Source organism: Zosterops lateralis (genome assembly GCF_965231275.1).
Source record: "Zosterops lateralis genome assembly, chromosome: 2".
NCBI classification, from domain to species: Eukaryota; Metazoa; Chordata; class Aves; order Passeriformes; family Zosteropidae; genus Zosterops; species Zosterops lateralis.
The window spans coordinates 49780982-49907834 of record NC_139763.1 but is presented as its reverse complement, the minus strand read 5'-3'; the positions used below and the strand labels follow the sequence as shown (position 1 = coordinate 49907834).

The window sequence follows — 126853 nt, the reverse complement described above, 5'->3', positions numbered from 1 at the left end:
AGAAACTGTATGAGAATAGAAGGTTAGAGGAATAAAACACAGTAGAATTTGCTTCTACATCTTAAATTTAAAAAAATTCTAAGGATCATTTTATTGAAAATGAAGATCTATTTGAATATCATTTTGGTTTGCATCTGATAGTACATTTAGAAATTAATTATTTAGAAATAAACATGAAAGTATTAATATCTGAATTTTACATGACCTCATTAAAATACAGTGTAGATTATATTTTCTAATAACTTTCAAAGCACTGATATTTCTTCATAAATACTCATGAAACAATTTCTAGGCACAGTCAAAACCTAATTTCCCAAATTTAACATTTGAAGCAGAGGAGAATTCAATGAAAAACTACTTAGCAGTAGCCATAATCATGGAAGAATCAATAGTATTAGTAAATGTAAGAGAAATCAACCTTTTTTATTTATTAGTATAAATTGCATTTTAATGTGAGCATTTTAAAATGCATTGTCAAATCCATCTATAAGAAGGGCCAAAGTGAAAACCTAGGAAACTACATGCTCATTAGTCTTACCTCAGTTTTGGGGAAATTAATGGAATTAGTCCTCCTAGAAACTATTATTGTCCAAATGAAGCAAGCGATTGAGAAAAATCAGCACAGATTTACCAATGGTGAATTGCGCCAGATTAGCTTGAACACTTTCTACAACAACATAGGATCTTTTGTCATTGTGGGGGGGGTGCATTGGATGTTGTTTGCCTGGATTTCAGCAAAGTATTTGACACTGTTTCCCATAGATTTCTCCTAGGCAAACTGGCAAGATACAGATTGGATGTGTGATCTGTGAGATGTGTAGCAAAGTGGCTGACAGGCTGCACTCAGAGGGTGGTAATCAATGCTTTTTACTCAGGTTGGCAGTCTGTTACCAGAGGGTCCTTTAGGGATCAATACTGGGCTCCTGGCTGGTAAACATCTTCATAAATTATCTGGATGGAGGGATTGAAAACACGCTCACCAAGTTAACTGATGATGATGCCAAACTGGATGGTGAGGTGGACTTGTCAGAAAGGAGAGCCCTTTGTCAGAGATAGAGACAAGCAGGAAGAGTGGGCCAGCAAGAACTGTATGAAGTCTATCAAAGACAAGTGAAAGGCCCTGCACCTGGGATGACATAACCAAAAAACCCAGTGCAGACTGGGATCTGTGTGGCTGGGAACAACCTTTCTGTGAGAGACCCGGGGGTCCTGGTGGACAACAATATGAACATGAGTCAAGCTGCAGCAACAAAGGCAAATCAAGTCCTGGGCTGCATCCATGAGGGCTTTACTAGCAGAGATAAAGATGTGGTTGCTCACTGTATTCAGCATGTATTAGGCCACACTCGAAGTACTATGTCCATATCTGGCACTCACCATTCAAGAAAGATGAGGATAGACTGGAGAGGATCCAAGGAAGGGCCAGGAAGATGATCAAAAGGTTGGAGAACCTGTCCTGTTGGGAAAGATTGAAGGAATTAGGTCTTTTCACCCTGGAGAACAAAAGACATGAGAGACCTCATCATGGTATTCCAGTGCCTATAGAGAGGATACAAAGAGGACAGAGTCTCTCTTTTCACTAGGAGCCACATGGAGAAAACCAGGGCAATGCGTACAAGATACACCAGGAGAGGTTTTGTCTTGACATAAGGAAGAAATGTTTCCAGTGAGATCAGTCAGTCACTGGAACTATCTCTGCAGGGATGCAGTAGAGTCCTTATCATAGGAGGTTTTTTTCCAAAATGCAATGTAACAGGATTCTAGGCAATATCATCTATCCTCCCTTTCCCATGAAAGGCTGGATCAAGTAATATTTCATGTTCCCTTCCTGAAGACTGTGACAGCCTGCTTATTTAGTTGTCTTGTATAAACATCAAGTCAGATTAATTCCAGGTATCTTGTAACTGATAGTATGTTTCTGTGAGAAATTGAAATGCTGTTTTAATTAGATGGTCAAATGAACATCTGAAGTAGTCAGCTGGAGAGTGAAGATTATAAGTTCCTTCAATCATTTTTTTTTTTGCATTGAACATTTAAAATTTGTATTTAATAAATGTAGACATTCTTGAGTTCAAAATAAGTGTTTAACATTAGATGCAAAACTAACTGAAACAGGTACTGAAATACTTTTGTGACCTAGTTTGGGGAAGAAATAGAGTATTTCCACATTTTATGGTAGGGCAGACATATATAATTGGTCTAATATAACAAGAGAATTATTTTTATTAGCTCATTTGTAGTAACTCCGTGTCACAAAATTCTTGGTCAAGGACACTGAATCTTATCATGCTGATCCTGATGGATGTTATAAATCATGAAATCTCACTGAACTCAATATATTGGAAACCTGAATCTCTCCTGAGAGAAAGGCATTCACTGGTAATATGAGATTTTTATTATGAATCAGAAATGTCTTTGTTTTGTCTTACTGGACTTCAGTGCTTTCCACTTAGTCAGTGTGGGATCTATTGTGAATCAAAAATGGAGCACTTGTCAACAATGCAATGATGCTCTTCATTTTAAAGTGTAATGGTATGTAATAGTAGGAACACCATGTCCTGTGTTGGTCACTGTGTTCTTCTAAAACTTAGAAGAACTGCAAAGTGTTCAGAGGAAATCAAAAGAATGATAAGAGGGTTAAAAAAGTTTGAAGGAAAGGTTGAAGAGCACAGACACCACTGTGAGACCACTGTTGGTTATCTTTGAATGTTTGTGGTAATTGAAGGAGGTCCCTAATGACTGGGAAAAAGCAGATGTTACATGCTTTTAAAAAAGACAGGAAGAATGATAAAGTGAACAATAGGTCACTCAGTATCCCTTCACTCTCTTAGAGGATTACAGAGAAAATACCCCACAGAAGTTGTTTTTAAGCATGTGAAGGACAAGAATGTGTTTGGGAACAAGCAACATGGACTTACCAAGGCCAAAGTATGCTTGACTGATTGTCTTCTTAGATGCCAATGTCTCTTTGTACAGGCTAGAGGGAGTGGTGTACGTCATTTGCCTTGGAACAAGCAAGGCCTTTGACAACAATGTCCCATAACAAACATGTAGCCTAGAAGAAGAGATGCAGACTGGATGGAATACTAACTGTCTAAAATTCCAGGCTTTAGGGTAGTGGTCAACAAACTGAAGTCTAACTGGCAGTGATATTCCTCAGTATTGTGATTTAACCCCAGCTGGCAGCTCAGTGCCATACAGCTGCTCACTCACTCCCCCTGTGCTGGGATTCTGGAGGGAGCTGGAAGGGTAAAAGTCAGAAAATTAATGGATTGAGATAAAGGCAGTTAAATAGACAAAGGAAAAAACTGCACATGCGAGCAAAGCACAACAAGGAATTAATTCACCACCTCCCGTGGGCGGGCAGGCATTCAAGCCATCCCCCAATATGCATTATGGTGACTTGTGAAGACGCAGTTATGGCAAACATCCACCCCTTCCTTTTTCTTCCCCCAGCTTTACATGCTAAACATGACACCATATGGTGTGGGGTATCCCTTTGGTCAGCTGGGGTCAGCTGTCCCAACTGTGTCCTCTCCCAACTCCTTGTGCACCCCCAGCCTCATCTCTGGTGGCGTGGGGTGAGGAGCAGAAAAAACCTTGACACTCTGTAAGCTCTGCCCAGCAATAACTGAAACATCCCTGTGTTATCAACATTGTTTCCATCAGAAATCCAAAACATAAACCCAAATAGGCTACAACAAAGAAGATCACCCCACCCAAAACCAGCACAATCAGGGGCCAGTATTGGGAATATTCTACCTAATACTTTTGTGAGACAGACCTCATGGAGTTTAGCAAAAGCACATGCAAAGTTCTGCATCTGAAACAGAACAAATGCGTGTAGCAATGCATGCTGCTGAGGTAGCAGTAGTACAGAAAGGGAACTTGGGGTGTTGGTGGCCAAAAAATTGGGTGTGAATCACCAGATTAGAGTGTAGGTAGCCGGTCAAAGCTGTCAAAGAAAGTATTCCCCCTTCCCCCTTACCTGGCATTTTGAAGATTACATCTGGTATATTGTGTTCAGCTTTGCATGCCCCATTACTAAAGTTAGTCCAGCAAAGTGTCATTAAAAGGGCTGAGTAACTGAAGCACATATTGTATGAGATGGAGTGAACTGGATTTGCTTGATCTGGAGAAGAGAAAGTTAAAAGGGGGTTAAATTTTTGTCTTCAGTGACCCAAAAATCCTTTGTAGAGGTGTCTTGTCTCTGCCTCAGCCAGCCCTGGCATCTCGACAGCAAAGGGCACGGTTTGGTAGCAGGATGAACCTCACCCATCCCTTGGGTTCTGGTTTGCCCAAAGGAGTGAAGCAACGACAGCAGGAAAGAAAGAGGGAGGCTGCTCTGGGTTAACTGCTGGCTTTATTCATCCCCCAGTGGGGATAACCTCAGTTCAGGGTATCTGCCTCAGCAGACACCCCTCAGCAGAAGCAGCGGGAAAAAAAGAGTGGGGAAACCTCCCAAAGTAACATCTTTTATTGGGGGGAGGAACTCAGGGATGGGTTTAACTGGGGACAAATCAGGGATCATGTGGGTATGGCTCTGCAGGTAAATGACACACATTGTAACAAATTAATAGCTCGGGTGGGGAGACAGCCGAAGTCTTGTCCAATCACTTGGGGCCCTCACTGGAACTTTCCAGACTTTTGGGAGAGACCCCAAAGTGACAGACAGGACCCAAGGGCTGGATAACTTATGATTGACACATAACTGGGGTTGGGTAAAACCAAGAAGGGTTGAACATGAGTGTCATGGGGCAAACCATTATAACTTATAAAATATAATACAAAACAAGGAATATAATACATACATAAAACTGATAAAACCAAAAACACATCACTATAATCCTTGTAAAGCCAGACTCTTGTAAGCAAAAAGACAACAGGTATTTAATTGCCGCAGGTTGCATTTAAGAAAATTGGAACAGAATATGAGGAACAAAATTTCAGGGCAAAATTGTTAGGCACTTGAATAAATTGCCAAGAAATGTAATGATATTTCCATCCTTGGAAGTTTGCCTGAACAACCCTATATACCCTTCCATTCTGTTCACTCTGCTGTTAAGGCTTCTAAAAAGACAAATTGGTCAATATGTTTTTGGTTAAAAAAATAAAATCTGATCCTGCCTAGGAGCACAAGAAAGATCTTAAAGGTACTTTCCAGAACTTCACTTCTATGAATCATTTAAGGCTAGCCCTACAAAACATAAATTGTGTTTTGCAGCATCTAGATGTTGGGTTCCTTGATAAATATTAAAATTCATGCCTGCAAATAAGACATAAGGAATAAAACTTTGTCTGGAGCTCTGGAGTATTCAGGCACCTAAGAACTGGAGTCACAAAACCCAGTGTGTGGATGCACACTGTGAAATGTGAATAAACATGAATGTATATGTGACAGATAAATCCCTTTTTAAGTTTAAGGAATTTATTCAGCCTTGTCTGAACTTGGGATATAGTCAGTTTCTGCCCGTAGTAGGGACCTACTGCAGCGTTGTGTGTTCATGTAAATATTACAGAGTACAGGTAGAAACTAGACATTGAGGTGTTCTCTCTAGGCCTTTTTTTTTTTTTTTTTTTTTTTTTTTTTTTTTTTTTTTAATCAGCTGTTCAATTGTTAGTATACTCAGCAAGGTTAGACAAGACACTGGGAGAATTAATGCCAAGTCAGCATTTCTTAAGTGCTTTGAAGATAAAAGACAATATAAAGCACTAATTATCAGTACTAATTAGCATCCCACCAAACATGACTCACTGACTGGTTTTTCAAGTCTTTAAAGGGTTGTCAGTAATCTTCTGGAAAGCTTGAAAACCTTTTTCTCACAGACAGAAAGTGAAAGCCAGTGAACAGCTCTGGGCTTATCAGACTCCAATCAGAGTAAGTTCAGTGGCAGGTAGATCAGAGGCTGACCTTTAATTTGGGACCACTCTCCAAGCCATGTAGGTAATTGTTAAAAAATGTATAGGGTCAGGCTCATAACTTATACTATGAAATTAAATATTCTCTTTTCCAGGATCCATACCCAGTGAGTCTGCTCAGTAGATACAATTTGCTTCTATCCCTGAGGATATTTTTTAGATGATAATGTTGAACTTATTCCCATGCAAGTCCAGTTGCATAAGAGAGTCCTCTCTCTTTTTCATCCTAGATTATTTATGCAGCTAAGGTAGGATACAACCTATCAATTTCAGGGGTGTTTTCTCTGTGTGAACTAGGTGTTTCAGATCTAATTATAGTTTATCTAGAGCTAGACATGACTGATAGCTATCCAGAGCTGGAGATGATGAAGTGTGGGTGTCCACCCCAGGATGAGATCAACAGCTTTCTTGAGTCCAGTGACTGGGCCAAATATCTCTCTGTTAAAGCAATAGAAACTCTCAAAGTTCTTTTAGATGTAGAACATGTACATTATAGAAACAGACTTGAGCAGGTTGAATATCATCTGTGTCTATCAGGCAAGTTTATGTTTGATGTCCCAATTGGCTTAATCAATTACAATTGAACTGAGCAAGCCTAACACATGTGAGGAGAATTGATCCCTTCTCAAAATGTGATAGAAGGATCTTAATGAGACAGAGGGTTCTTAGTGATGCCTCTCATTACTGTATCATCAGAGTGTGCTGTGATGTTACCCTTCCACCTTGGAGCATTTGGGAAGAAGCAGCTGGTTGGCTTGGATACCACCCTCTCTCTGAGGGATTCAAATCTTTATCTCTAGAGAGTCAGCCTAAACAGCGAATGGTCCGTGTAGACAGCAGATGCTTTCCATCTCATTTCCCAAAGACGTGCCAGCTATTGCAGCAAGAACTTCAAAGTTTATTGCACCATAAAAAGGTAATTGAGTTTCTTCCTGGGCAAACCGTATAACCATTATGTTGTCTTACAGGAAATGTCATTCCATTTTGTAAGGAACCTGATCCCATCATTTATCACTGGACAGGTATTTTTTATCATTTAGCTATTCCCTGATGTAACATTTGATAGCCTGACACTTCCACTGACCTGTTTCAAAAGACAGGAATTGCCACACCTGCATTTTGTGTCTGCACCTTGCCTTCATTGCCTTGGAGAGCCTGTCATGGACAAAGGAGAGGACAGCTTGATTGCTGGTCACAGGCAGGCTTAGGCCAAATCACTTGGCTTTTTAAGACTGTTACTCTTTTAGGCATGCATTTAAATTCAGAACATGTGGGAAACATGCAGAGTTTAAACAGTTATGCAGAAACTGAGGAAAGATTATGAGAATCTCAGATTTGGATTTATATGTACAAGTATATATGCAAGTGCTTTTTAGGCTTCTGCCCAAGATGTTATTGTAACTACTAAAAATAATTCATGACATCTGTCTGCAGGCACAGTTTTAAATTACAGCTGCTTCTCATTCATAAACTTTCACGTGTATGTGTGTGTTAGGGGTAAATACATTCTTCAAACTTTTATTGATTTCTGGGATGAGCAGATCTGGCAGTAAGAGGAGAGAGAACTGCTAAGCTTCTGCAAGCTTCCAAGATTTAATGTAGTTTCTATAATCCATGAGAGTATGAAAAAACTGTCCTTAGCCTATTAATTATCAGCACTGACACATAAGGTATAAACTAAAAATCACAGAACCACAGAATGGGTCAGATTGGAAGGGACCATAGCAGGTTACCTGGTCCAAGCTCCCTGTCACCCAGGGTTATTCTAGAGCACAAAATATGAAAGTTAAGATGTAAATCAAAACATGCCTTTCCTTAGACAAGTGGTTTTCCAGAAAAGTAAAAATTTTGGCATTGTTCCTGAAGGAGAAAATGAAAAAAAACCCCAAATTACTGTAATAGGAGAAGTTCAAAGAACAGCCTACAACGTTAAGACTCTAGAGGCTTGGAAAGGAAATTCAGGCAGAGTCTGTAGGCAATAAACATCTTAATTGTTTAGAGTTAGAGGTCTTATAGCTTTTAGGCATCTCTGCCTGTGAGCAGTGTACGAGAACGTTGGGCTGCTGACCTGGACATCATGTGCTCAGAAAGGAAGGAATTTGGAGCTTCAGAATAGGATCCTGAAGTTCTATTCCAATAGTATCTGACTTCATGGAGCATGCTGCTACAGAGTAGAACCATTTAGAAATGTATCTGAATTCTGTCCTTCTCTGAGTCCCTGGTCCCTTCTCAGGCTGCATAGAAATGTCTTTTTATGCTACAAGTGCACAGTCTTTAATTCCATGTAAAAGACAGTGTACATGTGATAGTGTCCTGTGCAAGGCCAGGAGCTGGAATCAATAATCCTTGGAGACCCCTTCCAACTCAGGATATTCTATGGTATCTATTTTCTTCTAACAATCAAGTAAGTCAATTTTATTTAAATAGATTTATAGGCTGAATTATTTTACATTTTCATATTTTAACCCATAATTTGGGATTATATCCAAGGTGATCTGGAACAGGAAAATTAGAGTTGGATGGAATTTATCTTCATAGATTAATTAGTGTCTTTTTATATGTGGTAAAATATATGTATGGTTTTGTGATGGCCACCAAAATGAAAGCCAAATGCCACAGTACCAGCTTTGTTGTCACATTTGCACAGTTTCTACAACCCACAGCCATTTCATGTTCTTGCTTACAAGTTGCTAAGGGGATTCTTGAGTTTTTCATTGTTTTTTTATTTGTTTATATATTTTGGGTTTGTGCTTGCTTGCTTTGCTTTTGTAGTTGTTGTTGTTTTCTTTGTTTTGTTGGGGTTTTTTTTGGGGGTGTTGCATTTTATGATCCTATTTTATCATAGTTTTGAGCATGCATGTGGTGTCTGAGAGGCTGATCAAAGAAGGATGAGTGCAGAAGACATTTAATTTACACAAGCTCTCATGGTGCAAGTGTTCCATCTATCCATGTCTGGATAGATTCCTGACAGGCTTTTTTGGGAACTGTCTGGATCTGCAGTCATATTCCAGTTCAGGATGCTGATGGAACTTGAACAAGATTAAAATGGGAACAAGATTAAAATTGGAAAACTAAAAGTAAATAAACTACTTGAAAATATAAAACATAAGGTGGTGAAAGGAAGAGGTGGGATGATCCTCCTGTTGTCAGTAAGGCTGCAAAAGGATATTATCAAGCATTACGTTTAGGGGCAAAAATAATGATGTCAAGGGATTGTTCATTAGTCACTTGTTCTGAAATAGAAGAGCTGTGTACTATGAATGGCTGCAGTCATCAAAAAAGACCTCTTAGCTTACCTGGAAGTGATAACAAGGGCTGACCTTATGGCAAAACAAAGCTGCTTTAGAGACACAGGGAAGCGAACTGCTAAAGAATTAGTAAAAGAAATCTCAGTTATTAGCTGAAAAACAAGGTAGTTGAGATATGAAAGATAAAATGAATTTTCAGTGGAGAATGAGCAACTCATTTACCTTAATTAAGGAAAGATGAGATCTGAAATGGGCTTCAATCTTACTGCAAAGGCCTTCTAGTATGTATAATTTACTGCCATAAAGAGAAAAACATGATATTCATGGTACATTGCATTTTTATTTCTTCTGTTTTCTACTTCAAGAAAAAATCTCGTCCCCAAGAAATGCATAAAGATGTTATATTGCAAATATATGTTTATATAATTATATGTATGCACATAAATATCTCCTACCAGAAAGGAAGGTGAGTCATTTAGATGCTAGTGTTATCACTTCTGAGCAAATTTTTAGGCATGTATGTCTTAAAGAATCATCATCAGATTTCACTATCTTTACTGCTGTCTCAGATTTCATGATCGCTGACTCACTGATTGAAGCCAGGAGCTCCTATTTCTGTGGGGTGACCTCACTGTCAGGATGTGAGGAGGATGGTGGCAAAAGGCATTTCTTTCAAAGCTCCACTATTTACTTGGCAGAAAATAATTCAAGATTTATTATGCTGCTGAGAAATAAATAAAAGAGCAAATTTGACCTTAATAATCTGGTTAGGACCTGGAAGGCAGAGACTGGTATTCCAGTGACTGAACTGATTATGTGTGCTAAGTAGATTTGGGCCAGTTCTAGGTGTTTATGCACCTTTAAATAGTCTTCTGAGCTGGGAGATGGTGCTGCTTAAAGAGAAAACATTATTTTATTCCATTATTCAGATTGAAGATGGAGGTATGAAGAGACAACCTACTGTGAATTGAATCAGAGCAGTTTGGAAAGTTAGTACTGAGCCCTAAGAACAGCAGGGTATTCTCCCAAGGTTTCTTAATGGGAACTAGGCAGGCTGGCTCAAGTAAACTAGAATTCAAGTGTGTTTTCATATAACCTTAAACTAACAGCTGAAGTTGGTATCTCCTCAAACAATTGGATTTTTTTGTCTGTAAGATTGCATATGACAGTCAGCAAACTTTTATAGCATTGTTATCAAACAAGTATTCACAGCAACTGATTAACACCAAAGGGCACTAACAAAGACTTGTTAGACTCCTTCCTAACCCAGGTGTTGGAAAATGATCTTTTTCTTTGGCTGTACAGCTCATATATTGGACAAGTTAAGTCTTTTCATTTGGAAAAATATTTATCCCTTTTTCACTCAATGTGAGCATTACATTCATTACAGCTAGCTTGGCTGCCATGGCAACACTAAGATCAATATTCTTTCCCAAATAAAAGTTTCGATGTAAGTTCTTCATAGGTTACAAAGAGATAAATAATATGCATTGCAACACAAAAGAAAATATGGGAAATTTTAGTTCTATATGATAAGAAAATTCATCTTCATTATGCAATATGTTTAGAAGTCAGTATTCAAGTTCAGTGATACTAAATTTTGGATTCTAAAAATTATCAAATAAGAACATTTTGTATATACAAAATTTGGTAAAAACAACATCAATATTTTAGACTTTATAAAGAGCAACAAGAAACAAGCAAAAAATCTTTCTCAAAATTCTCTTCATCAGTCAAAACTGATTAAGGCCACTGTCTTAGGATTCTTACACTTTCATTAAATCATATGATATAAAAATTAAAAATCTATTGCTTCCAAATAAAACATCTTGCTAATTTTAGTGTCAACTCATTTAATAGAATGGACTGGAACCCTTCTTCTCCTTCCTGCAGCTCTATTTACTTTCTTTTTTTCCTTTTTTTCCTTGCATTTTGAATTTTTTTCTCTCCATAACTCTTTCTTTCACACCTTCTTTTCCTATTCAGACTCTATTTTGGACCATGTATGTCTTCCTGGAAACCCCTCAACTCCAAATGAGTTATTCAGAACACATTTTAGTGTTATTTGGATTTTTAATGCAAGCCTGTTACCCAGTTTTCCATGCAAAGTCCTGACTTCATTGTTACTCATTTCAGTCCCAAACTTCTAATGACCTTGATGTGTGCAAAATCAGTTCCTAGAATTGAAAATATAAACAATACTGTAGGTAACCTGGGAGACTGGGAAAGTACAGAATAAAACTTCTATCTGAGCATAGCAATGAATGTGGTCAGGTAGCACTGGGTAGGGAAAAGTGGAAGTACAAAAAGGCACAAGCTCAAAAAGAAAACAGAAGGTGAAATACACATTTCTCATTCTTTAAGTCAGTAGAAGGGTATACTAAAAAAAAATGTTTAGAACAATGAGGAAAATTAGTGTAGCTGTGGGAACTAGAGAACAGCAATTTCAGTAAAGAAACAAAATACTCTCCATCACTCTTCAAAGTATTTTGGTACATTTTCACTATTCTGTTGTGGCTCAACCCAAGCCAGCAGCCAAGCCCCATGCAGCACCTTGCTCACTCCCCCAGCAGAAGGACTGGGGAGAGAATGGGAAGGGCAGAAGTGAGAAGACTCATGGGTTGGGATAAAGATGGTTTAATAGGGAAAGCAAAAGCCTTACATGCAAGCAAAGCAAATGCAGAAATCAATTCATTTCTTCCCATGGGCAAGGAGGTTCAGCCATCTTCAGGAGAGCAGGGCTCTGACCCGTGACAGGTTGACATGGGGAAACAAACACTGTGACTCCAAACATCCCCCCTTTCCCTCCTTCTTTCTCCCCCTGCCTTTATATATTGAACATGATGTCACAAGGTCTGGAACTTCCTTTGGTCACTTGGGGTCACCTGTCCTGGCTGTGTCTCTTCCCAACCTCCCATGCATCCCCAACCCTCACCAGTGTGTCAGTATAAAAAGCAGAAAAGGCCTTGGCTCTGTGCAAGCCCTGCTCAAAATAACAAAACCAGCTCTACATCAGCAGCCCTGTGTTCAGCACAAATCCAAAACAGAGACCTATACCAAACACTGTGGAGAAATTTAACTCTACCCCAGCCAAAACCAGCACAAATGCCTAAAGAGATACTTAAAGACTTGAATATTTTATGTATTTCAGAGCTATGAAACTAATTTGGAAGTTTGTCGCGCTGGGCAAAACTGACCTGCTTGAAAGAGTTAGCATGTGTGGGAATGAGAAACCTTACCTAACTTTAATGTTATGTGAAACCCAAAACTTTCCCCTCTTTAGTACTTAGTTTTTCATTGTGTGTTTTTGATAACTGGTATTCTACAGGGTGCTAGTTCTGATTGGAATACCACCTAAATGGATGTTTTATTATTAGCCTATATTTTAAACCTTTAATGTGGAAATTAGTTTTTCCTTTCTATTGCTACTGTTTTTATCAGTCTCATCTTATTCTTCATACTTTCTCACATTCCAAGTAAGCCTTAACAAATCTTGTGAACATTAAAAAATACACAAGTTAACAAATACTTGTGGAATAAAATAAGTGTTCCTACTTATTTTTCACCTATTTACCCATGTTCTGAGTGGAACTAGTTCATAATGTTATTATAAGTAAGACTCAGATATCTGTATTCTACAATTTCAAGGATTTGATTTATTTTAATAAAACATCTAGATTCAATGTTTTCAATTTATTTTTTTTTAACTTTCTAATTCTCATTTACTGTACATGCAGCTAAGAAGCCCATTCAGGGGAATGGGACAAATTGAACTATTGATAGTTAACATAGTTCTGATTTTATTTTAACAATGCAACAGGAGACATTTGGTCTTGCATCATCTTGCATCCTATGATAAAATTTCATCAGGTCTCTTCTCTTGTACTAGATTAGGATGAGAACATAAAGAAATAAAGGTGTATCAACTTGCAGTTCTATTTTATCTCTACAAACAAGCATTGCGACATATTTTTATTTGGATAAGATTGTATGCAAACCAGTGGGGTTTTTTGGGAAATGTTATATGTCATAGCAGCCTTTGAATAAAAGATCTGCGTTTTAAATACAGAAAACTAGTAGCTTGTCACTGGTGTCTTTATTGTTAACTTTGTTTTCCAGTGATAACAGAAATTGCTAGTGAGGAAATGGCTGTGACAGCCCCTGAAAATTGATGGGTTTGTAGATTCTTGACTTGAGGAAATCAGATATGGAGAAGACCTTTCCTGGTGAATCTTCTAGTATAGTTTGCTATCTGTTAGAACTTTTCTTATTCTTTTATGTTGCAGCGTTTTAGTATGTTAAGTGAAGGTGCTTATAGTTGGCTCCCTTAGGAGAATATTTTGAAGTAGAGTTTTCATGGGGCCTCGTTTCATTTACATATAGAATTGCTGATTTTATTTACATGTACAATAACAATGAAATTAATAGGACAAGATAGGTTTGCTACCAAGGAGTTTTTTCATTATATTCACTGTCATTGCTATTATTCATTTTCAACTGTTTTTCTTAATAATTTTTGCAAATTGAGATATGCTCAATTAGTTACCACTTGGTGGGCTTTTTTCTTAACACAAAATATTATATAGGCAAATTTTGAGTTTGCATGATCTTTCAAAGAGGCTTGAGGCAGGGGACAGTTTACTGTCATTTCCCAGGGAATTATGTAAAAGGTAACTATATAGAAGTTAGATTTTAAATTATTCACTTCCTTTATTTCTATCTCTGCCTAATATTTTTCCTAATTTTCCTTTCTTTAACATTTCTTAGCATTTCATTAACATTTATTATCAAGAACTATCTGATGGCTTCTTGGTGTCAATATTTTTAATCTGTATACAGTTTAGAAGCTGTGACTGTGTAGGTGTCTTATTGTGGATATAGTCAATATGAGCTGAGGCATGTGAGAAAAGAAATATGTCTCCTGAATATTTTTATCTTTCTCAAATTCATTCTTAATTTTCTATCTAGTTTTCTCTTTGTACCTTCCCTAAAACCACTCCTGTTTTATCTCTTTGCTCTCTTCCCCAACAAAGCTGCAGATGACAGTATGTTGCATCAGCAGAGAGACAAGGAAAATATTGCAATAAGGCCACTGACCTGCTATTGGAGACTGATATTGGCCTCAACAGCTTTGGGAATGTGTGCCCAGATGACAGAGTAAGAGCTGCACACCCAAGTAAAATAATTGTGAAATAGAGAAAAATAATTTCTGAAAGTGACTTGAATTTGTGAAAATATCATGGATGGTTGTGCCCAAGAGAAAAGTGATCTATTCTAAAAATACAGCAGGGGAAAAGGCATTTGTAGAGTTTGAATTGCTAACAGAGTAAGCTGATGAAAGGAGTTGGCCAAATAGACTCTATAAAAGCACATTTCCAGTCTTACAATTGAGAAATGATAATTTGTTTAAATATGAGGTTTTTTTCATTAATTTCTACTAGCATTACATGAATGGATACAGCCTGTTAGAAATGCATTTGGAAAGGAAAATGCCATATATACATATGTCATATCCCTTTGAACAAATATAATGCAGAAGTCTAACTGTGTAGGTCTTTGGACCAAGTATTTATGTGGTCATCCTGAGATCTTTTTGGGAATTCAAAAATGACATCAAGATAATACTCTAAAAATAGAGAATTTAAAGAGATCAGACTGATGAACATCAGCTAAAAATCTCAATGAGCATGTGTTGCTCTGGTAATTAGAAGGAAAAAAATTTACAAAAAATCAAGGAATAGCTTTGATCAATGGGAAAAAAGAGGTACAATCTTGAGATAAAAGTTCTTGAATAAATCATCTACTAAGAGTTGTTACAATCATAACAGAACAGGGAAGTGAGATCCCACTTGGGATGTGGAGTACATTTATGTGCCTCAGATTAAATGAAGAGAATAAATGTCATTAGGAGTGGGATGGAGCAGTCAGGTGGGTAACATTTTTCAAATTAAGAAGGAAATAGTGCTTTTTCAAGGGACAAGGGAGAGGACAATGTGCTGGAACCACAGAATAATAGTGCTGGAAAGGCAGATTAATTCATTTGCCCAAAGTCCTGGCATTGATAGCTTTATAAGACTAAGTCATAGGCTGCCAAGAATCATCTTACGCAGGCAAGTGGCTACATAGCTCAAGGAGTAAAAATGAGACCTCAGCTGGAATTCCCTTTAGTGCCCATAGCTATTGGTAACAGTCCACATAGGTATAGATAAATTGAATAAAAATGTGCAACTGCAGACTTGTAGGCAGGATGACTTTGTTTTCATTGCCCATGGGTGATATTTTAGGGGGACAACTGAACAGAGATGAGGCTCATTTCTTCCACTGGAGTTTTCACTGAGGTCGTATCAAAGATAAAGGTACATTCTCAATGCTATGGAAGAGAAAAATTTTAGTTTAGATCAGGAAATGGTGGCAGCATAAGTTTACAGGTCAGTCTTAAAGGCTTAAAATAGAAAAGAGGAAAGTTACTGTGCCATAATGGTGATAGAAAGGATAAAACTGTATTTTAAACATTTTAGGTGTTTCATCAAACACAGTAGAATAGGTTTAGATAAATATTGCAAATAATGATCTTGATGTCTTAGTACACAAATGAAACAATGATTTAACTTTCATTACAAAAAATTAGTTCACAGATTTAGAACACTATAGTATTGAAAGTAAGGTTTGATTTTGAATGGAAAAGAAAGAAGATACTGCCTTTAATATAAAAAATACATTTAAAGGTACTCAAGCCCTCAAAATGCTCATAGAACATGTTGAACCTAATTGGTGTCATGGTGTAATCCCAGCTGGCAACCAAGTCCCACATGATCACTCATTCACTTTCCTCTGGTGGGATATTGAAGATAAAAGTAAGAACACTCATGGGTTGGGATAAAGACAGTTTAATAGGGAAAGCAAAAGCTGCACAGGCAAGCAAAGCAAAACAAGGAAATCATTCACCACTTCCCATGGCCAGGCAAGTGTTCAGCCATCCCCAGGAGAGCAGGGCCCCATCACATGTAGTAGTGACTTGGGAAGGTGAACACCATCAATCTGAACATGCGACCCTGAGATGAGCTCAGCTGAGGTTAGAGCATGGTGCTAACACCAAGGTTGGGGGATTGATCCCTGTATGGGCCATTCACTGAAAAGTTGGACTCAATGACCCTTGTGGGCCCCTTCCAACTCAGAATATTCTGTGATCTGGAAATATTTACAGAACATGCCCCTCTTCCTCCTTCCCCTAGCCTGTTATACTAACATGATGTCATATGTTGTGGGATATTGCTTTGGTCAGCTGTCCCAGACGTGTCCCCTCCCAAGCAGCTTCAGCCTCCTCACTGGTGGTGTGAGTGAAAAACAGAAAAGACCCTGACCCTGTGTAAGAGCTGCTCAGCAGTAACTAAAACACATCCGTGTCATCAACACTGTTGCCATCAGAAATCCAAACCACAGCCCCGTGGTACTGTAAAGAAAGGAAACTCTATCCCAAACCAACACATTCAGGGGCCAATGACTAAGGGTTATTTACTATTGTGTTCAAGGTCTCCAGTAGAATATATTCCAGTAGAATATATATTGTGCTTTTTAAAGTGGAACTACCAAATAAAAACAGGAAGGTTGCTTTTTTTTTTTTTGCCAGTGAAAAACTTTCAGCTCTTCAGCCATCGGCTTGCAAAGAGATAGAACAGACAGGTTTCAAGTGAGGTTATGGACAGCGAGACTTGTTTGAACTTGGTTGTTGCCAGTTGGGAAGACCTTACTGAGAAAGTGAAAGTTGATGGATAAGGTTTTATATGAAAATATTAATTTTGAAGTGCTTTTAAGATGGAGAAAAATACTAATGGGAATTTTTTTTTCAGGGAAGCAGACTTCCATGAACTCAGAAAAGTGATAGATAAGAAGCTAGGAAAAGTGAAGTTACAGGAATAAAGACCACAAAGTGTGATAGATTCTTAAAAGCCATTTATGGGTCACAAATGCAGAACTCAGTGCAATGAAAGGCTAGAAAGTATGCTATGCCACGAATTTAGCTGGGATATGAACTCTTCAGCAACCTCACACATCAGAAGGGGTTTCTCAGAATTTATTAAGGGTGAGTGTCCTGGTTTAGGGTAAATTTGGGAGGAAACCTCTGAATGGGGTTCCTCTGGAGAGCAAACCCAAACGGCCCCTCCCCCAAGCCGGTCTGGGAAAAAGAACTTCCTCAGAAAAAGTGAAAAAAACTATTTATTTAACAAACAAAATGCCCACAAGCATAAGGAATGAATAATATGAAACAGTAAAATCTCTCGCCGCTCCAAAGAGAGATGGCAAAACTGAGAGAAGTCCTTGCCGTGAGTTAACTCAGCTCTCTCAGTCTCTTATCAGTCCCAGTTCCTTCAGCACTGGAAAATGCCGAGCTCCAGGCCTGATGGGCCACAGGTGCAGCTTCTGGTGCTTCTCTGGGTTTTTTTTTTCAGTCCAGAGTAAATTTAAACAGTCCCAAGAAAAAGGAAAAAACAATCCAGGAAGCTTCTTTGCCTCAGCTAGCTAAACTAACTAAAAGGAAAAAAACCTCTCTCTGACCGCTGTCCGTGCATCCCATGAACACACACTCCTGAGGAAGAGTGAGAAAAAAAAAAAAAAGCAGAGGAGTGAACACTGTTTTTCAAAACAAACTGCACACTTCTTCTTTCCCTGCTTCACTCTCAGAACCAGTCTTAAAGGTACAGAACACAGCATAGAGCACACACAGAACAGACGACTGGGGATACAGGCATCATAACGTCACCCTAGGACAGGGAGTATAAAAGAACAACCTGAAATTGTAGAGACAAAATCAAAAAAGTATAAAATGACGTGCAGTCATCAGGAGGCAAAAACTGGTATTTAGAAGAGTAAAGAAAGATCTCTACACAAAGAAATAGGATTTCCAATAGTGGCATATCCTGAGAATTCTGAGTATTTAATGTCTTTTTTTTTTTCTTTTCATTCTTCAGTGAAATATCTAATTTGTTAGCATAATTAAGACACATGGAAATAGAGGTAAGAACCACTGTACTCTAAGTAAAAAAAGAGGCAAGAGACTCATGAGTCATTTTCAAATCTGTTCAGCCAAGTAAAATTCCCAGCAGGAGATTCAGCAAACTGAATGATACCATCTCAAAGCCGTTAGCATTTATATCTGGGAACTCATGCAGAATGGATGAAGCTCCACAAGACTGTAAGAAGGCAAAAATAGTACTAATCCTTGAAAACTAGATACTATATGCAACTAAACTACTTAAATTCTTGTAAGAGCGTGATAGCAAATGAAATTAATGAAAGCAAGATGTAAAGTAAGAGCTCTCATCAATTTGTCCATTACAGATCATGTCAAACCACATTATTTGTCTTTTGACAAAGTAATGGGCTGATGGGTAAAGAAGAAGCAGATATGATTTATTTTGACCACTGGAAAGCTTCAGGCACCATTTCACATGACAGTTACATGCAGGAGCTAGGGATCAAAATAGTCCTACTTTAAGGCTGCACAACTAGGTGCAAAAACAAAGTTCAGGAGAATAGTTTCAATGGCTTACTGTCAAAGTGTAGGGATGGATCAAGAATGGCTGCATAAAAGCCTATCCAAGGCTGGATACAGTGCCATTCCTAATGTCTTGTCTCAAAGAGAGGATGTTTTCTACATTTGTAAGCAATATAAATTTGTCTATGAGCACTAAGGATGGCTCAAAGTGATATTGAATGACAGGAGTCAGACTGAAATACTTATGTTTGAATTATATAATGAAGAATGAAAGGCTTTACACATTGATAGAAAAAAAATCAAGTGCAGAAATATAACATGGAGATGGCTGTCCTGGCCCTAATTTTCTATGAAACAACTGCTTTGATGAATAGAAAACAAATGTAATTTAAAATAATATTTCATATCTTAATTAATTTTTAAGGCAATAATGTTAAATGGATAATACTCATGGCTGGACAATATCTCCCTGTGCCCAGGACTTCAGTTAGATATATCTCTTCTCTTCTCTTCTCTTCTCTTCTCTTCTCTTCTCTTCTCTTCTCTTCTCTTCTCTTCTCTTCTCTTCTCTTCTCTTCTCTTCTCTTCTCTTCTCTTCTCTTCTCTTCTCTTCTCTTCTCTTCCAGATATTTCATCATTTAGCAGTGGATGGTCCATTTCTGCTGTTGTCTTCTGATGTGTATTGTAGTATCATAAGCTTTATTTACCTTTTCTTCAAAAAAGATGAAGTGAAACGAAGTGAAATCTTTCATTCTTGGATGGCCCTTCTTCACCAACCAAGAAAGGTAACTTGTGTCAGAAATTCAATGCCTTATTTATTTCTAGATAATGGCTACTGTTTGCTTGAACCTCAGGCTGCTTAACTAGAGATACTTGTGAAGTACTGCTGTGAATATTGCTACCTTCTGTCTCCAGGACAGTGGGGCCACTCCCTTGTCAAACATGTGGAATGAATTAGGCTTAGCTGATCATTTCTTGGGACATAGGAAACGATTAGGGAGTTGCTTGAGGTCAGGTCCAGGGCTCTACCCCTCTGTAAAGTTCCAGACCCTGGCCCTAAAAATGTATTTGTATAAACAAAGAAACAAATAAATATCTGCGTATCTAAGTAATTATTCATATACTCTATAAGTACAATTTCTAGATGTATATGTATTTACATTTTCATATATTTGGCATATGCAGTGCTTAAAATTGAGGAGTTGAGTAACTACATATCTGAGCTGATCAAAATCTAGAGACAGAGTTACTCAGCAAAGCTAAGCAAATTAATGAAATTTAAGAAGATTATCTGGAAAAATGCCTAGGGTTTGAGATCTACTGCACTATAGTGGTCATTCTTAAATTAGACTAGACAGAGTAGTAATAAAAGCATTTTAGCAAAGTGTTGAATGCGTCAGCATTAGGTCTATAACACATAAATATATTAGACTAGTGAGAGGGTATGAGGGAACTGTGAAGTTACCCAGCTGTCATTAGAGGAATGAAAGTGGGTTTGCACCATAGATAAGCTTTCACAGAAGACAGACTGCCTATGATCTCAGATCAGCAGACTTAGAATTAAGCTAGATTTTTATCTATTTCTGGAATTAAAAGTCTGCTCTTATGAAAACTGTCGTATTTAAATGTCAGGCCCTTGCTACCATAAGCATTTTTACTCCTTGTGTTGATGTTCTAGTAAGAGTTCTTCCTAGAAAAAAATAGTTTGCTCCACTGTGAGTCAGACAAGAGCCTGAGGAGTAAGAAATATTTAGCTTGAGCATGATTAGCTCTGTATACAATGACACCAAGATGAAGGTGAACTGCACACAAATTATTTAAATTGTTTTAAGGCAAGTATGAAGTATTAGCATTTTCTTAGTTAGAACAGAGATTGTATTTACATAACTTGTCTTAATTATAAATCTTTATACAAGGCTCTGGGAAATGGTACTGAACCATCTTCAGAAATGTTTTCACTGTCTTAGTATTGGGAGGCATAGTAGACAGTGTGAGGATGTTCAAACAAAGTATAGCCTAGACAAGGACTCAGTGAAGTTTTAGCTTCTATTGAGGCTTCAAAAGATTTATTATCAAGAACTATCAAGATTGGCAGATCCAAATAATGATCATTTCATATTCCCAGTTAATTCAAATAGAGCAATACTGAATTGTGACTGTATAAAGTATATGCATTTGTAACTAGGATTGAATGGCATCTGTGAAGTCTGTTTTGTTCCATTGATTTTTTTTGTAAACATGTTTTAGCTGAATTCCAATGGCAGATTTTTTAATGAGCAAGACCTTTCCCTAAATAATGACATTATCATTAGAATCATATGCACAAGATGGTAGTGTTTCAATTCTGATATTCTTTTACACCTAACTTATGTGTATAGTTAGTAATATTTTTTTTGTGTTGACACTTGCCTGTGAAGTAGGAAGTAATAAAATAAAATGCAGAAACTGAAAAATTATCGACAGACTACTTTTGTTAGTGAAGTCTCTGAAGCACAAGCTTAACATTTGACAGATCAGTGACTTTTCTGATTTTTAGAATATGACATGTAAGGAAAAAGATGGTCCATCGACTACTTTCTTTTTGTTTGTTTTGTATCAACTCTATGCCACTACATTTTGTGAAAGATCTGAAGAGAGAATAAGTTTTGTTTCCTTACAAGGAAAATATTCTACATATATTCTAAACATAAGCTTAACTATTATGTGTGTAGAAATAATACTTGTAGGTCGTAATCAGTACCATGGACAACTGAGACTGTATTGTCCCAAGATTTGCCCAGCTCCTAACAAGAACTGAGTGAAATTTGATGATACAAGAGCTCTTTAAAAAACGTGCTACCCAGAACTTATATGATGCCTCTGTCTTTAAGCTCCCTATCTAATTGAGATACTAGACTGTGAGGTCACTAAACTCTACCTAAGTCCCTTAGAGAAACCCAAGCATTCAACCATTTTAGTCAAACTTAATCCATGCAAATTGTACTGAGGTATGCACAAAGATCAGTGTTTTTATTCTCAAAAACCACATTGGGACAACAGTGCCTTTGTTTCTGAAGGCTCATCACTGCAACACATACAAAAGAAATGGGAAGCCTGAGCTCCTATCTTCTCCGGCCTGAGGTGATTCATTTGCACATAGGTGCTTTCATGAGGACACCTTTACTCCATCAAAGTGTCTTAGTTTGTCTGGGGAGTGGTGCCTCCATTCTTCTTGAAACCAGGATATATTACAGCCAAAAATGGGAAAGGTATAGAAGATGACAACTCAGTCATGCAGGGGCTGCAGGTACATGTACAGTTTTTAATCAAAGACCTAGCCAGAGGAAACTGTACTGGTGGTTAAGTCCTTATGAAAAAGATGACTTTCCTGTCTAATTAGCTGCCTGCTCTGTAAGAAGAGCCAGATTTTCTAGGTCCTTGGTGGCCATAGCTGTCTACTCTGCAGTGTGGAAGACATCTTTTCTGTGTGTGCCATTATATAACTGTCTTTTCATTCTGTGAAAGTTACTTATTCTCATCAACTGCACAGCACCTCTCTCACCTCTGGCACCCTGAGTAATTCCAGTTGATTAAGGTGCTTAACTGCTGGACAATACCATGCCAACGCATCTCTAATCTCAGGCACAAAAGAGGAAAAACCAAAAACCTTGGGCCTTCTACACCTCAAAGGCTCCATCTGAAAGGTTAATACATAGACACACACACTGTTGGAAACACTATACTGTTACTATAAAGGTCTGGATTGTGAATCCCATGTAGATGCATGGGATCTCATGCACAAAATAGCAGTGTTTAAAATATGCAGCTTTTTTTTTTTTAGGATGGCTGTTCACTGCTCTAAAGTCAGTGAGCTCTTCCTGCACTCTGCATTGAGGTCTGAGCTCTGTCCTACTTAAGGGTGACCTGCTGCACTGAAGCCCTTCCCTTGAATCCAACCCTAATCCCCTTTTCATAATATAATGTATAATAAATATAACTAACTTAATATAATATAATATAATATAATATAATATAATATAATATAATATAATATAATACAATATAAATAATATAGTCATCCTTTAAAAAGAGCTAGTAGAAGCACAGAATCAGTGAGTCCTGTCCATTCCCTGAAACTATTTCTAACTGCTTTTTAAAAGTCAACAAGAGTTTACATTGGCAGTTATCAATTGTTCAGATGTTACTATTAAAAAAAAAAAATCTCAGATGAGATAAAAAACAGACAAGGAATCTTAAAATATTTAATCTAATTTACCAGGGTTTCTAATTCTTTAGGATTAGACAATAAGCTTAAATGGGACTGAGCACTAGGAAAACTACAAAACAAAAATCCGTGTGAACACATGAAACTTCAAGTATATGGCTATTTGTAGTAATATTATTATTACTAATAATGAAGTAAGTGCACACTGTATTTGGTGATGTATGAAAACATACAGGAATAAGTTAAAATGATCACCTAGGAAATTAATTTGAGCCACGCTATGGATATCTTGTAAATTAGCAGCAAAACAAAGACAGCTTTTATCACTCTAAATTGTTATCTAGTATTTGGATTTCACAAGTTTAGTCTGGTCCTGGCACCTCTCTCAGTGCAGCCGATTCTGTCCCTATTCTTTTGATTGAAAGAAGTGGTTGATTGTGTTAGCCATATGAGCAGCAGGCTGAAAAACAAAGATTAAAGGGCACATGATTGTGTTCTTGCCAATGATAACAAAAGAATAGTGGCATGTTGCCACCTTCTATCGTTATAAGCCTGCCTGTGATTCTCCTTGCTGCAGTTTCGAAAGAGGAATTTTAGCTTTAGTTAAAGCTCAAGGTAAGTTTTTGTGGACTCATTCAGTAGTACCAAATAATAATGAGTAATGTATTCTAGAAGTTGCTGTATTTTCTTTCCTTCAAATTAAAGATATTTTCTTACAGTTTTTGATCAGTTTAAACAGAACATCCTGTTAGTAAGAGATTGAGCTGCTTCAACTGGAATGTAGTGCAAAGGAGATGTGATTGGCTCCTGTAATCTGATCAAAGCAGGTGGAATTTTTTTAGGATCCTGTGGAGACTACAGCAGCTAAAAGACTGTAAGACTGTATGTGTAAAAATGTTGATACTTGCAATAATTCTGCCTCTATCCAGCCTGAATTAATTCAAATTCTCTCATGCAGTACCTACAGAATAATTTCCACAATTTATGAGATGGGACATAGCAGATTAGGGTGTTCTTGTCATGAAATGATAGACACACTGCTGGTGTGATATGTGCTTTGTAAAGTTCATTAGGAGAAAGGTGCCATGTTGATATCAGATTAACATCTTCTGATGATTCAAGTATCACCCTGTGAAATGAGTTGGTATTTCTGTCTGTTATAAATAAAGGTTTATGTGTTTAGTTAAACTATTTTGTTGCATAACAAAAGAACTTTTTTCTTTCTCATGACTTTATTTTATTAATATGTTTTAGTTGATATTGATTTATATTTATATAAATGTCTTAAGCAATTAAATTTTAGATGAAATTATTTTTTCTGTTGTTTATTTATAAGCATCATAATTTGCATAAGTGTGTCAGTCAAGGTTAACCAAGCTACTGCCAAATTTTCTGACTTGCTATTCATGATTGTCTGTGATATTGGCAACTCAAATCATAAGATGTCATTTTTGTTTCCTAATTAAACTCCCAGAAGTAACAAGTAGTTGCTGCCCACAAATTAGTTTGCTCACACATGCTTTACTGCACTTGTGATTAGAGGACATGTCATACATACAAATATTCATTCTAATAAGAAATACTTCATGAAAAGCTTCGTGAACATTGAACCATGAGATAAGAGCTTGACTGAGCAAAACATCTGTTGATGACTGCCTTCTAGATGCTTGAAAAATATTTGACTGAGCCAGGCATCCACTGTGTGATCTAATTTGTAAGAAATGTTGTAAAATGTAAATAAAGCTGCAGTTTAATACAGAGCTTGCAAAGAGACTGTTCTTCAGTAGCTCAGAGTAGAGTGAAGAGACTAAATTGGCCTATCTTCAGGAACCTGAGCAAAGTAAAAACTTTGGTTAAATATTTATTTTTCTATGTAATGAAATGAGTTTGCATGAGTTACTATTTACCTGTTAAAGCCTCAAATTATAAAATGTGTGTCTATCCAGCTGGATTTGTGCTCTTCTCTACTGTTTTCTGCTTAGATAAGGGAGTGGTCTCTAATATCTAAAAAATTGTTGTGCTAATAATTACTAAATATTTCCCTTTCATCTTTTAATTATGTAGCTCCTAGCTACAAGGAAATTTTAAAGAAAAGTAGAACCCAACAATGTTAAATTTTTCTTATTGCATCTTGGAATTGAATTGACCAGAAAATACAGTCACTCAGTATCACTCTTCAACTTACGTACAGGGCATGTTCCTGCTTGGCTGGGAACATCAGTATTTAAGTAGTATCATCAATAATTCTCTTGGAACAATCATTCCATTGGCAGTTAGAAGCAAAAAGTGCGGGAAGCAGCTCTTAGGTACCCAGCTGGGGTGAGAAAATGTTGAAGAACTGAGCTGAGAGATATGTGGGGTCCCTCAGGCTGTTCAAACCTGTATCTCCCCATTTAGGGTAAGACTCATGACACCCATCTTGAAGAGTGAGCAGACCTGTAAATCCCTGATGCTGGGTCAGAATTACCTTGCTGGTTAAGGATTTCCATTTGGAGTCCTTATATTAGGAATTTTGTGACAACACTGGAGTTTAGGAACAGAGAATGTTTCAGAGTACATCTTCATAGCTTTGCCATTCCATAGCTGCTTCTTCTGATTAATTAGATAGCAGTACTCCATTAATGACTTAGCAGCTGGGTAGCTGCTACCTTTCTCTAGGAATCACATTAATAATGGAAAAAATGCAGAAATTATATATACAAGATGATGCATATTTATACTTCATGTTTCAAATCTCTGAAAATCTGATTTAAGTTTCAGCAGAGAAGCTGAATCATGTTATTGAAATAAGATTTGCTGCATGTGGCATCCCCCAATCAAATAAAACAAACCCAAATGAAAATATAAAAGTAGTAGATTATATTAATGAATCTTATTTATGTTCTTTTATGTTTAGTGAGAAATTTGCATAAAGTGCAGCTAAAGAGCTGATCTTCTTAAATGGAAGTCATTGGTCCCTACAGAGGAGAAGCGGGAGGATCTTCTAAAGTGACAGCTGATTTCTGCAATCTGTTAATGATTCCCTTGGAGAGTTTTTGAAAGCATCCTGGAGACAAATGAATAAAAATTACAGCATCAATAGTTTTCTCTGGGAAGGCACTGTTGCTGCAAAAATTCCTTGTTCCAGGCAGAGTGAGAGGTGTAATTTGCAAGCAATCTTGTTCCCTGCAACCTGAGACCACATAATGTGGGCCAAATTAGCTGAGAGAGAAAACCCACATCCCTGTGTGCTGAGCTCATATGTCAGCAATTACTTCATTGACAGTCCATTCAAGTTTGGAACATAAGTAAATAAGCAGATGTGATATCTGTGCTTTAGTCAAGCTTGCAACTAGAGGCCACCCTGCTAAGCATCCTTGATGGAGCTGAGTGAACCAGTGAGGGGGTAACAAAATGAAAATTCTGATATAGTGAAAAAGTAAGGTTCTTTTTCACACTCAGATTTATTACAAAGCATTTGTAAGATGTATCAAAGACCACTGCTAAAATCTAATTAATCAAAAACAATAAGAATAAAAGAATGAGGTCTTTGGGTAAAAGGTGGAGGAGAAAAAAAAGGCCTATTTTTGTTGAATATATTCTAGGGTATTTAACTTCTGGAAGTTTAATAAATAGATAGTTGTCATGTCTTGTTCTTATCCATCTTCCTGAAAGGTATTGTATTCTAGAAACTCATCTGCCCATCACTTGGGGAAATGAATTGTCACCTTTATCTCATCTAGTTTGTCAGATTTTGCCCTGCGGGTTTGTTACAAAGTTTTCCAGCATTAATAATGAAACAACTGAATGGTGTATTTTTTTTGGGAAATTTCAGACATGATGTTTATGCAACAAAATCACCTTGAATTATCATAGTGTGCGGGCAAGGTAACCTAAATAATTTCCAATTTATTTTCAGCATCTTTTTCAAAACTTGCAGATGTCTTTCTGTCAGTACTCTGCATTATGTTCTATGTCAAAAGTTAAGGACATTTGAGTGCCCAATTTAAAATATTTTCATGCCAAACCTGACAAAACTAGTTTTAAAGCTCAGCTAAAATGTTCTGCATAGACCTAAAAATCTGCTTGGGTTATGAGAGCATTTGGAACTGCATAGTTGAAGTAGACATTCTTACAAAAGTGGGCATTTGTGCACTTACATTTTGTACCATAACTGGTCCATGTAGCATAACCTGTCTTTCCCATTTTCAGAGGGCTTTGATGAAACCCATGTAATGATTCCTGCCCATTTTCAGCTAGCAACTTGAATTTAAAATTTATGTAAAGTATAACAACTATTTTCCTTTTTTTATTAATTCAGTGCAGACAGTAAGTAAGACAGAGAACTTCTTTGTAATTGTAACTGGGAGACAAAAACATCCACAGGATTAATCTATAAACAACTAACCATCTATCCGTAATTTCTCTTCTAAAATGTAGGTCATATTATTAAGCACTTTGCTTATGGTTTAAGTTCCAAGCTCTAACTCAATGGATTACTGCACTTTTAAGAAGTTATCAGTAAATTTGAAATATGCAAGTCCTGACTTGCCTTGGGATTTCAATATTCATATTAAGACTCAAAATGGAACTTATTTCAAATACCTAATTTATATCTATGAATATTTTAAAGACTAATTTAATGTGTAGGTTGTAACACGGCGCCTAAAGACTGTTTGCAAATGAGTGAAGTTAAATGAGATGGTCTCTGTATTTTCATTTGAAGTAATTTTAAAATATAGGTAATTTCTTTGGAGTACCACATGGAGATTTTTAGCTTATGTTTTGTTAATTACAGTGCATATATATATATATATTTAAATATACTAATTACTTCACATTTATTATTTTCTTAACACAGTAAACTGATGAATTGTGTTTACATGGGGCTCTGGTGTGCTGTTTCAACCAAAAATGAGTACAAAAGCACAGACAATACTCATATAAAATATTATAAAGAATCATGCATACAAAAATATTTAAATACTTTTTGACATTAACATCTTAGGAAAAGGCAGAGAAATTGGGGAATTTATTTTACAATTTTTACTATGAAGACCTCAATCATTCTCCCAGGTTGCTACTCATGCTGTCAATAAATTCATGTTTGTCTGTCACAAAAATTGTTAAAATTACAGTCCCAAGATTTCCTTTCAGAATTGAAATAGTGGTATATAATTACTATGATTGATAGACTTATTTCCTGAAATAAGGAACAGAAATCTAAAGCAAGGGTACTGAATTGCAAATACTATCTAAATCATTATGAATTACAATTATAATAAACAATAATCCAGGTATTTGACTTTTTTATCTGCACGGCTTTAAATGCTATCAGTCACGATGACATCCATGTTCTTCTGTGAACACAAGGAAGGAAATAATGATCAGCCACAAAACATGGGCTTTTCCAGGTGCTGAGCAGAGAAATGGCCATATGGTATTTCTATAAACTGAGTGTCACCTGTATTCTCATACTGGTGACAGCACTGTGCTGAATACAGCTCTGGTACTGCCTGGCTTTCCTCTCTTGGTCCAGCAAATGCTCTCCTAGAAAACACATGGGTTTGGTTATGGTGGTGCAGACTGTTACCATGCATGTCAACCAGGAGGATGCTCTCAGCTAACTCACCCTGCCCCAGCACCTCTTTTGAGTCCCATGGGATTCTCCTTTCTTTACTCATAAAACAAACCCAATAATTTTCCACACTGTTTATTTGTTCTTAGCTGAAAAGTTCTGAAACCATGAGAGTACTGCATTTTTAAAGTATGAAACCAAAAGCACGAATCTAAGCAGTCCTACAGAAGGCTTTTCAAAATGAAGCAGCCTTCCAAAAGGTTTGTGTCATACCTACCAACCTGATGTGGATGCAGCATGTGCTATAAAGCATCTAAAATGGCACTACATGATAATGATGGTGGGTTCAATACCAAATTCCCTTTTTCTGAGGGAAAGCATGTCTTTCAAACTGTGTTCTAAAAACTAGCGTACTGCATGTGCATATTCTTGCTGCACCTAAAAAAAAAAGGAAAACGAGATAGCCAGTAAACTCTGTATTTTAAAATAACAATATCATACTTAGTCAGTTGTTTCATTAACCTTGAGATATTAAAAAAGGGAGAAGTGATAGCTACAACACAAAATTTGTTTTTAGAAAATCATTCTAATTAATATCCCCTTTCCAAATTCTGACCAACTCTTCATCTGTTTTCTGACCAAAATTCAGTCATATAGTATGTTAGAAACTGTAATGGAGCTTTTCAAAGCTACAAACCATTTCAAACACAAGCGATTTAAACATTGACAGTCTGATATCAAACTCAGTTTTCCTCTGCCTTTGTATTTGTACTCCAATAAGAGAAAACATGGAGTGTAGCAAAATTAATTGAATGAGTATTGAAAATTTTCTTGGTATTAACTGGAAAGCATACATAAGTACAAATATGTTGGTTTTTTTTACTCTAAGTGAGATAAATACTAGGGCACTATAGCTGCAAGTAAGCCATACATATAAAAAAATCTTAAATTATAAGGAGACGTGTTTGCCTTTTTCTGCTTTCACTTCCATCAAATTCTCTTGTATCTTGTCATATTCAGGATGTCCTGTTCTGAAATCAATACAATTGAAATCTTGTCAGTTTTTTCAGAGATAAGTATATATAATACCCTTCCACCATAAAGCAATTTCAAAGAAAATCTTCCAACTTTTTTAAATGCAGGTATACTCTTTCATATATCTAAATGTCTACACATGTATTTCCTTACTACCTACACTTTTCTCAAACCATCTGATTAGAAATAGTTTCCATTTAAGATGCATTACACCTAACAGAATTTATTACCTTTATTGCCCTAAAAAATGGGTTTTCTTGTCCTTTGCATATCCACTAACACACAACTCACATTTCAAAAGAGCTTTTGGAGTAGTTCCAACAAACATAATGGATCAAGCTTCTCTTAAAACTTAGTTGAAAATGTCTCCTTTCTTAAGGAGAGAGCTAGAAGAAGGAAAGGAAATCATTCTTTTCGCAGTAACCCAGAAGAGTTGCCATCCACCCAACCTGTGTGACTCTGACTCAGTGGTGTGTTTGAAGGAAGTAGAATCTATTCATTTCATGGCAATGTCTTAACAGCAGGCTCTATCCTGCCCCATGTCAAACCTGAAATCAGTTCAAAGCTTTGGGAAGCAAGAAAATAGCAGAGAAACTAACACTACAACATAGACATGCTGAGAATAATCATCGAAGGTTCAAAATCTGGCTATTGTGCTCTAAGGCTGACATGATTTTCCTTTTAGCAGTCAGGTAAGTATGAGCCTTGTTGAGTAGTGACAGTGTTGTCACTAAAAGTGCCATCACTTTAAGAAGTCATTTGCAGTCATACAAAGTTCAATGAAATAAATAATGTGAAGCAATATTTTCAAGAGAACATTATGCAGCTCAAAAGACCCTGAGCTTGAGCAATGGGATTTCAGACGTCTTTTAGTTAAGTCCAGACACTTGCCTGCTTAGCATGCTGGCTGTTTTCAATTCCACTCTGAGACATCTCCCTTTACTGTGACAATGCAGATCATTCTCAGGAGATGTTTTATTACATCATGTTACTTCACCACATGACTTTTTAGGCCTTTAAGTTCCTTCTATGGATTAGTCTTAAACTGATCTTCCCTGACATTTTTATGTGAATTATTTAATGGAAAATGGAAGTTAAGAATCATTCTGAAAGGAATAAAATTGCTTTTTGCCATTTTATTTCAAATATATTCTGTTGTCATATTGACAATCAGTTAAAGCAACATAATCCAGGATAGTTCTAAAAGCAAATGCATATATTTCAATATAAGGCAAGACAGACTGTGCTGAACAGAGGTGCCGTAATACTGCTGTCAGAGATTCTGAGCTATGGGCTAAATGAAGCCTCATCGAAGTACCTCAGTAATGAAACCTATTCCTGCTTTGTTTTCTACTGAAAATGCATTTCCAAGGAGGGGAAACTCAGTCCCTTTATTCACAAATATTTTGTTTCTGAGCTTATGGACTTTTTGAGCTTAGCATTAAGGGTTTGAGAGCATGACTATGCTCTGTCTGGGGCATGACTCCACAGCTCTGTCAGGTGTGCTTTATGTTGGTCGCTCAACAACCAATGGAGAGAATTCTTCTTCACAGAATCATGAAATAATTTGGGTTTGAAGGGACCTTAAAGAAAATCTAGTTTCAAGCCCTCTGCCACAGACAGGCACATCTTTCACTAGACCAGGTTGCTCAGAGTCCCATCCAACCTGGCCTTGAACAACTCCAGGGATGGAGCATTCACAACTTCTGTGAGCAATCTCTTCCAATGCCTCATCACCAATACAGCAAAGAATTCTTCCTCATATTGACTCTAAACCTACTCTCTTTCAGTTTTAAGCCATTTCCCTTGTCCTGTCACAGCAAGCCCTTGTAAAAAGTCTCTCTCCACCTTTCTCATAGTCTCTCTTCAGGTATTGATAGACCTCAGTTAAGTGACCCCACACCCTTCTCTTTTCCAGGCTGAACAATCCCAATTCTCTCACCCTTTCCTCATAGGAGAGGTGCTCCATCTCTCCAAACAACTTGGTAGCCCTCCTCTGGACTTTCCTCCATCAGGTCCATGTCCTTCCTGTGCTGGGGACTTCATTGGATCACATCAAGCCCCTCATCTACCAGTACTCCCAAGTCCTTCTCGGCAGAGCTGCTCTCCATCTGTTCATTCCCCAGACTGTGTTGATTGGGGTTGCCCCAATCCAGGTGCAGCACCTTCCCATGGGCTCAGTTCTCAAGTTTGTCCAGGTTCCTCTGAATGCCATTCCATCCCTCAGGTGTGCCACCTGCACTGCTCAGCCTGGTGTCATCTGCAAATTTGCCAAGGGTGCACTTGAACTCTTTGTCTATGTCGTTAAGGAAGATATTAAACAAATTTAAACAGTATGGGCCCCTCAGGGACATCAGGACTCTGAGCTGTTGAAAGATCTACTTACAATCCAGTTACTACCAAATGCAATGGAGGTTGTCCATATATTTGTGAAATCAATTGCCTGGGCCTACATTTAATATTAGTGAAGTTCAGTACTTTTTTAATCTTCTGAGCCATGCCAGACCTCTAGCAATCCTATGGTTCAAGAACTAATCCATTGAAATTAATGTTTTGTTTACAGCCCATTTTACCTGCAAAATGTTTATTGCAATACAGTAAAGACTTGCTTGGGTATCTTACAGAGTTAAGCGTGTCTTTTGTAGTATTTCTGTGAAATATCACCAGAAAAATACTTAATTTTTCACTTAACTCAATCACGCTGTTTATAAGCCTTTCTCTGCTCCGTGACCTTGAAATAAATGTAGTTGACTGCTGTCTGTTGTTGATCTGAAGAGCTCTTTGAAGAGTAAAAGCAGGCGTCTAATTTGTACCTCACTATTTATTAATCTGCTGTATTATTGTGTCAGACATCTTTCCAAAGTTTATGTGTTGTGGTTTAACCCCCACAGGCAGCTCACCCCCACAGAGCTGCTCATTCACTCATCCACCTGCAGGATGGGGGAGAGAATCAAAGGAGTAAAACTGAGAAAATTCACAGGTTGAGATAAGACACTTTAACAGGTAAAGCAAAAGCCACACATGCAAGGAAAGCAAAGGAAGGAATTCATTCACCACTTCCCATTGGCAGGCTGGTGTGTTCAGCCATCCCCAGGGAAGCTGGGCCTCATCACACAAAATGATGACTCAGGATGACAAACACCACCACTCCAAACGTTCCCCTTTTTCTTCTTTTCTCCCAGCTTTATATGCTGAGTATGGCACCAGCCAGTAAGGGGTATCCCTTGGGTCAGTTGTGATCAGCTGTCCCAGCTCTGTCCCTTCCCAGCCCCTCGTGCACCACCAGCCCCTCGCTGGTCAGGTGGGGTGAGGAGTGGGGAAGGCTTGGCTCTGTGTAAGCACTGCCCAGCAACAATGACAACATCATGTTGTCAACCTTGTTTCCACCAGAAATCCAAAATATAGCCCCATAACAGCTACTATGAAGAAAATTAATTCTATCTCATCCAGCACAGTATAATTCTATCATACCAGCACAATATGTTAAATGCAATACTCAAATCCCAATTTCAGCATATTTGTTATGCCTTCTTCAGGAGCTTCTGACTTTTTAAAGACAGATCACATATTTGACTTTGGAATTGAACTATAAATTTATCCAGGGTATTTCTTGCTGCAGAATCAGAATTGCCAGGTAATTTATTGGGGTTTTCCTACCTTTTTTATTAAATTTGATCAGGATTTGGCATCCTAGACTGCTATATTCTAAGGCATCTTTCCCTCAAATGAGTCTTACTGCCAGTTTGGGACAATGCAATGATAAAGCCAAAGCAAGAAAGTTTGAACTGGCAAGACATTAAAAAAAAAAATCAACAATATTGAAGCTTCAAGAAATAAAACCTGAAATATTTATTCAGAGAAGTGTGCCAACTTTTGAGCCTTTGCTCCTCAGTCAGAGCACAGGTGTAGGTGGCAGATACCCAGGAGTACTGACCTCTGTAGAGCCACAGTAGGCAAATGCAGCTGTGAGCCTGCTGTCCAAACACTCAGTAAAGCACCTAAGTTTCTGAGGGCTACATAAATATGCTGCTTCTTATGAACACCATTTTCAAAAAAAAAAAAATTTGTTTTAGAAGGCTGAACATTTTCATATGAGCAGAAAATACACAGTGATCCTTGCTACAAAGTTAGAAGTGCTTAAAATAAACCACAGGGTTTTTAAAATAGAATCTTGGGACACTATTAATGCAGAGAAATGGATCATATTTTCTTAAAATCAGTTTCAACATTTAAATCTGCTCTACTAAGCTGTATCCTTTTCCTAGTTTTCCTTAGTTTTTAGTTTCTCTTTGTAACTCAACACCTTGGTATGATATATAACCTCACGATATACTACTGTTATCCTTTCGTAATAATTTTCAGTGATACATAATGTCAATTTTAATTTCTTTAAAATAAAAATAAAGAAAATATAACATTGACCTAACGGGGTTTATTTGGGTTTTGGGGGTTTTTTTGTACGAAGGTAAACCATAGGTTTAGTGACAAATCAAATAAATGATCGAAAATAAGCTCTGGAAAGATCCAGCATAGCTCTAGAGGTAAAGGTATGCATTGTGCAATTAGGAATAATTTGATTCAAGATATGGTGAAGCTTCTGATAAACACAGGAACAGTCTTCTGTACTGGATTTTTCAAATAATTTGCATAAAAGCAACAGAAATCTGTCAGAGGTGCCCCATCCAAAATAACTAATATGTATGTTAAAATGACAGGTTACATATTAAAATTGCCTTTCAGATCAAAATATGCTTGTTCTTGGTTACAGATGAGTTAATATTGAGTAATTTATTTAAATTGCTGAAGACATTCTAATGAAAGCAGCTATAAAGTGGTTTCACAGGATAGTGGCATCAGTTGTAAGACAGTGTGAGACTTCCCATGTTTCCTCTCAAGTGTCTCAATCTCAGCATTACAGTGGGGTCGGGAGGTGAGAAAAAGCTTGTCCACATAAGAGATAAAATAGGTATAAAACCATGTTGCAAACTGAAAGCTCAGGGATTCAACTAATGGAACAAATTCTCTTTGTGAAAGTTTTTCTGTCTAGTTTGAGATATATTTATGCATCTATATATTGGTATAGAGGACTTACTGTTCCACTTCCATCCCAATTATTCTATGGAAGCTGAGTATGTTTGTGGTAGAGAGCAGCCTAGGAGACACAATCAGGGAGCAGAATCAGAGCCTCATTGTGCTAAACAACCAACAAATGAATCAAGCTGTCAATTGAGAGGCGACTATTTGCATTTGAAAACAGAGTGAAATGAATTTGCTACTCCGAGGTCTTAATCTTTCTAATTCTAGTCCTGCAGGTAGCTTAATCCAAGTCAATGGCATCAGTTTTCTTAGTAAAACAAGCAGGATTTAGCTCTTCCTCAGTGCTGTGCATTAATTAAGTGAGGGGCAGAGAGCACTAAACCAGACATACAACAGGCTTGCCTTCAACTCCTTTGTGTTTGTCTGAGAGGAAGACAGACACTCAGAATTGCTGTTTTTCCTCTCAGAGGGCAGATTGTGCATGCTGTTCTTTTCATATTTTAGTCTTTCATCAGAAAGTAATGAAAGACACTGCACTTTCCTCTACAAGGCTTGTTTGCACAGGAAAATTCACTAGTGCATTTATGATGGGATATAATCAGACTTCAAATTGGGCGGGAAATGAAAAACTGGTGAACCAAAACCACTACACAACCCATTGCTAATACTGTTATGCCAGAATAGTTACATCAGAAATGTCTCCATTTTAGACAGCACCTTTGTTCTGAAAGTATGAACATCTCATATGTGGCTGCACTGTTACACCTACAGAAGTCTTCCCCCACTGCCTGGGATTATTTTCTATATATTTTAAGTGTCCTCCTGCATACTGGTTGATGCTCTTGTTGAAATACACAATTCTATATTTACACAAAGAAGTCCAACAACAATAAAATCCCCTCTAGTTGAGCTTATCACAGACACCCACAATGCCTCTTGCCAGTATAATTCAGGTTACTAATCCCATCCAACAGGGAATTTGGAAATGCATATGTCCACCATATAATCAGGGCAATTATATGATCAGCCTTGACCTCTTTCCACTGTGATGGTTGTTAGACCTTTGCTCCCTTATCTCCAAAGCCACCACTTCCCTTCTGGCTAAGGACCAGAACTGGCTCAAATCTTGTGACCGTGACAAGTTTTTCCAGAGAAGCAGGTTTCTAGGAAAGTGTGGGATCCCATGGGGATAAGAGATGAGAGAGAAAGATCTGTAAGGCTCTAAGGAAATGGCAGGTAGGACCAATAGATAGCAAGACAAAAGAAGTATGAGACGCTGTGAAAAGGAAACTCTCTCATTCCTCTCTATGGCCACTGCTCTCCTTCAGACTTTTCTCATTCATGTGGTGGTCTGGACAACCATGTTGCTTTCCTCTTTTTACCCTCCAGAGTCTCTAAAATTGTAGAAAAAAGCAAAAGAGGCAAGACTATTCCATGGAAGAAGGAAAGGATGTAAAGCCCAGCAAGGTCAGAATGACACTATATACTTGTAAGTACATATTTCTCAGGTGGAACACAAGATTGTATGGGAAGACACAAAATTTTTCAGAGTAAAGCAGCTCCATTGCCATCTCAGGAACAGACAAAACAATCCATCCTGCTATAAAATAGCTGCAGGATAATATGTCCTGGAAAGCAGCTTTGTGGAGAAGGACCTGGGGGTCCTGGTGAACAACAAACTGTCCATGAGCCAGCAGTGTGCTCTTATGGCCAAGAAGGCCAATGGTATCCTGAGGTGCATTAGGAAGAGCTTGGCCAGAAGAATGAAAGAAGTGATCCTGCCCCTCAACTCAGCCCTGGTGAGGCCAAATCTGGAGTACTGTATCCATACTCTGTCCCTGGTACAAGAAGGACAAGGAACGAGAAGAGGATCCAGGGGAGGGTTATTTTAGAGGATTGGAGCAACTTTGTTATGAGAAAGCTGGGCCTGTGTAGCCTGAAAAGATGACTGAGGAAGGGATCTCATCAAGCTATACAAATATCTCAAGGACAAGGGTTAAAAATGTGGGGCCAGGTTCTTTTCAGTGGTGCTGTGACAGGACAAGGGACAAGAGGTGCAGGCTGAAATACAGGAAGTTCCATGTGAATTATGAGGAAAAAATTCTTTACTCTGAGGGTGACAGAGCAGTGGAACAGGCTGCCCAGAGAGGTTGTGCAGTCTCTTTCTTTGGAGACATATAAACCAACTCCTGGTCACAATCGTGTGCAGTCTGCTCTAGGTAAACCAGCTTTATCAGGGGGTTGGACCAGATGAACTCAGGGGTCCCTTTTAGCCCCAACCAGGGCTTGAATTATTCTGAGATACAGGAGAGCCAGTACTGGATCCAACTTGAAACCACAGGGCAAGGCCTTCAAGTGCAATGATAAGACAAGTGAAAAGAAGAAGAGAGGAGCACCTTAGCTGACCCTTATTTATCTTCCCTACTCAATAATTTTCTCCATGTTAATTTTTCCACTTCATCTGCAATGCCAACAAAATATTTCCAAGGCAAGCTTCACACCTGCCATCACTATGATTCTCCCTTTTACTAGCTCCTTTTAAATCTCAGGTTGTGTGCAAGTGGAAGAGAAAATGAGATACATAGAAAATTAGTTACATCAGTAAATGTTTCTGGGCCGTTTTGTTATAGGAGATATAAATTGCATCATATGAGACTACATGTAATATTTTTTATTAATTTTCAATGTTATAATAATTAGGTTAAAAGCAATAAGCTGGGACACTCAATGCTGTTCCTAATGTGATGTCTCAGTCTTGTAATTTTAACAAAAGACAGGGCGAGAGGTGTTTTGAGTCACTTTAAGTCATCCTTAAATAGGAGAGGAAATAAAACAGATTTTTTTTTTCTTGCCTTTTTTGTAGTAAACAGCAGAGCAAATGTTCTTCTAACCTAAACGGGAATGTAAAACAAGTGCTGTATCATAGCAACAGCCAGAGGTTTGTCTCAATATTTGAATGATTATGAACATCCTTGTTAAATGTGTAGTATACTGCTATGTCATAAGGAAAACCTAGTAAATTACTGCTATAAAAGTGAGTTGTTGAAGCTGAGTATCATAGATTCCTTAATGATAGTATTTATTTAGGAAGGCAAGGGTGAATTCTTATTCCCAGGCATCCTTTTTAATGACAGAAGACAGATCTTAAGAAGACGAATAATAAGTCCTGATATACTGGGAGCAAAAACTCTCGGATGGATTTTGAAATTGTACCTCACAATTTTCAAATCAATGTGCAAAGCAACCTTTTTCAGGAATAAGTTTTCATGCCTACTGTTCAAATCAGGTGAATTGTCAACAAGCTGTAATGGGAAAAGCTTGTGTTATTGACATTTGTGGCAAAAATAGCATTGTTTTTAGCATTTCATCTGTATTTGTCTGGAGCAGGGGTTATGTGGTAGGCTGGATTTTGTTTTTAAGATGATTTCTTGCACCAGGTTACTTAAGTCTGTTTTGTCCAGTTCTTAAATATTGTGTGTTGTAACCAAGCAACGCAACTAACGTTTTGAAAAGCACCTAACTAGGTTCTTACACCAGGGCTGCAGTCACAGAAAAATGTGCTGTTACAAAATGTGCCTTGCAAAGACACTGCTGGCCAGGGAATTCATCCTGTAGCACCATGGGATGAGAGCATCATGCACACCAGGAGAGGTGTTTCTGTGCTGATGTGTTTGTGTGTGCATGTGTGTATAGAATCAGGGCTTTTGAGGGGGAGGCATGAAACCTCATCAAGTCAGATAAAGAGCTGTTATAGCTGCTGGTCAGTAAGACACATGGGGGAAAGGTGTTTTAAAAAAGACTGTATATGACCCTGCATGAAGTACTTGCATTAATCTAGGATCCAGAGTAATGAGCCTAATTGGACAACAGGCTTCATTTGTGTGCTGACACTCCCTGTCACAAGTAAGTTGTTTTATTCAAGGTAAAAAATATTCAGCAGGAAGAATTGAGAGTATTCCCTCTTTCCAGGACAACCTTTTTACTGCCTGAAAAATGGAAATGGTTATGAGGAACATGGAGAGTGCAGCTGAAATCACCTAACACAGCTCATTACCCTTCAAATGTATTTTAAGAAACAGGAATAGTTTTTGAGATGTGCCTTTAGTTTGTAGGAATCAGTAAATATTCCCCAGTGGTGAATCCTAACTGGAAAGAGCCGCTTGTTCCAGCTGTGACCACGCCTCTGCTTGTTCAACTTGAAGAACTGCCAAACAAGGATATTGTTCTTCAGTGGGAAGTTTGGAGAAAGAAAATGCATCCCCATTCTTTAGCTTTGCAGCTTAATCAGTTTTTCCCTAAAACTTCATGACAGCTGGTACTCTGACCACATCAGACTCACTAGGGCTTGGCAGCATCCCCATAGCCAGTCCATGAACACCAGTGTAGGAAGGGAATGATACCCCTCCACCCCATTCTGGTGCTGAGCGCCAGTCTCTAAATTCTAGTCTATGGAGATGTCTGTTTTGTGAAATACTGATTTTGAAGATTTATTGGCCTTGGCATGAACTGGCTACTCAGGGTTGACGTTCTCTGTGGCAATTTTTTTTTTTTTTTTTTTTTTTTTTTTTTTTTTTTTTTGTGAAGCTACTACTGTAGATTTTGATCTGATTCTAAATTAGACATACTGATTTTGCTAATGATGCGGGCCAAAATCATCTAATACGCTCTTTTATAGAAGCTCTGACAAATACAGAGAAAATGTAGGGAAAGATAATAGAAAGACTAAATAGGATATGCATGGGATATCTTAATTTTGCCACAAGCTGGGCTAATTAACTCTAATTCCTTTTAATGAAAGGGTGATAAATAAAGCTATATTCAAGCTCTTGTCTTGTATCCTTTCCTTGCTTCAATGCTGGTATTACTCTATTGTCTTTCTCCCCTAATTTCCATACGTGTAAGAGAAATTTCATGTGCCCCTTTCATTTTAAGGAAGAAATTCTTGAAATCAGAACTCTGCTCTGGCACTAAAAACTAGTGCAGAGTATGAAAGACAACAACTTCCCTGAGCTGGTTTCTGGAGGTACCTGAAGGTGTTACCCACATTAGAAACAGCCTGTCTGCAATGTAGCATTACTTCTTTTGGAAAAATGAGGATGTTCATTTCTCCTGAACATGAATATTTGACATGTTTGAGTCAAGTTTCTTTTTCCTGTAAGCATTGTCTCCCCTCAAATTGCTATTGTACAGGTTGATTTTTCATTAAATTAAAACGAGACTTTCATGGTGCCCCTCTATTGTGTAATAGCAACAGATAATGGCCTGTAGTCCTTTGTCATTGAAAAATACATGCTTTCAGCTGAAAAGATGCATTTTTCTTATCCTTGGTCTCTCTTCCCTGCCACTTGGAAATCTAAGAAATGATGCAGCAGATGCTGAGCTGAAAACTAGAAGGCATATATGATTTAAGTGTCAGCTGCCTGGTATTTACTGTTCTTTTAGTTCACTGTGACAGAAGACTGCAGCTGTGCAAATTAAAATAGAAATCTTAAAAAGATCACAATTTTTATTTCTTTTTTTCTTCCCAGCTATTTTTTAAATTTTCAAAACTATATATTCTTTGTCAAATAAAATAAGTATGTATCTTATTATACTTTTTTACATGTTAACTTTATTGTTGCCAGGTGCAACTACAGAAGAAATGCACACAAACGGCCAGTGTGTTCCATGCTTGTTTTCTGTTTGTTACTGTGTCACGGGCAAAAAAAGTTTGGGAGGATTAACTCATTGTCATAATTTTGCTCAGTTAAATTGGTTCTGTTCACAACAGCCTCAACAGATCCCAGGGAGACGAAAGGGCTGCTGGGCTACATTCTATCATGTTTCCACATGGGAATTTTGGAATGAGGTGGGGTTTTATAGTTGATGACATTATCTGCAATGATCACCTGTATTGTTTAACCATGGGCCATCAGCTATTGGTTAGGAATGTTTTAAAAATTAAAATCCTGGACACCATTGATTTATGGGTTTTCTTGAAACTTGTCCTTTATATAAGGAGTCATACATAAAGGAGTCAAAATAATTTGGCTGTGCTGCAGCAAAACAGTCTGTATGTTGTATAAGGGAAGTTTCCTTTATTGATATGTACTTTGATGATTGCATTTTCTTTTAATCTGTTCTCCTAAAACTGCTACAAACACTACATCAATTTGGTTTCAATGTCACAACTCAGTCCTATAGCTCAAAAGAGAGAGTCCAAGGAATGATGATTTATAAAGCCAAAAAATCATTTGAATGTTTACAAAAAAAAATTACGTTGTAGCCTTTGCACTTGCTGCTTTCCTGTTTCAGATTCTGTTTTAGGGTACAATCCAACCTGAATGGATTGAGGACAGACTGTTTTTCTCACTCAGTTCACCTTTTCAAATTTTGAACACAGACTCCACTCCAGAAATGAGCAGCCCAACAGTACATTTCACTAATATCAGAAAAGGCAATGCCTGAAGCAGTTACAAAGATCAATGAGGGAGCCTTGGAGAGATGACTAACACAAACATTGTAACTATATAAAGGAATTAAGCTATTGGAGAGGAAAAACTCAGACTAAGGAACCAGAGACCTCTGAAACAAAAGGTTCATCTCCAATTCTATTGGAAATACATTGAAATCATCATGATTTTTCTGTAAGCTACAAAGAAGGCTTAGGTTTCAGTTTGTTACTTTGTTAATAAAAACCACTCCTCCATGTATAAATAATCAAATATTTTTTAAAAGGTGAAATATTTTGCAATGTTTTGGTGCTCTCTTGAGGCATTCTCACATCCTCCATGTGTAGATTGATTTTTTCCTCCTTTTTTCTACCCATCACCTGATAGTTTTATCCATTGGATGGATTAAAGTTTACGTTGCTGTGATGGTTAATCACTTGTAGTCAAGGATAAAAATATCACAGTGGAGCTGGATGAGTTAAATTTAATGGGTGTGTAACTGACAGGCATGTACAGGACAAGCACTTTCATTACGTACTTCTCAGCACCACTCAGTTCACAGCATGCTCCACAAATATTGGCAAGGAAATATGTCATGTGCCAGGGAATGAGTAATAGAGATTTGTGTGAAATATGGATGCCAGAGAATGTCTAATTATAGCTCATGAAAGACCAAACAATAACCAATAACAAAAGCCAACAGAATCATTCCCTCAAACCAAAGGTGGATTAATGATTTTTACAGACAACTGACAATACTAATAGTCACCAAAATTCCTATGTGGTCAAGAACCCATGGGTAAAGAAGTGGCCTAGATCTGTGGAAAAGAGGTTCTTGTCATGACAGAATGCAGGATGAAATCATCTTTACTTGTGCAAAAGGCACTCCAGCATCTTAAATATAAAACTGAGTGTTAAGCCATGTTGGAATCAGGGAAGAAGCAGCTTTTCCTCAACTAGAAAAAATAAATCTGACTTGTACTTCCAACATTCAAAATAAGGCAGCAGATGGAGTTGCTAGGAGACAGAAGGCAAAGAACAAGAGCATGAATGTGCTCTAGTGTCTCTACACAATAGCAAAGAGTATATGAAATGAGCCAGAGCTTTAGATCTCACCATCAGCTATGACTGTTACAAGCGATGAAATGCAGTCTTTGTGCTAACCAGGTAAATGCTAAATCTGAACAATTTTAAAAAGAGGATCTATGAGAATTGTATTATGTGCTATTTAATGCTGCTCTGTGGGCAATCCTTGTAACCACAGAATTACAGTACAATTCGGATAGGAGGGACCTTGGGAGGTCTAGCCAAGCCTCCTGCTTAAATCATGACCAGCTCTGAGGTCAGACCAAGATGCACAGGGATTTATCCAGTCATCTCTTCCATGAGTGGAGATGGCATAACCCCTCAGCACAACCTGCTCCTCCTGACCACTCATGAGAGGAAAGGTTTTCCTCATATCCTCTCTGAACCACTCCTGTATTAATTTATGCCTGCTTCCTCTCAGCCTCATACCTCTCATCATGGCTCCTTCTCCTTACTGACATCCTTGCAGATACTGGGGGCTTCTGTTCTGTCCCTCCAGAGCCATCTCTTCTCCTGACTAAGTAAGCTCCAGTCCCACAGCCTCTTTTCATGGGACGAGGGTCCAGCCACAATCATCCCGGCTGCCCCTGCTTAACTCATCTGTGTTTATTGCTGCTTCCTGTACTGAAGGCCTAAAACTGGACACTGTTATTCATGTGACCTAAGACATGCTGGCTCTTCACCTGTTAATACAGTTCTGGATGATGTCAGCCATCCTCGGCATCTTTTGCCAAGGTGCACTGCTGGCTCGTGAGTGGCTCATGCCTAATTTTGAACCCACCAACACAGGAGGTCAGCAAGAGCCTGCTGCCACTCCAGGGTTTTTTGTGGAGTAGATAATTGTAAGTACAAGGAGATAGTGAAAGGTGGAAAGAGTAATAGGGGCATGTGCAGTGTTGATGAAATGTGAAGTGAAAATAAAACCTGGCTGAGAAGTTGTCTTGGGAAAGATGAAATGGATGAAGAATGAAAGAAGTGTCAGTAGGCTTTGATTATAGCACACTTAGAGTAAGAAAGATTTTGTAACTAAAATTTTGTTGTAAAGAATCTTGGGTAATGTGACCACCACTGGATAAGAAATCATCATAAAATGGGCTTTGTGAAATAGATTAGAGAACAAGTTAAGAATAATAGATAATAAAATATCTATATTCTATTATTAGAATAATAGATATTAAAATATCCATTAAATGCTTAAGTTCTTAATCTACTTTTTATGATAATTCTAATTGGTGAAAAAGCCCCAAACAACATCTACCCAGTTACAGAAAAATACTTATATTTAATAATAAATATAAGAAGAAAAGAATTTATAAGTTATAGTGCTATGAGGTCAATTGATTTTGAGACAGATATCTGTAGAACAAAGAAATACGATGAGCAATATCTAAGTCAGTACTTAATAGTCAGTATCATGAGTGGAAAAAATTTGCCAAAGAAAAAGATTTGCTGAAAAAAAAATTAGCTAAAAGGCAAACGTAGTATAGTTCTTTTGTGAATTGTACTAAACTACTTGAATAACCATCAATTATTACTTTATATGTTTATTCCAAAAGCAATTTTCAATAAATTGTCACTTAATGTGAATAATAACCCATAAAACCACAAAGATTGCCACTTTTGAGCCATTTATTGAATGTAGATGGTGTAGACTCTACTAGTCCTCTGTAGATTTCAGAGTTATCATTTAATCACAATTGTTAATGATCAAAGAAAATCCCCAAACCTTGAACTATGCGTTTGTGTTCTTATGCAATAGGTTGCAGGTAATCACAAAGCTGACATAAAGAAAAGGGAAAAACGAAACACAAAACAAAACAAACACCCTCCCAACCCCAAATAAAAATAAAAGTAGATAAAAATAACAAAATTCTTTACAGATCCTAGAAAATGCAGATAATAAGACATCTGGACAGAACGACAAGAAGGACAGAAAATAGAAACAGACATTGAGGTGAAAGTGGACAATGAATCCAGGAGGAGTCACCAAACAAGAAACAGTAGGGTGTGTATGCAGGAATCTGTACACAGCACGAAACCCCAGGGCAATGCTGGTGAACAAAACCTGATCTACAGCATTCAGCACAGGCTCTGTCAGTGGTTAAAATAAAAACAGACAACACTCCCCCCAAAAAAATAGGCAATAAGTAAAGTAAGTAGGGCATTCAGTGCATTACTGGCTGATATGAGTTCTCAAGCTGAGACTTAGCAGGAAATGAGCTTCATATAAGCTTCAGTAGTTGGCACAACCAGACTTTTCTCAGTTCTCTGGGTTTGGCTTGCACACAACCTCTGTCTGAAAGGATTCAGCATGGAAAGGATATTGTGTCTGTGCTGGTCCCACCACCTGTCTAAGAATGGATTCCCACTTCTTCAATCAGTGAATTGTGTCCTACAACTTGCTGCACGCCCCCTCGAGCAGCCTGGCCCTATCTATAGCACTAGGATATGACAGATGCAGCAGCTATCCCTTGCAGCCACTTACTCCCAGGCATCTTAAACACTGCTGTATTTGTGTAGGATGCCAAGGGTGTGTTTGCATAAGGAGTTATGTATTATGACAGCTCACTGCTGCTAGGAAGGGGTTTGAAGGCTGGGCCAGGTGGAGGTGATGGGAACTGGCTTGCTTCCATCCAGAATGCTTATTGGAGCAGGCCTTAAGATGGTTTTATCACTGAGTCATTTCCAGGTTTTAGCTGGGTGGATACCAAGTTGCTCCATGAAGGATCCAGCAGGTGCACGTGGGCAATAGGAGCAGGCCCAACTGACAGCTCAGATGTACCCAGAACTCATGTTTGCCAGGTACTTTAACTCAGCCTTACCACCTGGCAAGCCTTCAAAGTGAAAATAGGCACATCTCATCCAGGAAAGCAAATGTTCACAGTCTTCACTGCAGTATGGAAACCTTCTTTCTGTTAAATTTCAAGTCTTCTCATGCAGAGTACTATAAATATTTACAATGTTTTCCCATGTGCCTATAGATTGTAAATACCAAACTCATAGAGAAATAATTTAATAAGATTCAGACCCTGGACATGCCTTTTTAATACCAGTATAAAAATAAATAGCTGATAATATTCCCAATCTTATTATCCAGAGACATTGTATCTGCACTTTGAAAGGCAGAAATTCTAGGATGAAATTAGATAAGAAAAAGCATTAACTGAGTGGTGAGAACACTTTGAGATGTCAGCATGCTTTGTGAATGGAACAAGTTCCCTAAGTGGTCAACAGAAAGTTCACCAAGTTAAATTTGAGGGAAGAACAAGACTCTGCATCTTCTTTGTGTCTTGGCTGAAGGAAAGGTAGGAGAGAGCAAAAACAAAGGATGGATTGAAACTTCCCTCATTGCACAGCATTTCAAGAGTTCTTTGATGCCTTTGCAGCTGTCCAAAGGTGGTGTAGGTTTTCCATTACTTTCCTGAGGGTAGTAGTGGTTCTGTGCATTGAAACAGAAAATTTAAAACCAGACTGACTAGCACTCTATGGTATGGCACCACCAAGCCAAGTACAGCATCTGAATTGGCACAGTGTGTGCTCTATGAGTCTTTTTGTGCCTTGCTTCTTTTTACAAAGCCTTTTTTACTTGTGATGTACTACTAAAAATCAGTCTCCTCCTGAAGACAGTTTTTTTTTTCCTCCAGGGTAGACATGCTCTTAATTTTAAAAGTTGAAATCATAACATGAAATTGTTATCTTTTCTTTTTTTCTTTATAATTTCAGCTTATGCTCAAGCATTGAAAACCTAAGATTCAGATCACTACTCTGCTGGTGGAGAGCTCAACCCCACCTTCTCCACATCCTAGATAAATCCTTTCTCTGCCAGGCTGGTTTGGGTTCGGATGCTCCTTCCGTCTGTTTCTGGAGCTATGCCACCATATGATGCTGCCACTTGTTAATTTCTCTGCATGACTCGTAGCCCCATGGTTGGATTACCTTTTCAGAGAAGGGAGATTTAGGCTTGAGTCTCCATCAGGTTCAGGAGAAAAGGTGGAATACGTCTCAGGTCCTGGTGAGTGTCCTAGTATTTGTATAATTTGACACAGAGTGGGTAACACCATCATCTTTGCCTTTGGAGATGCATAAAGATATATTATAAAGTTCATTTGCTATTTTTATGGAACTTCATTTTATTGCAGTCTGTCTTATTTTTAGATTGAGTACTGGATTGGGATCTTTATGGAGGTGAAGCAGATGGAAGGTATCAGGCTATAGTTGGTGCGACACTTGGGGTATGTATGTTAAGTCAATCCTCACAAAGCAAATTAAAACCAAACAAGGTGATTGGTGAGTCTATGTGATTTTGAGAGTAGGGCACATTAAGCAGCCTTGCTCTTGCAATGTTGGATGCAGAGCCACGTGTTCCTCTGGTGTGTCTGTGGCACTTGGCACATTGTAGTCTGTCATCATTCCATAGCTTGGCTTCCTGTGGTGTGAAATCATTAAGTGATTTCGGCTTTTCAGGATTAGCTCTGCTCCGTGGTGCAGTGGGAAGACATCCCTGTAGAGATGACTTCAAAATCAGTGGTGCCACCTAGACTGCAGATGCCACGTCAAGTGGCACTGGCAAATTAGGACACAGAATTTTTCTCTCCTCTGACCATCTTAGCACAACATTCAAAGTATCTCTATTATATAGTCAATTTCTTGTGATTCCTGCTGGAAACAAAATTTGCTTGGGGCCCCCTACATTCCTTAAATTTGTGTATTCTATATGTTGTTGCCATAAGTTGTTATATGGGTGCGGCAGTTTAATGGAGATGTGGTGAGGAGGTAATGGGTGAAACAACTGTTTCACAAGGCAGTAAGAAATGCTGTAAGATGATCTCCTTTCTTTCATTAGAATCTAGTGTGTTATTTATCAGTGAAAATGCCATTGCAGAACAGGTTCATACAGGAAATGAAACTTCAGCAAAAGTAGATGTCAGATAAAATCAACATTCAATTCAGCTCACTCTACATAAAATGAAGATACCTACATCATTCTGGGCTCAGGGACATGCAAAATCTTTGCTGGCCTGGGGTTTAAATTAACACCTATCTAAAACAGCTGATAATATGCTTTAGTAATCCAGTGTACCAAAAGTAAATTTATCTTCTAATTAAATGAAATAGTCAAAACCTAGCATTTAATCTATCTTAATGAATTCCTAAAAAAGAGGTAGTGTTTAACAGCTTCTTTTCACTTAGTTGTGGTAAGAACGATAAAGGAATTTAAAACTGGTGAATCAAAATGAGATTTTTTTCATTTACAAGTGCAATTGAAATAATCCTTATTTGTTTCAAAGTAATTTTGAAGATGATAGAAACAGGTTTTTGACCTGGCCAATTGGATAATCTTAAAGAGGGGTAATGATATAAAATTACCACTCCCTCCTCCAACACAAAGCAATTATTAAAATTTGCCAGCCTGACTTCTTGGGATTTCATCTGACTTCTTACCACAGACACAGTGAACCTTACCAGCAAATCCAAATTAATAAAAAGGGCTTATTTTTGCTACTGAACTTGATGTTCATCTTTGTCTACAGATAGAAAATCCATTTGAAAAGATTATAAAGTGTGGCGATCTAGTAGATGTGCACTTGCTCCTTTCCATTCAGCTTGATTAGCCTTTTATACCTTACAATAGTTTGTCTAAAAAAATTTGGCAAATTTGAGGGAGTTTACTCAGAATTTTAAATTTATAGCAAAACCCCAAGACATAGAAAACCCATTTTGGTTTGCTGTAATGCCAACAGCTCCCAAAGCCATGAAATATAGTTGACCAAGAGACAAAGGAACACAAAACAAAATCTTGAATCTTGAAAATATTGAATACATCTGCAAACAATGAGGAATAAAAAAGGAAAATCATTGGACCTTTAATGTCAAAAATGTACTGGGAGGAGCCTATTTCCTCTCTCACCTCTGAATAACACATCCATTCACTCCATCTGCTTTCCTCCCTACTCAAATCAGCATTACTGCTTTACAGGATAGAAGCTGTTTTTCACCTCTCTAGGTGTCTTGGCTCTCCCATGAGTGTTATTAATGTTAGGAGTCATGCTGATTTTATCCCATTCCTAGTAGTAAACACCACAGCTTTTGTCTCATAAACACATGGCTATCCCTGTACTTGCAAATGCAGCAGTGCCAGGATCCATGCTTCAATCCTCTCTGGCCAGCTGGCATGGACTAGTCTTGTTCTTACAACTGAAGGCTCATAAACAAGCTTGCTACATCCCAGCTATCTATTGGGAAATAGTGCATGGCTTTTTCTAACTCTGGGCCTATGCTGAGGATTTGTTTGGGAGCTGGTCAGGGCCTAAAACATACCAGGGTCTGTTTTACTTCTTTAACAGTAAAGAAGGCAGAATCACAATGCCAGTGTCGGTCTGCCAACATAGACATAACTAGGTGGATTTCTTTTTAAGGTCTTCCTGGATCTCTTTCTGGATCCATAGTCTTCTCTGGAGCTGGTGGGGTACCTTCTTGTGGGGAATCTTCATCTCTCTGCTCCCAGCCCAGCCAGTGGCAGTACAAGTGCAGAGGGGAGCCTTCAAAAAATACTTCTTCAGGATCCTTGTCCTGACTGTGAAAAGGGAGAGAAGTCTGACTTTTGTTGTATGGAGACAATGTTGCTTTTTTTTTACAGACATTGGCTTTATTGTCTGTCCCTTTTGGGAAATGAAAAGTTTCTCAGGGGTCAGAGTTGGAAAAGCTTTTAGAAGGGAAAACAGCACAGCACAGCAAAGAGGTTAATTTTTAGAAAATTCATTTCAACTAACACTTTTGACAATTGGCAAAATTTTACATGTTTTATAGTAAAAGATACTATTTCCTTTATTTCAGAAAGAGCACGTTAACAGCCTGATATTTCCAACCCAATGCAGAGAGAGCATTATGAGAGCTGAGGCAGCACTCAAGTCCCACGCAATGTCTGAGATTTATTTCTGTAAACTGACAGCCACAAACTCCAAACCATGAAACTGAAGTGTAAAAAAAAAAAAAAAAAAAAATCGTCTATTGCAGAATATCTTGTATAATATTAAGCTTTCAAAATTTCTATTTCTAATCTTATCATAGCCTTTGTTTTATAAAGTTTTTGTCACACAGCAAGAAGGGCAGAGTTGCCACAGCCTTGCATCTTGTGATGAGGTATGTAAGTCAGCTGAGTCAAAGTGTGAAAAAGAAAACAAAGCATTTCTAGTTTACCCCAAACACTTCTTTTAATTGTAGTACATTTAATTCATCATGGGCCTGTCAGATTTCAGACAACAGAATAAACAGGCTTTCAGAGAGGCTGATGGCTCCAAGCCTGACTTTTTCTTTTTATTGAAACAGTTTTTAGTTCTGTTTGTTTGCTACAGAATATTTTCCTCAGTGTTGTTTTTATGCTGAACTGAGACTTGGCAATGTTTTCCATTGGAATGTAGCACTGTCATGTAAGGTCAAAAGGGAAAATGCCAGTCAGTGTTTCCCAGTGATTGTACACATGTAACATGATGTCCTTTCATTGAACTCAGCTTTTATTTCTGAGAAATAACTGTTATTTTAGCTTGCACCAGTGCCAATATTATTAGTCATAAACCTATGCAGCTATTTGTCTTATGTTCAAAGAAAAATTCCTTCCTTCCTTCCTTCCTTCCTTCCTTCCTTCCTTCCTTCCTTCCTTCCTTCCTTCCTTCCTTCCTTCCTTCCTTCCTTCCTTCCTTCCTTCCTTCCTTCCTTCCTTCCTTCCTTCCTTCCTTCCTTCCTTCCTTCCTTCCTTCCTTCCTTCCTTCCTTCCTTCCTTCCTTCCTTCCTTCCTTCCTTCCTTCCTTCCTTCCTTCCTCCCTTCCTCCCTTCCTCCCTTCCTCCCTTCCTCCCTTCCTCCCTTCCTCCCTTCCTCCCTTCCTCCCTTCCTCCCTTCCTCCCTTCCTCCCTCCTTCCCTCCCTCCCTCCCTCCCTCCCTCCCTTCCCTGATTTTGGATTTTTTTCAGGTAGGAGTGTAATAGCAAGGCCTAGACGTCAGACTAAATTTTGGCAGTGACTGTATAACTTGTTCAAGTAAAGCTCCCTCATGCCTTTTGCTTCTAAAATAGACATGAAAAATTCTTTCTTTTACCTGTAAACTCTTTAAAGAGTATCTGTATACAACTCTATTATAGCCTCTGCTACAATCCCTCCAAGTAATGTTTAGAAGCTTTTAGAGAAGGAGAGGATTGGATTCATTCATTCTTTGATATGTTTTGAATTGTAGCCTTTTGAATGACAGAAATGCAATGCCCATTACCTTGGAGATGGACACATCTGCAAATCTGTTAAATAACAGAGTATTGCTAGCACAAGCTGTAATTTAAAGGTTGAAAAACCTTGCATCATCCCTGAAATATAAAACCACAGATGCTCAGTTTCCCAACACTGCATTTTACAACACTCTGAGCCAACTCCTTAAGTAAGCCCTTATGTAGTCTTGTTCAGTCCCTTTGAAGTGAAATTTAGTGTATCTTTTTTTTATTTCAGTATGAATTCATCTGAATAGAGACAAATTAAGAATATATATCTTTTGTTCTGTTTGACTACTGGAATGTCAGTGGGCAATGTATCTTCTTCATTACAAAATAATTTCCCTTTCACACATGACCTTGTCTGAGTACATTTTTAAGCACTTTGCACTTACCTAGTGCTATATTACCATGGGTCTCTAGCTGCAATTGCTGTGTGGGTTTAGATCAGAGTTGAGATGTCATTGGATTCTAACTCCCTAGGATAATAGTGAGGGTTTTAATTCGTTCTGCAATGTCCTTTAAATCCTATTAGAGACAGAGGTCCAGCTACAAAATCGAGTCACACATCTTGATTCTTGATAAATGATGTTGATGTGATTACTCTCGGCATTCAAACTCTTGCAAGCAAAATAAATATGCTCCAGGAATGTCATTAACCACAAATAAAGGAGCCTTGGTTATTGTTTCTATTATGTTAAGGTACTATGTTTATACCAAGCAAACTCACCAGTGAGTTCAGTGAGCACAATGCACACAGAATGAGCAGGTATGGCCCTGTAAATAGCCCTGTATACACATCAGCTCTGGTCCTACAAGCAATAGATGTGTGTTAGCATGGCAGTGGCTCAGGGTGAGTATTCCTGCCTCTGAGGAAGGGCTAATTCCCATAAGTGTAGTGCTGCATTGAAACTGCATTATATTTCAATTAGTCTAAAGCAAGCTGAAATATCTTTACACAGTGATGCATTTCAGATACTTGCACAGCCATATACACGCATGTCCTGGGTTGCAGTGTAGGATGTACACAAAGTATTTATTCTATCACCATCTTCATGAACTGTTGAAACCAGGTGGGCTAGTGTTTTCCCAAGCCCCCTGCCTTTTCTGCTAATGGCCCATTAACGCCTTTGGGGTGTTTTTCTGCTAATGACTTCTGGGGTGTCTCCTGCTAATGGCCCATGAGTCACAGGTAACTCCCTCCAGGGGTTATCTCTGTTAATGGGCCATCAAGGACACATTTCACACTTCTCATGCTATTGTGAGGTGCTCTGCCCAGGGGGAGGAGCCAAGCATTCTCACCTGGATATAAGCTGGGATTTGGGACAGTGCAGTGGGCACTTACCCACTGGATTCCCAGAGGACCAGAGCTCCCAGACCTCTCTACAGGATCACTGCTTCAGGAAGAGCACTTCACCTGGACTGCTTCCACCATCCTGCTCAGGTTGTATTCTGACCCTGTCAGTGATTCTTTGTGTTATTGCATTTATTTTATTTTATTTTTACCTTTTTACCTTTCTTCTCATTAAATTATATCTCTGACTTGGAGCCTCTCACTCATTTTGTTTTCAAACCACAACAACGCAGCAGATAGAAACTGCTCACCTCCAAAAGTGTATTTTAGCTACAACATTGGTGAACCTTGTGTTTATCCCAGATTCCAACAACACCTTGTATCGCAGATGTGTTATTTTAGTCTGATGTGGAGCAGAGTGGTTCCTTTAGGGAGATTGGGGATACAACTGAGAACTGATTTGCACTGGAGGCCATATAAAATGGATATTGGCCTGTCTATACCCCACCCCTGCAATACAGGAGCCTTCATGTTTTAATTGGAGTAAGGAAGACAGATAAACTATGTCCACCCCATGTTATAAAACAGCTGTCCTTTGTTTGAAAGATTCCTGGAACAAGCACCAATTTCTGCATGATGTGGCCATTTTAATTTTCCCTCCTCTGCCAAAAATAATCAATTTTTTATTTAGGTACCGGTGTGAGGTAGATGGTTAGAAATACCTTGACTATTGAGCAACTTGCAAGTGGAATACAAATAATGTTCATTGATTCAGATGGCAAAAGCCAGGCTTCTGACTTCTGAAATTTAGCTTAAAACTGGAAATCAGCTTCTCTGTTGCTACAGTTTTCAGTGAAGTCATAATCATATGTTTGACATTAGTCTGTTGCCATGGATAGTGGGAATCAGGGTAGGATGTGATGACATTAAAAGGTCACTTCAATCTCTAATACCTATGGTTCTGGAAATGACTAATGGCATTGTGCTTCTACAAATGTAGAGCTGGAGCAACATGATGAACTGTAACTGACTCTTGTATAAGCAAAAATACCTCTGAGATTTAGAAGAAAGGATGACAGAGCCCTATTAAAAAGTGAATGAGTTTATTTTTTATCTTGTTCCTTTCTGAGAGAGATTGCATATCTGGTCATTGGAGAGGGTAATTTCTTTGGTACGAAAATGTAAAAGCAAAATGGGTGTATCAATAAATGTTGTTTCTGGTATAAATCTGTGATTGTATTTAAACAATTAACTCTAGATAATTATTTACGGAGGATTTACTTGGACCAATAAACATCACTGTTTTGGTATGTTAGAAATTTCAAGACTTTTAAGATGTGGCTCTTCTCATCTGGTCATAGGAAATAAGGGATAATGTTTATTTTCAGAAGGACATATTTGAAGTGTCTAACTGAAACCATGGAGTTCCTGCTTGATTTGGAACAGTTGGGCTTGATCTGGCAGAAGAACATGATCGAGTCATTCTGGATTGTTAACACAGTCCTGATGGTTAGGTCAGAAAATCTTTAGGGGATGAGAAAGAGATGGAGCACAGATTTCTGCTACAGCAAAAACAGTTAAAACAAAAACAAACTCAGAATATGTCAATTGTGAAGGCTGTTTTGTAGAACATCTGTGACGCTCTAACATAAACTTTTTATTTACTCAGGCAGTTCATCAGGAAATTAAAATATATATATATATATAAAAAAAAAGCCTTTCAACCATCTCTCTCACTTTCATTTTATATTTTCTTCCACTTCCCTTCTATTCCCTTTTTCCCTCATTCGCTTCCTCCCTTCTTTCCTTCCTTCCCTAAATTTTTTAAAGTCAAGGCATTCTATAATCTGTCCTTCTACTAAACTGACTGTTTTAGCATTTAATTGTGTAACCATTTTCTAGCTGTGATGTATTTATTAATCATCCAGTGTTGCCACATGTTTCATTGCACATTTTGCATTTCAGAGAGCTGTTTGTAGATGGTTTCCTGTGTTTGCATATCTGGGCAATCCAGCCCAAGCTGACATTCACTGCTGCTGAGAAAAGGTGGAATCTCCTGGCCATTTGCTGAGGCAGTTGCACTTTTCCTGCAGCAGGAGAATAACCAAAGAAAGAGTATCCTTTCTTTAATCTCAAATGCAGAGGTAATTTTTTTCCCTGATAAAAAGTTCCCTTCTGAGGGTGCTCAACTGCAACATTGGAGCATTTGTCTTATATCTTGGCACATGCTAGAGATGATCAAAGCAGCAGCTTTTGTTTAAAGAAATAGAAAAGCAGGGTTGCAGAACATCCAGGGATGGATATAACACCACAAAGCAAGGAATAATCATAAGAGCCAAACTCTATTAAATGAGGGGGTTTTTGGCAGTATGACAGTGTGCAAAATGACAAGGTAGTATCCATTTTTCAGGTCTGTAAATAATCAGTCCAGCCATTAAAAAATGGTGTTATTTTCCATGGCAGTGAGAGGAAGTTTTTTTACCAATATTTTTTGTTTCTTATGAGACAAATTTAAACTCTGGTATTAAGTGACAATGAATAAACCTAGGCATCTGTTCATGAGAAAAAAATTCTCAAAATTAAGCAGATTCCATTCATACTTGTTCTACTTTTATACAAACATAACACTGAATCAAGCAAAGCATTTCTGTAGTATTTCTATAAACCGTGAATTAATTTCATGTCACCAGTACAGAGAAGGCAGACATGCTCAATACACAAATAATCATAGAAATACATATTTTAGGCACCTGGTTCTTTTCAGGAACTTGAGCTCTCAAGTATTGCTTGTGAGTAATTATCAGTATCAGTAATCTCCACATGATTTATTAATGCCCTGCTAAAAAGCACTGATGTAACTCTCCAGCACTATAGGGAGAAGAAAATCCCAAGCTCTGTCATCATCAGCTGGCTTGCGTCCAATAATTCCAAATTTATTTATGTGGTCAAAAACTGGGCGTTAACTTCTCTTATATGTCAGGTGAGTAGGTAATAAAATAAAACCAATCAGTCAAAGTGGTGCAGCTCTTTACTCTGTACTGGTGGGAGGAGAGGGTGAGATCACCGGTTCTGCAAAGCTGAAGTGACCAGCTGACTTCTTTGTCTGCTCGCCTGTGTGCTCTCCTCTGGCACAGCAAGAGACAGGCATTGCTCCCTGCTACTGTGAGAATAAGGGGCTTTCCAATGGAGCCCCTCTGCATATGAAGCTCAGAGACCTGGTGACAGTTTATGTCTCCATAATTTTATTTTTTTCTTACATCTCACCTGTAGAAAAAACCCAGGTTAATTCATGAGAAGAGTGATGCACAGCTTTAATTCTCATTGTTATGACTCTGAGCAAGGCCCCGTGAGAACAGTGGAAGTAATTACATTATATTTCCTTCTGGTTTAGCTACCAGGCCTAGATTTGTTCACAGCAGAATTTACAAGAATTTCTTACTGTCTTTAAGACTGGCATTCATCCTTTATGACTTGGAATAGTTTAAGATGTGTCATTTCAGTTCTGAAGAACAGATTTGGACATTTATTGCTGAGCTATCTTCTAAGAAAAAACAATTGCACCTCCTGGGCGCTTTCAATTTTTTTCTCCTAAAGTTTCATGTGTCCATACTGCATTGTAATGGATGACTTGATATTGTGATTTCTTTATTCAAGGCCAAAAGGCAGTCAATTTTAATTTATATATAATATACATTTTTATTATTTGTCTTCTTTAGAGTGATAAAAGGCACAGTACAGCAGGTTAACACAAAATGCTATGAACTGAATTCTTAAAATACAGGTCACACTTCTATATATTGTGCGTAGTAAGACAAGATTTTCCTTTTTCATGTGCCAAATAGGCTTCTATTTAAAGCATAGCTATGGGAAGATATGCTATCATTCAAAATTCAGCTTAGTTTTGGATTGTTAATCTAAAAACCATCTAAGTGAATTAATCTAAATAAAACAATGAAAGAGGAGTTGTGCCTACTTGTAACTGAAAGTCTGTTGTGATTTCCTCAGTTTGAGGAAACACCAGTCAATGAGAATTCCTCAATAGTTCCCTTCATTTCAGCTGGAAAGGAAAATATTTTTAAGTATCTCCAGATAGAAACTGCAGGGAGGGGCTTAATACAGTGTAGTTACTCTCAATTAAGATTAAAATGTTGCTTGATAGCCCCTGGCTTTTTTTAGTAGCAATTATTCTGAGTGCATGATAATACTTGTAAGTTACTGTGTGTGCTTTAAGCTCTCCACTCCTTGATATGCTCTTGAACTTGTGCCATTTTACAAGGGGCACTGAATCAAAGGTTTTGATGGGGTGACAGAGGACTGACATAAAATTAACATGTCCTGAATCACTATCCAAGAAACACAGACTCACAGACAGTGTATATTTTTAGTTACATTCATTGTTAACTGACATTAAATATACTCTTGCCTTATTAAAATGCTGTTAAGGCTGCTACTTAATGATTCACTGTGCTTTTATGATGGCATATGCTAAATATTCTAAGAAATTTTCAGTTATGAACTAGTTCAATAGCAAAGGATTGTATCAACCTAACGTATTACTATAGATGAGCTATTTTCAGTGTTGTGCACTGAGTATTGTCAGGTACTGGTCTATTTGGTTGTATAATATCATTACAGTTTATGATATCCAAGACTCCTAAGAGAAAATTGATGTAGAGACAATTAAACATGAGTATGTTCATGCATGTGCACATCTGTGTATATGGAGCTCATAAAGAATTGCTTTCAGTACATTTTAGTCACTAAGAGGGAGACCAGCATGCGAAAGTTAAGCAAGCCACATAGATAAACAACTTTTTGCTTTAGATAAGTCTTCAACTTCTAAAAGTGTCCTACAAGCAGCTCTGCATCTAAGATGCTTATATTTTAATCAAGTGCTGTCAAATTTTTTGATGATTAAGGGAGAGATTACCCTATAGCTGTTTACTCAAAGATCCAATGGCAAATAAATTTTACAGTGTTAAAGGATGATGGAAAATTGTCTGAGAACCATTTGAGAATTCTTTCATGCTCTGCCAGTTTAATGCCCTAATCTGAGTAATGAGGAAATTTTTTATGCCCTGTATATGGATTCTGCAAATAACTGGGTTGCAGATTTAGCACCACTGCAAGGATCCAGTTTTCTACTATCTGTGATAAATATTTACTACACTATATGCCATTATTCTGTTGAGATCAGTGGGATTTTTCTCTTGGCTTTACAGCAGCCAGGATCTCACTCTTGATGCTTATCACTCATGCTTGACCTTGCAGGCAAGGAAGTCATTGCAATTTAGAGTGCCTCAAAAAAAAATCCCTGTGCCACATGACTATTGGGCTGAGTATGAAGATAGTCTTTATGTGTCAGAAAGGCAAAGATATACTTAATGCATCTGAAGTGCTTTAAAGTTACATTTCTGTATCAGATCACCGTGTTTACAGAGCAGGAGGAAAGCTGGGCATGTCTGAATTTATCCCACATGTTGACTCACAGCTATCCTTTTCAGAGCCAAAACCACTCCTAGTAACACTCCAGTCACCACCAGCAACTGCCAGGCAGCCAGATAACAGCAGAGGTAAACTTCCAGTCTGCTTCAGCCTGAAACTCGAATCTTGATGGGAAAGGGATTTTAGCTGTTGGAAGTAGTAACTGGAGGCACATCAGGCATCCTCTATTCAGTGGTCAAGTCTTCAAAGGTTTTGTGAGCAGTGGAAGTTTTTACACCTGGAAAGCTCTCCTGAGCTTACACTCTTCAGTGCCAAAATTGGTAAGTCCGTATTGTAGCAATAAGCTTACCTGAGGAGCTTAAAATGGGAATTATTTTGAAATCAGAAAAGAGAACATCTGTGATTGACTTGAAGTGTTTTCCATATAATCTCTGTTTAATTTACAAGTAGAATTTCCCCTGTACTCCTGGCATGTGTAACGTGGGCTCTGACTGTCCTGAAAAGTCCTTTCTTTCTTCCTATTTCAGAACCAATATGTAAATTCTTTAGGTTGCCATCCTGAAACTGTTCAGTCATGTAGCTAGACTACTGAAAAGTCCTATTGATATCCCATTGATACAAAATCCAGTCTCTAAATACCTAGCAGGTCTGGAATAATGGGATAAATTGAATGCATGCCAGTATCTTCTGACACTATTTCAAGCAGAGATGTTAGTGAATGTAGACAAGAACCTCTTAAAGATGTGTTTAACAATTCCTGTGCTTTATTTAGGAATTCATCACCTTTCAGTTGTAAGTGAAGGATGAGTGACACTCTTTTATTATATTGCAAGGAGATTTTCATGCTATTTAACATGTGTCTTCTTTAAAAGATGACCATAATTATAAGGATTGGGATGACCACCTTATGAGGGACAAAGGACTAAGCTAGACACTATTTCTCCTATGGAATTTATTTTTTAAACTATTTTCAAAAATCTTTGAGGAAATATACAGTATCCCACTGGCAGGTTTAATTTATTGGCAACTGGCACTGAATTCCTCAAAACTTTTCCACAACTAAAGGTTTTACTTTATACTTGCTTTTATATCTTGACCTGTCTAACCTTCATTGCGCACATCATGGACAAACTTCCTTCAGGAAAGCGGACAGTAGGTTTATCCACCTATCTGATATTAGCTCTTTGAGTTTAGCCTAGCATTTGTTCCTACAGAGTTTAGAAAATGTGTTTGAAATAATTTAATCTAACTCACTGAATATATTTACCCAGTAGATAGAAGATTATATTATCTTGGATCTGGAACAATAGTCTTAGTTATCCCCAAGCTTCAACAGGTTTCAAGTTTGTTTCAGATTTTGATTTGCATTCCATCAGTGTGAATGCTTGCTCTGGCATCTGAGCTGGTAGACTAAGTCACCTCAGGCAGTTGAAATCTGCTTCAGTTCCTAAAATTGGCTTGAGATATGAGTTGTCTGGCCTCTTCTTTGTTACAAGATGGGCATAGATACAAAACTTGGGCAAATATGCATAATGAAATTGAACAACTTATTGGTAACCATCAATGTTCTAGTGAAAGAAAAAAAAAAGAAGAATTTTGAAGAAGTGAAAATGAAACAGGTTAGCACTCACAAATGAAACAGCATGTAATGAACTCTAAATAAAACTAGAGACATCCCTTGCTATTGTACCAGCTTCTTAAAGCCAGACTTTTCAAGCTCTGCAGACAGTACTGAAAGAGTGAGGGATTACTAGATCAGGCTCTTTTGAGGCTGCATAAATCATGACTATGTCATTTCAAATGGATGCTCTTACACCATCGATCTTGGAAGTAAGATGAAAAGGCCTGGATGTCCCATCCTGACCATGAATGCTTGGACCACAATTGCTGTTGTGTGTCTCACTCCTGCTTTGTGGTTTCCAGTGTAATGCCACATCATTCCTCCTCATTTCTGTGGGCTTTTGCTTCAATTGCATATGGACTTTTCTGGAGCCAAGTTTTCTACAAGCAACATAATATTTAAAATATGGCTACCATCCAAAGCTAAATATTGTTCCAGTTCACTTTCCTGAGATGAAAAAAGAACCCAAAAACATTATGATAAAGAGTCTCCTAGAACTGTCTGATAAAAGGAACAAAATTAGGGTAACTTTTCTAGCTCTGATTTTCTTGTTGCATAAGCAAGTGAAAGAAAAGCATTACATTTCTATTTTCACTATTTTATTTGCTTAGAATCTATAACAAGGAAATGGCAGAAGACAAAATCACCAGTATATGTTCAACATAAAATTTTGCAAAACTGCAATAGCAGTAGAGGAAAGATTGCTTTGTGTCTAATTTCCATGGAAATATTTGAAGAATAGCCAACAGAAATGTATCTGAGCACTATGAATAAAGGTACCCCAAAATTTAAAGCAAGAAAATTAAAAATCAATTTTAAGAAGACTAAGGATAATGTTTTCTCTTATTCTTGTGTGAGAGAAGAGATAATGATAGAAGCCTCTCGACAAAACGAAGTGGATTTTAGCTGCCATTCCTCCCTTCTGGGATGTGTCATGTTTGTTGAGAAAAGCTCTTCGGTTTGTTGTGCTGAGAGGTTGACTGGTCTTATTTTCACTGCTCTGTTTCCACCTAGTGCTCATACTGAGCATTGCACCACGCTGCACGTATGTTCTAGAATCCAGAACGCCAGATTTTCAGGGAATCTGCAGTACAAATAAGCAAGTGTAAGATTAAATACCACTTTTATAAAAGCACCAGTTCCCAGAATAAAGTCTGTCAAGTGTCTACATGGTCTTCGCTGCATGATCTGTGCAGAAACAGGAATGTCTGTTATTTGGTTTAACTCTCAGAATCCTTCTTGTGGATGCATTTTTTGTGGTAGTTCTCTTGTTAACTGAAGACGAATGCATGTGAATGAAAAGGACCACACCACAGTAATTGAGAGACATTCATTAGTTCTCCCAGGCACAAGGGTGTGCTCAGGATGCAGTCTAGAAGGGAATAGCTGAGACACCTGAAAACTCTGAGCTGGACTCATCTGGACAGTCTTTCCTCTTCTAGCTCAGCTTATAAAGTACCTTTCACATTTTATAACAATGTCCTGGCTGGGAAAGGCAGGTGTCTGCTAAGGAAGGCAGAAGCCTCCTTTGAAATGGGGAATGTAAACTCAGTCCCTCTGAATTTTTGTAATTTTAAAATTAAGGGGCTCTCAGGCAAATATATGGCAACAGGAATAACAGTTCTTTACTAGGAAAATAAAAATTAAAATGTAGTAGTACAAAAAAAGCAAGCAAACAAAAACACTGGGTTGGAACTTTTTAGTAACACAACTGGAGGATTCAAAAACTTGCATGATGTTGCAGGATGAAAAAAAGGAGAGATTTTGTGATGGAGTATGAAATCTGTATTTTTTTTCAGGAGGTTGAAAAGAGCTAAAGACACAACTTGTGGATTTACCTTGTCAAATGTAGCAGGAGGCTTATGGACAGATACAAGCAAACACAGATAGGAAAACTGATGTTTTAAATTGCTTTCAGGTTCTAAGACAAAATTTTTATGGTACATTTGCATATAAAAAGCAAAATAACTCAATAATGCTTAGCTGTACCACAGGTACCATCTGAAAAACACCGGATGGTTATTTCTCCTGGTGTCTGATATGTGGGAAGATGGAGCCTCCTGTTCCACAATTTGTAGTTTGAACATTTTCTTTAGGAAAATGGCTTGAGATCCTGCTTTTCCCTTGTGCTTTCTCTTTGAGGGTGTGCAAAACATGAATGAGTTAATGCCCAGACTAAGAAACTGCTATGTCCTTGGTTTAGGAGAGTGCAGTTAACCTCTGGTTTAACAGGCAGAAGGCAGCACAGCTGTGGCCACCTTTTCCTGGGTAAAAGCAGGCTACCAATCACAAATGAAACAACATGTCATAAACTCTGAATAAAAGAGAAGAGTCCCCTTTGCACTACACAAACTGTGATAACATTTGTTTTATAATAAAGCTTCTGCATCTCCTGGTTTATTAAGTGCCCAGCACTGACTGCTGCATTAGGCCACCCTGAAAAACTGGATTGCACTAAACTCCTTTTAGATCTTCTGGATACTCCTTTCCCAGTTTAGTTCTGAGGCAGACACCACGTTATTTGCTTCAAGCCATGCAGATACCTCTACAGAGGTGTATATGTATGTCAGTAAGGAGCTCTGAATCAATGACCTGCCTGCAGAATTAATGTTTTTCTGGGTAGAGGCAATGGGAAGGCTGAGGGTTTTTTACAGTTTCAATTTTAGATTTAAATTTCATTTTTCAGAAAAACTTGTTTAAGCTTTCAAAAGACTAAGTGCATAGGATTGTATAGGTCAGCATTTTTCTAGCAGAACCTCCTAGTTAAAATACTGTATCTTTTTTACCACTGTGAACATTGCTATTAACTCTGAGAGGATGGTTCATGTTTACACCAGTTTCTGTTATGCAATCTTCTTGCTTGAATAGTAAATCAAAATTTATTTACAGTCAAATTCTCCTTATTAGTGAAAAAATATTAATTAAATAGTGCTTCTAATGGAGAATGCATGGGGAGGTGTAAGTGAACAGTACTATTGTGTTACACTTGCTACCTGAGCTCTCCATTTCTGAAAGAAAGTTTCCTGCATTGCAGCATATATTTGCTTTGGTTTGAGTCCTTAAATGATCTGGCAGGAAATGCAAACTAGGGAAGGGATTACTGTGGATGTAACTGTGCAGTACAAAAGGCAGCCCTTGAAGAGGGCAGGGTCTGTATGTGGGGTCTGCAAGAAAGTCCCACTCATTTGAAAGCAGCTCTTCTTGTCTTGGATCACAGTAAGGTGAGGGACTGTTTTATTCTCTACAGTTGCCCAGTCAGGGGAAGACTATCTGAGTCTTTGTATTAATTTCAGACAGAGCGTGTCTTTCCAAGGGCATGGAACATACAATTTTGTTACAGGAGAAAAAAGTGCTGCCCATGTCTGCAAGCAACTATAAATTGATGCAAGCAGAATAAATTATTTTTTGAAAGAATGGGAAGGCTCACTATTATCCAATATAATTAAAATTAATACTTTTACTTCTAAAAAATATTTTGTAATAATATGTTTAGTATTTCTTGCCCTATCATCCTTCAAGGAACTGCTCTTGGCAAAAATAAAAGCTTATTTCCTTGGAGGACTGTATATATGTAAATGTTTAATAGATTGTGATTAAATTAAATTAGCACTATGTCTCCTCTTCAGACTTGTCTATATAGTCGTGCTCTGTGATCTTTGCACTAATGAGTATTTGGATGAAAATATGGTTTGGGTTTGTTTGGGGTTTTTTTGAGACAGAGTGCTGAAAATTAAATCAATTAAATAAAGTATCACAGTTAAAAATGAGGGCTAAACCTGCTTCAATATTTGTAACATTTCAATGGCAATATCATAGCTTGAGTCACTCTTTTCTGTTGCAAAGTCTGGTAGGAAAAAGTGCACTTCTGCTTTTAGTGTTTAGTGTTTAGTGTTCCTTTAGAGAGGCATGGACACACTGGATTAGACCTACCCACCATCCAGGACAGTAATTTGTTTCTGACGGAGCCTGGAGGGAGATACTTCAGAGGAAGGTGCAAGGACCTGCAGTTAGAAGTAAGGGCACTGCTCTTTCTCTAATATTAAAGTAATAAATCTGTCCATACAGCTTGAGCAGCCTACTGAAAATTCATCTTGTGGTGCCAGAAATAATGAATAAACCCTTCACAGATTTTTCTGTCTATTGCACTGAGTGATTCCGAGCTACGGCAGAAGCTCTCAAGTCTGATCCTTCTTTGAAGCTTCAGTGTAACAAAATGGAATGGCTGCTGTCACTTGAAGGCACTCCATGGGGCTGGGAGGCAGGGGTAACAATAGCTGGGGCAGATCCCAGTCCATGACCTGCAACAATTCACACCTGGACATGCCTAGGCCTGTTTACTGAATATCCCTACCCACCCAGAGAGGCCAGCAGATGTTAGGAGTCTGTTATGAGGGAGTAATCTAATCTCTTGTATCTGGTGCTGCTTTGTGACGATTTCAGAACTTTCACTTTTCTTGGTCTCAATCTCAACTTTCTCCCTGAATTTAGAGGTAGAATTTTCAAAGGTCTCAACAATAAAATTAAAGAAGTTCAAGGGAGGTCAGACATAACCAGAGGATATGTGACCTCACCACACCGGTGATGTGTCTGCCACTTACACTCAAAGCTGAGTCAGGCCATCTCTGCCTTAAATAATACATGGAGCCACAGATCTCTGATTATGGAGCCACCTGAAATTCCCTTTCCCTTTGTGCAGTCACCTAGGAGTGGTCAGTGCAGAATTACTGAGGGCAGAGTATGTCTTACATCTAGCTTGCAGGTGCCTGCAAGCATCCTGAGCTCCAGCCATCTGGAACTGGACAAAGGTGGGTGTCCACCACCATTTCCTCAAGGTACTGACTAAGGACCACTCCATTAACTACAAATTGAGGAGAAAGTAACACAAGGGACATGTGGCCACCTTGGGATCAGAGACTCTACATGAACAGCCCAGGGGCCAACTGAGACTCCTCCCAAAAAGTTGGAATGCTTTTCAGGACAACTATAGAGAAAGTTTGTCATGTGGAACTTTCATTTTGTACATGACCATATTTAAGCTCAGTAAACTAATATTTATATTATACAGACATCAAATTTACCCTGGAATTAAAACACACAAAGTAGTGCTTAAGGTTTCCCTCATCTGCATGCTATCTCTGAAGTCTGCTTCTGCTGTGGTCATATATTTACCTTAATGCATATTCTATCCCTTGTTGATAAATCAAAGCAGTTGTGCATTTTACCTTCCATAGAACTACTTACTGCTAATGAGATACAGTATATGTGTACTCCAATTAGCTTGGATGTTCATCACAGAGCAACTTCTCCAGTACCTACACAAAACTGCAAGCGATTAAATACCTCAGTGGAAATGCTGCAGTAAAACATGCCTATTTATTATGTTCATCTCCTTTGCTTCTCATACAAATTTATGCTTACATTTAAACACCTTCTTGTGTATGAATTTTGGATTTTGGGATTCTAATATTCTTTCCTTTTTGCAAACTTTTGAATAGTAATTTCTGTCACAACAGAAGAATGAAAATAAATCAGTAAATTTTAGTAATTACAAGAAATTATTTAGAAGGCATTAGTGAAGATGGTTTACATTTCATTGACTTTATAATTATAGAGTTGCCAATGTATGGGTGATTACCTCCTTCCTTCTTGTTTGGGATTAAATGAAGGGTTCAAGGAAGCCCTTAATTTTTTTTCTACATGGTTGTCAGAGATGGGATGTGGCAAGAATGGGAGAAAATGAGGAAGGAAGCAAGTTAATGCTGTCACATGAAAAGAAGATGTATATAATTAAAGAGAGAAAGCACGGGCTTCTTTTCAAAGTTATTAATTCTGGCTTGGTCTTCCCTCTGGGGTAGTAGCAATTTATATGGCGTACATGCTGCTTAAGGAGAAGAGAGATTGTCTTTCATCACAAGAAGCAGGGCGGTCTGATCTTTAAATGGTTGAATCTAATCCAGTAAAGCCACTAGTGCTGTGTGCCAGGGTTTAATACTGGGGCTGATGCTGTTCTCCATGTGTCTGGGTGATCTGGACGAAGGGCCAGAGTGCACCTTCAGCAGGTTCACAGATGATACAAACCAGGCAGACTGGCTGCTGTGCCAGTGGTTGTGCTGCCATTCAGAGGGACTGCGACAAGCTGGAGAACAAGGCAGGGAGGAATCTCAGCTTCAGTGATGGTAAAGGCAAATCCTCATATCTGTGGAGAAATAACCCCAAATATCAGTACATGCTGGGGACCCACTGGCTGGAAAGTTGCTTTGCTTAAAAGGTCCTTGGAGTGAAACTTTTGAGGAAATGGAAAACCAGATGACCATGAGTTACCAACATAACCTTCATGGCAATAAAGGGCAGCAGCTTCCTGGGCTACATTAGTAAGAGCATTGCTAGCACAAAGAGGAAAAGGATCCTTTCTCTCTTGAACACTGGTGAGGCCACATCTGGAGTACTGTGCCCAGTTCTGGATTACTCAGTACAAAAATTATATGGTTTACTGGAGTAAGTCCAGAGCAGTGATGATTAAAGTATTGGAAACACATTTGACTACTTTGGAGGTCAGACAGCCTCTTTTAAACCTAAAGTGATAATAGTTCCTGTCATTCAAAATCTCATCCTCAAATTTTACCCTTCCCAACGGTGCCTGAAAGATATCAAAGACCATTAATATGGAAAAAAGAGCTGGTATCGGACAAAGTTACTTCATATGGAAAAGGACATGAATTGGTAATAATTGGCATATTACCCATATATAATGAATTATATTTTTACTAACCTTTCCCATATGTATGCATGTAAAGATCTGAATAAAGTGTGATTTGTAGATGGGAGAAAAGCTAATGCAGTGCTTCAAGAAACTTTGGACACCCTCAGAAATGCAATAAATTGTTTGTTCTAAGTGTTAGAAAGTCCTTTCAATTGAAATCCTGTGGGAGACCTCTTGTGTTAAAAATACTGTGGCTGTTAGGGCAGGGAAATTACTGATAACAATCACTAATAACAATATGACTGAATTTAAAGAGATGTTAAAATATTTTGAGGGTTTTTTTTGTTCCAATAGTTACTAAATTAAGGTGCTGACTTGAAAGAGCTGGTTTCCTGACTGATGTAAACCACCCAATCACACTCTAGCAATGGAATGGACTCGGCCTACCTGGAATATTTTTTTTTCTCCACATGCTTTGCTTCTGTTATTTTGATTATGAGACTTGAAGTGAATTAAATCTTGATGTTTGGTGATCTGACCAAGACAATCTAAGGGAGTAATTGGAGAGCATGGCCAAGGGGCAGGACAGGCCAGGCACAACTGTTACTTTTGGTGAGAATGTGGTGCTAGATCAGTTTAAACTGATAAAGAAACCGCACCCTTGCTGTTCACTGCAAAACCTATTGTCAACACCCATTTACTGGATCACTGCACTGTACAGTTAGATAAATGATAGAGATACTGATTCATGGCAATCTCTGTGGTGTTTCCTGAACCTTTAGTCCCTGCAGTGCTAGCTTTGGCTGTTTAGGAGGCTGACCTTACAAAACCCTGAGAAAAAATTGTATTGAGAGGCTATAACTACCCTTGCCCTCATGCCCAAACTTCTGAGTACTGCTTGTTTGTGGCATTGTCTTCGAATCACTTGGTTCCCTTGTTTGCAACTCATCAACCCTCTTTTCTCATCCTTTGTGTTTGCCTTTATTTGCTCCTTCTGCAGCATAATTCAGATATTAATCTATCCCAGACACAAGTCATGTGGATGGAATAGCTGACATGCCATGCATTGTTCATGACATAGTTCTCATGCAACATTGCTGCTCATCCTGTCTCTCTTCATTTGACTGCAGTTTTTCTAAAGTGTACAATTTTTGGGCAAAGAATTTTCTGTTTTTTATGCAAACATGCCCACCATTGCTTAAAACCAGTAGGATATATTAATTTTCATTTACAAAGTTACTGTTCTTGAAACTCTCCATGAACACTGCCATGGAGGATTTGCATTGTCAGTACATGAAATCAGACTGATCATTGAACTTTGAGATCATTTCTTGCTTATTTCTATTTTATCTTTGACATATTTTTCCTTCATTCTTATTTCAAATCCTCTTCAGTCACTTTTATACCTGCTTCCAAATTTCAGTCTCCCTGTGCTCCATGTCTTCCAAACAGTGGCACTTTCAAGTCACAAACTCCACTCTGCCCTTTTCATGGACTAAGTCTTTTTCTGGCAATGATTTGTGTGCATGTTATGGTGTTCCCTTATTACCTTTGGAAGAGGGAATTTAAAAGATGTATTTACTCAAATAACTAAATACTGAACAGGCTTCCCAGGAAGAGGTCATGACACTAAGCCTGCTAGAGTACAAGAAGTGTTTGGATAATGATCTCAGGCACAAGGTGTGGTTCTTCAGGATGTCCCATGCAGGGCCAGGAGTTGGACTCAATGATCCTGTGGGTCCCTTCCAGCTCAGGATAGTCTATGATTCCACAGGACCTTTTGGTGTTAAATGTTTTTATTTTATAGAATTTTGATTAGCGCTGTAAGTACTATAGCATAATGCCACAGGAGAGATAAATAGAATTAACAGATTTAACAGCTTCAGTGAGAAAAAGTGATTTCAAAATGTTGCCTAGAAAATAACACTGAATCCTTTCAAACAAAGACTTCAGTGTTGTTTGCAATAATGGCAAATAGTTGCTTGTATATACAGAATTTTGTATATACACTCTGCTCAGCTGAGTCTGTTCTCCTATCCTAAACAGGTTATCAAAATGGACGTTTCAGAAATCTCTTGTGAAATCTTTTTAAGAAAGTTTATACTCATTTTCAGTTGGAATTATTCTTAGTTCCAGTGGGATACCCAGAAGAAGGAAATACCCACTAGGTCTCCAAGGCTCAAAATCAGTGCTATGTGTATAAAAGATTTAAAATTATATCCATTCTCCATGCAAAACTTCTGAAAAACAAAAAATATTTAGGTTCAAAATCATGTGACTTTTCCAAGATTCCTGGGAACTTGCAGCCCATACTTTATACTGGGGAATTCCAGACCTTGAAGTGGTGGCCCCAGCAACACTATCAAATAACTATTGTACAACTCTGAGCAGAGAAATTGTTTGATCTAGAAGCAGCTTGTCCTCACCACAGCTATTTTTTGCAGAAAACCACAAGATTTTACTGGCTGAATTCAATGGTGTGTGTACTGAGCTCTCCAAAGAGTGCAAAGAACAGCAATTCTGGCAGTTTCATTTCCCCACTGATGTCAAAAAAAAAAAAAGGAAAAAAGGAGAGCAACAGTGTGACACATAACTGCTACACTGGATTTTGTGGTATTGCTTAAACAGAGAGTCAGTGTGCAGCTCAGCTGTTTGTAACCGCAGAAAGAGAAAATGTTATTTGGAAGGAGGGAGGATGTACACCAAATCTACTATGTCTCAAACCTGACAGTGTTTCTTTAAAATGTTCTTAAACCTGTTTAACACACCCCTACTTTTCACCACTCCCTGGGAACATGCACCACTTATAGCAACTTGTAAATCAAGAAAAACCAAACCCCACAATTTATTCTCCAGTGCACACTGGATATTTTCACACACCCAGCTTGGCCATATAATTAAGTTACAACTAAGCTCACTAGCTTGGAGCTTTCTGCTTCAACCTAACATGAATTTAGCACTGTAAGTTTAGAAGTCTCAAATATTCTGGAGCAGAATTGCTTATTTCAAAATTATATTAAGAAAACTAAGAAAATATTTAGAATTCAAAGATTGTGATTATGTACAGTGCTATGAGGTTCTATTCACAAATTCATAGAAAATGCCAAAACCCATTTATACTGTTTTATGTTCAGATCAGGGATCTGAACATAGATAATATAGACACCTACAAGTAAAGCAGTTAAACCCCAAAATTCAAGTCTTACTGTTGCTATAGAGAGATGGGTCATGCAGAAAAATATTACATATTCTTTCTAAGAATAAAAGTAATATTTCCTTAGCACCCATGAGTGAAAGGGATGATACTGTCAGGAAAGCACAAGGGTTTTTTAGTTTTTCTCTCTTCTCTCATTTTCTTTGCGTGTTAGACTCCTACATGGCCAGATTACAGTTTTCTTGACGCACCTTTTGTGTAAGGGGCCACAGTGCAGTAGGGGAACACACTTCTATACATGCAGTACTGTTGAGGCTGCAGAATAAGCTTTCCAGCTTGAATTTTGTCTAGACAGAGAAAAAACAAGCCCTGTATCCTTGTTTCCTTTTCCTTTTAATTTGACAAGAAGCCATTGCTTTCTTCAAGGGAAAAAAGATAGTTTGAAATCCTCCCATTATATGGAATTCATCTGACATATATAGGTATCTACAGTGTAGATGCCTAAATCTGACTTGTCATTTTTAGGCTTCCTTTCATAACAATGGAGAGAAATAGTAACTTTCACAGCCCAATCCTCTGACCTACTTTAATCTGCATTTGTTTGAGATTACATTAGGGGTGTCTAGAGTGATAAATTTAGAGATAGGAGCCTAGCTTTTTTTGCTAAATACGGCCTGTGATGGAAAGTCTCGCCCTGCTCTGAGGAAAAAAGTGTTTGAAAATAGATGTTACTGCTCTGGCATCTCCTTCATTGAGGAGAATTCAAATAATTTGGTTACACATTAATTGGCATTTAGCTCTCTCAGGCTAATAGCCTGCATAGAGATCCAGAGAAGCCTACACCTGAAATTACTGGGTTCTTCACATTATGCTCTTACTGCATCATGGCAGGATCTGGACCCTGAGGCACTTATAAGGCCTCTGTGATTACAGCCAGATAATTATAATAATTTTATCTTGATTCTTTCCCTTGTAATATCACCCAAATTATTTAAAAATCATCCCATTTCAAAGCCCAGCCTTGTTTTCATTTCATTTAACAACAGCAGTAAAAACAAATGAAAAAAACTTCAATTCTTCATGTACAAAACATTAAAACCCATGTAAAAGTTTTTGGTTTTTTTTCTGCCAACATTCTTTCCAAAGTACTCACAATTTTAAAAACAATTTTAAAAACAATGCAATTTACTCAAAATAAAAGAGAGGAGTTGATATTTAAAATGTATTGACTTGGACACCAATCTATTGGCCAGTTTATATCAAAGGACAAGTATTTTGAAAAGGCAAGAAGAAAGCTCAGTTATTTCTTCAGCTTCACAGCTCATAAGGCTCTGTTTGCAGATACATTAATATAGAGAATGTATTCTCCTTTCCTTCACACAGTTGGCGATTGAAATCTGCACCTGAGGTTTATTCCTTGGAAGATGCTTGGAAATGCTACTAAACCTTCTAAATTCCGTGGATAAGAGAGAACAACAAGATAGCTGAATTCTTTTCCAGGGAAGTTGGAAGGAGAATGTGGAGGGCTGATGCCATTTCTGTGATACCATTTTCAATTTTACTCTGGCAGATGAACTACATTTCAACACATATAAATCTGCTTTGCTATTTTTTCTGTTATTTGAACAGGTGAAAAATTTTACTGGATTGCAAAGGTATTTATTAGTAAGGAAAGGGTCTTAAACATGTACTAACAAAGTAGAACTCTCTTCATGTTTACATATATGCATACTCTCCACATTTGTCACATAAATAGAGGATAAAACCCAAAGAAAGTAAAGTTACAATGCTGACAATGACTCTTGGTTGAGGGGCTGAATGACAACCCCTTCACTAGGGTTTATTTTAATAACTGACGAATCAACATTCCACAGAAAAATTGTATCATTTTAATTGCATTGCTAATTGTTTGCATTGTCGTCAAAGAATAAGAAAGAATTTAATGCAATTTTAGTTATGTATCTTATACAAATTTTGACTATAGGGGCATAATATGACTCCTTGGTCAGCCCTATATTTTGTCTCCAACAGCTGCCAAAAGAAAAATTCAAGCATTTAGGAAAGAGTAGAAAACAAGGAGAGCATTTAAGTTGCTTTCCTTAAGTGTCCTTGGTGTCTCTATCAATTTGCCTGTCAGGGTCTTCTTTAGCCCAATGGAGTTTCTGTTTATTTTGTAACCACCACAGCTTTCCTCTCCCATAAACTTGTGTCTCATGGAGCTATTTGATGTATGGATACACACATGTGCCTATGTAAGTACATGCATACATACACACACACACACACGCACAAGTACAGGCAGACATGTATATAAATAAACTTGCATTTCATAAACTATTGGAAACACATCTTCCTGCAGCAAGGACAGTTTGCATTTTACATATGGAAAGAAACACCTCTTTTTTTTTCCCTTCTTCCTTCTTCTCTTCTCTTCTCTTCTCTTCTCTTCTCTTCTCTTCTCTTCTCTTCTCTTCTCTTCTCTTCTCTTCTCTTCTCTTCTCTTCTCTCTCCTCTTCCTCTTCCTCTTCCTCTTCTCCTAATGTTGATACCAAAGAGTTCTTGTACTGAGGATGAATTGAAATACACCCTTACGCACCCTTCTCATACTGTTTGTGATGTTTTTATACTTGTACCTCCTTTCAGATGGTCTCATCTGCAACTAAACTTGGGCAGAAGCATCTCTTAATCATCAGATGGCTACAGCATGGGCCTTGCATGAGAATTAGGCAGAAGAATTCTAATTTTTGAGCAAGAAGAAAAGAAGACAGTCACAGCTGATGCATTTGTTCTGTGTGGGGAGAAGTAATTAAGCATCTTCAATTATCTTTTTATTCTTCTCTGAACCTTTCTAAGTTCAACTCCATCCTTTCTGATTCACATTTTTGGTCTGTGTCTTATTTTTGCAATTTTTGAATTTAGAACACACTTTCTATCAACTCTTCTACAATAAGCTGGGCTGTGCTAAGTATACCACAGCCAGCATCTTCCAGGAACAGGGAAACACTTTCCTTTCTTCCATGCCTATATTCAGCTTTGATGTGGATAGAGAACAGGATCACAATCTGTAACATTTGGCTATCATGCACAGTAGTTAAGTGTGCTGATAACACCAGTATGGAAAGTATGTCAAAGGAAGATTTCATGAAATAGGTAAGATATTGGTTCATTGAGTTGCTTTGATTGGTATGAAATTTCCATGTAGGTCTTCAAATGACAATCAAGTTCTCAGTCAACTAATTTGATCCAAATAATGAAAGAATTATAAGAGAAGGCTGCTTAGCCCTAGCAGAAAATCCAAACACAGTACCAAGGGAAGGAGAGGATAAGCAGTCTATCAGATAAGTGTAACGTGAACTTCCTCACATGGATATCATTCTTTGGGGCAGATACAACTCTTTATCTGCACCATAAAAAAGAAGTGCCTGTGGGGGTTGTCTCCTACGTATTTACAGTGCCCATGACCAATTAAATGCTATAAGAAAATTTCAGACAAGGACCAGAAAAATATTTTCCTCCTTTTAACTTTTCCACTTCTAACATCTTTTAAAAAGATGGCTTTTCCTGAGATCATCACTGTTTGCTCTTTTCCAGAGCTCTCTCAGCGGGGATTTGATAGAGGTATTACAAAGTCACTCTTCAATGAAAAAAGCACATCTAATCATAATTCTCACACTCCCACTACTGCTATTGGTCACAATCTGATTCTCATTTCTTTAGCCACTTACATGAATGTTCTTTGTTTGTTCAGATACTGGTAACAAATTAAAAAATAAGTCATTCATCAATAACATAAGCTACAGAACTGGTTACAGCCATTCAGCTGGTACCACACAGATGTCATTTGATTTAGCCAGATTTTCAGAACTATTTTCCTCAAATAACTGATCTTATCAGTAACTGATAAAACTAGTAATTGTATTCTTTAGTTAAGGAAGTAATGACAGTGGTGCAAGATCAAAATACTCAAGTTTATCATGCTATGGAGCATACTTTCGGGGAATTCTGAAATACATTTCATTTATTTGCAGAGTAAGGACCTATTCAAATTGTGGGAAAATCAGGTCCAAAACCATCGAAGATTATGTACCTCTATGAAATGTATTGGCACCTGCTATGAACAGAAGACACTGCTCAGACATTTTCTGTGGCAACTAAAATTTGTGAAAAGTTTTAGACATTTTGCATACTGTTTATGGCATTTTTTCTTCCTCCTTTAGTTTATGAACTTTGCCACACCCTTTGGGAGAACAATGGGCTGCAAATACCTCTACATTGTGACTAAGGTTTTCTTAGCATTCAAAAAATGCATATGAAAAAGCTCTGACAGTGCTCCTTCCTGTATTCAGAAAGGTGTGGTTAAAAAAAATGCATGCCTTACTTTAACCAGTTGAAAGGTCTTCCCCAGGAACAGCAACCTACAATAACTAAAGGAAATGGCTTGGCTGGCAAAGGTTAATACATAAAACACAACATTATCTCTGGTGCATTACAGTATTTCGTAGCAGACTTTGTGGAAAGCTGTACTCACTTTGAGAGTAACTTAATCTAGTAAACTGTTTTTAAATTCTGCCTTTGCAAAACAGCTGTTGCTACATCATATTAAAAAATAACTCTTATTGACCTCTTTTAATCATTCAAGTGATAAAAGTGAGAAATTACAACATAAAAAGGAATAATGAGAATGCCATACAAAATACTTAAATATTCATTTTGACAGTAGTGAAGCCAATATTTTTACGCCATAGTAAAAGGGCTGTAGCATTATTCTTTCTCCAGTGAATATTTAAACTTTCAAGAGGTAGAAAACCCCAAGTAATTGTGTTCCCTCACACAAAATACTATAACTCAGTGGTTAAGGTAGTCTGCTGGTAAAAATAAGCTGTTATAAAAAGGAGGAATGATTTGAACTTGGGTTTAGTCATATGCTCAGTGATCCTTCCAATTGGTAAGCTTTCTTGTCCTGTTCTTCAAGAGAGTTAAGTGTGTGTTAAAGAGTTAAAGAGCACAGTTGCCTGTCTTAAACACTATAAGGCCACAGAAGGAACTTGCTGGAAGATAAGCCACAGAAAGGAGGAATTGGATACAGGAAGGCCCTAATTCCAGGCCTGGTAGAGGCAAGATATGCTTAGCATATCCTGGTTAATGGATCTGGACAAAAATTCTCACCATGGCAAACTGTGTGAAAAGAAGTAATGGCTCATACACATATCACCAGTCAAATGAGGAAAACCCAATTACGGGACAGATGGCATCTGTGACTACCAATGCTCACCAAGGCCCCCCAGATAGGTGTCTGTGCATATGTGGAACTCGGGCTGTATAAATGTGGTACTGCTGTCTGTGTGTTGGAGGATAAATTAGTTGTCTGTAGAACTTGCTAAAGTTCAGGGCTTGACACACTTCAGGGATCTCAGACCTAGAAGGAGGTTAACAAAGCTTGAGAGGAAAAATGTATCACTGATTGTGGACACAAAGAATGCAGAGTTTACAGGCTACAAGGTCATTTGGTAGAACTCCCAAGATAAGAATAAATTAATAAACACAATTCACAGAGGGAGATCAGGACCACTGACTCATAACCCACTGACCCAAGAAACCCACCTACTCAAAGAGCAAGACTGACTATGCAGACTAATTATCTTTAGAGTCGAGGGAATCGTTTAACCAATAAAAAATAGAATAAAAATTAATATGAGATGTATACATGGTGAAAAGTTTTGAACAAGCCCGGGGCCCCCTTCTCTCTCTCTCTTTTTTTCCCACCATTCCTCTTGTCCCCCTCACTTATTTTCTATTTCTTTTCTATTTCTTTCTATCTCTCTACTTCACACTCATTGTTCAAATAAATCTGTATTATTGACTTGGGCATATGGTCTCATCTGCACCTAAACTTGGGCAGAAGCATCTCTTAATCATCAGATTGCCACAGCATGGGCCTTGCATGTGAATTAGGCAGAAGAATTCTAATTTTTGAGCATGAAGAAAAGAACAAAATTTTTACAAAGTACTGCAGGCACCTGGCACTGCTAGTAGTTGCCCTTTGCAAGGTAGCCCAGGACATTGCTTATCTATCTACTTACCTTTAAAACCCATATCGTAGTAGGAGCAAGGAAGCTCATGAAGAAAGGGGCTTTCCATCTCACATTAGATCATTAGTATAGTTTATTTTAAGATGTCTATCTAGGAGCAGTAGGACCAGAATCTTCAGAGGGAATTTATAATGTTATAATAACCTGCCCATGGAAAAAAGTCATACTCCTTATTTCTCCCTCTCCTCTGTGTTGCAGCTATGAATGCTGCTAGGATTCATAGCAACATTCATAATCTGGTTCTGAGTAACACATACCTCTTGGTAAGGGTGTACCCATAGGCAATATATTCCCTTGGTTAATTACTTTGACCAGAGTGAAAAGTAACTCTGTATAAAGAAGTAGCACAGGTCCCCACCATCAGCTTATTTTATGTAGGGCTGGACCGGGAATTTAGGGAGGAGCAGGCCTTGTGTTAGTCACCTTCAAGAGGAAAGCATCACCCTGTGCATGAGCATCACTTCCTTTTCTATTTGCTGCACTGGGTTCTTTTTTGCATAAGTGACCCTTTCCCTTTTGACTTAACCTGTTGGAACTGCTGTCTACATACATAGGTGAGCCTACAAGAAAAATGTGCAAGTGTCACAGATGTGCAACCCACCTCCCAGTAAAGATTACATTAACCAGCTGTGCCTGTCTGCTAAATGCTGCCTTGCAGCTGGACACCATCCACTGCCTACACCTATCTATATGTTTCAGTGTTTAGTTTCAGTCATCTTTTGACATGAGATTTATTGAACACAATTAAATTTGGAGAAATCAGGGTCAATTAACAGGACCATACTATTTAACTTAGCAGGAGTAGGATCTGGACCTGAGCAATATCCTCTGTCCATACTATTATCATGCACACTCCTCGACACAGTATTGTTCATGCCAATTATCTGTCTCTGAAAAAAGACTTAGGCATGGACAGATCTCTCTGTTACAAGCTCTGGACTGCTTTCAGTAGGAGTGTGGATGAGGCCACACGGTTCATTTTGAAAAGCAACTTAAGTGATACAGGTGCAGAACATGCTGTGCTCCTTGCCCTCAGGCTGGATATCGGGCTTTGGTATGTTTCATTTAATAGCATGAATGTAGCTACTTTATTCTAACTTGAAACTAAAAAAATGAGCATTATTTGCTAGACTGCCTTCAAATCTTCTGGACATATCAGTTATAGAATCTTATAACCCAAAACACCACAGTTAACCAACCCTACTTGGAAAGTCTGAAGTATTACAGGACTTCTCTTTTGGAGGACTGAATGTACAAAAAATGTATTCAGTAACATATTCCTCCCTTTGTGGGAGGGGTTTCAGAATCATATTTGTCCAAAAACTGTCTTCTGAGTCACTGCTCATTCCCAACTCTCTGTTGTGAATCTACATAAAAGCTTAATGGAGCTAGGCTACATTATACTATTTTCATGATGCCATCTTATAACCCTTAACAAAAATGTGGAGGTAGCACAATATTTTGTGGTATGTTTTGTACTGAAAAATGGAAAACCAACAAAAATTGACAAGAAAATCATGTAGAGAAAAATACATTTTACTAGCAATCAAGGGACACAGGCTTTTTAGAGAACTGTATAAGCTGAAGCTAATGACATTGAACACAATCATCTTGTCCAGAAAACTGTGAGCCTTGCGAAATATGGTAATGTATTGCCACTATAGGGTGCTATAAGCATTTGACTTTAATAACATTGAATAAGCCATTCAAATCTAAATTATAGCACTTCTGAAATACTTATCTTTAGTTTTCTGCCAGTGCTACTATATTTTAAAAGTCAACATGCCCTACTGGCAGTTTTTTAGTAGGCATTGTGAGAATTCCTTGGATGGTAAATAAGCTTCCATTGTAGAAAAGGTATTTAAAGTGAGCCTGCTTTAAATGTCCTCCAAACCGTGTTAAAAATCTAAGCTGCAAAAGACAGTGGCCTCTGATTATTGATCACTAACGTGTCCCTATTGCTGGTTATTAATAAAGGATAAAGAGGATTTATTGTAGGGAGGAATTCTAAGATATTTCTTGTTTTCTGTCATAAATTATGACAGGCCACACACTCTACTAAATCAAGCTATCAGAATAATTTTGATGGGGTTATATCCAGTTATATAAACCTATGATGTTGCCAGTTATGTTTGTAACTATTTTTCAGAGAACTTCCTCTTTTCTTCTTGAGAGAATGACAAGCAAAAGCAAAGTATTTACCAAAGTCCCAGCAAGCAGATTATTGATAGATAGATATGAAACAAGTTACTGTTTGCACCAAAGCACCTTACTGGTTGATCTAAAAAGAAAAATAAAAAAATCCTTGAAATGTTATAAATCAATAGTAGTTCATGGCCCAATGCAATGATTAGCTAAATTACATACTCAATTGATAGTCATCAGTTGCCAATACAACTAGTTTGTATTTTTTGCGTTGCTCTTTTCTGCCACTATGGAAAAATATGTGTCTAGAATACTGTCTGTCCGTGCTTCAACTTGGATATTTTTCTAGGAGTGGGAAAGATAGTTAGGGAGATATAATCCAAGTTCTGAAATAGTCTGAGAAATTACAGTTTGTTGTATTGCACTTCTATCCTTCCTTCAATTTAATATGTACCTTATACTAGAGAATTAAAAGAAAAATTAAACCTGACTCCAGAACAGTTCACACGCTCTGGGCATGGCTGGATTTGTGAGTGTTACTTGTTATACTGAGATCCAGAGGCAAATTTTGAGTTCCTCTGAATTTCTAAAAGCTTAATTTCTTCAGAGCATGGAAAGTTTTTTCATGGAAAATAGTTATGGGTCATTTTCACTGTCATGGTTATGCCAAAACTGTTCAATTCCTGATACACAGCACAGCATCATATGTTCCTTATTCACTAGGAACAATGCTTGCATGTGCTTACAATACAAAAACAAGAGACTGTTTATCAGTAAGTCAGATTTGCTTTAGTCTAAAAAAAGATAAAATTGTTTTTTACACCTTTGAAATATCAAGTAATCAGCATAGCTAATACCAAAAATTCATTCATCCAATGAATATGGAAATGACTGGTTGTCACAGACCAGTCAGTAAAAGACAGCTGGCTTGCTTTATTCCTAGGCTGAGGTCAGTACCATTGTTGGAATTTCATATGTATGCGTCTTCTATGGACTGTTTATTCTGTCACACCAGACAAAAAAGACTTAACTAGGACTACCTTAGAATAAGCCTTGGGCTTATTTTGGGTAGCAGAACTGGCCTGCTCTACCCCATAGTTTCTTCTTTGTGTTCAAAGGCCATAAATACAGGAAAATATCAATTTAACTTCTCCAGACTGTATTGTTTGCATCTCAGTGTTTCTCAGAAACTTTGGCTAAAGAAGGCAGTGCTGTGAGACAGGTTAAGCGTATCTCTGATTTTCAAGTGGGGCTTGTCTGGTTGAATGGAAAATGATAACAAATTCATATCATGTAGCACCTGAATTTTGGAAGAAAAATGTTTCAAAAAAAGAAGATATTTTTAGTCTCAGGTGCTATTATAAATAAAATCTAGATGCCCATTTCAAATTAAAGTGTATGTAGATTTTTCTCCTTCCCATTTAATGCTAATTCCTCATTTCTTATGAGGACAGACATCTGTTTCATATGAGAGGCGACTAAATTCTCAATATGTCTGTAAAAAAAAATGTATTCACAAAAGCTTCTTCATGACTGTAAAAAGATAAACACATAGTACCTGAAAATTCCAGGACTGGTGTGAGTATTTTTGACTTTAAGAGACACAGAACTTGAGATGTACAAAATTTAGAAATGTGTATGTGCTTGTATTCATTAATTCTAAGATTTAAGGTAGTTAATAGCTTATATGCAGTATTTTCTTGTTTGCTGCTCTGCTTCATCAGCTGTATTTTATCAGATGGAACCAATGTTTGGAGAATAGCTTCATACTACAAAAGTACCAAGCCTATGAAAAGGTAACCATGAACGAAAGTACAGGCTATTACTAAGTTAATTCATGTCAGTTTGCTTTTTTTGTGTTCAAAGAAATTCTTAATTTTCACGAAAGACAATAGGACTAAAGGTTGGCTAGCATGTTGCTAAATGACCTCTCACATATTTCATTACAAAAGTTCCTCAAATATAAAATAATATGGGCTTGTATAAGATACATTAAAACCAGCTTTCGTATCTTAAACAGAAGCATGGAGTTGTTTACAGTATTCCTTTAAGAAAAGCATTGACCTCTTAGGACTGTATTTACTAATAGTAAGGCAGTTCTTAGTCTATGAACTTATCTGCAGCCATTTTAAAGAAAGAAAAAGTGAACACAAGTTCTTCCCTCCTTTGTTTATTGCTGGCAGTACTGAAGGAGAATGCAAATGTGCAGAGATAAGAGAGACTTGCCGCAAGATTTCATGTGGGAGGGATTTCCCCCCAGATCTTTTGCCTCTGCCCACATACCCAAACAGTGCAAATAGTTAATGCAGATCAGATCCCACTGTGTGTTCCCCACGTAACACTTCTGCAGAGCTTTGATGAAATACGGTGTTACTTCATGTTCACCCGTGTAAATACCTGCAACTCTGTAGCTGAGATGTAGCCCTATAGCTTGCAACATGTATTTCTGTGGAAAATCCAAACGACTCTAGTATAGTTTTCCAAAGGGTAATTGCTTGGTTTTCTGTTCCAAGGTCTGCGGAGGCAGTTCATTTTGCAAAACCCAGCCCTACTGCACTTAAAAAGAACAGCAAGCACAGAAGGATAACAACTCACCCGTACTCTTAATTGATCTGGTATTTCTACAAGGTGCCACCCTTTTCCACACCTCCTACCTCCTCCTTAAGTGACTCAGCCGGTGGAGGAGAAATCTCTTGACTTTTCAGACAGCTGGATGGGGAAGAACAGTTCAGCTCTCTGTCTGCTTTGACTGTGCCTCCCTTCCAGGCTGACTATCCACACCGAGCCACGCTAGGACACTGCCTTCTACCATACCCAGGTAAGGATGTTTACTGTTCTGGTTTTATACTGTTCCCTTCCAAGTAGGGAGATTCCTACATTTTCAGATTTCTTAATGTCCAGTTTAGGAAGCCATATGAAAGAAGTATGGAGAACTTGACTATGAAAATGCAGCTCTGAAAGTTTTACGGTTCAGGTGTTCATATTCCCGGGACCATTGTGACTTCTTCTGTCCATACCATCTTAATTATTTCATTATTTATATTATATTGCTAATTGTATTTTATTCTAGTGATAATTCTGATGATAAAGTCACTGTTCAGACCACTTTTCATGAATGGCTGTTTTAATGTCATTTTTGCTCTTTGGTTCATTTTACGTGTTTGTTTGTTCGTTTGTTTGGTGGGTTTTTTTTTTTTTTTTTTTTTTTTTTTTGTTTTTTTTTTTTTTTGGTTTGGTTTGGTTTTGGTTTTGGTTTTTTCTTTATCTGGATTTTTTATCTAAAAAAAAGAGAGTATTTACTGTTTTATCATTTTCATGAATTATCTTTATTATTTTGGAAAAAAAAGAAAACCCAAACCAACACTTTCCTTTTATTTTCACCTTTGCAAAAGTACTCATTCTACTTTAATACAAGGACTTACCTATACAATGACCTGAACACATGTTTAAACAGGAAGGATTCTTCATCAAAAATCTAACAAATTGAACGACAGAGCTGAATAAAGAAAATTAAAATTATTACCCCCTTTTCTACACTCTAGTAAAAAAAACCCCTACATTTAAAACAGAATGTGTATTTCTAACTTGAAAATACATACAAATTTGGCTTGTGATTTAGTTGATTTTACATAAGTGACACTTCCAAAGCTTCTTTCAAAACAGAATCTCCTCCGCCCACATCTTGAAAAACCAGTTTTGAGGCATCTTTCAGCTACAAATAGGTGAATGATTGCTGTCATACATTCACATGTTCTCTAGTCTTACCTCGCCTGTTTTCTTACACCAACACAGATGTTATTTCTGTTTTCTGTATGAACTCTTTTCTGTGTTATTAGTTCTGTGGACAAAATGGGAGAGTAAAATATTTATTTAAACACAATATATTTTTTCCAGAAGTTCACAAATGTATTATACGGCTATTGCTCTGATGTGTTACTCCTGAAAAAAAAATCTGTTTAGGAATACATTTTTGTGATTGTTTAATGTCCATAAAATGAATGTAGTAATTTTTAAATGTAGTTTTTGGCAAAAGGACAAAAAGACTAACTAATTGTCAAACAAACAGAATCGTGTTAGTGGTGGCAATTGTGTAGGGAAGAAATTAGACTATCAGTTATACATATAGATCTGCACCTGACAGGAAGGGCCTTTAAGGCTATTTGAAGAGATCATATTCTTGTCTGTAATAACAAGTTTGGAAGTCTGAAGGATTGTACGGCCTTGAATGGTTCTGCCTGTAGTGGTGATTTGCAAAACGGCCTTTATCTGCAATCAGGAAATTCTTATTTGAGTGTAAGTATAGGTAGGCAGAACTGACAGCCCAGTCACAGCATTCTTACCTGAGGGGAGAAAGGATGGATATGGACAACAGCAAAATTGGTGTTGACTTCCAAACCAGAAAGATTTTACCTCACACACTTAGGGGTGCCTGTCTAGTAGAGCAGCTGCAATTCTGTGTGTCCCCAGTGTCTTAGTTATAGGGCTTGGAAACATTTATCCTGTATCAAGTCAGAATTACTTAATTCAGTTGCTTGTTCACACTACATTCAAGAGAAATTATGGAAGAAATAATGAAGTTTGCTGACTTGAAAGTTGTTAAAGGAAAGCAAGGAAACACTGTTGTGTGTTAAATAACTGTGATTAAGACCAAATGTACTTTTCTTTAAACAGCCATATTCTCTACATTCAGCTCACATAAATGAAAGACAAGCCACACACTATAGAATTAAGATTAGGAGTTGCAAGGGAAAACAAAGCAAAACAAAAAGTAGAGCTGAAGTAACTACTCAGTTCTAATGGAATGATTCTAAAATTTTGAGCTCTGGTTGCTCACAAGATACTGACTATTCAGCTTACTTCAGAGCAGAATCCTTCTTCAAGAAGATGAAATTTTGGTGGCAGTTTCATATTTGGGATAAAGAAAGAATGAAGTACACGCCTATTTTGTTTTTCACATGGCAAATATTAGATGCTGTCAAAAAGCTGGAACTTAAAGGTCATGTAGCAAGCAGTAGTCAGCAAGCTGTGGTTCTGTAGAGCCATATATGAAACCTGTTTGTTCCAGCTGGTGTTTCATGTGGACATGCCAATCTCAGAAACTTCTCTACAACTGAGGCTGGTTTAGCAATACAGCACAATAGATTGGATGACAAGAAAATTCTGAAACATTCCTTTTTTAAAATGAGTTGTTCAGCTACCACTTTTTGTATACCCCATCATTAATAGTAGCGGGAAATTTGACATTTTAGGCATTTGCATTTGGCAATGCTTTATATAAAAAGCCTCAGTATAAAAACAAATATTTTGACTTTTAAGAGAAGAAGGTGTATCTCTCTTGACACTCTTTCAACATTTACTATGCTGAATTCCTTATTATACTGTGTGATGATAATGCAGAGGCTTCCTGCCTCTAAGCTGTGGAAATTAATATTGTCTTATTAGAAGCAAAATACATATCAACTGACTACCTACGAATAAGGTCTTAATCACTGTCTTAGCTAGAAGCCAAAGAACAATGATGTTTTTTGTTGGAACTAGTTCAGTCTGATGTGGAAAACATGAATCTTACAGGAAGTGCTTCTATTATTATGTATTTTTTTAAATACAGCAATGCATATGTGTGAAGCCTAATCACATAGACAGCTACAGCCAAGAGCAGAAGGAAGGCAAAAGGACTCTGGCGGAGGAACGGGTGTGTTCAGATGATCTGAAAACTAGAAGGTCTGGCTTTCAGAATTTAAGGCAGGCCTGAGGTATTCTGCTGATCAGTCACTGCAGGAGATGAAAAGGAGATGTAGAAGTGTACGTATAGGTATTTGTGATAAAAATAATGTTGGAGACTTGTGCTGCTTTTGGAGTAATTTCTTGCCAGGCTAGATGGATTTTTGACTTTCCCTGAAGTCATGTCAGAAGTTTTTTCTGAATTTCTTTGGGATTGTGTTTGGACTTCCCACAAAATGTTTGAGGGTCTGAGTCTAGGACTGGCATGTCTTAAAACCATTTGGGAGCTGCTCACTGGACTGGCCAGGGCAGTTCTAATTTTCGTTTAGAGTTTCCTGACGCTGTTTTTAAATTCAAATTACACTGGAGTTGCATTCCTGTTTGTTTTTGTTTTGCATTCCAGCTGAGTTGTTTTGCTTCGGTGGTTGAGATCTTATTAAGTATGTCTGAACACAATTTACTATTCCAGTATAGTATAGAAAGCTGTAACTCCGCTTTCTCCCAATCTCATTTACAAAGTTAAAAGCTTTTTTTATCTCCCTATGGCCCGAAGATGAGCTGTTCACTGACCTGTGTGAATAATGTGACAATTCCAGATCTTTATGAGCTGATACTTTTAAACTAATGTGATCCTCATAATCTGTCTGCCCCTTTCAAATACACAGACACAAACACACACTGAGTTCAAAATAGTGAAGGCCAAGAAAAAATGCTTTGATGAGCTCTATTCTGGCTGTTTATGCAAGATTCTTTTATTTCAAAGTCCTAAAATTTAAATCTTACTCTGATGATTCTTAATTGTCTGTGCTACAGATTAAAGTAAGATTTTATTTTTAATTTGCATTTTAAATTCTAATGGATTAATTTTGATATACAACTTGAAAGCTCAGAGGTAAGAAGAAAACCTTAAGGACAAAATGGCAGTAGTTTGTAGGATTAGGATGCCTGCGTTTAAAATTTCAGAATACCTGGCACATTTTCAGTGCTGACTGTAAAAGGGAGTGTACCTGTTTCTTATATTAATTTATGCATACTGCTTTTGGGTTGGGAGACTATGAAGTAGTTTATTCTGGATGCTGTACACATGTGCAACAGAAATATTGTTTTTCCTTAAAAACATAAAAAAATTAATATTGGATGAGAAAACCCACAGTTTTAATTAAATATTGGAGGATGAAAGAAACACACTGGACTCTCATGGATACAAGGGTAGTTGTAAAGCTCTTTATAGTCGCTTTTCATTTGATTTAATTTTCACAACAGAAGTCTCTTTTTCCAAAGTTTTATGATTCATTTCCCCTAGCAAATGGCTTTAAAAATACTTAATAGAAAATAAATCCAAAATCCTTCTGTAAACACTACTACTTCTTGAGATATAGAAATGCCAGTTCTCATAGCTTGAAAATATACTGAAATATCAAACTTTCTATGCTCCTGGGACTGACCACATCAGATGTCCAGCTGTACATAAGCTGAAAAAGTAAATCAGAGACCTCTCTATCATCCTGGGACAGGAAAATTTACAGTGAAATATAGAAACATTTATATAAAAAAACTGATTGCTTGATAACTTACCTGAACAGTTTCTAGGAAATACAGTTCACATATGCTTAAAACCTTATATAAATATTTTAAAAAGGTATTTTATAACTTATTGCAAAATAATTAAGGCTCACCATAGCCCCGAGCATATTTTTGTTGTGTGGGAACCAGATCCAGTAGTCACATGTTTTCTACACACGTTGTGCCAATGCCTGCTTGGTATCAACAACTAAGGTGAAAAAAAAGGAATATGGGAAGGAGCCTTTCAAAATGCCAGAATTTTAAACTCTTAAGAAATATTCGTAATTTCACAACTGCATAAGATACATGCAGGCTTTGGACTCCAATATTAGTTTTGTGTTTATATCTTTACTTTTATATCTTTAGTTTCTAAAAAGATCTCTAGTTGTTTAATGCTTCTTTTTGTTTGTTTGCTTGTTGGTTTATGTTGGGATATTTTTTGTTGTTGTTTTGGGAGGGGCTTGGGATTCTTTTTCCTGTTTTGTTTTGTTTTGTTTTTTGATCATAAGCTTTTTTTAGTAATTCTTGGGCAGCAAAAGCATAGAAAAGAAATATCTACTCTAAGTGAAATCCTTTGTGGCATCCACAATGTTTTATTGTCAGTGTAAGCATTATTCTTAAGCTTTTGCCAGAATCCAAAATCTTCACCTTCCATCAGTAAAGAAAGAGCCACAGGCCTTGGTGTCTCCACTCTGTTTTAGGTGTGTGAGCAATACATTTTACATCTGCCAAAAGAATAAAAGGATAGCTCTGTCATTCAGAGAACCAGGAATGTTTGATTTTTAAGGACTGCTTATGTCACAGAAGCAGTTTTCTGGTACTTCAGTGAATTTTAGCAGCCTGACAGTAGAGCTGGTTGTGAGCTTTCCAGCACTACATTGTTTTCTTGGAAAATACTGCTTTACAAAAAGGAATCCATTTGCTTAAGAGGGTCAGTTTTGCCCAAACTCTTTAAGTCAATGTTAGCATTTGGGGCTTTTTGAACTTAAGGGAGAATTTTCTGTCATCAAAATGTCCTTACGTTCTGCTTGATGTTCTCTCTAGGAAAGCTGGTATTCACAATCCAGTTTCAAAGCAAAACACGAAATCTTTTGAGTGGCTCAACTTCCAGATTTTTTTTTTTTTTTAATCATCAGTGTTGGAGGTTTTAAACTTGATTTGAAGTATGGAAGAGGACTGGAAAGCAGCTGCAGAGCAGCAGCACTGCTTTCTGTCCTGGTGCTCTGCATTAGCCGCTGGCCACTGGCTCTGAGAGACCCCTCAGCGGGGCTGGATAAACTCACCTGTGCTCCGGGTGCTGTGCCAGGGCCTGATTCCATCTTCCCATGGAGCTTATCACCTCAGCCGCTCTCCAGCCCTCATCCTGCCCCTGCCGCACCGAGGGCTCTCCGGGAGGGAGCTCCAGCGGGGAAGGGACAGCACAGCACCCACTGCAGGTCGCTGTCCCCGGGCAGGGAAAAGGCTCCAGGGTCACTCTGAGGAGGCCCGTGGCCGGCCCTAAGCCTTTCCAGACTGTCAGACTGAACTTGTGCAAGGCGATGATCACAGTGGACAACAAGCTTGACCTGTCTTTGGGGCTGATTCCTAATCTGGCTGTCAGCGCTCACTCCTTTTTTTTTGTTGTGTTTCCTTTTAGATTCCCGCGGAAGGACGGAACAAGCCCAGGGAACAAATGTCGGCTTTCAGCATACGAAGACAGGCTCCCAATCCCAGCGGTAATGCCGGCTGTCTCCATTCCCGCCCCGGGGGCGCTCCCGGGCCGAGGCGCGGCCTCCCCTGCCCGGCCTGTCGTGCCCCTCCCAGGGCAGTGGCCCGAGGGGATTGTGGCCACCGTAACCCGCCTCAGATGCCGGGCTGGTGTATTGTGCACTGACTGTGGCTGGCAGGGATCCAGGCCAGAACATCTCCCTGGCCCATGGAGTGTGGAGGGGAAGGGAGCCGGGGGCGCTGGGCAGGGCGGTGCGGCCGTGGTGGGGAACCCGCCGGGGCAAGGCGGCTGCGAGGGCAGTGGGGAGATCACTGGGCTCAGCACTGCCTCTGACTCTCACAGGGAAAACGAGAGATATTGAGGAAGAGTAGAATCGGGGAAGAGGGGAGAAAAGCTGTTTAATCATTGTCCGATGGGACAGCAATTCCTCGGGAGGAATAAAACTCGAGGAGGGCTAGAATTTGCTTGCTATGCAGAGATATAACCAGAGGCAAACTAGAAATATGATGACGTTTTCCATTTCCCTGAACCTCAAAAATATTTCCGTCGACTGAAAGGTTCATGAGGGCCTCGTTCAGGTGGGATGTGCCAGGTTTAAGTGCCACGTAGCCACAGCAGGGAGCTGCTTGGCTCTGGTGTATTGAGGACATACATTTTTATTGTCAAATACAGACAGGGATGAGCTGCATCTGCCTGTGCTTGTGTGACCTAATCTGTTGTATCAGATCCATGTTTGTTTTTTTAGCTGAAGCTTGGGGAAAATTCGTTAAGCCACAAATGAGTACTGTTCTTCCAGCCTAGGGCCGCAGGCATTACCAGATTGCTTGCTGATCTGCTCAACACTTGTCAAGTGTTTCTTGACAAGAAAACATTATCTATTCCTTGTCTACCACCTTTATACAAGGTTTAATGGAATATTCTTTTCACTTAGCAATTTAAAAAGCCATGATTTCTGAGAAATCCAAGTGATTTTTGACAACCCATTGGAGCTATTCAGGCAACCCTGAGATGCTTTCATTATTTTTGAAGTCTTTAAAGTCAGATTTTAATAAATATTTTTAAGAGAAAAGCTAGCTCAATAGGCAGTGAACAGGCTGATGCAGAATTCATGCAGTGAGGATAGATTAGTTTTTGTTAATCTACCGTGATTGTCAGCTCATTCTTACAAACAGCATTTTTCCTGTCCCTGGCCATTTGTCAAATGGCTGGATCTATGCTGCTTAAAAAGAAGAAAACCAAACCTGGGTATTAAGGCCAAGAGACAGAAGCACACATCCATGCTATCACAGCCATGGCTTCTAAAACATCTGCCACTTCTCTAGCACCTCAGTCTTGGAAAGAGCAAGTCCAACACAGAACCAGAGAATATTTGCAACTAGGCAACATCAGAGATGAGTCCAAACCTTCCATTCATTCTCTTCCATTTGGCACTATGGACATATCTGTAGGGAATTGAAACAGGAACAGTTCGATTACAGACATATCTACATTTTTAGACTTTTTTTTTTTTCTCTTTTTGCCATTCCCCTTTTATTATTTTTACATAATTTTATCTCTGTTTTATCTACTTCTACAAAAAGGAAAAATATTTAAAAATTCACTCTTGGCCAGTGTCACTTAAGATAAATGTTTTGGTGCTTTATTACGATTTGGTCTTCCACTCACTGTAGCTATTTGTCATTTTTTAATGTTATCACTACAGGTGAAGTTCTTGTATTAAATGCAAGGAGTACATTTTCTTATAAATCAGAGCAGAATGCCAAACACACAACTCTGACAAATGACATATTACTGACTGTGTGTGTTTAATCTGGAGCATTTCTTTCTACACACACTATTTACAGTCTAATTACTGAACACCAGATAGTGATGTCTCCTGAAATTTGAAAATCCTTTTGCATGAATGCTCAGCGAGTGAGGAATTAATGGAGAAAGCCATGAGGGTCTTCAGAGGAAAACACAAGATCCTCTGTATTTTTCATCAATTTTTTTTTTTTAATAATTGGTTGTATTAACAAAGATTTTGCATATTTTATATTTCACCTTCTCTTCTCTGAAAATATTTGGGGCAAATATAGCAATTAAAAAGATGGAATTTCTATTTGGTCTGAACTTCTATCTTTTCATTTTAACAGGCCATGTTAAAATACCACATCAGTATTTCCTCTTACCTCAAACAGGCTGATGATATGAAGCTTAGGTGGACTGAGAATACAGAACAATAGTCATTGCATATTTTTGCTTGCAAAAAGGGCCAAAATCCTCATGAAAAACCAAGGGAGATAAAATCAGCTTTCTAATACAGGGAAGAACCCATATTCTCCCAAATCAAGTGGATATCATACTGTTACTTTCCCAGTACACTAAATATCAGCCTTGTTGGACAAAGATATTTTAGGTTGTTTTCAAAAGTAAGTAAGGCTTCCATGTTTGTTCAGCATGTCAGTCTGTCTTTCCCAATAACCTTTGAAACCATACACTAATTTTAGTTAAATTTGATGTAAAGATATTGCTTTAAATGAAGTTCAGTAAAATTAAGTCATTGACTAGAAAAGAAACTCTGTTCATTCAGCCTTTGAGGAAAAAGCTTCAGAGGGAAATCTGACTCTTTGAGAAACATGAAAATCTACATATTTTGAGCTGGGTGTAGTTGGAGGGCCACGAGGTCACCTCAAGATTAGCCTTCGTTCAAAATTTGTATCATGTCAGACATCTTCAAATACAAAACCCACAGACAACACCCCAGGAAACAGGATTCATTAGTTTGACTTTCCTGGGATTACTGTGGTATGCAAATTTCATAATTCCTTTATCAGATCTGTGAAATGTGTTTACATTAGAAACAGGTGAAGCAGTTTCATATTAAGGATGAAACTGAATTTAGTTTGCCAAGTTGGGCTTCTGCAGGCCCTTCAAGGTGAAGCTACAAACTTTTCAAGGAGCAGTCTGGATTAAACAGGTGTGATAACTGAAAATTCAACCTGTATTAAACTTCTACCTATTTCAGCCTGTGTGATTGTACTTTAGGTTTCCAAAGCTTTTCTACACGTTCATTTTCAAGACAGGTTTCTCTGCATTTGCAGATAAGAAGAGCCCCTCTGTTGCAATTAAAAGCAGACAACAGGCTACTCATGACATTAATAAACGACGGACCCTTTTGCAAGATAACAGCTGGATAAAGAAGAGGCCTGAGGAGGAAAGGTAAGAAAAATATGAAAGGCATTTCTTCCGTATTTAGTTCAGTATGCCATGTACCTTTGCATGGAGTGTCTACTTTTACATGGATGGTATCAACCACAATTAGGGGAATTCAATCAAATGACTCTTATTTATTTATCTTGATGAGGTATTGATCACCTTTTGGAAGTATTAGTTTGCTGAATATTCAGTGACTGTTTTTCATTGGGACTTTTAAGTGCTGATTATGTAATGAAGTTCTGCCCTACAAGTAAAATCCCTCATTTCACATGTCTAGGTGGCAAGACTATGATGTTCTTCTTTTTATAAGCAAGAGGATTATATATCTTGGCAGATTCTTCTAAGGAGTCTAACTCAGAATCATTTTAAATTTACCCTAGTGTAAACTAGGACTTAAATTACAGCAGGAACAATGCCTTAGGACCATGTTATCATTATCTGGTCCATGAACAGCTTGTAGGAAGAGATAATTCTTACTCCAAAATGTCTGGAGTTTTCTACTGCAGAGTTCTGCAGCTGGTGCAATAACAGTGGTAGTGGACAGTTGTGAAACCTGATTGAAGACAGAAATCTTTTGTCAAGGAAAAGTTTTCTATTTTTTAATACTCATTGTTCTTCTTATGCTTGAAGCGCTGATGAAAACTACGGAAGGGCTGTGCTTAACCAATACAAATCCCAGGATAGCCTACACAGGTATGGTAGAGTATCTGAACACCTTTCTAATTATATTACCAAAGAAAACTGAGTATCCTTTTACTATATCATGAACAAAGCAAAGAACTTGCTCTGTTCAGTTTTAGTCTATACATATTTTCACTGTAAATCCGACTCCAGTGTCAATAATTGATCACTAAATTGGGACCAGGGTTACAACAGACATCTGTTGACACCTGGATGGTCTAAAACCCTGTATTTACCTTAATCTGAGACATAGATACTTTTTTATTAATGATGAGTTGTTTAATAAAATCAAGGTGACCAAAGTGGCATTTCTAAATTTTTTATTACAGCAGCAGCACAAATGGAAAGGAAGATCAGAAATCTGTACTTGGACGATACAGATCTGATACCACCTTGGACAGGTAGGGCTTTTGTTCTGGATGTATTGTATGTTGTGATTGTCATACCTGTGAGAGGTTCTAAAAATGAAAGCATGAATGAAGTCAGTGCTTTTAAAAAGTTTTCTTATTTATTAAGTATCTAAGTAAAAAACTGAATGATTTTTGCATGAATTTTCAATAAGACCAATGAAAATGTGATTTGAGAAAAGGTTCTTTTGCTATCTTCTTCTTCTTTTTTTTGTACCTGTTTCTGTGTATTCTTATCCTCATAAATGTAAGTATCTTTCCACAGCTGATAACCACCCCTCCCCAGTTTCCTCCTTTTCAAACTCTAAACCAAAGTCATACCTCCAACAGCTAAGCACAACATGGCTAGACCCATAGTTCTTTGCAGATGATCACTACCAATATCAGTCATGCTTGTCATACAGGTGCCTAATTTGAATGTTCTGTTCAGCCTTGATCTCTGCCGGGTTAAGACATGGCCATGCTTGTGTGTGCAGATTCTCTCTGTGTTCCATCTTCAAAATCCAGCCACCATTAACATCTGGTGTCCAGAACATGCTGAGGCTAAGAGAGCCAGCACTTAAATGCACACTGTGGGAAAAGTGCACTTTGTTTGGTTGGGTTTTAGCAAACAGTGTTATTTTATTTCATGATCCTTACTTCTCTTGTAAGGAACAATGCAAAATAGTTATATCAAATTTACCTTCTCCATACAAGTTTGAAAAAGAGTAGGCTAGAGACCTGTGCGGTATCATCACCTTGCCTATTCTTCTACAGCCCAGTGAATCCTGCTGTATTGGTTCACTCATCATGAGGAAGCCATTCCATAACTTCAATTTACCTGTTGCTCTTCTTTGTATCTTTTCTATTTCTATATTAGGTTTTTGATCTGGGAATCCAAATCTCCATGTAGGTATTTAAGATGGGTGGATACACAGAGGAGTAATAACAATGCTTTCTACTTTGTTTGCAATTCCTCCCCTTGTATTTCATAACATTGAGTTTGCTCTTTTGAGTGCTGCTAAGAATTGAGTTTTAATTTTCACATTATCTATATAATTCTGAGATTTCTTTTCTGAGTGATAATTGCTGGTTCAGAGATCAATTGTTTCTCTTGGAAGGCATTACTTTGCATCCAAGAAAAGTGAATGTCATCTGCCACTTTAGAAATCTGACATGTTAGCAGATGACTTCTGAAAAGCTTTGCCAGTCACCATTTGTTTTGACTACCATGAAGTAATGACATTGGCAAGCAACATCATCCCACTCTCATTTTTTCCAGATAATTCATAAATGTATGGAAGAATACAAGTTTTGTACAAATCTCTCCTTCCACTCTGGAAACTTGCCATTTATTTTAAACTTTTGTTTCTTACATTTTAAGCAGTTTTTTTCTCTATTACCCATGGGAGGTCAGTTTACTTAAGAACACTTAAACCAGATTTCTATGAAGCTTTTTGGAAATTCAAGTAGCATATATCACCTATGTCACATTTACTCAGATGGCCACTCACTTCAAAACAATTTTTAAAGCTTGATTTTCATGGCTTAAATTAGCCCTGATTGATAATTTAGAAGTAATAGGACAAATCCAGTTTCTACAGGGTCACTGAGGAGCACAGTTCTTTTGTGCTCTATATCTTTTGGGTTTATGCTGACATATTAAAGTATCTGAATTATTTCAGTATGTAAGGTGACTATCTTTGCCTCTTCATACATACAAATATCTATCATAAAGGGTTTTTAATATGCAACTGATAACAAAGTATACAAAAAAAGGATTTAAGGTGTAAATTAGAATTGTACCAAGTGGAGAACATCCTGACCAGAGGAAGCAGAAGTATTATCAGGAACTAACTAACTATTTGGTAAAAGATGGGAGAAACCTTAAAAGTCAGGGAGAGATGAAAATTACATTGCTATTTTTCCATGTACTAAGTGATCCTACGTCCAGAATAGCTTCCAGGAACAATAAATTCTAACTGCACCTACAGCAATTAGATCTGGATAGATGAGACAGAAGCAAATGACCTACTTTCATTGTTTGCTTTAATAATAATCAAATACTTTGGAATGATACATATTATTAGAAAAGGATCAAACCTAGAGAGCAAACCAGAAACATTGTAGTGTGTGGTATGAACCTGCTTTCCACATCTTGAACACTGCATGTATCGCTTCACTGATGTGAAGAAACTACAATAGAACCAGAAAAAAAATAAAGAGGAATGTGAAAAAGGATGGAATAGCTCTCATGTGAAAAATGTCTGAAAAGACAAAAAATCCTCAGCTTGGAAAAGAATAATGTAGGGAAACTGAGGAATGAAAGAATATTTTCTGTTTGTTGCACTGTATGAATGAGGAGATACTCTATAAATATTTGGGTAATGAATTAAGAAAAAAATGAAAGAGAGAGAAAAGAGAAAAGAGAAAAGAGAAAAGAAAAGGAAAGAAAGAAAGAAAGAAAGAAAGAAAGAAAGAAAGAAAGAAAGAAAGAAAGAAAGAAAGAAAATGAAAAGAACATTTATTTTTCATTTAATGCATATATAAATTGTAGAAGTCACCACCACAGGCTACTGTGGAAGCCAGAATTTTCACTTGGTTCAGATATTACATGTGTAAATGGACCATTGATCCAGGGGTGGGGTGTCTGTTGGAGACAGCGTTGTGGGTGTGAACGGAGGATATTCTTTGATTCCTTATCAGAAGCTCAAAAGTTATACAAGAAGAAGTTAACATAATGCTTACTTTTCTTTCACTTTTTTTTTAAGTTTCTGCTACATTGGACAGCAATGGAGTAGGATCCCAGATCGAGCCTTTAAGGCTTTAAAATAAGAAAATATAAAACTATTTAAAGCACTGTGCTGGAATTTTGAAAATAGGCGATGAAGTGAGAAAGAAACGCTGGCTCACTGGCGAGTGGGGAATGAGAGGGAACGCTCGGGTTTGCATCCGCAGCAGTGCCAGCAGGGTTAGTGAGACCTCTAGTGACCTTCTCAGCAACTGTAGCTGCTTCACAGTCACAAGCTGCCCTGACCAGGAGAGAGGGTTCTTCGCAAAATTGCATTTAAGATTTGCAAGACACAGAGCACACGCTGGTACCGATTGTGTCCCAGAACTCCCTGGAAGGCTTTTCATTAAATACAACACTATTTGTATCATTCTATGCTGCTTGAAGACAGGATACAAAGTATTTTATACAAAACATCAAATTAGCATTCTAAGATTAATTATTTTGCATCTACAGCTTCAGTTTATAGATGAGAATAAATAATTAAAAAAAATATATGTTGTAGCTCAAAATGTGTTTCAGCTGACTTGATCAAATATTTAAGATAATCCTCTCAAATTAGTCTTTGCCCTCTATTTCAATATACATCACTTTATGTTTAAGCTTTTCAGAGTCCCCTAGTTCTTACCAAAGAATATTACATATATAGGAAGTAAGGTGGAATAAAATAAGAACCTAATCTGCTTCAGCTATGATGGCTGCATGGTGTTTTCTGTGAAAATTTTGAAGGGTTTTAGGCAACAACCGTAGAATCCATTAAGGGTTTGAAAAATCATGTGGCTGTTTCTCCACGTGTTGTAAATTTTATGGCTTAATGAAATCAGTTCAAGCATAAAGAATCTAACTTCTTTGATAGAAGTTACTCATGTAGGTCAATACCGTGATTTGCCAGGGATTTTGCACTAGATTATTTTGACATCACCTTGATTTATTAAATCTGTAAATAAAACAAGACTGTTGCATCTCTCTAGAAATGGTGAGGCAGAGAGAAAGGTAATGGTCCTATGTGTTCTGCTTGACTGAACATTGCTTTCTTTCTGGTATTTTGACCAAATTCAAAGGAGTTGTAATAAACTGTTAGCAACAGTGAGGTTTAATACAGTGTTATTGTTTGAACATCATCTTGGAAAACTCTTTTTCAGTGAGCTACTTAGAGTCTTCAGATAATAATGCACGAAATTTATATAATTTCAGCTTCTACTCTCTACCTGTTGTGATACTGAGATATCAGTATACAGGGCAAAATGATACTCCATCTTTTAATTTTATTGAAAATGGATTTTTTTTTTAAATAGAGTGTTTATTATAAACAATTCCTGTGTTTCTGACAGAATTCCTGCTGGAAATGATACTGATAAAATGGATAAGTCCCCAAATCTGAACCATAAGCAAAACAACAGGTATGAATTTCAGAAACGTTATCATCTAAGTATTATGTATTATAATTTATCATGCATTGTCATCTAAGAGTTATATATTACCATCACTTCAGAATTCATATACATACCAAGATTATACAGAGAAATTATATGTATAGCATATGGCCTGGTGTAGGCTTCATTTGGCCACCTGACCTCTGGAATGTAGGCATCTATATCTAAATTATCAGAGACTCTTTTTATAGTTGGTGAGGAGAAAAAAAAATCATTAAAATAAGAACAAGCTTAAAGAAGCCTATTTCTCCACACAGTTTAAAAGGGAAGCCAGCTCAAATTACACATTTACTCAGCATTATTTAATGATTATTAATGATTATTTAATAATTACAGTATTATAAATACAAAAAAAGAAAGAATCAGAGTATTTTGAAAAATGTGGGTATGTTCTAGAGCTCTAGATTTCTCTGAATAAAATCTACCAAATACAATACATAATTCTGAGGAAGGATAATGAAAAAAGTCTATTTAATGCTTTCAGTGGAAAATGCTGTTGTACATTGCCAGTGGAAAACTTGAGTACCAAAACTTGAGTACCAACATAGCTTTCAATAAGCTAGCTGATTTTTCCAGTGGAAACCTTTTCTTTTGTCAGAGGCCCAGTCTTTTGATTAAAACAGTTTTCATTTAAAATAAGTTAGCAAAACATTGCTGATATGTTATTTAAAAAGTTGCTATGATTCAGAGGTGGCCACTCTATATGTCATATAATTCCAAAACACTGAAAAATTATTTTCTAAAAAACTTACACCTATTACCTGACTGAAATTTTCATTTAAGAAAGGAAAGTCCGAAGTGCTCAGCCTCCATACTTGCAAATGCAAAGGGACAAATGCATTGCTTTGTGTCTTCATCAATGTCAGTAGAGTTCTGTCAGTAATAAATTACACAGAACATAGTTGCTAGAGAGCACAGGAATTAAAAGTCATCTTGTGGAGAGTTGAGATATTACTCTGAAGAGCAAATCAGTATCTCTGGCATTTAAAGTTCAATTGAGGGCACGCTTTCAAATTATAATTTTGCACCACTATGTTGTAAATCATGGTGATGATGACACATGAAGCATCACATAAATGAGATTTTATGGGGTATTTTTTGAGAGGATTTTTTAACAAACCAACAATTAATTCTGAATGGGACTTAAGAGAGACTTAAATTGTATACATTTTTTCCTTCCAGAGAGCAAAACCATTTGTAAAGTGCTATTCTTCAATTACTGTTATTATGAATTGCCAACTGCTATAATTAAGATTACAGAGGATAAGACAATAACTTTTTGGTAAATTTTATGAGAAATCACTGGCTTGGATTTTATATAGGTTAGTTTTACAAACATATCATAAAAATAAAGCATTCTAATTGAACAAGAAACAAAATTTACAGTGAGAAAATGAAAAATATTATTATTATAGTACTTGGAGACTAAAGTGTAGAAGTCCAGATTTTCAGAAGTCAGAAATTACTTTGGATATGTAAAAATGCAGCTGTCTAAATAACAGAACCCCTTAAGGTCTCCCACATCTTGGGTCCTTTGAGGTATATAAACATAGTTATTGCATTTACCATACACATTTATATCATTCTGATAGCACAAATATGTTTTGGTTTTTGAGGGGTTTTTTAAATTTTTTTAAAACTTTTAAATTATACTCTTTCTGAAGATTAACTCACTAAGTATATTTCCTTAACAGACAATCCTGGACTCCTAATGCAGCATCCACAAACACTGCAGTCACTTCTCCAATCAAGAAAAAGAGGTATTCATTACCAGCACTGCTCAGTTGCCAGAGGGTGTATAGCACTGTGTTAAGCCTCTGTAATGAATCACAATTACATTAAAAAATTACCACCTTCCTCCTCTAGCACACTCAAACTGCTCAGCAAGCTTCAAGAATTAAACTTTTGCATCCTCTGTCTTTTTCCATGGGGTTTATAAGTTTTGTCTCTGTAGAGCTAGTTTGGTGAGCCTGGTGGACATGGCACCATGGGTGCTAACTCTTGGCTGCAGCCCCTAACTAATTTTCAGTGTCCAGTTTTAAACCATTGTAGATCACTACAATTGTGAAATCTCTGATGTCAGACACCCCTGTGTTGTTGCAGCACATAAGAATCACAGTTTCCTGAATGATACATAGCTACCTTTAAAAATCTGGATTTCAGGTAACATTATCTAGGCAAAAATAAAAACAGAGGGCAGAACTAAATACTTTTTTAATTTAAAATGTACTGTTGGTGATAGCCATAGTTTTCTGCATCCTTCCCAGCTGCAAATTATGTTCATTTGTGATTTTATATTTCATATTTTAATGCATAAAAATGTGATCAATAGAATAATGAATGTAGAAATGAACAAGTCGTTGTATTTATATTAACAGACCTGTTTGGTGGAAGTTTATGGTGTTTTCAGTCCAGTAGTTCTCTTCAGGCTCTTGGAAGATATGGAAGGCCATTAATGAATTGCACTGCTTCTGGTGCAATTGTTTTTACCTCACAAACAATTGTTGGATTGATAGTTTCGAGGGTAAAAAAAAACCCAACCAAACAAAAAGGAACTGAAAGTGTTTGTGCTGTTTATGTGACCTCTAATAGCCTGATTGCGTTTCTTGTGTTGATACTTGACATTCTTTGTGCATTTTATCTGGTTGTCCTTTCCAAGAGTAGTCCATTTATTTGTACCAGTCAGATTGCAGAAAGGCCACCTAATCACAGAATACATTTTTTCCAATAAATAAAATTACTGTATTATTTCCTATTCCTTTCAGTTTTCTGTAAATATGGTCTAAAAAGTATCAACATGCAATCTTTGAAAATACTGATAATTTAAGAAAAGTTCCAGGTATTTTTACATTACTTCTATTCTAACATTCACAGTTGTTCAGGCCCAGAGTATTAAATGAATACTGAAAAAATTATTTATTGAAATTTACAGGCAATCTTGGATGCCTCCTCCAGTTTCGAGCAGTAACAGTCCGACAGAAACGGTGGAAAGCAAACGGTGTGTATCAGTGATCGCTGGTTATTTCCTAACTCTTGGCTAGAGTGAAGTTTGGGAGCAAGAAAGCAGGGCAGTTCTTTGATGGACTGAGTTTGATGCAGAAGATGCCATGCAAAGGGAAAGCATCCCATGCACAAGTACTTGTTTGGGCTCTTGGCAGCCTGATGCCCAGCATTGACTGGGGCCTGAGTATATGAACTGCCAGCAACTTGAGGTTACGTGAGCGCTCCCAAAATTTTTCTATCATTCTTCCAATTCTTTCTTCAGGGTTTCACTTTGGACTATTCCAATTAATTCTCCTCAAGGAAAATGTGCCGTAGAGAGACTGGCCATAAGGGGAGGGATCTGCTGGTGCCATTTGTGTTCACAGTCAGGCGCTCACCCCCAGCCCTTTTGGGTATCAGTGTGAACAAAACCTCAAAATCTACTAAGTCTCCTGTCAGCAAAGTATCCAACAAAAAACAATCAGACTAAAGTTACTTGCAGATGAATGTTTGATGTTTATTTCTAAAGTTGTGGTGGTTTTCTGGCAGAATCGAAAGAAAACAGGGAATGTTTCTTCTGCTCTTATTTAAAAGCAGAATATGGATGGCTTAAAATATTAATAAATAAACCTTCATGGTGTTCTTTGCTTATGTCTACTATTTGCTGCAGCATGGCCTTCTGTTTCCCTAGTTTTAATGTGGGAAACTTCCAACGTGAGTTCATGTGCAGCAATGATGAAAATTACATGAAATAGAAATGAATGGGTACACTGTGATGTTAGATATAAGCCTTGGTAGACAATTATCATGGGATTTTATGGAATGTCTGGCAGTGGAAGACTTAAAACCAAGCAATTATTTTTTAATCTTATTCTGTGTTTACTACCCTCTATCTGTTTGGCTGAGATTCAAAGTCACTCTCAACCCAGCAGAAGGATGGCTCATAGATGTTAATTTTCTTTAAAGTCAGTTCTTGCTAGATGTTCTCAATGTGCCAACTGAGAAGAATTTATCTGGCTTCATTTCAGTATCTTGCTAAGATCATGGTAATTTTGGAAGCATAGGATAACGCTCTATATGGCATCCACCCAGCTTCCAATAGGAAGCTGGAATTCCTGTATTCTTCTCAACATTAATTATCCAGTTACTCCTCCAGTCTTGCAGTTCAGAGAAGACTGAAAACAGGCAGATTCTCTCTGATGCTTTCATGGTCCTTCCTACATCCTCTAACAATGATACCATCATACACAGCTGGTAAAAAAGTGATGGGCATTTAATGATTACTTGGCTTAGCTTTTAAAAAGGGTTTGAAAATATGAAAGCTATTTCAAATTATGTCTATTACAATAACTAAAAATAGTTATCAAAGGAAATCCTTTTACTTGCCCGTGAATTAGTTGCACAGGCAATAAAGTGCCATGGATGATGCCAGTAAGCACAGTTTATAAAGGTCACTATCAGTCTTAAAAGATGGAGCAAAGAGCTATGTTAGCTATGTCTTTTCTTCACCTTTGGGAATGGCTGACTGCTCTGTTATTCTCAGGAAGGGAGTCCAGCAACCATGGGTATGTGGGTTTTCTTGGTCAGGGTTATTTATATACTTTTCTAATTCTGAGATGTAATTCTAGCCCTTTATAGTTAAACGTGATATATAAACTCCCAGATTCCTTTGCCTCAGTTCCAGCTGATTGAACACACTTCCCAGAACACTCAAAAAAAAATTGCAGTTGGAACTAAGACTATAAGGAGCTCATTGTATTGAGTTTTATGGTTGTGGATTGTGTGCTGAAAATGAAATAGTACTAATCAAAGTGATTAACTGGAGAATGTTAATTGTAGAATGATTGTCTTAGTGACATAAAGAATATGGTTGGAGTTTAACATTATGCTACTTGAGTTAAACATATATTCTATGTTAAAAAAAAAAAAAGAAAAAATCTCGAAAGGAAGGGAAAGTAAAAGTAATTGCTGTTGATTGATCAAAATCTTGCAAAGTGCTTTGATACCAGCACTTGGTCCCTAAAATGTTTACTCTTTTCTTTCTCTAGAACTACTTCAGAAAATTCAGAGGCTTCAACAAAGTATGTCTTACTTTGCTTCTTAGTAGATTTAGAAATGTAACACACTCCTTTGCATAAACCTCGATTATTATTTTACATTTATTTATAATACAAACACTGTATAATTTTCCTGGGAGGGTTCCTCTAAAGCTGATGTTGTGGAAATGCATGTAGAAGACTTCCTTCCCTGCAGAAATGCAATTATTTGCATATAGCTTACAACATTTCACTGGATATTTACTCAAATTGAAAAAACATTAAACTGCATAAACCATTAAAAACTGCTTTTCAATTTTAGTTCCACAGTCATATGTGTGGCTAATGCAAATACACTTTATATGCAACTGCTGATCTAAAGTCAGTGAAAGAGAGTGTGAGGTATGCAAAGAAAAAGAAATTGTTAAAGAGCATGTAAGCAATGTGAAGAAAAAGAAGGTCAAACCAAGAAGTTCTGCATATGCAAAAGCTTGTAATAGAAGGCATTAAGATGAATTGATTAAAGTACTCGAAATTTGAGTCTCTGCATAGGTTGCTTTAATTTCAGAAAAAGAATTTATTAAATTAATGTATTAATTAAATGTCCATTTCAAATGGTCTAAATTAAGAAAATATTACTTAACCAGCCTGCAACTTCATGACTTATAATTAAGACAGCTATGCAGCTTGTCATGGTTTAGTTGCTATACTAACTGAAAAATTCTCTGAAGAAGCAGGTAACTCTCATCAACTCTGTCACCTTCTCCTCTTCTTATAATTACTCATAATTTTAGTATCCCTGTAGTGACCAATTTGATTGTTCACATAGGTAAAGAAAAATAGGAAAATGTAAATGTTTATTTTTTTAGCTTTTAAAATATCAGTACTTTGCTAGTTAAATAAAAGCTTTGTCTTTACTAAATAAGACATATTAGGTAGGAGAAAGGTTTTTCCAAGGCTTTTTACTACTAAATTAATTTTTGAACAGTAAAGAAACTCCACTTTATTACTATATCCATACCAGCAAAATAGCTAGTCTAGGGATACATTAGTTTGTCAAAAGGCTCAGTAGATGTTGTAATCTAGTGAACCAAAGCATTACATTTCTTTTTTATAGATGTATAATTCTTCATACACATATGTATATATATAAAATACATATTTAAAGAAAATCCCAAAAACTTCCTCAAAGACAATGCAAACTCATTGTAGTTACACCTGAAAGAAATACAATATCTACAATGACAAACCAATTAAGTGATACAATATGTTTTCAAATGTCTTCTTGTGCCTTAAGTATGTTTTCACCATTCCTGTTGCAGCGCTGCCCTTCCATCAGAACCGGTGACCCCTCAGAAATCAAAGACTGATGTGGACAATCAAGCTACAGCAAGGTAACATAAACAGTATAATCAGAACAATGTTTTCATAAGCACTGATTTTTGGGATATTAAGTACTTAATCTGCTTTATTTCTATATTTGATAGCTTTTTTGGACATAGTGTGTGATTAATGCAGCATTTATCCAGTCCTAACCATTGGCCTAGAAGTCCAAACTCTGAGTTCCCTCTCATTGACTTGCTAGGTTATGTCAGCTATTTAATTTTTTAATCTTTCAGTCTGTCCAGCCTGCATCCTAAAAAGCAGCAAATGTTTTTTAAGTTGCTGGAAATGTTTGGAAAGAGAAAAATTGGAGTAGTATGGATTGTATGGTGTATTTTCTTTGTTCTTCAGCATTATGGGAGAGGTAGTAACTACACTTTACTATGTATACAAAAGCATCTCAACTTGTGCTCTGTGGTGTTAGCATTTTGAATAGTGAAAACCCAACATATACCCTTTAGGGTGACAAAATTAGCATGTTTCAACAGATGGATTTGTTTTTGAGAGATCAGTTAGATGGCATATCAACTAACTTTGAATGCCTGCAGAACACCATAAAAATTCTTGGTGGAAAAGACACAGGTTTTTTGTTTTTTACATTTTTTAATTAAAATTTCAGCAAATTGTAAGGTTCTGTACTGATAGAGATGTTATTTTTTTCAAAGCAATCAGCAATAACTGCCCCATTCCTGGAAGTGTTACAGGCCAGGTTGGATGGGGCTCTAAGCAACGTGGTCTAGTGGAAGGTGCCCCCGCCCAAGGGAAGGGGATTGGTACTGGATAATTTTTACAGTCTCTTCCAACCCAAGGACATTCTATGATTCTATAAACATGCAAAAATTTTTACTCTGTGACCTTGACCAGAGTAAAATGCCTGAATATGCAATTATAAAATGAATTAAATTAGAAAGAGATTTCTATATAAGCACAGAGAATTACAATAGCTCGTTTGCAGTTTTTATGTGAAAATATTAATTAAATGCTGCAGACATAAAAATTAATTTAAATTAGCTAATTTTATATAATTTGTTTCATAAAGTTCAGTTTTGTGAGATCTGAAGCTACAGTCTATGCTGTTTTTGAATCCTGTTCCCCTCCCCCAAAGTCCTAAAAATGTAAAACCAGTACAGAATGACTAAGAAAGCATCCAAAAGATGTCTGACAGTGTAATCCCTAGGAAAAGGAAGAAAAAAAAGCAATGTTTCAGGGAAACATTTTCCTGTCAACAAATGTGGGAGATCTTAGAGAATTAAATACGCCTAGTATTAACTGGGGAAGTCACAGCCATTCTTCACTGCTAAGGGCTTGTTAAGGTCTGACTTAATCCTCACCCTCAATCAGTTCACATTCATCATCCCCTGGTTGCTCTCATTACCATACCAAGCTCTGTATTCCTGTCCCTTCATTGGTGAAGAGCTCGAGGAATATTTTACTGGTCTACAAGTTTCTATGGCAACACTGCACTGCTATTTGTGTCAGTATATAAACTGTAAGTAGTCTGTAATCTTAGTGGGCAAAATTCAGCCCTCTCTACTGCTGCTGTAATTCCTTTACATTTGCCTGGTGCTTCAGATGTCACCCATATGCTGCTGATAGGTTAGCTTCACAAAACTACAGATTTTTGTTACATTTTTACTAGCCAGAAAATGAATTCATCAGCTGCTAGCAAAAGTTCCCTTTTGCTATTAAAGATTTCACATAAATACTACCTTTTTGTCACACAGGGTAAGTAAACAGTTACATGAAGCGTATATATAGTAATATCAATTTGTATTAGAATACTGTTTTAATTTACATCCTTTAGTTACCTACATTTTTACTTGCAATAGAAAGATTTTCAGCTCTTGCTTTTAAAGTCAGACTTAACCGATTAATTGTCTGCCATTCAGGATTCTGATAGGAATGTTAAAGGAATAAGGAATTAATTTCAGTATAAAATAAGTGGAAAATGGCAATTGGCTTTCTAACAAACTGTTCTGTGATATAAGGAAAATCATTCAGAAGGGATTTACCTGAAAAGGTAAATCCCTTCTGCCTAAAATTGTAAGGGAAAAAAACCAACAATTATTGCATCGTTTTTAAGGACAACAGTTAGACTTGGCATGCATCTTAAAACACTTAGAGAGAGTATATCTATCTATCTATCTCTCTATATATACACATCTCACTGATCTGAAGACATACATACATGGACCTTCACCTGTTGAATATGAATTAGAGAATGGAATAGGCATCTTATGATTACCAGGTCATCTATAGATACTCTAGGCAGCATAAATAGTCTAGGACACAGAAGAAGCGAAGATTACTGCCTAAAAATTGTGCATCTTTCAGAGCATAACAGGTCAAATCAAGTCTCTTGGTGTCTCACAAATGCAGCAGGAGACGAGCACTACGCTGAATATGTGCAGAGGCATTTTTCTGATTTCCTCAATAGGCCTTTTGTTTGTGGCTTATCAAGTCCTTTTTGTGCTTTTTTCCACATCAGTGAAGATGCAAGATTCTCACTCTGCTTTTTTCCTTTCTGTAATTGTAGTAACTATTAAATGCAGCTGTTTAAAACCTGGCATTTTTTTAAATGTAGGAAATTGTGTAGAAAATCACATTAAACCACTTTGAACGTTCTGAGGGTGTTTAACAGAGCTTTAGTAGGTCTTTCATTAAAGATTACAGTTAGGATACAAAAAAATCTGTATTTCTATAAAAGGCCTTTATAATGGGGTTCACGTGTACTGAACAGCACATTGCTTCAGAAAGTAATGGTATTTGGCAAAGCAAGCCACATTTACCAGGGCATTTACAAAGTTATTACCACCAAAAAATGCAGAATAATCAAAAAAGCTGTATTTCCATAAGTTCCTAAACTGTAGAACTAATGAATTTATCTTTTATTTTCATAGATAGATCAGAATTAATTCATGCTGGACATACCTGAGAGAAAGCTTTGAGGTGATAGTAACAGGAGCTATACAAGAGATTAGAGAGAGATCTCACTCACCTCTTATAGCATCTGTAGTGAGATTGTCTGGGAAAGACTATTAGTCTGCAGGGGGAAAGGGCATATTGCAGAAATCCTTACATAAAGATGTCTTTTTGGTATGACAGCCGCAGAAGTTATCTTGGAGAAAATATTTCAGCTGTGTATTTGTAATATGTGGGTAAGAGAGGCAATTTCTAGGAAACAGAAACAAGGGGCTAAAATAAATTTTTCTGGCATAATTAAGAGAATCCTATATTCCTGCTCCTGTACAATTTTTTTCCCTAGTGTACACGGTAACTCACTATTACTACTCCTCTCAGGAAATAGAAAATTCAGACAATGCTGTAAATCTGTGTATACTATTCTGCTTTTTAATGATATTCTTACTTGATCCAAGATGTGTTCGCAGTCTCATTGCAATAGACTGTGAAAGAACAACATATTGATTAGTGTGCTTAAACTAGCTCTTGTAATAACAACTCACATTGCTGTATCTATCAACACCTGGGAGCTTTTAAAAGTGGAAAAAATATAAGATACAGGGGCTCTGTTAAAAAAAAAAACAACCAAAGAGTGAATCATTATTGATTTGGAATTTTCCAAACCAATGGAATTAAAACCATGGTGTCAGGTCTTCTAAACGAACACTTATTGACAAAACCTTTTTTGTTCTAAAGCTGTGTAAAGCACAAAATGAAAGGACACATTAGGTGCATTTTGAGACATTGGCTAATTATGTGTTCTCATTAGATTGCCATCCCTGGAAGTATTTGAGGCCAGGTTGGATGGAGTTCTAAGCAACCTTGTCTAGTGAAAAGTGTCCTCGCCCATGGCACGGGAGTCAGAACTGGATGGTCTTTTATGTTGTAGTCGAGATGAACGCTGCACTCATAGTGCTTCAATAAAAATCTCAGAGGTCTTCAAGTATCAGCACCTTGTTATCTAGACGTCTTTCATACCTCTTCTATGTAGCAATCCTATGGGCAGCTCCCCACAGCTCTGGCTCTTTCTCGCCTTGCTTCTCTTTTCCTTCTGCCATCCCAGCTCGCTGCTTCCTGTCCCCAGCACAGCCACCCAACCCTGTCTGTCCCTTGTACAGTGGCTGACCTTACCTGTCCCTCCCTCCTCACAGCAGAACCAGCAGACTCCAGCTGACTCTCTACCAACTAACTCACTCTTTTATCACACCCAGCTGTGAGGGCAAGGCTGTCCCCACTCTTTGGTAATTAACACAGCTGCAATGTATCGGAGGCAGGATTGCCTTTAGCACCAGCTCTGTCTTCCTATGCTTTTAGGTCCAACCCAAACCATTCTATGAGTCTGTAAGATACGCAATTCCAGAGAGCCAAGGGAAATATTCAAAGGAATTATCTTAGGTTGGACTAAAGTTAAGATGGCCAAATTTAAAGGCATGACTCCTACATGAGTAATTCTTTTATGACTTTTCTGTATGTCTTTTATTTGCTTTGACTTTTTAGCTAGACGATCTAGAGAACTCTAAAATGTCCTGAAAAACACCTGTGTCCCTCTAAAGTTATTGGAGGCAAGGATACTGAGATATAATTCACATAAGCAGACCCATAATTCACTAGCATGCTTTCGCTACAATGACAATTGTTTCTTTATGGTAAAGTGAAGTTGCTTTACATTTTCTATATTGTTATTGATTGTACAAATTAATACAGTAATTTTTAATATTTTTTTAGCATTTCAGAAGAAGGAGCTTCCAAGTGACAAGCTCCTTCTGTCTCTCAATTCTGACAGATTTGGCATTCACTGTAATGCTGGTTTGCAGCTTTTCTGCATGTTGATACAAATGATTCACTGTTGCACAGCTTCTGTGAAGAGATCCAAGCCCCTTGTTCCTAACTAAAATTTTAATGCAGCGTTTACAGGGTCATACATATCCTTCCAGAAAAACAGAATAAATTGTCTTTTCCCAGTGTTTTTTCCCAGTTTATCTCCTATAAAACATTCTGATCAATAGCATCTTCCTCTGTATTTAACTCCAAAATCCTCTGGGCTAAGCATTACACTTGTTTTGGCACATTATAAATGAATTTTCACAGTTGACTGCAGTCCTCTTCTGTCCCCTAAGTCTCAGCTGTTATTGATGAAAGGTCTGAGCGACAGCTCCTGGCACTGATTAGTGAGCATAGCAACGTGGAAGGAAATGCACCCTGCTCCAGGATAAATGTCAATCTTCTCCCAAAAAGTTCCTTTATTCATCCTCAGTTATACTTGACAAAACCTAATACAGGGACAGTAAAGCAGCCATAACAGCAGATCAAAATTCAGCTGGGCCCATGATGTTAAACTTTACCCAGTAGGATGGCTGACTTGTTTAATATACTCTAGACACAACTCTTTTATTCCAGAGTTGGAAGGCCCACTTGGCAATTGGTTCTTTGTCTTCTCCTGTGCTGACAGGACCAACTCAAAAAATGTCCTTCTGGTTTTAGCCAGACTTTCTTAGTGTGGTCTTTTCATATTCCATCATGTCAGAAGAAGAAGCTGTTGATCAGAATGCTTTGTAGGTCAACAGGGAGAGATCATTGAAGAACAGACATCAGATGCAACTTGTTTGGTATCATATTTAAAAATATTTTATATATATATATCTTATACCTTATATTAGAAATAGGGAGTCATCTCAGTAGTTTTTATAATTCTGCTCAGGGCTTTTAATCAGAAAACAGATGCTGATCTATTAAAAATACTGCGCATGATTCTTTAAATAGAGCTGCCTCTGGATTGCTCATGATTATGTTGATGATGACAGAATGACTAAATTCAAAACCTCACTGAGTATCCCTGGATTTGACATCAAGTGCCCCAGTCATTAAAGGCATTGCAACAAGTCTGAAATATGCATGGTCCTTCAGTTTTCCAGTCCCTAAAATAACACAGTATTGTTGCTTGGGTATTATGTCAACTGTTGGTGTATCAGCAAAGATGGATTATAAAATTTTAGGCAACAAGGCAAGAATAACTTCAAGAATTAGGGAACATTTGGAACTAGATAGAGGCTCAGGACTTTTACAGATTATGTAAGTACTGAATGATGAGAGAGTTGCGGGCTCATGCTCTGCTTCCCGATCTTTGAGGTTCAAGAGCTTATCTGGGGTCTGTTTAAAATTTTGTTTTTCACTCCCACATGTCTAGGATCAGCTTCAATTTCACCTTAGCATTAAGGACAGTCTATTTGCGTTGATGCTGTCTTCATTGCCTTCTGAATTTTCAAATACAAATATTAGAAAGATTTTCAAAAGATCTATGAGATGGCTTGAATGTGTGAATCGAATTAATTTGCATTTTCCTTTTTGATGGTGATCTGACTTGTCAACAGTTACACCAGAATTTCAGAACTACTATCTGAAATAAGTGAGATTCACAAGCATGGATCACTGAAGGGCTGAAAAGTATTTCAGCAGAAGGGCTGAAAAGTATTAGATCCCTATCTCACGAAAACTGAGCTAGAAATCAAATGCACACTGAAAAGCAAAACAAAATGTAGACAATTCAATTTCTCTAACTTTTTGATACAGAGCATAAAAGGGAAAAAAAAAAATCACACTTTGTGATTATATATTACATTAATTTTTCTACTTTTAAAGATTGCTTACTGAAAGTGTCCATAGATCTTTCATACATTAAATCAAGGAAGGCACGAGATAGCTAACATTAATAGAATCAGGTAATGCAAACCAATCTTGTTCCAAAAAGAAGGAACATTTGCTGATATTGATATAGGATCAGAGATATTAAGCTTTTGAAATTTAGCTGCTTTCTGTAGGGCTTGTCACACAAGCCTGATAAAATTTCCCTTTCTGTTTGTGTGTGAGAGGCATAGCGATCCAAGATATGGCAGGATAGGAGTCCCTGGTTAAACTGAGCCATACATTTTGCATGCAGTCTGCCTTGACAGCTTTTTTTAAACCTACTTTGCTTATGTTCTTTGCTAGTCTTTTATTCTGTTGGACTGTCTTCATTAGTTGTCAGATTTCTAATCCTATTTTATACAAACAGCTAGAGGCAAAATAGCAGAGAGCAGCAGCAAACTTCATGGCTAACAGGTCTATAGCATGAGGCCCACAGCAGCCCAGCTGCACATGAGCTTTTCTATCCTTCAGGGCAAGGCTTTCTTTGGATTCAGAGTGCTATTTTGTGCATTTTTCTGCAAAGATGTTGTTAAAGGCAGGATAGAATTTTTTTTCCTTTTTTTTTTCTTTTTTTGGAGGTGGTCACTTTCAAACAGAAAAGTAAATGAATCAAGAGAATTGTCTTCCAAACTTTAACAAAAATAACAAGCATACCTAGGTCTTGATCCAAATCTTAATGTTTCTATTTTATAATAAATTAATTAGTTTTCTTCAGTACTTGAGATCCTTTTATACAATATACAATATAAAATCTTCTGTACTGCCATTCCAAATACTTTTATGTAGAATACAAAAATGCATATTAGTTATCCTGAGTTAGGTGCTCCTAAAAACTTCCAGGCATGTTCTGAATCTTTATTAAAATATTTCATCCTATTGAATTTTTGAGCCAACTATATATTCTCCTCCTTGTAGGCTGTCTGACCTACCTCATTCTTATCCATTTCAAAAATATTCACCCTAGGCAGAATGTTCACAGGGCTGTCTCAGAAAATACTAAACTTGGAGATGACATCCCTTGGAATGACCTATGAAAAATGTCAACATCTATTACAGGCCACCTACCATATTTGAAAGATATTTCCTCTACTTTGTCTAAACTGCTTTGTATAGAAGTGTCATGCTGTTGTTTTCCATCATCACCTATGTTTTAAAAAGTTCTTGACAAATGTAAGAAGTATGAATTAAATTCAGCCAGCCTTGGACACCAAAATAGTTTATTTTTTCAAGTGAAAATTATACTTGCAACTGGAAATCTTTCTCCACAGGAGCCTTTCACTGCATTCAAGGAGCATTTTTAATGGATGAATATAGGTTAGTCTTTTTCTAGTTTAATACTTGTCATCTCTTTTCCAAGTATTAAAAAAAGATGTAAGTTATATTGCTGATTTTAAACACAGTAACAACTCTCAAATGAAACCTAACCTGAAATTCTGTTTAGGTTCTGTAATGCAGATCTACTCTAATTTTTAATGTGAGGCTGGATTATGTTCTAATATCAGCACCGGTTGATAGTGCTGTGTGCTAATGCTAAAGTAAACGTAGCTTTGCTAAGAAAGAGAGATTTAAAAAGTCAGCAAAAGTATGCCCTGAGCACAATCAGATAAATTCTGAGTTATGCCCCATGTCCTACAGTTTGTCCTGCCTTACATGTTGTTCTTTTATAAATAACAGCTCTTTAACTTTAGTTGCTAATAACATGAACTATGCTTGAACCAGTAGCTTGCAGTTCTGTATCCTATGATCTCTGCTTTGCACTAAGCCAGCCACCTCAAGGCTAAGAACTTGCAGGATGTCAGTCCTGGTTACTTGCTGCAGTCATGTCAAGATGTTTCATGGGGCTGAAAGTTTGAGAAGTGCACCATAAATTTGTATCTTCCAAGTTTCAGTTTTACAAAACTTCTCTTCCATAGGAAGCATAATGTGTAGCTGAACAGATGAGTCTGCCTGTATTTTTGTGCTGCAATCTGCAGCAGAAACTGTTTCTGTTCACTGATTAGGACCCTTCAGGGTTGGTGTTCCGTGAATCAGGTTGTAGATGACAAGGAGTGCATATGTAGCCTTGCCTGGATAGCAAGTAAAATCTTCCTTGCAAGCCAGTCTGCACTGGGATATCCAAAGCACTGACAAGAACAAAACAATGTGAGAGGAAGTAACAAAATGCTGTCAGCTGCATAGTCATAATGATTAAAAGATTACAGAAGGGAACTAACTCATCTATCCTTCAAGTTGCAGCAAGGATTAATGTGGGCCAGTACATGCATTTCTGAAGGAATAACTCTTAAATTATTGGAAATTTCTTTCCCCCCATCATTTCCAAACAGGTAGTAGGCTGAGTTTGAACTATTTTAGATAACTGTCATTCTTTTTTTGAAAACTGTGCAAAGTGAACAGAGCAATTTAAGGCAAAGAAATCTGAAGTTATGTGGGAAGAGTGTTAAAATACATGTGAAAATTTAAAAAGAACATGTCTTAGAGCCAGAATCTTTCCTGCTCATCTCAAAGGAGTTTCTTCCTTCCATTTTGACAGAAAGCTACTATAAGAACAAATACATAGGTGATGCAACTTCCTGATGTTATAAATACATTTCTATAGCATTATTCATTCAATTTTGTAGTATTTGATACAATGATACTGAGATATTTAAAATTTTTTATGAAGATTAACACAGAAAGTTCTAGTATTTGGGCCTTGTTGTGGGAACATATTTTATCTGCATTGTATTGGAATTTTTTTATAGGGAGGCTTCTTCAGTTAAGGTATCTAATTCTGACAGATCAGTTAAGGTATCTAATTCTGACAGAAGAACTCACAAAATTATTAAGAAATACTAAACTGAAAATCATAAAAAAGTGAATAGAATATATTATATCTACACCATGGGTAAAAATTTCAAGCATAACTGCATTACTGAGCTAAATCTCATTGAGAAGCACATTGGGATTTGGTTCTGCAAATGCTTACATGCCTTTGACAATCAGACACAGGAGGGTACAGACACAATGGCCTGCAGGGCACAGCTTTGCTACTGTCACAGCTTTTCCATTGCTCCACGCTGGGAAAGGCAGCAGAAGTCAGCAGAAAGGCTACTGATAAGTGTGCTAAGTAAACTGCAACTAATCCTGTGACGGCAGGCAGAATGAACAGGAGCCCCAAATCTGCTTCCTAAGTTTTGGGCCAATATATACCACTGAGGCTGACATATATGTGCAGGTTGCATAGCACATAAAGATCATAATTGAGATTGCTGCAATTGCAAACCTTCAGTAGACTTTAGAGAAGACTTGAAATGAATATTTAAAATACCTTTAAGAACAGAAAGAAATGGAGGATGCAAGAGTCAAGAATAGTAATACATATTTTATTCAAACCAGACATTTGCACAGCTGGGTTTGGTTGATTTTTTAAAAAATAAAAGTTGCAAAAATATAAGTAACCACCTGACCTCTTATTTACACTTAATATAATTTTAGTGTTGCTACCTTCCCATAGTGAGGAAACAACTTACCATCCAGTTCACCAAAGAAAGGATATTTTTGGATAACTGCAAGTCTTCAGTTTCTGAAGGAATACTCTGAAAAGTGTTAAGTCTGTGATAATATAAAGAGAATTTCTTTATATTATCACAGACTTATATAGAAGCAAGAATTATATACAAGTGTATAATTTATTATACACTTGTATATAATTACATTTTATTACACTTCTCTAATATAAAGAGAATTTCTTTATATTATCACAGACTTATACAGAAGCAAGAATTATATACAAGTGTATAATTTATTAATGACTGCTATGGAATTCTAGCTAAATGGCAGTCATCTCTCCTTGCACTGAACTGTTTAATTCCTAAACAAATGGAGATCTTATAAGTAATCTTAGAAAAGGAAGCCCCAAATCTGACATATATGACCCAGAAGAAACTTGAAAAGGCTACCTTTATCTTCCATGGAGATGTTGTTTCATGGCAGAACAGGTCAGAATGAAAAGTCAGTAAAGAGACACATGGAACATTGTTGACTGTCAGGTTATATAACAGGTCCTATAGGAGGTCATCATCAAAGGCATGATTCTTTCCCCATTATTTTCTTTTGAGGAGTAAAGTTGTAATTTTTTTGTAGTGAACTGATGTTAATAGATGGTAGCTTTTTAGGAAAAGCTGCTGGAAAATTTTCAAGTAGGTGAGTTTGCATTTTGAAAATGCATTTTCATAGAAACAAAGTATTTTATGGAAATGTTAACACTAGTGCAATACTTTGGAGGGAAATAAAGGTACTCAGAGATACTCCATGTTTTGCCTTGATACTACTAAAAGTTTCATTCAAAAAGTAGGAAATACCTTAATTTACATTTCCCTTTTTAATAGTTACATTACATGAATATATGTTTAATATTAGTATATTGAAAAAGGGAAATTAATTAACCAACAAGATGTAATTCAAGGAAGATTTTTTTTTCCTTATATCACAGAGTAATGATAAATGACATTCTATCCCTGTGTAGAAGTGCAAGAGTCAGTGGATGCAACCAGATTTCAGCACCTCTCAGTTTAAATATGACATTTCTTGTGAGAAGTGAGAGTTCACTTGGGAAGGAGTATCTAGACCCGCTAGATAGCCTACCAAATAGACAAAAGGACTTTTTTTTTTTTAATTTAGACAGAAAGACTTAGTCCATAATCACTTTTTAGTTAAGATATGATTTACACACATATCAGTACTTGGTTGATTGTCCTACTTGGTAAAGATTTTTTGTTGTATCATACCATGTTACAGGTCAGACAGTCTTTGAAGTTGTCCACAATGCATGTTCAGCAGGAACTATCATTTTTGACAAAAGTACTAGGTATAACTTTTTGTTTCCAAAACATAATTTGGTCTTTTTATTCCAGGAAGAGTATGCGGTTACTGTGCATATGGTGGACATATTGCTGTAGTTATGAATACCTTTGAATTACTAAAATGATGGTCATCAGTTAATTTTTTTTCTTTCATAAAGAATGTGTCAATTTTAACATTTTTTCAAATTAGTATTTAATTTGACTAATTGACAACTGGCTATACTAATTGTGATTTGATCTGAGTTTTGTTCTGTCTCTAAAGGAACCAAACCCTCGATAACCTCAGCGAAGCGAATCCAAGTTCTTTCACAAGTGAGAAAAGGTAAGTGCTCAAAGTTCCTCAGGCCCTACTTTTCTAAGGCAGTGAGTAGTTTGCAACTATGAGAATGTCAGGAAAGGTAATGTTGCTGATCTGTAAAATGTGTATAGATTAATAAGTAGCATTCCTTGTATAGAAAGATTAATATAAAAATACAGATTAATTCACTGGCACGTGCACTGTCAGCTGAACAAGTACTACCCATGCCAAGCTTCCACACACACCTTATATTCTTCCACAATTAAACTATCACTGAAATTTTTTGATATGGTTACAGAAGGGGCAGTAAACAAAATTTTGTAGAACTCATGGATGATAAGTGTTGCCCAGCAAGGTGTAACAAAGCATTTCAATCAGCAAGGGAAGTGATCCATAGAGAACAGCTTGAACTTTCTGTTTTGAACAGCATGTCAGTACAATGAGTTTCAAGCCAATACTCTGAATGTCTGCAAGCAGCCCTTCAGCATAGAGAAAGGGAGCAACTGGTGGGCTACTGTGCTAGGTGAGAGCTCTGTAATATTTGTCACACTGAGCACTGACACTCTACAGATAAATTTCAAGAATCATGTTCTAAACAGTAACAGCAGATAAACGTTGCCAATCTGTGATAAGGTATTTTACAGTAGACAATCTTATATACCCAAACTCTAAATTTGGTATATATATATATTTTTAATGTTAATTCAGAGAGAATTTATTAGGATAGAGTCTAAGGCTTTGAGACACTACTGAATTTTAGGAGTATCCAAAGTTTTAAGCCTATCATGAATTGAAGAGACTAAATTAAGAGTTTCAAATAGCTGACTTGGCCTTTTGTTTTGCTCTCTACTTCTACCCAAAGAGAACCATGGGGCTTCTCTTACAGTACTTTTCATAAGTCATTCCATTCTCTAATTCATTGAACCCTTTTAAAATAGTAATGAAAATAGAAGAAAACCTAGCCTCTAGTTTAATTGTACCTATGAAATCAAAGAAAATATTTCCTTATGTATAAAATATCGGAGTGTTTAGATACTAGCATTTTCAATACAAATACAGACATGATCAGTGCTTTAATTGTTAAATTAACACACAGAGGTAATTTCTTGTCATTCCAGAAGCAAAATTTTGGACCTTTGGCCATATATTTAGATGTTATCTTCAGAAGCTGAACTTTCTTAGTTTAAACAAAAATTCATTTTTGCAAATAAATGATGCTTAAGCTGGTGGAATACATGGCTTAAGCTGCTTGGAATCTCTAAATTAATTATAAATTCTTTGAAAGTTCATGTTTCTTCTTCACTGTCTTCACTGGCAAAGAACAATCTTAAACTATGCCATTAATAGAATTTTAAAAAGCATCTTTATTTTCTTGGATGTACTAGATAATAATTTTTATAAATAAATAAATAGCAAATAACCTTAGCTTGCTAGGGAAAAAATACAAACATATTTTCTTCAAAAACATGAGTTTTTGAAAATTTTGAACATAAAATTAACTAAAAATTTACTTTTTTTCTTTTAAATGTGTGCATAAATATATTTATTTCTTTTATGACACTTTATCCCTTCCTAGATAGGGGGAATATCTTAACAGTTCCATTTGTTTTTTTTTTTTTTTTTCCAGAGGAAAAGACCTTTCAGATTTGACTGAAAAAAATACTGCTGATCAGAAAAATAAGAGGCAAGTCTGTCATAATCTGCCCCTTATATACTTATAAAATATTTATGGTTGATTGGATATTGGTATTAATAGGTTCTGTTCAGTAAAAGTAATTAGATTTTTATTTGTTTTCAAATGAGGACAACAGTAACCTTTTTTCAAACTTTAACAAATTGTCAATGGGTAGTATTTTTTATTATAGAGCATTTAATAGACAATATTAATGTAAAGTTTTATTTTATATACCTGGCATGTTAATACATAAAACTTATTATATTAAATCAGCTTTTTGACAGCCAGTGATTGATAAGTTACTGGTATAAATATGACCACATAGACCCAGAGATTGTACACAACTCTAGATAACAGCAGTTAGAAGAGAGATTCGGGCTGGATATGGTAAGAAAGCAAGGGACACACTTTGGCAGCCATTTCCATAGCTTATGGTACTGATGCCTGAACTGAATGAAAGTCTGTTATCAAGTGAAAATGAGAGAGCCACAGTCAGTTTGGAAGATGTAGGCAGGACCTTCACCTGCAGTATGGCACCACAATGTGACCCAGTGGCCATAAGCTGAAACATGAGTCATCCTGACTGGATTTATGGATGGCCATCCAGCAGTGCAGCAGCTGGCTTAGAGAGGTTGTGCTGTCTCTCTCCTTGAAGGTTTTCAAGACCCAACTAGACAAATACTTGAGCAGCCTCAGTGCTGTCTCTGCTTTGAGCAGAAGGTTGGACCAGAAAGGTCCTGAAGTCCTTGAATTCCAGCCTGAATTATCCTACAATACTATAATAGACTTGACATTTTTGAGTCATTTGTAATTCTTTTGAAATGTCACATTGGAAAAAAACTGAAAAATATCAAAGCCTGAACAGATAACTTACTCGTTGTAGTCAGAAATCTTACCTGGGAAATGCATAGGTTTTTTTTCTTCTTCAACATAAATAATTTAGTCCATTTAATATGTTTAGATGAAATAAAATACTTCTATTAATTCTGAGGTCTTTCTCACTTTCAGAGATGAGGACCTTGGGGATCACACTGAAGTAAAGTCTGCTGATGACCAAAGTAAAAAGTGGTGAGAATCAATTCATAGTTCTCTCTAAAGTTTAATGATCAAATATCAAGACTTGTAGCTGTTTAGTAGAAACAGAAAATACAAATTCCTAATACAAGCAAACAGAATTTGCCCAGTGTGAGTAACAAATCTGTATTATTTCTAAAATGTGCCTGATTAACCAAATATAACAATAAAGCTGCGTGTATTTTGATAAGCAATGATTCAAACCTGTAATCTCTCATAGGGAATGAAAATGACTAGAGACGAGATCCTCCTAAGTATTTTTGTGCTTATCTAAGTGTTCTGTGAATTCAGCTGCTGGCATCTCAAATATAAGAAAATTTATTGCTAGTATAAAAGCTTTACTGCTACTAGATTTCATTATTTACAAAAGCTAGGATCCGTTTTTGTTGGTAGTATGTTTTTAGGTACCATTCTGATGGCATCTTTTTTGAGTCTTCCATTTAGTTGTATATCCATATGAAGAGGAAGAATGTAGTTATCTGTACATACAGGCAGCTTTGCTATTTTTTATTAGAAAATATTTTTTCCCAACAGTTCCAATTGACAATCTCACCAGGAAAGCATATATTGAGCATCTCCAGTGAATGAGCTTCTCTTTCAGTTCTGACAGGGGCCTGCCCCATCAGGAATCAGGCACAAAGGAGGTGCTGCTTCTTGCAGCACCACTCTGCATATAAAGCACAACAAGCACTGAGCGAGCAGAGCCTCAGTCCTTGGCAAGCTCACTGAAATTATCAAGCTGCAGCCCACATACCCAGGGTTAAGGTAGATAACGATCACTTCTTCCAGAATATAACCTTTGGCAGAACCAAACAAGAGCAGCCTTTGTCTGAGCTGCTTTGTAAAATCATCAAAAACATTATTAGCACTTATTCCTGAAATCCCATAATTTGTATGACAATATCTATTTTTATGTTTGTTTGCCTGTCACATTTTGTGGTGAGGAAAACTGCAGAAGGAGGTTTCTCTTGCTCGTATCAAAGTCCTGCTTTTTGAAATGAGTCTACGTATCTGTTTAGTTGGCACTTTCTAATAAAAACATAACTGTAATATATCCAAAAAAAGAAAATTTGGAACTATAATATTGTAAGCCTAAGAATACAACATTATGGAATACTGCCAAGAAAATGTGGAATGCTATCAACAATTGAGACATCATTGCACAGCTGAAAAGCCCAGTGGGCACTCTGAGGAAACTAGAGTTCAGTTAAAGTTAGATGACATTTCCAATATGAATATATATGACTATATCAGCATAAAATGGAGGACTAAAAATTATAGGTCAGTGACTGCATTTTTTTAAACCAGTAACAATTTAACCAAAATATGGTACATTTCTTTTACCTACTTTTTTTAGTCCAAGCTTCTGCATCCATGACTGCAAGTGTAAATTAAAACTGTGTAGCTGAAAAAGATTTCTAGAAAGTGTTTGTTTTCTTGTTGTGTGGTTTCTTTTGTATTTTAGGATAATTGAGAAAACACATGAAAATCCTCCAAGGGCTCCAAATAATCTCCCAGAAACAAACTACTCCAGTGACAATGAAAGAAAGACCAGGTACTGTGGAAAATTAGTTTGGTACTGTAATGTCTAAATTACCATTTCTTGAAAAAAAATCATATAAAGCTTTTTTATGCAAGAAAGTTCAGGAATGCTTAGAAAGCTCTCATTGGTCTCTGGAATCATGCCAGCCCCTTTCCAAATCTGCTTCCAGGATCCCAGTCACAGAAGGTCACATATCCTACTCTAGTGCACCAAGTGAAGAGCACAAGACATACTCTGTTGTAGCTCTAGAGACGTAGCTGAAACATAGAATTTAGGAGGGCAGCTAAGCCAGAATTCTTATCTAATCAATAGAGGAAAGGCATTTCCTGAATGCTCTTATTTCTTATGAACTTGTTTCTTTCTGAGACTATAAGGAAAACATAACTCTCTTCACTTAAAGTGCCTTTTTAACTTCCTAAACCTATATGGGATGAATCTAAACCCATGCATCATCAACCCAGTCACCGACACTGTGGCATGGGGTTCCGACTTTTTGACCAAGAACAACCTATTTTAAAAACCACTTCTCTTGCAATACTCACACTCTAGCTGGATTCTGCCTCTAGAAACCCAAATATTGCAAATCTGAGTGAAAAATGTGATGTAGGGATATTTAATAGAACTAGCTGTACATGAGGTCTATTGGTAACAGGAAATAAGTAAAATAAAAGGAAATGTTATCTTGTTCTTCATGGTCAAAATTATTTTCACAAAATATGACAAGAGAAAGTATAATATATAGTTCTTGAATTAAAGACCTTTTTGGATTAAGAAAACCTCTCTTCACTATCAATCTACCCATCTATACATATTAATTATTTATGTAGGAAGGATTGTTTAAAGACATAACCTATATGTTGTATTGCTGTATAATGGTTGTGAAGTGCCTGAGTCAGGGAGAGGAGAAAGTGCCTCTCGGCAGGGAGAGGAGAAATCTACTGAGCTTTACTACCAGGGAAAGTAAAGGTCACAGACTGATACTTTATGGGAATTATGGTCAACGTACCCACCCTTAACCTTATGCACACCCCATCCTTACTGTGGATGTGAACAGGCACAGGACCTTTAATCCCTTGTACTCTTACATCTGCTGTTGGAGTACAGTTGAAATGGGTGTATTCTGAAAATTCTGCTTGACCTTGAAGGGCAAACCCATAAACTGTCTGAAAATAAAAGCAAAGCCAAACAGCATACAATTTAAGATTAATAATGAATATTCAACAGAAAAATTAATTGGCATTTTTCAGAATTTTGTGCACATACAGGCTCTGAGTTGTAATATTCTGACTATCTTTGAAAGTTAAAATAGAGAACAGTAATGGAAGGACGGGTAAATAATCTGCTGCAATATGCAATGTTACCTTACACTTGATAGACTTTATACCCTCTACCTGAATTCCATTTTAATTAATGAAAACTTATTAAATGAATGGTCTTTGTAGGTTATTCCTTCAGGTTTTATGCACTAGGTTCTACAGAGTATTTATTGTTGAGTAGTTTGCGGCATGAACAAGTCACAGCAAGTAAAGGAGTGACTGATAGGAACTGAAAGAAGGGACGTGACCAGGTGCACAATTCTCAGGCTACACTGGGACTCAGATTTCACTTGGTGTCTTATCAAGCTGTCAGACTATGTATTTATTTAAATGTTCTGGGTTTCCTTACACTTACAGTTGACAAGGTTAGAAACTGACGCTTTGGAAATATTTTTGCTGTAGCTTCTGTGTTTTTTGTTTTATACACTCCAGTTGTGGTTTTCTACCTAAGCTGCAGTTGTATATATATATATATTTTTGTGTGTATTTCAACCATAATACTCCATTCAGTTGGTAAAATCCAAGGGATGCTGTCCTCTACACTAAGACACTTGAGGAAAGTATTCTTCTCTATATAACTTCCTATAAGATAATGTTACTTTCAGGCATGCAGCATGTAAATACCCATATTATGTTGAGTGTGCAATGCACAGTACCCACTTTGCCCAAGATTCCACAGTTAAATACAATGAGTTAAATGGAAGATTTGGGAATAAAGCTTAGCAACAAAAATAAGAAACACAGGCTTATACTTTACAGGAACAGAGAAATTATATTCCTTTGCCACTTTCACTGTAACAAGAAACTTTAAGCAATTGCACTACCAATGCACTACTGTAATGTGTTGTGCACATTCTTGGTCAAAAGAATTTCTCAGCCAGATAAACTAATTCAAAAGGTGATTACTTAGCTTTAGTTTGCCTTACTACTTACTAGGCTTATTTCATCTCACCTGAAATGTAATTGGAGCACTGGGTGTTCATTTGAGGAGATATTTCCTCTGTAGTGAGCAAACCCAGGTTTGTTACATTCTGATTAAATAACAAGCCCATTGTTAAGTTCTATGAAGTATAAATAAAACATTTACCATTTCAGCTTATCAGTAACTGTGCATTTTAAGTACATTTCTGGTGTTGCACAGAAATCAAATAAGACTTAACAAAAATATAGGTATGTAGAAAAGAGTATCTGAGCTTCATAACACCTTACACACACAGGTTATCAATCTGTTATATTTCCTGGGAAAAATCCAACGTTTGGTAAATACATGATTATAAACAATTGCTCCTAATGTTGCAGAACATTATTCAAGAGTGATATGAAATATGAAATTACTATATATCTTAAGAATTTCTGGAGATTAGGATTAATAAATCAATTCAGAAATCTTCAAAACACATATGGCAAGATTACTTCTCAACTGTCACATACATGTTCATCCCCTCCGTGGAAACAAAACTGACATTTAAGTAACTTGGAAAATGAAACTGTTGAAAATGGAAGATTTCACTTCCCTGATAATTAAATTCAGTATATTCCCTTCTACTCTGATATAAGGAACAATACAGTTCCTGTAGTGAACACAAAGCATACACTGAAAAGCCTGTATTATAAAGACCCTCACTCTAATTCTACAGACATGTTGTAATTTTGTTTGGCTGTTTGACAGCTTACTGAGGACAAGTGAAAGAAGCAGAGGGAAAGGAAAAAATGTAGTCTGTCACCATTTTCTGATATGTATCATTTAGGCTGAATATCAGCACAGGAAGCCCAATACCATTATGTAAATTTTACTCAATGAGCTTGTGGATTTAATTTTGAAATGCTGAAGAATATTTCAAAAATAGAACACAGTCTAAGGACACTATATTACAAATATTACTATGTTACTAATTTACACTTTTTATTTGATATATTATTCTTGATGATTGGGAAAAAAACAGAAAAAGAACTCATCACTAAGTATGATTTTTTTACAAGCATGTTGTCTTAGTTTATTTTGCGTATTATCATCAATGTAGTGAAACTTTAAAAAAATGTAGCACTGTTTAGTTATAGCTATGTACTCTCTGCTTCACAGCAAATCATCACTTGCTGCCTATGAAGAAAATATAACTGGAAATACTATCAAAACTGTTTATTCTACTTCTGATCGGTAAGTACACATTAGTAACATTGTAGAGTACCAAAGGGGACAGACATTTACATAAGCATTCAAGTCTTCAGACAAAAGAGAGCAGTGGAAGTCACTATCATGAGACAGCTTTTCATACAAAGCTCTCATTCAGTGAGATCTTGCCATCAAATCATTACCACAGTTCAGCAGCCTAAAATTATGTTAGTCTTGTCACAGCTGACATTTTAAAATATCTATAGAAACAAGAGCCAATGCCTTAGGTGATAGAATTGGCTTTGGTAATCTGTAGGTTTCTATCTCAGGCAGTCGCTTACTCTGCAAAATTTCCTTCCTTTGTGAGAATGATAACGACCAAATTTATGTACAAGTGTGGTGGAAGAGGTTCACATGTAGTGCTGTTGAAAATGATCTTTTCACATCAGTAAGACATTCCAAAATATAAGCAGGATATTTGCTCAATCTGTAATAACTTACCTCACGGGGAAAAAGAAGTTAAATGTGGCCAGTATTTTCATTTTGATTTGGACAGCCCTACTACCTGGAAATACCTAATAAAAAAAATGTGTATCCTTTCCAACTTCAGGATGAGGACCTCTGGGGATGACTAAATAATAGTACAGCAGTTTCTCACTGACAGGAAAGAGCAAGAGCCATTGATTTTGTAATGCTAAAACAACACCAACAGTTGTATCCAGAAAAAGTACAGTGATGTCACACAGGAATGCAACAAGAGCTAAGAAAATTTTTAAAATCTTATTGCCACAAATACCTTGTAGGTTGTTCTATACATGTATTTTCTACAATTGCTATGAAGGTATGAGTTCTGTCTGCAGTGCAGAAAGTTAAAAAAGTTTTCAGGCACTTCTGTATCACAGAGAATTGTATGAACCAGATCAATCAAATTATGGCAGTTTGAATTCAACTAGCAGTTTACTTTTGCGATGAAAACATTAAAATCATTGCCCTCCACTTTATCCCTATTTAGTGTAGATGCTCCCAGTTATTCAGCCGCTTAATTCAGTTCACCAGAGAAGACCATTCTTTCCACCATGGTATTTTTGCTACTTGACAATTTGCCCGTCACTGAAGCATGTGTATGACACCTGTCAACTGGAATGGAGAGAGTACACAAATGACATTTTTCCATTAATGGCCATTGTACAGTATACAAATGTCTTTCCCATGCAGTGTGCTAACCTTATCAATTTTCTGCTTGAGATTTCAATGGCAGCTCTTTTTCTGACAGCTGATGTTATATTATATACACAGGAGTATAATTGGAAAAGATATATGTACATACTGCAGGAAGCCCTTGGGCATAGATGCCAAAATGATCTTAGATGCCTTGCAAATTTACTGTCATTCGACTTGCTTCAAGGTAAGAAGATTTCACCTGCTATCAAGAAATAGAATTTGATTGTAATACCTGCATTATAGTACGCATATAGTAAGAGATTATTTAGGCCTTAGGCCTTCTCCACCTGTGAGAATAAGAAGTCTTGAGACTGGAGGAGAATATTAATGTAGGAAACACTAATCTCTCTGTTTCTCTCTCTTCCTTACACAATCCCCTCCTTTTTCTTTCGATCTCCCTCTCTCCTTCCCCCTCTACTCTCCTCCTTGCCTCTCCTCCCTTACAACCATAAGCAGGATAAAGGATGCAGCTGAATGTATTCTTAGAGTCCTACACATTTATAAGCCTTCATTTCAAGTCTGATACAGTGAATTATATCAACTTACACTTTCTTCATGTTGTAAAATTTTATTCAGATTTTTATGAAGTTTTGTAGATATTCTTGACTGACATCTAAAATAGTCTTAATTATTAAAAAGTAGGTAATTTTTTAGACTGGGCTTTTCATTAGGAGTATTAACATGTTAGCAGTGGCTGAATTATCTGTTAAATATTTACACCTATTTTTAAAACTATTTTTTGTTACCTACTATTATCTGGAGACCTGTCTGGCCAGGAATATTCAGCTTAATTTTTGTATAACTACAAACTTATGAAAGCATTGGCAAAAAAAATTAAACAATTGATGTAGGTCTGTAGTTCATGCTTGTAGTTATGTATTTAGCTAAGTAGTGCAATTTCTCATAATTAATACTCATTTAGCTCCTTACAAATATCCTCCATCCATCAGAGATTTGCACATAGCTGACAGCAGTACACCATCTTCATTTCCTTGTAAAGGTATATACCAAAAGTACAGTAATTAAATAACCCAAATTTTATTTTTTTTTCTCTGTGTAAAAAATTCTAGCCATTATTGGTAATCAGAGCTTTAAAGCCATGGCCACCCTTTTGTGATTTAAACAAAGAAATATAAAATCAATGAAGACAGCAGATTGTTTTAATAGCACTTTAATACTAATGCTGATTTTCACTAAGTGGTGGGTAAAATATCCAAAGAATTCAGAATTTACTGTTCTTTCATTAGATTAATAAATAAAAACAAAATTACCTGAGTATCAAGATCCTAGTTTCTGTTTCAAATTACCATGCTCCTTGATCCACTTCAGACTTTTCTTGTGATCTTGTAAGTCAGCCTCTGTGTGTATCTGTGCATTGTTGTATGTGAAACATGTGCAATGCTTCTCTATCTCAAAAAATTAGCTTTTTTGAGACATTTGTGAAATCGGTGTCCAGATTCTGCAAGAAAGGGAGACATAGTTAACTGTTAAGATTAAGTGTCATAAGATATTTTGAAATAAGAGGTCTAGATTCTTTAAGATCTACTCTGAGTTGGATGGTTATGTGTGAATCATTCTTCCTTTATTCACTGAAGAAAGAAAAGGATCTCAAAATGGTGATTCATCTTATTTTAGGATGAACCCCTAAGCTAAGACAGAGAAAGTAAAAGTACCTTTTGGAAATGTCCGGGGAAGGGCAGGGTTGTTGAGTATAATGAGTACTTATGCAATCAGTTGACACACTGCTATCATCTGATTTTTAGATGTCTAAAAGTGACATAGTCAGACATCTAACTTTTGTCTAAAACTACTCTTTCAGAGTTCATTTTTTATATTGCAGTACTAATAACTCCTATTCTTGTCTGGGGTTGCTTGTTTCCTAAAGGAAAGCATGCTGGGTAAGCGTATTAGAGAAATGCCTCATTTTAATTTTTCTTCATTCTTTGTGTGTTGAAGTGTGAAGTATGTAAGAGACCTCTGGAAGATCTAAAAGCAGGAGACAGCATTTGGATTTACAAACAAACTGTGCACTGTGAGCCTTGTTATTCCAAAGTTAAAGGTAAGGCACAAGATGTATAATACTGAAAAGCCATTTAGTGAACTTCATTCAAAAGACCTCAATATGTGACAACACAGCTGTTACTTTTGCTCAATTTGTGTGTACTTAAACCTTTTCCAGGCATCTACTTCAGTAAGTCTGGATGCTTAGGATGATATCCAACCCAGATTCTAGACACAATTATGCTGTATCTGTGAAGGAGATCTTGGTGGCAATGCAAGTTCATCTCTTCAGATCTCTCTGTAGAGTTGTACCTGTCAGATCTCTCTGTAGAGTTGTACCTGTCCAGTCAATAGAGACACCTAGAGGGAGGCAATGGCACCTTGGCCTGAAAGTGAGAATAAATTCCAAGGCCACCTGAGGATCAGATTGTTCAACTGAAACAAATAAGGCAGGGTGCCAGAGGTATTTTCACTTAGCGGAGTAATTGTGACCAGTAGAGAGAAGATACAAAATCTATGAATTCATAATGAAAATATTACAGTGATTATGATTCTTACCTTTGCGAGGAGCAAACTGACTAAAAAATGTGCAAGGCAGGGACAAATTAACATTTTGTTTTATACATTTTTCTAGAAGTTGCTAAATTTTAAGTCTTCTCTCTTCATAGCAATTATTAGTTCACAATACTATAAATCAGTACCTCTGTACCAAATTAAGAGAGAGATGTAGATTGAATACTCTGATAAGCTGGTTTTCAGCTATGGAATTCTGAGATAAGATGATGCTAACTAAAATTGTATTTAAAATGGTTGTCTTAAAACACTTTTGTTATTAACTCATTGTAAAATCTGATGGGAATGGAGAATTTTGCAAATAATCAGATTAGAAAAATTAATAGAATATAGTAACAGTTACAAAACTGTAGAAACACATACCAAGGGTCTTTATTTTAAGCACAATAAAGTGGCATGTCCTATTTCATCAAGATAGATAGTTAGAATTCAGTAGACATTCTAAAAAAGAAAAAAAAAATCTGAAGTTTCCTTGTAGGACATTTAGAACATACTGCTTTGCTTGGCATCTCTGACCAATCTTTTCTTTCTTGCAGAAAAATGGATCTACTAATTTTGACATACAGAACATAAGATGAAGAAGTTACTATTAGTTAATTGTACTGGCCTGTTAATTCAAAACACTGGGGGAAATTATTAATTTTTACTGCTGGGAATTCTCTGAATGAAGTCCTACTGCATCGTTATCAAAGGAATTAATTTAATGAGAATTTAGATGCATTTTCATACACACATTGCAGGAAGCAAAACAAGATATTGGTCAGCATATTTATCAGATCTGTGAAACTACTAAATTGTATATAAAATCAAGGATAATTTACTGAAATTTTCTGAATGTCAGGACATTCCTACACATTTGTTTTGAAAGGGCTGTATTCTCTTTTCCTCCGATATAAAGATCTGTTTGCTTAATATAGCATGAATGGGATTCAGCTCATCAAGATTAGCCATCGAGAAGTCAGCTATTCAGTTTAAACTACTGTTTTCATGCAGAGAGAAGTGGGTTCATACTACACCTTCAAGGGGAGACATCAACCTCCAGAGAAAAGTTCTTCCAAGTAACTTAAATGATAAATTTGAGATGGAACATCTCATCTTTGGAAAATGTATCTCTACAACTGCAGAAGGATTCTAGACAAAAATTACTAGAGCGTTTTAAGTAAAACTACCCCACTTTGTGTCTGTAATTCTGGTAACGGTATAATCACCATTTTTTAAAGAAGTGCACACAAAATAGTTGCAATGAAATAATGAAATACATACTTTGCATGACATTATGTTGTTGCATTTATATTTTCTACTTTATTAAACTGACGATCTAAACAAGAAGCAGACATTTTTAGGAAGCAGTTCAGTTGGTCAGATTGCAAACATCTATTTTACTATGACATTAACCAATGTACATCTTACTTCCATGGTTTGCAAAGGAACCTGGAATGAACAGCACAGATTTCCAGACATATACACTAGGTCAGAGACACTCCTTCCTTTGAGACTACAGTGAAAGCTTTTTTTTTTTCCTTTTGGAGAGTGTCTGCATATAAAAGTATAGAAACTGAAAGAAGAATTTGCGCTGTGTTACAATACGTTGTCTAAAATAATCAATAGTTCAGTAGCTTACTGGACAGACAAAGATATTGACTACTAGTCTTTGTCACGAGATGCTTTAGATGATGGTTATTCAGAACTGATTTTTCTGCCTTACATCTCAGTTTAAAAGGACTTCCTGGATATGACCATGACAGAATTAGTGTTTGGAAACTGCTGGATCTAGGAAAGAGGTTAAAAGCATGCAAAATATTAAAGCCATATGTTAATAATAGACTGATGAGTGGCTGTCCCAGTCAAACTCTCTCTCCTTGACTGTACATTTCATAGGGGAGGCAGGCAGGAGGTATGGATATCAGTGCAATTAAAACCACAGGGCCTGCAGCTGAGTAAGGATGTTATCTGGCTTAAAGAATGTTCAGACTGATTATGCAATGGAGACATGAGACAGTAGATAATTTGTTTTGCTAATTTTATGAATTCTTTTCAATTAATGTCAGTAACTCTAATAAATCTTTAATTATTGATATTTTTTCTGGTGTGTGTCTTTTGCTGATGACATATCCTAGTTAAACTATAATTGTAAAAACTCTATACTTTATCAGGAAACAATGATTTACACAATGGGGTAAAATTTCAATGTCACAAATTTGATTCTGTTGAGAGACCAACACTTATTGCTAAAGCCCAATTACAATGGAAGATGTTAGACATTAATTTGAGCCAGCACATTAGAATCTAGGACTTCCTAGTGTTTGAGGGGATGAGAGATTTTAGTTCACTCCCCCAGAGACCAGAAGCTCTGGATGAAAGTATCTGCTACTTAAATGCTCACTGACAGAGAAGTAGCAATAAGAAACAATAAATAATAATTCTGTGCTCATTAAGTCATCCTCACTGAACAGCCCTGGTAATTTTGCCATGTGTTTTTTTGTTATTTTTCATTATATGTTGTAATTTGGCTAAGAAGAAACACCAGGTTTGTGATCTACCATATAAAATCTGGCAGAGCAGTACTCATTAAGAAAAAATCATATTAACATCTCAATACCAATGTATCAAAACTTAAATGTTTTTTGTCCTTTTTGCATATAATTAGCCTGTGGTGTTCCATTTCCCTTTGACTAGTCCTTCCATAAAACAATCCAAATGAAGAGTTTGCTGGCAGCTGTTTTAATGAACGTGTTATCTTCAATAATGCATTAAATTAGACTGAAAAGCTGTATTGAGAGATGGTGTACTAAATTATGTGGGGGGTTGTGATTCATCAGGCCCATTTTTTCACTGTGTAATGGATACTTCATTTTAGAAAGCTGGGGCACTGCTCTATGGGGAGAGGAATCAAGTAATCAGAGGAAAGGAGTGAAATAATGCATGTAATGCATATTGATGCATTTAAATATGTAGATTGCTTCAAAGCTA

The 126853-nt window shown here is 37.0% G+C and overlaps 1 protein-coding gene across 3 annotated transcripts; it reads left to right on the top strand.

The window, feature by feature from the left end:
* Window positions 1–57224: 57224 nt before the first annotated feature.
* Window positions 57225–125921, top strand: SCEL (sciellin). 3 transcript variants are annotated; one of them, XM_083882452.1, is made up of 19 exons: window positions 57225–57318; window positions 79336–79525; window positions 85628–85706; window positions 88783–88900; window positions 89528–89590; window positions 89911–89979; window positions 94087–94155; window positions 95883–95948; window positions 97121–97186; window positions 99219–99251; window positions 100529–100600; window positions 112335–112394; window positions 113998–114054; window positions 115054–115113; window positions 116585–116674; window positions 120059–120133; window positions 121385–121493; window positions 123266–123368; window positions 124420–125921. In XM_083882452.1, exons 3-19 carry the CDS (start codon window positions 85664–85666, stop codon window positions 124434–124436), a joined length of 1170 nt encoding a protein of 389 aa, XP_083738578.1. In that variant the 5' UTR covers window positions 57225–57318; window positions 79336–79525; window positions 85628–85663; the 3' UTR covers window positions 124437–125921. The 3 variants fall into 3 exon arrangements, with proteins under 3 accessions (XP_083738578.1, XP_083738577.1, XP_083738579.1); XM_083882451.1 differs by having other exon boundaries at window positions 89908–89979; XM_083882453.1 differs by lacking the exon at window positions 99219–99251 and having other exon boundaries at window positions 89908–89979.
* Window positions 125922–126853: the final 932 nt, after the last annotated feature.

Coding starts and splice junctions, on each gene's coding strand:
- SCEL (XM_083882451.1), top strand. CDS start 85,664: ATGTCGGCTTTCAGCATACGAAGACAGGCTCCCAATCCCAGCG. Junction 89,591..89,907: donor TCCCAGGATAGCCTACACAG/GTATGGTAGAGT, acceptor TTTTTATTACAG/CAGCAGCACAAATGGAAAGG. Junction 100,601..112,334: donor GACAATCAAGCTACAGCAAG/GTAACATAAACA, acceptor CTGTCTCTAAAG/GAACCAAACCCTCGATAACC.